Source organism: Chenopodium album, chromosome 4, assembly GCF_948465745.1.
Source record: "Chenopodium album chromosome 4, dcCheAlbu1.1, whole genome shotgun sequence".
Lineage (NCBI taxonomy): Eukaryota > Viridiplantae > Streptophyta > Magnoliopsida > Caryophyllales > Amaranthaceae > Chenopodium > Chenopodium album.
The window spans coordinates 75,801,345-75,942,076 of NC_137837.1; the positions used below are offsets into that span (position 1 = coordinate 75,801,345).

At 34.4% G+C, this 140,732-nt stretch overlaps 22 protein-coding genes across 27 annotated transcripts; 15 read left to right on the forward strand and 7 right to left on the reverse strand.

Moving 5' to 3' along the window:
* Positions 1-7,171: 7,171 nt before the first annotated feature.
* Positions 7,172-7,612, forward strand: LOC145628180 (putative F-box/FBD/LRR-repeat protein At3g56780). The gene has a single exon (XM_081680489.1). It carries the CDS (start codon positions 7,172-7,174, stop codon positions 7,610-7,612), a length of 441 nt encoding a protein of 146 aa, XP_081536615.1.
* Positions 7,613-13,904: 6,292 nt separating this feature from the next.
* Positions 13,905-16,088, forward strand: LOC145628181 (FBD-associated F-box protein At4g10400-like). The gene is made up of 3 exons (XM_081680490.1): positions 13,905-14,747; positions 15,508-15,675; positions 15,747-16,088. Exons 1-3 carry the CDS (start codon positions 13,905-13,907, stop codon positions 16,086-16,088), a joined length of 1,353 nt encoding a protein of 450 aa, XP_081536616.1.
* A 4,463-nt stretch (positions 16,089-20,551) lies between these two features.
* LOC145628182 (uncharacterized) lies at positions 20,552-24,099 on the forward strand. Its single transcript, XM_081680491.1, has 2 exons — positions 20,552-22,442; positions 23,753-24,099. The coding sequence occupies exons 1-2, from the start codon at positions 20,552-20,554 to the stop codon at positions 24,097-24,099; spliced, it is 2,238 nt and encodes a 745-aa protein (XP_081536617.1).
* A 5,106-nt stretch (positions 24,100-29,205) lies between these two features.
* LOC145628184 (F-box protein At4g22280-like) lies at positions 29,206-30,863 on the forward strand. Its single transcript, XM_081680492.1, has 3 exons — positions 29,206-30,048; positions 30,259-30,426; positions 30,495-30,863. The coding sequence occupies exons 1-3, from the start codon at positions 29,206-29,208 to the stop codon at positions 30,861-30,863; spliced, it is 1,380 nt and encodes a 459-aa protein (XP_081536618.1).
* A 1,564-nt stretch (positions 30,864-32,427) lies between these two features.
* LOC145628185 (F-box/LRR-repeat protein At3g26922-like) lies at positions 32,428-33,838 on the forward strand. Its single transcript, XM_081680493.1, has 3 exons — positions 32,428-33,264; positions 33,365-33,427; positions 33,500-33,838. Exons 1-3 carry the CDS (start codon positions 32,428-32,430, stop codon positions 33,836-33,838), a joined length of 1,239 nt encoding a protein of 412 aa, XP_081536619.1.
* Positions 33,839-40,455: 6,617 nt separating this feature from the next.
* On the forward strand, positions 40,456-41,001 carry LOC145628186 (uncharacterized). The gene has a single exon (XM_081680496.1). It carries the CDS (start codon positions 40,456-40,458, stop codon positions 40,999-41,001), a length of 546 nt encoding a protein of 181 aa, XP_081536622.1.
* A 10,143-nt stretch (positions 41,002-51,144) lies between these two features.
* On the forward strand, positions 51,145-54,697 carry LOC145628187 (F-box/LRR-repeat protein At3g26922-like). Its single transcript, XM_081680497.1, has 7 exons — positions 51,145-51,208; positions 51,268-51,380; positions 51,592-51,666; positions 51,758-51,766; positions 52,160-52,179; positions 53,334-54,180; positions 54,563-54,697. Exons 1-7 carry the CDS (start codon positions 51,145-51,147, stop codon positions 54,695-54,697), a joined length of 1,263 nt encoding a protein of 420 aa, XP_081536623.1.
* A 1,736-nt stretch (positions 54,698-56,433) lies between these two features.
* Positions 56,434-59,684, forward strand: LOC145628188 (F-box/LRR-repeat protein At3g26922-like). The gene is made up of 3 exons (XM_081680498.1): positions 56,434-56,501; positions 58,143-58,989; positions 59,235-59,684. The coding sequence occupies exons 1-3, from the start codon at positions 56,434-56,436 to the stop codon at positions 59,682-59,684; spliced, it is 1,365 nt and encodes a 454-aa protein (XP_081536624.1).
* An 8,330-nt stretch (positions 59,685-68,014) lies between these two features.
* Positions 68,015-68,590, forward strand: LOC145628189 (FBD-associated F-box protein At5g56370-like). Its single transcript, XM_081680499.1, has one exon. It carries the CDS (start codon positions 68,015-68,017, stop codon positions 68,588-68,590), a length of 576 nt encoding a protein of 191 aa, XP_081536625.1.
* Positions 68,591-68,603: 13 nt separating this feature from the next.
* Positions 68,604-72,685, forward strand: LOC145628190 (F-box/LRR-repeat protein At3g62440-like). The gene is made up of 3 exons (XM_081680500.1): positions 68,604-69,083; positions 69,349-69,552; positions 72,602-72,685. The coding sequence occupies exons 1-3, from the start codon at positions 68,604-68,606 to the stop codon at positions 72,683-72,685; spliced, it is 768 nt and encodes a 255-aa protein (XP_081536626.1).
* Positions 72,686-72,861: 176 nt separating this feature from the next.
* LOC145628191 (F-box/FBD/LRR-repeat protein At4g26340-like) lies at positions 72,862-76,392 on the forward strand. The gene is made up of 7 exons (XM_081680501.1): positions 72,862-72,974; positions 73,030-73,954; positions 74,244-74,375; positions 74,516-74,841; positions 74,969-75,023; positions 75,077-75,202; positions 76,354-76,392. The coding sequence occupies exons 1-7, from the start codon at positions 72,862-72,864 to the stop codon at positions 76,390-76,392; spliced, it is 1,716 nt and encodes a 571-aa protein (XP_081536627.1).
* Positions 76,393-76,460: 68 nt separating this feature from the next.
* Positions 76,461-78,835, forward strand: LOC145628192 (F-box/LRR-repeat protein At4g14103-like). The gene is made up of 6 exons (XM_081680502.1): positions 76,461-77,408; positions 77,510-77,641; positions 77,753-78,078; positions 78,186-78,251; positions 78,341-78,392; positions 78,647-78,835. Exons 1-6 carry the CDS (start codon positions 76,461-76,463, stop codon positions 78,833-78,835), a joined length of 1,713 nt encoding a protein of 570 aa, XP_081536628.1.
* Positions 78,836-79,883: 1,048 nt separating this feature from the next.
* Positions 79,884-81,324, reverse strand: LOC145628193 (F-box/FBD/LRR-repeat protein At5g53840-like). Its single transcript, XM_081680503.1, has 3 exons — positions 80,491-81,324; positions 80,257-80,406; positions 79,884-80,168 (listed from the first exon to the last, which is right to left on the reverse strand). Exons 1-3 carry the CDS (start codon positions 81,322-81,324, stop codon positions 79,884-79,886), a joined length of 1,269 nt encoding a protein of 422 aa, XP_081536629.1.
* Positions 81,325-83,334: 2,010 nt separating this feature from the next.
* Positions 83,335-87,236, forward strand: LOC145629362 (GPI-anchored protein LLG2-like). The gene is made up of 3 exons (XM_081681945.1): positions 83,335-83,482; positions 83,649-83,705; positions 84,113-87,236. Exons 1-3 carry the CDS (start codon positions 83,335-83,337, stop codon positions 84,454-84,456), a joined length of 549 nt encoding a protein of 182 aa, XP_081538071.1. The 3' UTR covers positions 84,457-87,236.
* On the reverse strand, positions 83,480-91,598 carry LOC145629361 (uncharacterized). 5 transcript variants are annotated; one of them, XM_081681943.1, is made up of 11 exons: positions 91,480-91,598; positions 89,432-89,656; positions 89,206-89,335; positions 89,062-89,105; positions 88,827-88,943; positions 88,557-88,649; positions 88,314-88,417; positions 88,065-88,231; positions 86,946-87,064; positions 86,736-86,831; positions 83,480-83,696 (listed from the first exon to the last, which is right to left on the reverse strand). In XM_081681943.1, exons 2-8 carry the CDS (start codon positions 89,551-89,553, stop codon positions 88,089-88,091), a joined length of 753 nt encoding a protein of 250 aa, XP_081538069.1. In that variant the 5' UTR covers positions 89,554-89,656; positions 91,480-91,598; the 3' UTR covers positions 83,480-83,696; positions 86,736-86,831; positions 86,946-87,064; positions 88,065-88,088. The 5 variants fall into 5 exon arrangements, with proteins under 5 accessions (XP_081538069.1, XP_081538068.1, XP_081538067.1 ...); XM_081681941.1 differs by lacking the exon at positions 83,480-83,696 and adding an exon at positions 84,273-84,403; XM_081681942.1 differs by lacking the exon at positions 86,736-86,831.
* Positions 91,599-92,392: 794 nt separating this feature from the next.
* LOC145627312 (B3 domain-containing protein Os06g0112300-like) lies at positions 92,393-94,884 on the reverse strand. 2 transcript variants are annotated; one of them, XM_081679705.1, is made up of 3 exons: positions 94,715-94,884; positions 93,418-93,556; positions 92,393-93,021 (listed from the first exon to the last, which is right to left on the reverse strand). In XM_081679705.1, exons 2-3 carry the CDS (start codon positions 93,550-93,552, stop codon positions 92,716-92,718), a joined length of 441 nt encoding a protein of 146 aa, XP_081535831.1. In that variant the 5' UTR covers positions 93,553-93,556; positions 94,715-94,884; the 3' UTR covers positions 92,393-92,715. The 2 variants fall into 2 exon arrangements, with proteins under 2 accessions (XP_081535831.1, XP_081535832.1); XM_081679706.1 differs by having other exon boundaries at positions 93,418-93,615.
* A 4,002-nt stretch (positions 94,885-98,886) lies between these two features.
* LOC145628194 (uncharacterized) lies at positions 98,887-99,381 on the forward strand. The gene has a single exon (XM_081680504.1). The coding sequence runs from the start codon at positions 98,887-98,889 to the stop codon at positions 99,379-99,381; it is 495 nt and encodes a 164-aa protein (XP_081536630.1).
* Positions 99,382-113,954: 14,573 nt separating this feature from the next.
* LOC145628195 (B3 domain-containing protein Os04g0386900-like) lies at positions 113,955-114,540 on the reverse strand. The gene is made up of 2 exons (XM_081680505.1): positions 114,430-114,540; positions 113,955-114,311 (listed from the first exon to the last, which is right to left on the reverse strand). The coding sequence occupies exons 1-2, from the start codon at positions 114,538-114,540 to the stop codon at positions 113,955-113,957; spliced, it is 468 nt and encodes a 155-aa protein (XP_081536631.1).
* Positions 114,541-116,123: 1,583 nt separating this feature from the next.
* LOC145628196 (putative F-box protein At3g23970) lies at positions 116,124-119,605 on the forward strand. The gene is made up of 2 exons (XM_081680506.1): positions 116,124-117,520; positions 119,193-119,605. The coding sequence occupies exons 1-2, from the start codon at positions 116,275-116,277 to the stop codon at positions 119,603-119,605; spliced, it is 1,659 nt and encodes a 552-aa protein (XP_081536632.1). The 5' UTR covers positions 116,124-116,274.
* Positions 119,606-124,083: 4,478 nt separating this feature from the next.
* Positions 124,084-124,642, reverse strand: LOC145628197 (B3 domain-containing protein Os06g0112300-like). Its single transcript, XM_081680507.1, has 2 exons — positions 124,532-124,642; positions 124,084-124,392 (listed from the first exon to the last, which is right to left on the reverse strand). The coding sequence occupies exons 1-2, from the start codon at positions 124,640-124,642 to the stop codon at positions 124,084-124,086; spliced, it is 420 nt and encodes a 139-aa protein (XP_081536633.1).
* A 1,766-nt stretch (positions 124,643-126,408) lies between these two features.
* LOC145628199 (F-box protein At5g07610-like) lies at positions 126,409-127,614 on the reverse strand. The gene has a single exon (XM_081680508.1). The coding sequence runs from the start codon at positions 127,612-127,614 to the stop codon at positions 126,409-126,411; it is 1,206 nt and encodes a 401-aa protein (XP_081536634.1).
* Positions 127,615-138,857: 11,243 nt separating this feature from the next.
* Positions 138,858-139,901, reverse strand: LOC145627313 (uncharacterized). The gene is made up of 4 exons (XM_081679708.1): positions 139,671-139,901; positions 139,416-139,553; positions 139,230-139,310; positions 138,858-139,135 (listed from the first exon to the last, which is right to left on the reverse strand). The coding sequence occupies exons 1-4, from the start codon at positions 139,866-139,868 to the stop codon at positions 138,968-138,970; spliced, it is 585 nt and encodes a 194-aa protein (XP_081535834.1). The 5' UTR covers positions 139,869-139,901; the 3' UTR covers positions 138,858-138,967.
* Between the last annotated feature and the right edge of the window lie 831 nt (positions 139,902-140,732).

Genomic DNA, 140,732 nt, shown 5'->3' on the forward strand with positions numbered 1-140,732 from the left:
GTATTATTCCATATTATGAATGAAAGTAGTGTATGTATCATTAACAAGTCTGATGTAGCCGTCACTTTCCTTCAATGGGTTTCTTGTTGATGTTATCAAGGGCTCACCTTGTTTTGTCCAGGTTGTAGAGGTGATTGGTTGAGTGAGCTCTTAATTGTCCAGAACTCCAGATGAAGATCATGTCTTCTGGCAATTTGTGTATGTATTACTGGTTTGTTGTCTACAATTCTACATACAACTTGGAAGATAAACCTCTAGTTTTTGACCCCTTAATTTACATTAATATTTGATTTTCAGTACTTTGTCATTTAGATTTTGGTTCCTGTCAGGGGCAGCTCTCATGGAGCTTCCGCCTTTCAGTATTGGAGCCATGGAACATTGGAGAATTGTTCATTTGTTTTTACTAGTCTTATTACAACATGTTTCCTTCATTAAATTCAGGAGACTCTTACACTTCTACGCTTGGGAAAGTAAGAAAAAACATTTTCTGGGAAACTAGATAGTTGATTGGTATTATAAGAACTCAATGAGGCAATTGTAATTATTGTTAGCTGCTATACGATGAGTTTATTCTAGTCCTTGTTATTTCTCCCTATAAAAATCTAAAGATTAAACTAATTATCTCAATACAAATGTAGTTCTATATATTTATCAATGTTGTTACACTCCAGCTATTAAGCCGTCAGCCAAAGCTCGGTAAGTGTTTACATTTCATTTCTGTTTCCATCTCTTCTTGTTTATTTCTCTTTTTTTTTTTTTTTTTTTTTTTATTTTTTTTTTTATTTTTACCGCTTTATATATTTATGTGCTTCTTTTAATCTTTTCTTTGGTGTGAAGTAAAACATCCAAAATGCGGAAACTGAAGAGGTAGACAGGATTAGCAGCTTGCCAGATGATGTTCTCATTCATATCCTATCTTTCGTGCCAACAAAAGAAGCTGTTGCAGCAAGCATATTGTCTAAAAGATGGGAATACATTTGGACCAAAGTTTCTGTTCTGGAATTTAGTTATTCAAAGACTAAAATTTCTTCAAATTTTAAAACCTTTGTGAATAGGGTCTTGATTCTCAATGATGCACCTTTCATAAGACTCTTTCGCCTTCACCTCTACCAGGAAGTTGAAGAGGACATGCATGTCTGGTCATGGGTCAGGAATATGATGAGATGGAAGTTTTTGAGATTGATGTTACTTGCGAAACCCCTGAAGCAAGGGGTCTTGTGAGTGAGAAGCTTGAGGTTCTAAAGCTGAGGTGCTCCTTACAGGCAGTCACCTTTGGTATTCCTTTCCAAATCTCTCGGTTCTCCACCTTGAGTTCTGTTATATTGAGGATGATGATTCTATGAATAATATTTGGTCAGGTTTATCTTGTCTGAATGAGTTCCTTCTATATTATTGTCGTGGATTGCAAAGTTTATGTATTCGATCTTCTTCTTTAAAGAGATTGACAATAGCAGGTACTCTATTTCTGATGCAAGGGCTTGTTATAATTGAAGCTCCAAATCTACAATTGAGGATCAAGTTTCATGCTGCGAGTTTGTCATTAACATTCCCTCATTAGTTGAAGCTGACATCGATATCTGTGGAATGATAGATGGTATAAGTGCTGCTGAATTTCTCAAGCACTTTCACAGCATGAAGACTTTGAATCTAATGATTCCAACACCCCTGGTAAATACTTTTATAATGCTTATATGTAGACTATTTTTTGCAACGCTAGAGAATTATCAATTAGTCTTTTTTTTTTAAATATACAAATCTGTGATCAGCACTTTTCAATGTTTTCGGAAGTTAAAGTTTAGAATGTATGACAAAATCACGATTATTTGGATATTTGTTTGCAGGTTGTAATGTTTGATGCTCAAATGCAACCCTTGTTTCCTGAATTGACATGTTTGGATGTCAGAACCATGTATTGTTTACCGCAAATTTTACACATAATACTGCTATTTCAAATGTATCAACAAGCCCCAAATCTTGTGTCCCTTAAATATAAGGTGAGTACCTTATCTTTCAATCTAAGCTTGCTTCACCAATATTAAACAAAAATTTATAGTCTTTGTTTGTTTGAAATTTTAGATTGAATCACTCACAATGGAGAGTCACCTCCACTTCCAATTGTTGTGCCCAAGTGTTTCTCATCAACTCTAAAAGCTATAGATGTTGATAATTTTCGAGGAACATTTGCTGATAATGCAGTGGTAGAATACATCTTACAACACGCAATTGTATTAAAGGTTATCAGGATCCATTTCGAGAAGAACTCAACTATGGCAGCTGATTCTTTTTCACGGCTATTTAAAATTCCTATGGCCTCTACTGTATGTAAAATTATGCGTGGATCTTGAGAACTTCCGGACAATGTTATGCTGGGTTTCTAATTGTTGGATTTTCTCTGTTAGTTAAGTCATTTTGAAGCTTGAAAGCAGAAAACATTTGACGTTGTTGAAGTGCTAAAATTGCTCATGTAGTTCAACCATGCTGATATACAGTATGATCTAAACTCATCCTTTGTCTTAGTTTCCTTTATATAAGCTCTAATTATGACTCTTCCTATGTTGACGTGTTATGTATTGATTAGATTGGCTATAGTGTAATTTGTTATGGAAAATTACTAAAGCAGGAAGATTATGATTGTACGAAGGAGGTGTGGGTAGCATCACCTGATCACATCTTTTGATCCTATCATTTCTCTAAACTAAATTTATTGTACTGATTGGGGATGTTTATTATGAATTTGATTATTGATGATGCAAGTTATTAATTCCTATTGATGATTAGTGTATTCAAAATTACTTTTATGTTGATAAGTTTTGGAAGAATTGGTTATAGAAGAAACAAGAACAGAAAATCCAAGAGATTACATTTCTCTATGTGCATCGCACTAACTTTCTTCTCATGAACAACTTGTGATTGATTTGTTCTTGATAATAATTAGCCTTTACTTGTCACATTGTGTGTAATCACTTCAGAGAGATTACAAAAGCCTTATTCCCTATGCTGTCTAATGACATTGTTCGAGTACATGACCTGAATAAATTAGAAAGGTGTTTGTCTTTTAATACATCTGAATCTGCCTGGATTTTCTGTCTGATATTTTATCAAGTATTCTAATCTTCCTCTGATTGAGACTCTAGTATTAAATTTTATAGTCAGAAGGTTATTGAAATCAATTGGTCTTGTATAGACCCGGTCTACAATAAATTATTGTAGACCCAAAATTTGACACTTTCAAATAATATAATCACATTCTGGATGATATAATCACTTTTTTAGATGATATAATTATCTTTTTGTGAGTCATATTTTGAATTATATAATCTCATATTAAACCATTTAATGAGATTATATAATTATCTTTAGGATGATAAAATTTAAAAATCATGTTTTGAATGATGTAATTTACTATTTGATACTTTTTATAATGATAAATTTACTTTTTGAGTTATACATTTACATAATAGTTTCAAAATGATATAATCACTTTTGTAGTAATATAATCACATCTCGTATGATATAATCACATTCATATGGTATACAAGAAGGTTGAGTCTACAATAAATTATTATAGACCGGGTCTATTCTAGCCTTTGTATATTGAAATTCTGTTAACAATTTTTTTCTTTTCATTTAACCTGTTATTTTGATGTTTCCTGAAAATGGATAAGACTTGCTTATACTCTTTCAGTATTGAGGACTTGTTAGGAACAATGATGAATGGTGCAAGAGTGCAAAACCCCTCTTCAGCAAATACCTGAATATTTGGTTTCTATGATTTGAGAATCTCGTTTAGGAATCTTAATCTAACTTCCTGCCTGAAGATGTAAAATATCTGGTGTAGGATGTGAGCATGTGACTATTATGATGAAGCTGAAAATGAACTCTCAGTTGCCATACCTACTAAATAAGCCGGATTGGTCTTACCTTTTGAGTCATGTTAACCTTTATGCTTGGATGCTTTTGCAATTATTTGCATACAGAGTTTTGCGCAATTAATAGATATGGATGGGAGTAATTTGGGGATATATTAATATTTTTCTTCTTGGATATACTGGCATGAATTTCTGGATGTCTGTCACTCTATCCTGGCTTATGTGTAAATTGTGATGCATAACATCTCTGTTAAAATGATTAAACTGTACTGTACTTGGATTATATCCAGTTAAATTGTGACATACATCTTTTAATTAATATCAATGTCTGGATGTGATTGAAAGTTGTTCTTATATCATCCAGCATTACAGATGTTTGATTAAACTGTCCATGATACTGCAGTGAGGCTTTTTGGCTTCTTTAATTTGCATGTATATACTCGTTCCATCCCAAATTACTCATACATGTTATTTTAGTATCTAGCTATCTGCACTTGGCTGGGTAGTTCCTTCAACAAAATTATGTTGGATAATGGATAGTACTTCTTTACTTAGCATTTGGGGGTTTGGGGCCTTTTGCTCTTCAGTGTATTCAGGCTCGGCTTCTCCTATCTCATTTGAGTGTAACAATTTTTTTAAAAAAATGTTATTGTATGATTAATTGTCGTACTTTAATCTTATTTATCAATAAATGTATTTATAATTCACATAACAAATACTCCCTCCGTCCCCTTTTGATAGTCCATGGACAAATTTTAATACTAAAATGTTCACCCCATTTGCTTTTTTCAACAACTATCAATATTAATTTTTTACCAAAATTACCTCAATTTGCAATAATATTTGTGCAAATTTAACTTACCCATGTAAATTTTGTTTTCCCATGTATTACTTTCTCTCTCTATTTTTTTGCAAACACAATGTCAATTTACTTTTTAAATGTACTTTAACTATTCTTTTTTGTGTTTATTAATTTCCGTGAAAAATGCCCATAAGGGACTATCAAAAGGGGACGGAGGGGGTAAGAAAGTACTCGTAAATTTATACAGTTCTGTACTAAATTGTTGAGGCATGCATATTGCAATTAATCATTTTAAGATTCCCATGAAATAATTACTACTGCACCAACCTACGGAGTAGTATAAATCATGTATTCATTTTTTTTTGGGAAGTGTAAGAGTTTTACAGTAAAATACTCCGTAGATAGTAATCCAAACATTTTCAAGGAAACAGAATTTGAAGAGACAATCTCAGTTAAAGATAGCTGTTATTTGTCTGACAGTATCCCTACTTTATAAAAAGTAGAATCTTGCTCTTATGAATAGTGTTGTGACAATTATAACCCCAAAAATGTGTATTTATGCATTTGCCCCTATTTAATATTACAAGATTTTTTTTTAATACTGTATATCTTCTCTATGTTATTACATACTTTTTCATCTTCACATTCAATCGGTTGAATTATTGGTTTCAAATTTCAACCACAAAGTCACTAACAATCTTCAAAGGTACTTTTCAATTTTAATTTCAATTGTTTTATAAGGTTTTGATTGATTTTAGATTTTAAGGTATTATACTTTTAAAATTTTAGGGTCTAGGCATTCATCTATTTTTCCTAAATTTGATTGGATTTTGAAAGAAAAAAATATAGTTGATAATTGAAGTGAATGGAGAACCAGAAACACTATAAGCGAGGGAAATATATCAACTTCCGAGCACTACCCCATGGAATCCCCTCATGTCTCTTTCTATTTTTTCAATTTGATCATTTCATGAATATTTGTCAGTGACTTTGTGGTTTGTCCAGTTAAGCGCTACCACAAATCCGATCAAAAGGTACTTTAATTTTTTCCCTATCGATTTTTTAGGATTTTTATTTTTGATCTTTAGATTGTACTTTGGTTTTGATTTTGGGGATTGTAGAATTTTACAAAGGTGGCTTTCAACATTGCTATTAGATTCGTTGTTATGAGATGCAAAAGACATCTAAATTTCGATTATAATTTTGGGGTTAAGAGCGTAAAATAAGAGTCCACAACTTTAAAAGATGCAATTTTTCAAGGTACATGTTTTTTAAAGGGAGTAGAGCCTTTGTGCTTAGGCTCTGAATGTATATTCTATATTTGAAGGAAAAGAGGTGTGAGTAGTTCTCTTATCAATCCTAACCTACCTTAAAGGTTTATTGTTACTTGTTAGAAGAGAAGATACCACTAATCTGGTGATATTCTAATATGATGCATCCTAATAATGTTATATGCTCTGCATCTAATGAATATCAGTTTAATGATTTACTGTATTTCTTTGTATTGTTGAGTTGAATTAAGCTGAGCTCAAGCTTGCCTGCATTGGATAACTCAGCTCTTCTTACATTGGGTTTAATTACAGAGTATTAAAAAATAAAAAATAAAGCCCCTGGACCAATATACAAAGAGAGGGAAAAAAAAAAAAGCTACTCCGTATTTTATTATTTTGGATTTTTACACTGGGTTCAAGCTACCAAACTTTATATTAGATGATAATATTAGACTTAACAGCAATACTAAATATAAATGTACGTTGCATTGGACTAGAGCAAAATCCAAACTCAAAACTAAAATTTAACACCTGAGAGTCCTAACTACTCATAGGGTACCCAAGAACAAATTGATGCAAAATTTCATTATTCTTCTGTTTGTTTCTTTTTGTTTTTTAGCTTGTAATATGTATAAAAAAATTTATTCTAGAGAATCATCTAGACTTTATAAGAAAAGCATATAAATGCTATTTTTTACTCTTTAAAATACATAAGAAAAGGTTAAGGATATATGATTTTGAACTTAATAGTCGATTATTACTCTTTCTAAAGGTTCATTGTATTAATTCTTACCAGTTTCAAGGTATTTAAAGATTGCATAAGACATTTTACGTGCAAAATGTTTACTAATCATAACTATGTACAAGCTAAAATCTTAAGTACAAAGACAAGCCTTGATAACTTCTCCGCATTGGCTAGCCATGTCGCGCGCATCGCGCGTGTTGGCCACCCTAGTACTTGTAAAGATAGCTGTAATACTGGTACCATCCATACTCCACTGGGTAGTCTAAAAGCTTTTCTTGTCTATAAAACCTCAACTGTTCTTCTATCCCAATACATCATAAACTCAAATTTCTGTAAGTAAAGATTTTTTTTTTTTTTTTTTTTTTTTTTTTTATATATATATTTTCCTTTCAAATTTCTGTTTTTATTTGTCTGACAGTATACTTGTAATTTCTGCTTTGTAATTTACTTGATGTTTCTTTTCTCATCAAGCAGTGAATTGACAATGCCCGAGGCTGAACAATTAGACAGGATTAGCAGTTTGCCGGATGCCCTCCTCTCCGAAATCTTATCGTTTTTGTCGACCAAACAAGCTGTTGCTACTAGCATATTGTCTAAACGATGGGTATCTGTTTGGACCAAAGTTCCTGTGCTAAACTTTTCAGTGTTTTATGATTCTTCTAAAGACTTCAAAGCGTTTGTGGATAGAGTCTTGATCTGTAATGATTCACGATCATTAAGGCTGTTTCGGATTATTGTCATATTTTATAAGAAAATCAATGACTACCATTATCATCAGTGGATTAGGAATATAATGCAACGGGATGTTGTTGAGATAGATATTGTGTTACAGGGGGGAACTCTACCAGCAGGTACTTTTACGAGTGAGAAACTTATGGTGCTAAAGTTGAAGGGTTTCGATTCCCCTCTCCGAGATCCATTTTAAAGAGATTGAGTCTCATTCGAAATATATTTTCGATGGGAGAAAATGATTCCAATATAATAGTTGCTGCTCCAAGTCTTGAATATCTTTGTATCGACGGTTATTCACCACACTATGAGTTTGGCAACATGCCCTCTATAGCTGAAGCTAGGCTTCAAATCCGGTACTGTAAAGGTGACTACTATGTAAAAGTGCTTAAATTCCTTAAACAAGTTCCTAACCTGGTGATTTTGGAATTAGAAGTTGCGACAATAGTGGTATAAGCTTTTTATCCTACTTTTTACTTGTATTAGAAATTTTCAAAGTTTTTCTGTCTATATCTATCTGATGGACTTTCTATTTTTGTTTTCCGTCTCATGAACTCTAAGGCTACTATTGGAGATACTGAGCATGATCAACAGCCATTGTTTCCACACTTGACCCGTTTGATCATAAGTGGTTACGACTTTGGTTCAGCCGACTGCTCAAAAATTTTACGGCGCCATCTTGTATTATGGATTTTACAACGAGCCCCTAATCTTGTCTCTCTTGATTACTCGGTAAGTCCTGCTATTTTTTTTACGTATGCAGATGTTGCTTATAACCGAATCTATTATTAAACTTCTTTCAGAGCACATACTACGACTGGCTTGTGGAGGAAGAACTACCACGGCTACCAGTACTTCCAACTTGTTTGCCCAAATGCCCTTTACTAACTCTTGAAGTTGTCAACATCAGTTTGTTTGATTTGGCGGATGCTGATAATATACTGTTGGAATATCTGTTAAACAATGGCATAAACTTGAAGGTGTTCAAACTCAATTTGAAAGGTATGGTTAGTGGAACAACAATTGCTGCAATTGCAGGGCTATTCAAAGTTCCGAGGGCTTCATCTGTATGTATACTAGTAAATTCTCATGAAAAATAATGTCTTACTTTTTGATAAGAAACTATCTAGTAAGTAGTAATCGAGAGGATTTAATGTTTACCCTAGAAGTATTTACAAAATGCAGTATATTAGCTATTTAGCTATCTGATTTGCAGCCTTTTTTGCTTCATTCAAAATGTTATGATTCCAAGCTATTAGTTTTTGTACTAAAATGATGATGATGCTTTGGAAATGTCTCAGTTTACTTTTACAGTTTTATAGTCCACCAGGAAATATTATCCTTCAATTCAGATATTTAGTTTGTGCCATAGATTCTTCTGGGAAAGAGAGGGCGTATTCCCAATTTCCTTATTTTTGATTTCTCCATTACAAGCCTAGCTTATTAGTTGAGGGAAGTAAAAGGTGAATATTTCTCCATTATATATCTTTGTTCGCTTTCATTGTTGACTGTTAACCATTGGTAAGATAGGCAGTACTGCAATTTGTTGTGGAAAATTACTAAAGCAGGAAGATTATGATTGTATGAAGGTGTGGGCATCTGATCACATTTTCAGATCTTCTCCAAACTAAATTTGTTGTACCAATTGCCCATTTGGGGATGTTTATGATCGCGAATTAATTATTGTGGATGCATGATAATACCTGTTGATTAATTTTGTACTCAAAAGTGCTTTTATATGTTGATAAGTTCTTGAAGAGTTGGTTAGACTAGAAACAAGAAAGAATATCCAAAAGATTGATATTTCTGTTTGTGCATCAAAAAAATATTCGTCTCATGACAAAATTTGTGATTGATTTGTTCTTGATTATAATTAGACTTTAATTGTCATATTGTGTGTAATAACTTCTTATGTAAACCAGTAAACTAGTCGTAATTTGAGATTAAAAAAAACTTATTACTTTTTGTAAGAAACTAGCTACTAGCTAGAAATCAGGAGGATTTGCTTTGCTGTATATTAGGTATCTAGTTCACTACTATTTCCGCTTTGCTAAAAATTTGTTAAATTTCCCAATTGTTGATTTTATGTTGTAAAATAATACTCCATCCGTTTCAATATGATAGTCCCATATGCAATCAATCACATAAAATAAGAAAAGGGGAATATTTGAAATCTAGCATTAAAGTAAAATACAATTCACAAATAGTTTTGCCTTTCATTTTTTATTTTTTTATTTTTTATTTTTTTAGGAAAACATTATCCATTGCATAAATCACGGGAATAATTCACAATCAATTAATCTAAGCAATTAGAATTTATTATGTATAAAATAGGAAATAAAAATTAAGTTAAAAGTAGAATATATACATTCAATATGGGTAGATCTTTTTGAATCGTCCAAAATAATATATGGGACTAACAAATTGAAACGGAGGGAGTAATGTTGTGGATGATGTTTTGAAGTTTACACATGATAAGCCAGATGCCTTTTACAGTTTAGGCCACCAGGGATTTAAATTTTAGCCTTCAATTTAGATTTATTAGACTTCGTAGTCATTTTCATCAAAATACTAGTACCGATGGTGGTGTATTTTTTGTTTCAAAATTAGTAACCTTCGTACCTCGGCGTTAGTAACAACTAATTTGCGATCTAAGAATCCATGAAATTGCCTTTTTTACTCTTTAGTTTTATATTTATTTTTATTACTACACAGAGTGCATACTTCCTATTTGGAATCCTCGATGGACAATCTAATACTCCCTCCGTAATTTATTACTTGCTCTATTTTTTTTTGGCGCCCGTTTTTATTACTGCTTCATTTTCTCACTATGGTTGTTCACATTATATATTTAATATTTTTTTTCCATATTATCTCTCCTTTCTACTTGTTTTTTTTTTTTTTAGATTTTTTTCCCTTCAACTAACCCTACTTCCATCAGATTATACTCATACGTATTACTTTCTACTATTTTTCTCCTGCTCAGTAATAAATAAATTGGAACTAGTAATAAAATATAGAGACTATTTTAGTTTTAAAAACATAATACGGAGTAATAAATGAATAATTAGCCTTTTGGCTTTTTTTTTTTATTTTTTTTTATTTTGTTTTTAAAAAAAAATATATATATAAGTAAAAAAACCCATGAAAAAGACAAAAGAAAAACAAAAAAAAAAGTGAGTTGACCTAGCTAGGACAAAAGACAGCAGTCAGACTTTGGTTTGAGAGTGAGAGACAGAGATCTTGTTCAACCAGCAGCCGCCGATCGACGCCCAGTCGATCATCATGGATTTTCGCTTCCGATTAGTCCCGCTTCCCAATCCCTATTCTCCAATTCCGTAAGTTCTTACCCTAAATCTTAAATCTTATTAAAATCATTTTTTTTTCCAAGTTATCATCTTTAAGTTTGATTGTTTGTAAGGTCTAAGCCCTATATTGTTGGAGTTGTAATTCTTAATCGTTTAAGTTTTGTTAGGTTGTTTGATGATTTAGATCATATATTTGTTTTATTGTATGATAGGGTTTTGACGACAATTAAATAGTTGATTGATATTTTTCAATTTAATTAGGACATTTCAAATGATCACATAATTCCTTTGCTTTTCTTATTTCATTTGAATGTCACAATTTTTTTTTTAATGATCAGATCAATTGTCATTTGACTCATTTCTGGTTAAGGAGAATTAATAATAATTAAAAAAAAAAATAGCAATAGGAAAATTTGTAAATATTAAGTCAAGTTTTTGGCCGTTCGCTTTTATTTAGTTAACCACCTTTTTATTATTTATGAACACGTTAACCTTGTAATATCATTAAATTTTATCTTGTTTAAATTAAAATGGCCTGCAAAAAAAAAAAAAAAAAAAAAACAAAACGCTTAAGTGGACTATATTAGATGAAGGTAAAAAGTCCTTTTTTTTTTTTTTTTTTTTGTTTTTAATCCACAACTATTACACCTTTTTCATTGTTCTTCTTCCCCATTCTTCCTCTTCCTCATTTTTCTCATTTCAGAATTAGGCTAAAATAAAGCCATAGTAATTTGTTGTTTAATATTCAATCCTCCCTTGAAAAAATAACCCCTAATAATTCAATTTAAAATTCAAGTGTGATTCAAAGAGGATGATGAGAAAAGAGGTGGGTTGGTGGTGTGCATATGTGGTTTTGGGGTTTGCTAGTGTGAGCATACGTAACGAGTGAGCAGTGGTGAGGTTGGGTTGTGGCCCGTGGGTTTTAGAATAAGAGGAAGGAATAAAAAAGAGTATATGTTTAATGGTTATGAAAGGAAGAATGGAGACAAGAAGAAGATTGTGAGTTTGCCGTTGAAGTTAAATGCCAAATTTTATCTCAAAATTTCAGAAATTATAAAGGATTTACTTCCAATTAAAAACGTAATAAAAATTAATACTTTTTCAATGTTGACGTGCTCAGAAAAGGTTGACATAATAAAAGCGAAACTGTAAAAGATTGACTTAATTATTTATGTATTTTCCTTAGCAATAAATGACATTTTTACTACTTGTATTACTTATGTTTATTAAGCCTATATTTTTATTAAGCCTATATTTATTTTCTCTTAAATATAATTGTAGCCTACATTTAGGTTCAATTTGTTTTAAAATGAAAGTATGTCACATTTTCCAGAAAATTTCTTATATCTCATGTCTCGCATGTCATTCTACTCCTCCCTTCCACTTTTAATTCCCTTTTCCTTTACAATTTTGCTTTGGTAAAGTATATAAACAAAGGAAACTATTTTTACAATTGTGTTTTCTCTTGAACATAATTTTTCATGAAAAATTGTTTGTCAAAAAAAATAAATATTTTCCGTTAATACAAATGGAGCTTTAATGCTCTTCAGTCAGTCATTTCCCTCCTTCCCTGTTACCTGGTTCTCTTTCCCCCCAAAAAACTTCATTCTTACAATCTTATTATATTGTATAAAAAAAAAAAAAAAAAAAAATTATTGTCTTTCACCCAAAAAAAAAAACTTCATTTTTACAAGATAAGCCACTGCAATCAACAAGCTAAGCCATTGCAATAAATTATTGTCAAATACTATCAAAATCTTGTCGTCGAAAATAACACCCAAAGCATCAAGTTGTAGATTATCATAATCATAACTTTCCCGAAAGGTTTGATAGGGTTTTAGTAATATAATTGATGGCGAAGCCAGTGATTATTGTTGTCCTAATGATGCGGTGCTTCCATGTATGAAAGAGGGCCCTTTTTTTGTGACCTGGTTGTGTATTGGCGGTTGGGACTATGGAGGGAGCGGGTGGTGGTTGTTGTGGTGTCTACTGTCTAGAGGTAGTGATGTGTTAGGAAATGAAAGTTGGTGTTAGTCAGGGGCGAAGCCAGGAATTAAAAGATAAGAGGGTCGAGACTAATATTTACTGAAATACTATAGCCAACAATATATATATTTTATAAAATAAAATTACTATTATGTAATAAAATAAATTGATTGTACGTAATATGATTAAATTCAATGTATGATTCAAATAAACTGTTTATATAACAGAAACTAACTATTACGAGTATTACATATATCAATGGTCAAATCTTTACAATATGCTAATAAGTACAAACATCTTGATGGATTACAATTAAATAAAAAAGGAGAAAATATAAAAGTATAGTTAATTTCAACAAACTGTTCTTAACTCATAGCCAAAATCTTAGCTAATGATTAAGATTGAGAGCCTGTGTACTATGTGACCGGTTCGATTTTTTCTTCCTTTGTGGCTTATATATGTGAGATAAAAAGAATGAACATAAACATAGGAATTTTTTTATATACTTGTATATATTTTTGGTGTGAAGGAAAAATTCATATAAGAAATTGGAAAAACTAATAATAGAAAAATTGGAATAAATTTAAGTAGAAGATTGAAGGGGTAGACAACCAACAAGAATCAAACCAAGGATATCCATACAGTTGTGCATAGGTGTCACTTACCGATAAGCTACAGTGTACACAACTATATTTGTAATCAAATTTATTTCTTATCATAATTTTTGAAGGGGGCTAGCTATGACAATCAAGGACTTAGCATTTGGGCCATGGGGGCCGGGCCTCCACCACATCTCCTTGGTTCCACCCTTGTGTTAGTCGTCTGTGGTGATTGGTGGTAGGTTTTGGGGTTGCATCAAGAATTTGTGATATACAATATAGGAATATATCAATATAGACAGAGAAAGAAATACGGAGTAATTTAAATGCTAGCATGGTTAATTATGAAAAAGGAAGTGAATTAAATGCGATGCTACATGCTACTTTAAAAATTATAAAGATATTTTTTTTGTGTTATAATATAATTAAATATCTTGAACTAAATTGGCACTTATTAGCGGGATCTTTATAATTTAATCTAATCTTGTCCTCTTTTAGATTCTAGTACATGTTTCTATTTTCCTCTCATATATATTCTTGTATTTAAGAGAAAGATATTCTAAGCCTTTTCTTTCTCTACTGCAGAGAATTGACAATGGCCGAGGATGACAGGATTAGCACATTGCCGGATGTCCTCCTCTCCTTAATCTTATCGTTTTTGTCAACCGAAGAAGCAGTTGCTACTAGCACATTATCAAAAAGGTGGGAATCCATTTGGACTAAAGTCCCTGCGCTAAACTTATCATTTAATTCATCAGGTTCTGTCCACGACTTCAAAGCGTTTGTGGATAGAGTCTTGCTCTGTAATGATTCGAGTTCATTAAGGCTTTTTAAGCTTTCTGGCTTATCAAAGAAACAAATCAAGGACTACCATTATCATTCATGGATTAAGAATATATTGCAACGGGATGTTGATGAGATAGATCTTGTACATGTCGGGGTAATACTACCAGCTGGGACTTTTTCGAGTAAGAAACTTACGGTGCTGAAGTTGTTTGGGTTAATAACCCCATTTCGGGGTTCAGTTCATCTACCAAGTCTCTTAATTCTGCACTTAAAATTCATTGGATTTACCGACGATTTGCCCTTGAAAAATATCTTGATGAGCTTACCTCAGCTTGAAGAATTGGTTTTATTTGAGTGCTTGGGAGCACGAAATATGTGGATCTGTTCTTCCTCTCTAAAGAGATTGGAAATCATTGAGCAAATGGTGTTTCCAGAAGAAGAAGAGAATATAATAGATTGTCCAAGACTAGAATACCTTCAGATTTATAATGGCCAATTTTCTAAGTATGCATATGAAGATATGCCTGATTTGACTGAAGCTAGAGTTCATGTCGGACTTGGCTCTAAGGAACGCTATGATGTTGAACTGATTAGCCTCCTCAAACATGCTCCTAACCTCAAGACTCTGAAATTAGATATTGCAACGAAAAAGGTAAGCAATATACTCTACATTTTTTTTTTTAATGTAAAACTTATTCTGCGGTCAATTGACCAGATTGGTAAATAAAAAATACCTCTAGCGACAATTTGGTAAAAAAAACTAACAATATGCGACAATTTGGTAAAATTAATGAATTCCGGCGACATTTAGACCAAAAAATCTATTTTTTTTTTTTCTCGACAAACTCTTTTTAAATCCTAATTTAATTAATTTGTGTTTGTGTTTTTAAATTTATTTTCCCATTTATAATTGTGAATTTATATGTCATCCCCTTTTATTTTTAACCCCTTTTTAAAAAATTTCGTTAATAAGGGGTATGAAACTTAAGTGAAAATTGATACTTAACGTTTTTTTTTTCTTCAAATTGTTATTTCCATAAAAAGGGTTGGTAAAAAAACAAGAAAAACGAACCAAATTAAGCATTCACAAGTAATTTATCGGAAATTTTTGTATTTTTTTGGGTTAATTGTCGCCTGAGATTATTTTATTTACCAAACTGTCGCTTAAGGTTATTTTTTTTACCAAATTATCGCTAAGGGTCTTTTGTATTTACCAATTTAGTCAATTGGTCCTTATTATGCTATTTATCACTATTTTTTTTTGTTGGTGTTCCATCTAGTTTACCCTTTAAGCTAATCTAGATTTGGGGCTCAGTTTTAGGTCGTTATGTTCCAATTTACTCCTAATTCTGTCACTAATATCTAATAGAATTTTTCTGATTTAATTTGTTTTGCGTCTAATTAATTTTTAGCCTGCTCCTGGGTATACTGAGCGTAATCGAGGCCCCTTGTTTCCAAACTTGACCCATGTGATCGTGGACTATGACTTTAGTTCAACCAACTGCTCAAACTTTTCATGGCGATATCTTGTGCTATGGATATTGCAATGTGCTCCTAATGTCGTCTCTTTTGATTTCTCGGTAAGTCTGTTTTTTTAATTAATCTCGAATGTTTCCAATAATTTCAATGGTTAATATCCTTGGTACTTCAGAGTGAAGCTGGCAAAAGCAATAATATACGTTTGGGAGGATTCCTAACACTCCTAGGTCAGCTAGAGCTAGAGGAATTCCTTCCCCAGCTACCAACACCTTCAACTTTACCCAAATGTATGTTTCCAACCCTCAAAGTCGTGAACGCCACCTTGTTGGATGTCGCCGATGCTGATAAAATACTGCTGGAATATCTGTTGAACAATGCTGTAAACTTGAAGATGGTCAGAATCAATTTCAAGGGTAGTAAGGTTGATGAAAACAACAAGGATGAAATAATTGGATGGCTAAACGAGGTTCCCAGGGCCTCATCCGAGTGTAAACTAATAGTTTCTCTTCCTTAATGCAAGGTATGTCGTCTATTTTTATAAAATTTTGTTATAAAATTGGGATGCCACTGATTATGTGTGTAAAAATAACATTATAACAACATAACTGAAAGCTAACATCTAATGTCATCACTTGCAGGGATTTGCTTAAAACCGAGTCGTAGATTAAGCTATCTTTTGAGGAAAGGACTACCAACAAGCTAGAAGTATTTTGGCTAAGGAATAAATATTTTGTTACCAAACTTTCTATTTATTTACCCCTCTCCCCGGTCTGTAATAATGCTTATAATTTGGACAAACTTGAAACTACTTGTGCTGAAGCCTGGAGAGTGGAGACTCTCTAAACTTTAATCTCTGCCCGGGTATGATCGGGGTAAACTATTTATTAATCTATCTGTTTTTCTCTCCCCCCCCTCCCCCCAACACACACACACACAAATCAACTACTGTGCAACTCAGGTATAGCAAATTCACACCCTATATTTGTTCCTTTTAATTTTGATTCTTTGATTTTTCCTGTGATTTAAAAGATTAATTGTAGTTGTATTTAATTAATTTTGAAGGTAGAAGTCTTGGTTGATTGAATTTTTACTGCTGCATCAATTGCGAAATTAATGAATTTCATAAAAATCCTTAGTTCTTAATAGATTTTAATAAAATGCTTAATTAATTTGGAATTTCTTTAGTATTTGAATGCAAGACTTAGTTCTAGTTAGACAATTCTGAATTTTACTAATTAGACAAGCAGTATTTGACAAATTGTTACCTAATTCAAACACTTGTTTTATTAAAATCACAATTTCCTGATTTGACGATTTCTCCAATTCACAATTTTTGTAAGTACTAAGTTTCTAACCCTAATTGCCAACTTTTACTAAAATCAGAATTTTTTTTTTTTAAAAAAAATCACCATTAAGTTTAATTGAGCTTTCTTGTTCACTTGTTGCCATGTTAATCTTAAATCTAATTTCTAATCCCTATAGAAGACTTTGTAGAATAGTTGTATTCTAGATAGAATTGTTATTTTATTAAAGTTGTTTGATAATCTATCTATACTAAAGTATCACAAGACTATTTTTTAAAAAAAATTCTGTATACATTTTTAGGGATTTTAAAATTTTGAAATCGACATTATTGAATGTGTTTTTTTTAGTAAGTAAATCACGTGGTTTACATTTATGTACATTTTTTTGTCACATTTATAACATACTCCATACTTGATAATGGGTTAAGATGGTTAAATAGACAACTTTGTTATAAGTATTTGGGTGTTCAAATCCCATGTAAAAATCTATGTGACACACGGACGTTTTTATAAATGTTTTTTTTATAGATAGATGGATAGATTCATCAATCTTTATAGATAGATAGTTTCAATCTTTATATCACTATATATAGTACTATACTTTTCAAGGAGAGGAAAAGAGCTTTACAGTCAAACTGATACTAGTATTATTCAATGGAGTGCAGAATTTGAAAAGATGATGAAACAGAATTTGAAAAGACAATCTCAGTTAAAGATAGTTGTTATTTACTGTACGGATGTACCTAATGAATACTGGGTAGTCCAATAGTTTTTCTAGTCTATAAAACCCCAAATGTCTGTTCCAATTCATCTTTAACTTAATCCTCTGTAAGTATAGATTCTTGTTAGAGATATGATATATCGCTAGTACTTGTTTCTATTTCCATTCCTATATATTCTTGTATTCAATTTTTCTATCAATATACTTGTGATCTCAGCTTTGCAATTTTCTCAATTTTTTTCCTCCCACTACTAGAATATAGCCTAATACCAATGGCCAAAATCCATCGGTAAACATATAAAAAACCATCGGAATCACGTTTACCGATGGCTTCCATCGGTATTTTGGCCATCAGATAACAATTCATCGGGAAATCAGAAAATACCGATGGAAAAGCCATCGGTAAAAATAATACCGATGGTTTTACCAATAGCTAAACTCCGTCGGTAATTTTTTAAATAACGATGGCTTAAACCATCGCTTTTTTTTACCGATGGCGGAAGGCCATCGGTATATTCATATTACCGATGGTGTTTAGCCATCGGTAATCATTTTTAAAAAAATAAAAAAAATTAAACCCGCCTACCCACCCTATTACCCCCATACCCCTACACCCCCTTACTGCCCCCTACCCCCACCACCAATCCCCTACTGCCCACCTACCCACACGGCCAAACACCCACACCACCTAAGTCCCCAGCCACCGCAACCACCACCACCACCACCACCATAAAAACCAAAAAAAACCAATAATCCATGAAAATCAACCACATAAACTAACGAAAATCAACCAAAAAAAACCACATAAACTAACAAAAATCAACCAAAAAAAACCAACCAAAAAACAACAAAATTCAACCAAAAATCAACCAAAAAAAACAACGAAAATCAACCACAATAATCCAACGAAAATCAACCAAAAATCAAGGAAAATCAACCACAACTCCCTCGAAAATCTACCAAATAATTCAGCCATATAACCCACGAAAATCAACCACAAAAATAAGACATTCAACCACAAAACCCATGAAATTAACCATAAAATCCACGAAAATCAACGACAAAACCCACGAAAAACAAAAAAAAAACCAACGAATATTCAACCACAAATAACATACCTTTAGATATTGTTTTCATTTCTCAAGGTTTAAATGGTCTAATTCGACCATAAAAACTCCAGATCTGGAGTTTTTATGGTCGAATTAGACCAAAAACACCACAAATGCCGCCGGAAATCCCACAAATAGCCCACGAAAACCGTCGAACAAAGCCACAAACACCATGAGAAAGAACAAAACTAAGAGGGGGGGGGGGAGAAACCGAGATGAGGAAGAGAAAAAAAAACATGGGAATGGAAGTGAGAGGAGAAACCGAGAGAGGAGAAAAGAGCAAAAGGGGGAAGGAGAGAGGAGAGAGAAAAAGAGAGGAGAGAGGAGGAGGCGTGGGATAAGAAGATAGAAGACAGTGAAAAGGGGAAGGGGGTGCTTTTAGGGTTTACTCGAATTTTTTTTATTTTTTTTTTTAAAATTACCGATGGCTAAAATACCGATAGCCAAAAGCCATCGGTATTTATTTTATACCGATGGTTTTTAGCCATCGGTAAAAAATTCAAATTTTATTTTAAAATTTAATATTTTACCGATGGAAGAAAGCCATCGGAAAAAATATACCGATAGCCAGGCCATCGGTATTATGAGAAATACCGATGACTAAGTTAAACCATCGGTAAATTAATTTTTTACCGATGGATTTTTCTAGCCATAGGTAAATCCCATCGGTAAATGAACGTTTTTTTGTAGTGTCCACTGCAAAGAATTGACAATGGCAGAGGATGACAGGTAGACAGGATTAGCAATTTGCCGCATGCCCTCCTCTCGTAAATCTTATCGTTTTTGTCAACCAAAGAAGTTGTTGCTACAAGTATATTGTCTAAAAGATGGGAATCTGTTTGGACCAAAGTTCCTGCACTAAACTTTTCGTTGAATATTAGATGGAAATCTATCAGCAGTGTCAACGTGTTTGTGGATAGAGTCTTGATCTGTAACGATTCACCCTCATTAAGGCTGTTTCAGCTTAATTGTGTCTCAAAGAGGAGATATGTCAAGCTCCTCCATTATCATTCATGGATTAGGAATATAATGCGACGGGATATTGTTGAGATATATCTTCAATTAGGGGGTGGAACACTACCAGCAGGGACTTTTTCGAGTGAGAGGATGCCTTAGTTTCTCATGGTGAGAAACAAATTTTGTTTCTCACATGGCATTTTCGTAAATAAACCAACAACTTTATTCAACTGTAGAGCCCACAATAATGAAAAAGATGTTGATTTATTTACGAAAATGCTCTCATGAGAAACAAATTTCATTTCTCACCATGAGAAACAGAGAATTTCCCGTGCTAAAGCTGACGGGTTTCAATTCCCCTCTCCGGGGATACATTTCATCTACCTAATCTATTAATCCTACACTTCTCATCCATTAAATTTACGGATGATTTTTCTTTCAAGGATTTCTTGATGAGCTTACCTCGGCTTGAAGAATTGGTATTAGTAAGTGCAGTGTATTGCAAAATACATGTATTTGTTCTTCTTCTCTAAAGAAAGTGAGTCTTGTTGGAAATACTAGTATAATTTTTTCCGGAGAAATTCAAAAAATATAACAGTAGTTGCTCCAAGTATTGAATATCTTTTCATTGACGGCGTTTTTTCAACATTAGACTACTAGTTTGGCAATATGCCCTCTCTCGCTGAAGCTAGACTTCACTTCGACTACTATGTAAAAGTGCATGAAATGTTAAGATATATTATTTGAATATATCTTAGTCAATGTAAATATATTAGTTTCCTTGTTTATCGCTAGGATCTTTTTATAGTTAGCTAATTCCTAATTAGTAGCTTAGTTAGTGCCTTATGTTTAGGCTGTACAATTGTATATATTGGCTACTCAAGGAATGCAATACTCACGGAACATACTTCCTTTATGGTATCAGCAGTCTAGGGCAATCTTCCGCTGCACCCTAGTTCTCTTGTTCCGCCATTCTTCTTCTTCTACCTTTCTTCTCTGTTTCTTCTTCTCTGTTTTCTTCTCTTGCGCTGTGACAATGCCGGATTCGAAAAACTCCTTTCATCCGGCCTTTACCGTGTCTAATATCAAACACAACGTCCCCATAACCCTTGAAATGGCAAACGTTGAGTATTCTACTTGGGAGGAACTTTTCAAGATCAATGCTCGATCTCACAAGGTTCTACATCACATAATTGCTTCGGAAAAGAAGGTGGATAAACCTTCGACCGAGGAGGAAAAAGAGCAATGGGTGATTTTGGATGCTTTGGTTCTTGGGTGGATTTATTCTACCATCTCTAAAGACCTTATGCACACAATTATGGAACCGGATTCCACGACAATGGAGGCTTGGAAGAGGCTTAAAGACATTTTCCAGGATAATCAGCATTCCCGTGCCGTGACCCTTGAGCACGAGTTCTCTAACACTGATATGGAGGATTTTCCAGATGTCTCGGCATATTGTCAAAGACTTAAAAGTCTCTCCGATCAGTTGAAAAATGTTGGGGCACCGGTGGACAATAACCGGCTTGTCCTTCAATTGGTTTCCGGTCTCACGGAAGCATATAATGGGGTTGCTACGTTAATTCGGCAAAGCAATCCCCTTCCTCAATTCTACCAAGCACGGTCTATGCTCACCTTGGAGGAGGCCGGCTTGGCGAAGAAAGCTGCTACAACATCGGCTACGGCAATGGTGGCGGGTGTTCCTCGTGAAGCTGCAAATTCAGGGGGTGATTCTCGGGGCAAAAATCAGAAAAATAAGAAAAATCAGAAAAATAAAAATTCTGGTGGTGGTCGCGGCCAGAACTCCGGCAGTGGTGGCGGCCAGAGCTCCGGCAGTGGTGGTGGCGGCCAGAACTACAGCCGCGGTGGGCAGCAGCAGCAGCAGCAGGGCTGGGCTGCACCTCCACCGTGGCAGCAGCAGTTCCAGCCTTGGGGCTGGGCTTCTCCGTGGGCAGCTCCTCCTTGCCCGTGGCCCACCCAAGGCTGGGCTAGGCCCCAGCAGCAGCAGTACAGGCAGCAACAGCAGCCCGGGGTGTTTGGCCCTCGTCCACAGCAGGTGTACACGGCCTCACAGCAGCCCATGCCGTATGTTCCAACGGACATCGAGTCGGCTATGCACACCATGACAATGAGCCAACCCGATCCTTCGTGGTACATGGACACCGGTGCAACTTCGCACATGACATCTTCCAACGGTAATCTCTCGTCTTATTTTAATTTGAGCAATCATCCTAATGGTATTATTGTTGGTAGTGGTCATTCTATTCCAATTCATGGTTGTGGTCAAACTACGTTGCCTTCCCCGAACCCACCTTTGTCCCTTACTAATGTCCTTCATGCCCCTAAAATTATTAAAAATTTGATTTCTGTTAGGAAGTTTACAACTGATAATTGTGTGACCGTTGAGTTTGACCCTTATGGTTTTTCTGTGAAGGATTATCGGACGGGGATGCCAATAATGAGATGTGATAGCCAAGGAGACCTTTATCCTCTTACTACCACTTTCAAAAACTCAACTCCATCAACTTTTACAGCTTTAGCTTCCTCTTTGTGGCATGATCGTTTGGGACACCCGAGATCGTTTATTTTAGAGACACTTCGTAGTAATAAAATCATTGAATGTACTCGTAATTCTAGTAATCATGTTTGCAATTCTTGTGTACTTGGAAAACACGTTAGATTGCCTTTTATGTCATCGAATTCTAGTACTTCTATGCCTTTTGATATTATTCATAGTGATTTATGGACCTCTCCTGTTTTGATTTCTTTGGGTCATCGTTATTATATGCTTGTGTTGGATGATTATTCTAAATTTTTGTGGACTTTTCCCTTAGCTAAAAAGTCGGATGTGTTTGACAAAATTTTAGCCTTCCAAGTTTTCATTCGTACTCAATTTGAACGACCAATTTAAACTTTTCAATGTGATAATGGGAGGGAATATGATAACGGTCCGTTTTGGGCTTTGTGTGAGTCTAATGGCATGTCTTTTCGTCTTTCATGTCCCCATACTTCTTCACAAAATGGAAAGACCGAGAGAAAAATACGATCCTTGAATAATATCATATGTACTCTTCTTTCTCATGCTTCTTTACCCCCGTCATTTTGGCATCACGCCTTACAAATGGCGACATATCTTCATAATATTCTCCCGAGTAAGTTGCTAGAATATAAATCCCCTCTCCAAGTCTTGTATCAAAAGGAACCTTCTTATTCTCACTTACGTGTTTTTGGGTGCTTGTGTTATCCCTTGATTCCATCTACTACCATCAATAAGCTTCAACCTCGCTCAACACCATGTGTTTTTTTGGGGTATCCACCGAATCATAGGGGTTATAAGTGCTTTGATTTATCCACTACAAGAAAAATCACTTTTCGTAGCGATTATTTCGTATCGATTGTTCATTCGCTACAATATGCAAGTATGTTTGTGAAATAATTAAGGATGTCGTATCATTTTTACAATCGCCATGGTTTTCCCATATAAAATCGATACGAAAGCATAATAATACATATACACACTATTTTTACACATTTATATAATTTTGAGAAATCGTATCATTTACAATCGCCACTAAATCCTAAAAATCGATACGAAAAGCCTTTTCAACACTAGATATATAAATATTGTTTGACAAAGAATACATAAAATATGTCATAACTTATTGGTGAAACATTTAATATAAGAGTTTGAGGTTGCATGTTCGAATCTTGTAAAGATCATACGCATGTTTTTTTTTTTTTTGAAGAAAATGAGTTGAACATTTATAGCGATTGTAATCGCTACAATAATCACCACGATTGGATGTAGTTTTTCGTATCGATTATTGAGGCCAACCCCAACGATATTGAAAACCACTACTAAAGGCTAAGGCAACGGGGGGTATTGTATCGAATGACCATTCGTTGGGAAAGCTTTTTGTTGCAATTACAATCGATACTAAAGGTTAAAATAATCGCTACGAAAAGGTTATTTTCTTATAGTGATCGTCTAATAAAATAGTTATTAGTCGTCATGTTATTTTTGATGAGGGTATTTTTCCTTTTGCGGATTTGTATAAGCCACTTTCTCATGATTATGACTTCTTAGATGATGGCCTAAATTCATATGTTGTCCAACATATGCAGTCCATGGCCCACTCTACCTCTCCTTCTCCTTGCTCCACGCCAACTGGGCCTTCCCCTCCTCCTTCTAGCCCAGTTCGCCACAGCAGCCCAACTCCAGCTCTCTCTCCTTCTTCTCCTAGCACGCGGGTTCCTGGTGGGCAGAATAGGGCCTCGCTGGAACGTGGGCCTGTTCAATCAGCCACGGCCCAGCTTGGTCCTACCCAACCAGACGACCCAACTGCCATTTCTAGCTCCTTCCCCTCCACGGCTCCGACTCCTTCCATGTCTTGTCCACCGCCACCTCCTTCTAGTGTTGTCACCCGTAGTTGAAATGGAATAGTCAAGCCTAATCCGAAATATAAAAATTTAAGTGCTATGACATCTAGTGTTACGATATCCCCTTTGCCTCGTAACCCCGTTTTTGCTCTTCGTGACCCGAATTGGAAAATGGCCATGGATGATGAATTTGATGCTCTTATTAAAAATAAGACGTAGGAGTTGGTGCCCTGTCCACCTGATGTTAATGTTATTCGTTCTATGTGGATTTTTACTCATAAGGTGAAATCTGACGGTTCTTTTGAGAGGCATAAAGCCCGTCTTGTAGGTGATGGCAAAACACAACATGTTGGCATTGATTGTGGGGAGACTTTTAGTCCGGTTGTGAAGCCGGCTACTATCCGTACTGTTCTTAGCCTAGCTTTGTCTAAAGCTTGGTCGATACATCAACTGGATGTTAAGAATGCTTTTCTGCATGGTGAGCTTCAGGAGACAGTCTATATGCATCAACCCCTTGGGTACCGTGATAAAACTCACCCTGATTATGTGTGTTTATTACGGGGATCTTTATATGGTCTTAAGAAGGCACCCCGGGCGTAGTATAAGAGGTTTGCAGATTTTGTTGCTTCTATTGGTTTCACTAATAGTAAGAGTGACAACTCTCTATTTATTTATCGCCAGGGGAAGAATGTGGCTTATTTTCTATTGTATGTTGATGACATTATTCTAACTGCTTCTTCTGATACTCTGCGGTGCTCTATCATCTCTCTTCTTAGCTTAGAATTTGCTATGAAGGACTTGGGTCATATGAATTATTTTCTTGGCATAGCAGTGACAAAGCATAAGGGTGGATTATTTTTGTCACAACGCAAATATGCGGAGGAAATTATTGACCGTGCAGGGATGGCTTCGTGCAAGCCTTCGGCCACACCTGTTGAGGTGAAACCGAAGGATAGTTCCACAGGTACTCCATGTGCCGACCCTACATTGTACCGTAGTCTTGCAGGTGCCTTGCAATATCTCACTTTTACTAGACCGGATATAGCTTATGCAGTCCAACAGGTTTGCTTACATATGCATGATCCGAAAGAGAGTCATATGGATGCTCTCAAACGGGTTGTTCGGTATTTACAGGGTACTATTGATCATGGTTTGCATCTGTATCCGTCATCTACTTCTTCACTTGTCTCATATACAGATGTCGATTGGGCCGGGTGTCCGGACACGAGACGCTCCACATCCGGCTATTGTGTGTATTTGGGTGATAATTTGATCTCTTGGTCCTCAAAACGACAGGCTACTCTATCTAAGTCCAGTGCCGAGGCAGAGTACCGGGGCGTTGCAAATGTGGTTTCTGAGTCATGTTGGCTTCGAAACTTACTTTTGGAGTTACATTGTCCGATTAAAAAGGCAACATTGGTATATTGCGACAATGTAAGTGCTATTTATCTTTCTGGAAATCCGGTGCAACATCAACGAACAAAGCATATAGAGATGGATATTTTATTTGTTCGAGAAAAGGTGGCACGTGGTGAGGTTCGTGTTCATCATGTACCGTCACGACACCAAATTGCAGATATTTTTACAAAGGGCCTTCGTCGAGTGCTCTTTGAAGATTTTAAGGATAGTCTAAGTGTTCGTCCTCCTCCCGCTTAGACTAAGGGGGTGTGTTAAGATATATTATTTGAATATATCTTAGTCAATGTAAATATATTAGTTTCCTTGTTTATAGCTAGGATCTTTTTATAGTTAGCTAATTCCTAATTAGTAGCTTAGTTAGTGCCTTATGTTTAGGCTGTACAATTGTATATATTGGCTACTCAAGGAATGCAATACTCACGGAACATACTTCCTTTATGAAATCCTTAAACAAGCTTCTAACTTGATGACTTAGAATTGAATGTTACGACAAAGGTATAATCTAATATCCTACTACTTAGAATAATATTTCGCTGTTCACAAAGTCTTATATGTGGCTGGCCACACCGTATGGCCAACCACTATAGGGGTTACTTTACTAGTGTAATGGGGGTTACTTGATCAGTGTTAAAGGGGTAACTTCATCATTGTTATAGAGTTATTCGGTCACTGTTATAGGGGTTACTTGATTGGTATTACAGGAGTTACTTAATCAATGTTATAGGGGTTACTTTAAGTGGTCACAGTGGTCACACGGTGTGACCGGCCGCACACAAGACGAGCTGCTGGTACTATTGGAGATATTGAGCGTGATCAACTTCCCTTGTTTCCAAACTTGACCAATTTGATCGTAAAGTGGCAACGGTGGTATGTTTATTAAGCGCTCAAGCTTTTCATTTCGGTATCTAGTATTAATGTATTATGGATTTTGCAGCGTGCCCCAAATCTCGTCTCTCTTGATTACTCAATATTGTACAAGGTAAGTCCAACTTCTTCCAATGTACGCAAATCTATCTATACTATATATTAAAATAATCGCCGGATGAACACTTTGCATAATTTTGTGAAAAAATTTCCTCCACAATAATTATATATATATATATATATATATATATATATATATATATATATATATTTGTGACACATAAGAATTTAAAGGATGGACATAATAATTTTTTTTTTCAAAAAATAAAAGCGAAGTTATTAAAATTTAACGGCAATTTTAATTCACGCTATTTCAATTGACTATTATTATCATTAATAAATCATACTTTATAAATCCGTGCGTTACACGGAGCCAAAACTAGTGTTGCTAATAATGTTAGACCGAATCTATTTTTGAAATTTCAGGGCTTTATTTACACACTTGCGGAGGAAGACCCAACACGGCTACCACTACAATTTCCCACTTGTTTGCCCAAATGTCAAATGCCAACACTTGAAGTTGTTAACATCAGCTTGGTTGAATTGGATGATACTGATAATCTGATATTATACTGCTGGTATATCTGTTAAAGAACGCGATAAACTTGAAGGTATTCAGAATCATTTTGAAGGCGGTTAAAGCAAGAACAATGAATGCAATTGCAAGGGTATTCCAAGTTCCCATGGCATCATCTATTTGGGAACTAATAGTTTCTCCTCCTCTTTAGGGGTACGCCTAATGTTGTCACAGCAAATTTGTAAATTTGTTACTGTTACAACTTACAAGTACTCTATATTAATGTAAATAAGGTATTAAGGTACTCTCTCCGTCCTTAAATTACATTCCTATTTCCTCAATAATATTATGTGGAATAAATGCTAGAAATAAGAATGTAATTTAGGGACGAAAAGAGTATTATTTATGGTTTGCTAAAAATGTGATGAATTTCCCTTTTGTTAAATATATATATAAGAATAAATATGTGGCATTTAGTTTGATTTTTGTGAGTACATTATTGAAATTTAACATACTAGTGCATGCTTGAACATCGATCAAAATTTTAATTTTTTATTTTTTTTATTAGTTGTATTATTATAGGATCAATTGTCGTACGTATTATAATCCTATATTCTTCGCATGTATTGGAGATTTGGAGCTAGTTAAACAGAATTATTATTTTAATAAAATAATTAACAATAGGAAAATTTGTAAATACAAAAAATGCTTTTGATCGTTCACTTTTATTATGTCAACCGTTTTGATTTTTTCTAAACACGTCAAACTTGTATAGCATTAAGATTTATTATGCTAAAATTAAAAGTGTCATGCAAAAACAGGTTAACTTCTTACTATTAGATGGAGATAAAAAGGCTAATTATATATTTTTTTTTCCAATTTTTAATCCACAACTATTACACTTTTTCATTGTTCTTCATCCCCATTTTTCCTCATTCTTACTTCTTCTTCTTCATTCATCCTCTTCCTCATTTTTCTTTTTTCGGAATTAGGCTAAAATGAAGTCACAATTTGTTGTTTAATATTCTATCCTCCCTTGAAAAAAAAAACCCTAATAATTCAATTTGAAATTCAAGTGTGCACATGTGGTTTTGGGTTTGCTAGTGTGAGCATGCGTGATAACGAGTGAGCAGTGCTGGGATAAGAGGAAGGGAAAAAAAAAAGAGTATGTTTAATGGAGTTAAGATTATGAAGATAAAAGGAAGAATGGAGACAAGAAGGAGATTGTGAGTTTGTAGGTGAAGTTAAATGCCAATATTTTATCTAAAAATTTCAGGAATTATAAAGGATTTACTCAAATTAATGCTACTTCAATGTTGACGTGCTCAGAAAAGGTTGACATAATAAAAACGGCTCGTATAAAGTTGATTTAATATTTACTTATTTTCCTTAGCAATAAATGACATTTTTACTACTTGTATTACTTATGTGTAAGCCCTAAGCCTATATTTATTTTCATTGCAACCTACATTTAGGCTTTATTTGTTTTGATATGAAAGTATGTCACATTTTTCTCTTTATTTCTTACATCTCATATCTCGCATGTCATTCTACTCCTCCCTTTCGATCACTTTTGATTCCCTCTTTCTTTACATTTTTTCTTTGGTAAATATATAAACAAAGGAAACTATTTTTACAATAGTGTTGTTTCAAAAAAAATTATTTTCTCTCGGAAAGTCATTCATTCCCTGTTACCTGGTTCTCTTTCCCCCCCCCCCCCCCCCAAAAAAACTTCAAGTCTTACAATCTTATTATACTGTAAATGCAATGAATATAGATTAAGGGCTTGTTCTCATATGATTATTTTCACTTCACTTCAGTTCACCTCTAATAAGTCCAGTTCACTTCAGCTTCTAATTTCCTTCTCTTATAAAATATTCAGTTCAGTTTAATTCAGTTCTAATAAGTTCAGTTCAATTCAGCTGAGTTCTCTCAATGAGAACAGGCCAGAAATACAAAGTAAATGCTAGCATGGTTTATTATGAAAAAGGAAGTGAATGAAATGCGATGCTACTTTGGAAATTATAAATATTGTTTTTGTTTTAATTTAATTAAATATCTAGTACTAAATTGGCGCTTATTAGCGGGATCTTTATTATTTACCCATTTGATCTTTAACTCAATCTTGTACTTCTATAGATTCTAGTACTACCTCTGTTAACATTTACTTGCAAGTTTGGAATATTTTATGTCTCTCAAATAATAGCCTAAAGTTGCTAGTAAATGTTAACAGAGGTAGTATATGTTTCTAAGAGAAAAATATTCTAAGCCTTTTCTTTCTCTGCTGCAGAGAATTGACAATGGCTGAGGGTGACAGGATTAGCAGATTGCCGGATGTCCTCCTTTCTTTCATCTTATCGTTTTTGTCAACCAAAGAAGCAGTTGCTACTAGCACATTATCAAAAAGGTGGGAATCCATTTGGACTAAAGTCCCTGCGCTAAACTTTTCATTTAATCCATCAGGTTCTGTCCACGACTTCAAAGCGTTTGTTGATAGAGTCTTGCAGTGTAATGATTCTCCTTCATTAAGGCTTTTTCAGCTTTCTGGCTTATCAAAGACACAAATCAGGGACTACCATTATCATTCATGGATAAAGAATATATTGCGACGGGATGTTGATGAGATAGATCTTGTACATGTCGGGGGAATACTACCTGTTGGGACTTTTTCGAGTAAGAAACTTACGGTGCTGAAGTTGTTTGGGTTAATAACCCCATTTCAGGGTTCAGTTCATCTACCAAGTCTCTTAATTCTGCACTTAAAATTCATTGGATTTATAGACAATTTGCCTTTGAAAAATATCTTGATGAGCTTACCTCAGCTTGAAGAATTGGTTTTATTTGAGTGCTTGGGATCGCGAAATATGTGTATTTGTTCTTCTTCTCTAAAGAGATTGGAAATCGTTGAGGAAATGGTGTTTCCTGAATCTAAACAGAATACAATAGATTGTCCAAGACTAGAATACCTTCATGTTAATGGCAGCCAATTTTCTGAATATGTGTATGGAAACATGCCCTCTTTGACTGAAGCTAGACTTCATGTCGGACTTGGCTTTACTGAACGCTATGATGTTGAAGTGATTAGCCTACTTAAACATGCTTCTAACCTCAAGACTTTGAAATTAGATATTGCAACGAAAAAGGTAAGCAATATACTCTATTTTTTTTTTTATTATGTAAAACTTTTTCTGCTATTTTTTACTATTTATTTTTGGTGTTTCATCCGGTTTACCTTTTGAGCTAATCTGGATTCTGGGTTTAGTTTTGAGTGGTTAAATTCCTGTCCACTTCCAATTCTGTCACTAATATCTAATAGAATTTTCTGTTTTGTTTTGCATTTAATTAATTTTTAGCCTGCTCCTGGGTATACTGAGCCTGATCAACGCCCCTTGTTTCTAAACTTGACCCATGTGATCGTGGACTACGACTTTAGTTCAACCAACTGCTCAAACTTTTCATGGCGGTATCTTGTGCTATGGATATTGCAATGTGCTCCTAATATCGTCTCTTTTGATTTTTCGGTAAGTCTAGCTATTTAAAACTCGAATGTTTCCAATTATTTCAATGGTTAATATCTTTGGTACTACAGAGTAAAGAAGGAAAATATGTCAAAAATATACGTTTGGAGGGATTCCCACCACGCTTTGGTGAGCTATTGGAATTCCGTCAACATCTTGTTAATGCAGAGGAATACCAACCACAGCTACCTGCACCTTCAACTTTACCCAAATGTATGTTTCCAACCCTTGAAGTCGTGAACGCCACCTTGTTGGATGTGGCTGATGCTGATATGATACTGCTGGAATATCTGTTGAACAATGCTGTAAACTTGAAGGTGGTCAGAATCAATTTCAAGGGTAGTAAGGTTGATGAAAACAACAAGGATGAAATAATTGGATGGCTAAGCGAGGTTCCCAAGGCCTCATCTGAGTGTAAACTAATAGTTTCTCCTCCTTAATGCCGGGTAAGTCTATTTTTTGTTAAATTTGTGTTGTAAATTGGGATGCCACTAATAATGTGTGTTACAACAGCATAAAGCTAACCTCTAATGTCATCACTTGCAGGAACTTGCGGCTTAAAACCGTGTCGTGGATTGAGCTATATTTTGAGGAAAGGACTACCAACAAGCTAGCATATATTTTGGCTGAGGAAGCAAGGAACTAAAACATGGTTATTTTGTTACCAGACTTTCTATATATTTATCTACCCCTCTCCCGGTCTGTATTAATTAATGCTTATAACTTGGACAAACTTGAAACTACTCTTGCTGAAGCTTGAAGGCTCTCTAAACTTTAATCTCTGCCCGGGTGTGATCGGGGTAAACTATTTATTAATCTATCGGTTTGTCTTCCCCCCCACCCCCCACCCCCCACCAAACACATACCTAATGACGTTTTTAAGGTTTGCACATAGTGGGGGTGTTTGGCAATTGACTTTTTGCCTACCTTTTGGCTTTTAAGTTTGGTCAAACAGCCAAAAAATATGTTTGGTAGTTGGTGTTTTTGTTGGCTTTTAAGCTATCTTTTTCGGCAAAAGTCAAAAGCTAATAAAAGTAGCTTTTTCTATTGGCTTTTGGCTTGTTTGACCACTTTATCACTAATAAACAGCTAACAACCATTAATAATTTTACCAAACACTTTTGAAAATAGCCAACTTAAACAATAACTTAAAAAACCAACCCATATAGTTAATACTTCTAGCTAGTCAAACAAGTCAACAACCAACCGCCGATTGCCAAACAACCCTAGTGTCTCATATTAGTCATATGCCTTGGGAAATTTTGTGTTTTGGTTGTGGCCTTGTAGGATATTGAGTATATGAACTTATTTTGGATTCAAAGATTTGACTTCAATTTTCCACCATTGACCATGACGTGTATGTCATACTCGTATGATTTATGCGTATACAACATAAAAAAAAAAGTTATTCTCATTATTTTCCCCCATTATTTGAGTGTAATTAGGTGCATAGGGTTTATGTATTATTTTCTCCCATGTAGTAAATTGATTTTTTTTTTTTTTTTTTTTTGTTTTTTGTTTTTTGTTTTTTTTTGTTGAAGAGAACTGTAGTAAATTGTTGATACATGCATTTTGTGATTAGTATTTTTAAGATTCCCATGAAATAATTACTACTGCACTAGTATCAATCATTTGTTCATTGTATTTTTTTATTGGAAGTGTAAGAGTTTTAATTTATAGAGAAACAAATAGTATCCCAAGATTCCCAACATTACCAAGGAGATCGAGTGAAATCTGAAGAGAAAATCCCAGTCAAAGATAGCTGTTATTCAATGTACTTAGTTAATATTCGTGCAGGGTAGTCTAACAGTTTTTCTGGTCTATAAAACCCCTATTGTGCTTCTATCCCATTTCATCAGAAACTCAATTGTCTGTAAGTATATATTCTAGTACTGTATCTTTTTTATCCTTTCATGTTTTTGTTAATTTTTTTGATAGTATACTTGTAATCTCTGCCTTTTGATTTCCATAATATTTCTTTTTTCTACACGCAGAGAATTGACAATGGCCGAGGATGAACAGTTAGACAGGATTAGCAGTTTGCCGGATGCCCTCCTCTCTGAAATCTTATCATTTTTATCGACCAAAGAAGCTGTGGCTACTAGCATATTGTCTAAAAGATGGGAATTTGTTTGGACCAAAGTTCCTGTGCTTAAATTTTCAATGTTTGATAGTCCTGTCAACAGTTTCAACGCGTTTGTGGATAGAGTCTTGATCTGTAATGATACACGATCATTAAGGCTGTTTAAGCTTAATTGCTTCTTCAGCATAGATGTCAATGCCCTCCAATATCATTCATGGATTAGGAATATAATGCGACGGGATGTTATTGAGATAGATATTGATTTAAATAGGGGAACACTACCATCAGGGACCCTTTCGAATGAGAAACTTAAGGTGGTAAAGTTGACGAGTTTTGATTCTCCTCTTCGGAATTCAATTCACCTGCCAAATCTGTTAACCCTACACTTGACAAACATTCAATTTTCAGATGATTTTTCTTTGAATGATATCTTGATGAGGTTGCCTCGTCTTGAAGAATTAATTATTCAGCATTGCAGCGGATTGCAAAATATATGTATTCATTCTTCATCACTAAAGAGATTGAATCTCAATAAAACATGTTCCAGAGGAAATGCAAAAATTACAATAGTAGCTGCTCCAAGTCTTGAATATCTTTGTATCGATGATTTTTTCTCAGACTACAAGTTTGGCAACATTCCCTCTCTAGCTGAAGCTAGACTTCACATCGAACAGTTTTATAATGTACAATTAGTGTTTAAAATCCTTCAACAAGTTTCTAACTTGATGACTTTAGAATTAAAAGTTGATACAATAGAGGTATGAGCTAATTAATATTGCTACTTCTTTCTTAGAATTTTTCACTGTTTTTCTATCTGATGGAATTTTTACTTTTGTTTTGCATCTCATTAACTTTAAGGCTACTCTTGGAGGAACTGAGTATGATCAACTGCCGTTGTTTCCACACTTGAACCATTTGATCGTAAGGGGTTACCACTGTTTAATCAAATGCTCAAACTTTTCATGGCGGTATCTTGTGTTATGGATTTTGCAGCGTGCCCCTAATCTCGTCTCCCTTGATTACTCGGTAAGACATGATGGTATTAGTGGTAACGTATGCAGATGTCCACTGCCTCCAGTATTTCCAACTTGTTTGACCAAATGTCCAATACCAATTACACTTGAAGTTGTCAACATCAGCTTCTTTAATTTGGTGAATGCTGATAAGATACTGCTGGAATATCTGTTAATGAATGCCATAAACTTGAAGGTGCTCAAAATCAATTTGAAGGGTAGGGTTAGTGGAACAACAATTGCTGCAATTGCAAGGCTATTCAAAGTTCGGAGGGCCTCATCTGTGTGTAAACTAGTAATTTCTCATCTAGTAGAATAATGTCTTTAGTTACTTTTTGGTAAGAAACTAGCTAGTAGTTGAGGAGATTTGCGAATTGTTACACCTAGAAGTATTATATGTTAGCTATCTAATTCGCTTCTATTTTTGCTTTGCTGAAAATGTGATGAATTTCTCGATGGTTATTATATTGCAGTAAAATTATAATATGTTTTGAAGCTTAATGTCTCAGATGCTTTTTACAGTTTAGATACGTAGTATTTAGTTTGTCAATTGAAGACATTTATGCCATAGATTTTGATGGTAAAGAGAGGGTTACATTCCCTTTTTTTTTTTCAGTCAATCTAGCTAATTCTTGATTTGTGTAGTTTTTGGTCAAGGGAAATGAAGGGTGAACATTGAAACATATATTCGTAAAATGTAACCTCCACTACATACGGAGTACGGAGTATTATGTAATTGAAGGTGGGGAGGGGAGTAAAAAATAAATCCTTCGTTTTTATTTTATTGCACCATTAGGACTTTTACACTATTTACTTAAACTTCTTTGACCATTATTTGTGATTTATACATTAGGAAAAATATAGTCATGTGGGATCTAGTTAGATTCGTATTGAACTCTACTTTTCAAATATCAAATTTTTTTTAATTTTTACAAAAGTATAATTGAAGATATTGATAGCTAAAGTAATGCATTGGCAAGCGTGAAATTTCTTATGGTGCAATAAAAAAAGAACAGGGGAAGTATATTGGTATCCAAATTTTGTACTACCCAAAATATCCCTAAAATCTAAAAAATGAAAAGTACTCCCTCCGTCCCTAAATTACATTCCTCTTTGGAAATTTACACGGGAATTAAGGAGGAAAGAATAAGACAAATAACAATAATTAAATAATGCAATGGGAAGTACAAAGATAGATTAGTTATTACTCATATGTCATCAATCCTTTGCAAAAAAAAGGACCAATCACATGCTCCTAATTGAAAATTTTTAACCAATCATATTCATTGTAATTTGACACAAGGATTATGAGTGAGATTAGGTAAGGATGAGTGAGAAAGCATTAAATATAAAACAGAAAAAGAGAGTTGATTTACTAAAAAAAACTTACCAAAAATAGAAAGGAGGAATGTAATTTTGGAATACCAAAAATAGAAAGGAGAAATGTAATCTAGGGACGGAGGGAGTAGTATAATAATGGTGTACAAAATTTGCACTATCCAAAATATCCCTAAAATCTAAAAAATGAGAAGTAGTATAATAATGGTGTACAAATTTTGCACTATCCAATATATTTATATATCCCTAAAATCTAAAAAATGAGAAGTAGTATAATAATGGTGTACAAATTTTGCACAATATCCCTAACATATAACATATTATGAGGCATACATAATTTCTTAAGATTTCTTTTTTTTTTTTTTTTTTGAAAGATGCAAATTGGTTCTTAGTAATCCCAACTAATACTTTGTATAAAAATTACAAAAAATAATACTATTAGTTTATTAAAAAACTAACTTTTGTATACACCCGATTTTCAGTAATTTACTGTACATCGGATACACTTTTGTCAGATTTAGTGTCACTTTTGTCAAATTTATCAATGAAGCATAAATAACTCTTACTCCTTCCGTGTTTTTTTAAGTGATACATATTGACCGGCACATAGTTTTAGGCAATTTAATTGACTTAAATAAAATAAGAGGTAAATGGGGTAGTGGAGTATTAAAAAATTGTTAAAGAAAGATAGTGGAGTTAATAGTTTATTGAAAAGTAATGAATGTGAGAGGAAATATATAATAAAAAAAGTAGTAGTGGGTTTAGGTGGGGGCCATGAGAGGAGAGAGATATAATATTTTAATGTATTGTTTTGCCAAAAAAGGAAATGTATCACTTAAAAAAACACGGCCGGAAATGAAAAATGTATCACTTAAAAAAAACACGGAGGGAGTATATATATCAGAGTAACTTTTGTGCGTTTTAGTGTAACTTTTACACATTTTATTGTCACTTTATAACGGATGTTCAGTAATTTACTGAACATCCGTTTTATTTAAAAGTTTGTCTTATTAAAATTAATTCTTGTTCAACGAAAAAAATAGGGTGGAATCAACATGACCTTACCTTAATTTACGCAAACTGTTTTGATACGCTCGATCGCATGATCATTGAGAATGCTAACATTGGTAAGGTATTCTATTGTTTTCTTATTATAGAACAACTTTTTTTCAGATAAGGGTCATTATATGTTTGGGTCACCATGTATAACTAATTAATGACCCAAATTTATTGAATTTTCCCTTTTGCTGATGGATCATTATATTTGGGTCAGATGGGCCTTATGTAATTGTATGACTTCAATTTTCTTTACGACATAAGTATATAACTTCAATTTCATTATACTCCAGAAAATCCGAGTACTTAGAGCATTGCCACCAATGGGGAGAAAAATGCCCATGGGTAGTTTTTGGGGTCTAAATAAAAAAAAATTACTCCCCATCAATGGTCTAAATTAAAAATGCCCATGGGCAAATCAATTTTTGATCAAAGTTTGGGCAAAATTAAAAAACTGACTAAGAATAACTGGGCCCCACGTGCTAGCTGCATTTTAATTTTTTTTTGCTAAGCTTACCTCAAAACGCAGCGTTTTGAGGAAGCGTCTGTTTTGCTTCACCTCAAAACGCTGCGTTTTGAGGGTAGGAAAAGCAAAAAAAAATTATAAGAGCAGCCCTGACAGGCGCGTCAGCACGGCCAATCAGTTGCTGACACGCGTCCTATCAGGCGAGTTGGACCAATCAGGAAATTCCTGATTATTGCAACGGTAACAATTTTGTAACGGGTATTTTGTGCTTATAAAATTAAAAAAAAAAAAAAAAATTACCAACGGCTAGAAAAAAAAATTCTCTACAAATAGAGACCCATTTTGCCTATATTTTCATATTTCCAAAATTCACATAAATTTGTTGTATTTACATTTTCTCTCAATTTCTCCCTCATAATTAGTCATCCTTTTAATATTATTATTATTATTATTATTATTAAAATAAATATTATTATTATTATAATTATTATTATTATTATTATTATTATTGGAAGTATAATTATTATTGTTATTATTTTAGCTTATTAATATTATTATTGTTGTTCGTTATTATTTTTGTTATTATTATTATTATTATTATTATTATTATTATTATTATTATTATTATTATTATTATAGTTATTATTATTATTGTTATTATTGTGTTAGTTATTGAAATTAATCAAAAAAAAATAGATATGGATCCCAATAACCCCTTTTACTCAATACTTTCTCAAAATTGTAATGATTTTGATGAGAATTTCATGAATCAACCTCAATTTCAACTTTTCCTACAAAGATTGAGCAACACCTCTCTGCAAAATCCTCCACAACAACAAATACCTCCACAACTTGAAATACCTCCACAAATTCCAACTGAAAACACTGATTACGAGCAATCACCTCCTGTCTACCAAGGAAGTAACTCTCAGTACGATGATAGCCAAGAAGAAAATGTGCCTGAGACACCTCAATACCCTCCGTCGACTCAAAGAATGCGGGTGGGTTCCAACCAACAACTCGCTAAAGCTAGTCGTATTTGGTCAGTCGCAGAAGATGAAGCTCTTATTGGGCTATATTTAAAATACAGTGGAAATGCGATAGTGGGTACGGGCATGAAAGCAGCTGAACTTTGGCGACAAATATCTGCGGCGTACGACATGGTTCAAGCTAAGAAGCCAGAAATACTACCACCCAGAAATGCGAAGAGTTTGGAGAACCGTTGGAGAAGGATGGCGGCAGATGTACTGTTATGGACAAGTTGTTATGATGAAGCGGGTCCGTTAACTGGAAGTAGATTCAACGAAGTTGATCGAATTCAAAAGGCCTCGAAGTTGTTCCATATATCAGCCAAACCACCACACAATTTTGTTTTTCCCCACGCTTGGGAATTGATAAAGAATGACCCAAAGTGGAGGCCGAAACTCAGATGGGCATTGTCACTAAAGGAACGACAGGATTGTCAACTGCGTCCGGAAAGGGACACTGAGGATAGCAGTGGAAGTGGAAAGAGATCGAGAACTGATAGTGAAGCTGAAGGAGATGTTCCCGTTGGTGGGTTTTCATCAGGAGGTATACCCAGACCCGACGGGGTAAAAAAAGCAAAGGCTAAGCGTAAGGGAAAAGCTATTGCTCATGATAGTGCAATTTTAAGTATTGGTGAACAGATACAGGCTTGTACTGAAGTTAGAAGCTTTGAGGCAAATTTACGGCAGCAAAGGTTGGAGCTTGAAAGGGAAAAGGAAAAGAGGAAAAACAAACAGGTCGAATTACAAGAGAAGAAGATGAAATTTGATATGTTGCAAGCAATTATGTCCAAAACGACGCCACTTACACCAACTGAAGAAGCGTGGAAGGAGGAACTAATTCAAGAAGTGTATGGTGGAAAGTAGAGTAGTTTATTATGCATTATAATTTCAAGTATTTTGTTTATTTTATGTTGCAATGAATTAATTTTTATTATTAATTATGTTCCAAAAATTTATCAAATTATATTACATTTTCATATATTTTGTTCCATGGTGTATGCTGTTCGCAGATGATATCGTTTTGGTGGATGAGACTAAGGATGGGGTTAATGTCAAGTTGGAGCAATGGAGGCAAAGGTTGGAATCTAGAGGGTTTAAGCTAAGTCGGAGTAAGACTGAATATTTGGTATGTCGTTTTGGCACTCAGAGGGGGACAAGCAATGAAGTGGTGAGTTTGGATGGAAAGGATTTGACCATGAGTGAATGTTTTAAGTACCTAGGGTCGATCATCCAGAAGAATGGTGACATTGATCAAGACGTGACCCACAGGATTAAGTCAGGGTGGCTTAAATGGAGAGCGGCCACGGGAGTGCTATGCGACCGCAGCATTCCCTTAAAGTTGAAGGGAAAATTCTACAGGACTGCCATAAGACCAGTGTTGCTCTATGGTACAGAATGTTGGGCTTCTAAGAAAGAGCATATTAAAAAGATGGAGGTTACGGAAATGCGCATGTTAAGGTGGATGTGTGGAAACACTTTAAGAGATAGAATCAGAAATGAGGTTATTCGCAAGAAAGTAGGTGTGGCGGGCATTGTAGATAAATTAAGGGAAAATCGTCTGCGTTGGTTTGGACATGTAAGACGGAGACCCGAGGGTGCACCGGTGCGAAGAGTGGAAGAGTGGGACCATGGAGGGATTAAACGAGGAAGAGGGAGACCAAAGATGACTTGGTTGGAAGGAGTGAGGAAGGATATGAAGTGCATGGATTTACGTGAGGATGAAGTTTTGGATCGTAAGGGATGGAGGAGAAAGATTTATGTTGATGACTACACGGAATAATCAAATTTGGTTCATGTTAGCCGACCCCACTTTTGGGATTAAGGCTTTGATTGATTGATTGATTGATTTTCATATATTTTGTTCAATTATGAGTGAAGTACTAGCTACTGTGTGTAGATTTTGTCTTATACAATTATGAGTCAAGTGGTTGGTTTAATCAACCATTGAACTGTCAAATCCCAAAAAGTAGTCAAGTCCAATTGTAGTTTTTGTTTTATACAACCATTGAGTAGTCATTTCATACATAAATTCAACCGTATGACAAGCATTGGTATTGATTATTAAGAATTGAGTAGTCATGTATTTTGTTTTTACTATACATTGAGTAGTCAGTTCACACTTAGTTGAAGGACATGCACTGATAACATTTCCTATTTAAAGGTGTGAAATCCATAAATTGATCCACAACACCAATACATTCAAAAACCAAACACAAAAAATGTTTTCCATAAGCTCAACCTCAAGCTCAAATTCTTCTGATTCAGATCAATATGCGGAATTTGATAATCTAGTTGACGAATTTGTCACAAATCACTTACCTAACATAATGCTTCCTCAACCACCTCCATCCGAGACCGAAATTGTAAATGAAGATGAAACAGTCCCGCAGCATAGGGGAGATAGAGAAAGGGCATTTGCAATTGTACAATGATTACTTTGCAATAAATCCTGTGTATTCCGAAAATCAGTTTCGTCGTCGATTTCGAATGCACAAACCTTTATTCTGTCGGATTATGAATAAAGTGGTTGAGGGCGATCCGTTCTTCCAGCAGCGTAGGAATGCAGCTGGTAGGCTTGGCTTATCACCTCTGCACAAATGCACCGCTGCAATAAGAATGTTAGCGTACGGTGTTGCTCCGGATGCCGTAGATGAATACATACGCATGGGTAAAACAACATCTAGAAAATCAATGCAACATTTTACTCAAGGGGTGATCAAGCATTTTGAGGCCGAGTACTTAAGAAGTCCAACAGATGAATATTTAAGGAGAATCCTTCACCAAAATGAAATGCGTGGATTCCCGGGCATGATCGGTAGCATCGACTGCATGCACTGGGAGTGGAAGAACTGTCCTATGGCTTGGAAAGCATAATACGCAAGTCGTAGCAAGAATGCAACCCTTATCCTCGAAGCTGTTGCGGATCAAGATTTATGGATTTGGCATGCATTTTTTGGAATACCCGGCTCTTGTAATGATCTTAACGTCCTATACCGCTCTCCGGTGTTTGACGATGTTTTGAAAGGTCGGGCACCACCAATTAGTTTTATGGTAAATGGCCATGAGTACAACATGGGATACTACTTAACAGATGGTATATATCCGAACTGGGCAACATTTATACAAGGTATCACATATCCTCAACTCCAAAAGGACAAGTTATTTGCAGATAAACAAGCTGCAGCTCGGAAAGACGTTGAACGTGCGTTTGGAGTTCTACAGGCTAGGTTTGCCATATTACGACAACCCTCACTTGCTTTCGACGAAGACATTTTGAGCGACATAATGAAAGCTTGTATCATTATGCACAACATGGTTGTCGAGGATGAACGACACAATTACACTCGTGCCGAAGTTTTGAGAAGGTATTACGAAGAAGATCGCCCTCAGCTTCATAGAGCAAGGTCCGGTCCGAGTACAAGTGCCACAGTGAATAACAACGAGCCTTTCGAATTTGACGTTGGCCGACCACCAAACGTTGATTTTGACGCGTATATTCAAAGAAGAATTACCCTGCGTGATAGCCAAACCCATTTTTCTTTGAAAGATGATTTAGTTGAGCATATTTGGCAAAAATACGGTCGTAATGAATAAATAGTTTTGTAATCGTTAATTTATTTGGTTTGTATGATTGGTGTACGATCATTATGTTCCAATGTTGTAATCGTTAATGTTGTACTAATGAAAAATGAAATTTCGCATAAAATAATGACACAAATAATTAATATTGTACTCATAAATAATTTAATCAATAAAAAAATGTAGTTAAGAATAAATATTATTATTTTATTAAAAAATACATTTTGCAAAAATTAATATTAAAAATAATTAATATTGTACTACTCATAAATAATTTAATCAATACAAAATTTTGTTAACAATAAAATTAAGAAATACTAAATTACAAATTTAATGATGTGTAGGAGAGATAAATATTGGTGGGGTATAGGGTTAAAAATAGGAGATAGAATGGTGGGGATTATAATTTTTGACCATTGGTGTAGAATAAAAATGACCAAGAAAATGCCCATGGGGAGGAGGAGTGAGAAAGTGGTTAGAGAGAGATTGGGCAACAAAAAAAATGCCCATTAGTGGCAATGCTCTTAAGGGTCTAATTAGTTTCAAAACTTCGTAAATTTTTAATTTTTGAAAATACAAGTTTCTTATTTGTAATTTCATAATCTTGGTACTACTCGTGTTAAGGCCTATTATTATTGTGTATATTGTATAGTTATCGGGCCTATCTCATGAGCCCTAATCTTAGGTTGTATATATACGCTTCTCTACACTCTAATGAAACTACGGAAAAATCTTTTCGTGACATGGTATCGGAGCCTCTAAACTCTAATCACTAAACCCCTAAATTTCTGATTTATTTTTCTCTACTCTACTTCACTATTCGATCGATCATGGAGGATGGAAAGCTTGATCCTTCCTCTCCCTTTTATCTTGGTTCCGGCGATCAACCAGGGAATTTGATTACCCATGTCGTGTTGAAGGGTGACAATTACCTTGCTTGGTCTTGGGCTATCACTTTATCCTTGAAATCGAGGCGAAAATATAGTTTCATCGATGGCACTATCTCTAAACCTCCTGAGAAGAAAAAATTGCTTGATTGGGAGACAGTTAACTCTATGTTGATTTCTTGGATTTTGCGGGCTGTCGACCCCAAAATCGCAGCCTCCATACCCTACTTTGATGAAGCTAGACGACTTTGGGACTATCTTGAGAAGCGATATTGTGAGGCCTGTGGACCTCGTCTGCAACAATTAAGGGCTGCCATTACAAATTGCAAGCAATCCCCTGCTATGTATGTCAAGGACTATTACAGTAAATTGGTGGGATACTTTGATGATCTCTTGCGCCTCAAGCCACCACATGGCTGTGAGTGCGGTTCTTGTTCATGTGGTGTGGCTGTAAAGTATGAAAAAGACAGGGAAGAGGAGATTCTACATCAGTTTTTGGTCGGAATTGATGATGCGAAATACGGTGTTGTGCGTACCAATCTGCTCTCACAACAGCCCCCTGCCACGCTTGAACGAGCATATCAGGCCCTCCTCCAAGAGGAACGATCTAGGAGCATTGCTCTCACTAAATCCACGCCGGCCAGAGATGATGCGCAAGTGTTTGCTCTGCCCTCTACTGAACGAAAGCAATTTCAATCCTCTGCTCGTGTTGATAAATCGAAATTATACTGCTCACATTGTAAACGCTCGGGCCACGAAAATGCAGGCTGTTTTATGCTCCATGGATATCCGGATTGGTGGCTTGAACGCTACGGAAAAAAGGGGGGGTTGCTTCGGGTTCCTCTGTCGTGGCTGCATCTGGCAGCAGAGCACCTCCGCAACCTCCTGCTTGTGTGGCTGATCCTGGCAAACCACCTGTGCGTGCCAATGCTGTGGGCAGCAGTGGTGGTGATTCCTCTTCGTCAGCCGATCTTTTGGCATTGCAACCTGAACATGTCTGTATTTTATTAAATATGGCTAATAGTCAGCAAGAACGAATGAGTGGTGAGTTTTGTTCCTTATCTTGGATTATTGATACTGGTGCCTCTCATCATGTTACCGGGGATGAGTCTTGCTTACTAGATGAGCAATCGATCTTACCTTGTCCCGTTGGTCTTCCGGACGGTGCACAAGCATTAGCAACAAAGGAGGGTCGAGTGTCTCTTGCTGATGGCATTATACTTGAGCGTGTTCTATTTGTTCCGAAATTAAATTGCAACTTAATTTCGGTCTCTAAATTGATTGATGATTCTCATTGTTTTGTCAAATTCACTAATTCTTTATGTGCCATACAGGACCAACACTCGGGGAGCCTGATTGGAGCCGGTGAACGATTGGATGGACTCTATTATTTTCGGCGTATTCCCAAAGTATGTGCGGTGACGTATCCGAAAGTTTCTACATTCGAGCTATGGCATCGTCGTATGGGTCATCCGTCGGATAAAATTGTCAAGTTAGTTCCTGCTGTTAGTGTTAGTTCGGGTACCAAATCTTTGAATAAAGCATGTGATATTTGTCCCCAAGCAAAACAAACTCGGGATAGTTTTCCCAATAGTGATAATAGGGCTAGCCGTATTTTTGAATTAATACATTGTGATTTGTGGGGGTCATATAAGACGCCGTCTACTTGTGGTGCTCATTATTTCTTGACTATTGTTGATGATTTTTCAAGAGGTGTTTGGGTTTATTTATTGAATGATAAAACTGAAGTTTATTCTTCCTTTCTCTCTTTTTTTGCTATGGTTAAATGTCAATTTGATGTCACTGTTAAATGTGTGCGGAGTGATAATGGTACGGAGTTCAAACACTTAATTCCATATTTCAATGACAATGGCATTTTATTCCAAACTTCTTGTGTTGGTACACCTCAGCAAAATAGTAGGGTAGAGCGAAAACATCAACATATATTAAATGTGAGCCGAGCTTTAATGTTTCAAGGGAATCTACCGATCACTTTTTGGGGAGAATGTGTTTTAGGTGCGGTTTATTTGATTAATCGTACTCCTTCTACCTTGCTAGCCAATAAAACCCCATATGAAATTCTTTTTGGCAAAGAACCTGATTTTGATGCTTTGAGAGTGTTTGGTTGTCTATGTTTTGCCCATAATCAACGAGCTAAAGGTGACAAATTTGCACCTAGGAGTAGGAAGTGTGTGTTTGTGGGATATCCTCATGGGAAAAAGGGGTGGAAAGTGTATGACTTGGAAACGGGTGATATTTTTGTCTCGCATGATGTTAAATTTTTTGAGCACGAATTCCCATTTGTGCGTGATAATGAAGGTGGCGACACTAATGTTGAGGTTGTGTCTAATGATAATGTTGGAGTTGATGTGGATTTCTTGGATGATTTAGAACATATTTTGGAGTTGAGTGAAACTTCTCTTACCCATGATCAAACCCCACATTCCTCTCTTGATCCTACTGCACTCCCTAATGCTGCCCCTAACACCGATGCTACTGCATCTACTACTGCTGCCCCTCAAATTCCTGCTGCCCCTACATCTGCCGTGTCTGCCTCGGAGGTGGCTGCCACTGCCAGACTGGACCGCAGCCCACCCGCGGCGCCCAAGTCTGACCCCAGCACTTCCGAGGTGTCTTCTGCCCCTACGGACAGTGCCTCGGACAATAGCTCCTTGGCTGATCCGAGTCACTCTTCTTCACACTCTACCGACTTGGGTCGTGCTCAACGGGAGAGGCACCCTCCGGCTTGGCATCGGGATTATGTCGCACATACTTTGTCTCTTTCGGGTCCATCCATCTCTCCCAGTTCACTGTCCTCTCCAAGCTCCTCAGGTACTCCCTATCCTTTAGCACATTTTGTGAATTGTGATAAATTTTCTGTGCGACACCGTGTGTTTATTGCAGCTATTGATAAGATGGTTGAGCCTCGTAATTTCAAGGAGGCAATGCAAGATGAGGGATGGAGAGAAGCGATGCAAAAAGAAATTGATGCATTGGAAAATAATGGCACACGGGTCATGGAAAATTTACCTTCGGGCAAGAAAGCTCTTGGGCGTAGATGGGTTTACAAGGTCAAGCTTAATTCTGACGGCACAATAGAGCGGTTGAAGGCTCGTCCCGTTATTTTTGGTAATCATCAGGTTGAGGGTATCGATTAAAACGAGACTTTTGCTCCAGTTGCTAAAATGGTAACTGTTCGTGCTTTTCTTGTTGTGGCTGCTGCAAAGAATTGGGAATTGCATCAGATGGATGTCCATAATGCATTCCTTCACGGTGATCTTGATGAGGAGGTTTATATGAAACCTCCCCCTGGTTTTCATGGTGCTCAACCTGGTATGGTGTGTCGTCTTCTGAAGTCGTTGTATGGTCTTCGTCAAGCACCTCGGTGTTGGTATTTTAAATTGGCCTCCTCTCTGAAACGGTACGGACTTGTGCAATCGTACTCTGACTATTCTCTTTTTACTCTGCAATCTGGGTCTATTTAGCTTAGTGTCCTGGTGTATGTTGATGATTTGATAATTTCTGGTAATGATTCTTCTGCGATTTCACTGTTCAAGACATACTTGAGTGATTGTTTTCATATGAAAGATTTGGGTGTTTTGAAGTATTTTCTTGGTGTTGAGGTTGCTCGTAGTCCGGAAGGCATATTTTTATGTCAACGGAAATATACACTTGACATTATTGCAGATTCTGGTTTGCTAGGTGCTCGTCCGGCGGGTACTCCTATTGAGCAGAATCATTCTCTGGAGAAATCAGGGTCCCCTTTCTTTTCTGATCCAGAGCAGTATCGACGGCTTGTGGGTCGTCTGATTTATTTGTCTTTTACTAGACCGGATTTGGCATACGCGGTGCATATTTTGTCTCAATTTATGCAACACCCGCGACAGGATCATTGGGAAGCGGCTCTTCGCACAGTGCGGTACTTGAAGGGATGTCCGGGTCAGGGAATTCTTTTGAGTTTGGATTGTGATTTTCATATTACAGGTTGGTGCGATTCAGATTGGGCAGGTTGTCCCTTGTCGCGTCGTTCTATCACTGGCTGGTTGGTGTTTCTTGGTGCTTCTCCTATATCTTGGAAGACTAAGAAAAAGGAAACTGTGGCCAAGTCTTCTTCTGAGGCCGAATTCCGCTCAATGTCTAAAACTACTGATGAGTTGAAATGGTTAAAGTCCCTTCTTCTGAGTTTGGGTGTCTCGCATCCCCGCGCTATGAGTTTGTTTTGTGATAATCAATCTGCTTTGTATATTTCGAAGAATCCAGTTTTTCATGAGCGTACCAAGCACATTGAGGTGGATTGTTATTATCTTCGTGATGCGATTCAGGATGATATAATTAGTCCGTCTTATGTCAAGACGACGGATCAATTAGCAGATATATTCACCAAGGCTTTGAGTAAAAGTCAATTCCTGTATTTACTTGGCAAGTTGGGCATTTGTGATTTGCATGCTCCAACTTGAGGGGGGGTGTTAAGGCCTATTATTATTATGTATATTGTATAGTTATCGGGCCTATCTCATGAGCCCTAATCTTAGGTTGTATATATACGCTTCTCTACACTCTAATAAAACTACGGAAAAATCTTTTCGTGACAACTTGTAATTCAGTAATTGCTAATTTTTCCATCTAATGATGTAGCTTTGATAATAATTTTTGCTATTCCATATAAATATATAATACACCCTATTGTTATGGTTCTTTGATTAATTGACCCATCACTTCAAATACGTTTTACGTATTTGTTGAATTTCTATAATTAATTTCACTCTAATATTTGGTTACTATAATAATATTGCTGCAAATATTTAATTACTCCCTCCGTTCCTAAATTACATTCCTCTTTCTAGCATTCATTCCTCATATAATAAAGAGAAAGAGGAATGTAATTTAGGGACGGAGGAAGTACTTAATTGCAATTTTTTAAAATTCTATAGAAATTGCTGCTATACAAGTATATTATTATTTTTCCATCAACTAGCTAAGTTATTAATTAATTTTCCTTGTTACTTAGCATTAATCGTTGGTAATATAAATAGATATAAAGTACAAGATTTATTTCTATTTATCACTTTGAATTTGCTATTAGATCATACACCTTTAAAATCCAGTAAACTTGTCTTGAAATCACATATTATACAACATGCATACTCATGTGAGTATGTTGTTATGATTGTATAATTTAACAATTCTTATTTATGTTTTTAGGGTAGATCATAGAGAATTAATAGTAATGGTGTAGAATTGTAGATCGATGAACATTTAGATAGGATTAGTAATTTACCAGATACACTTCTATCCCTAATCTTTTATTTAATTCTATATATCTTTCCAGTTAGATGAGGTTTGTAATTAGATAAATTTTAGATATTTTGTAGAAAATTATTGATAAAACAATATTTTGTTTGAAGTGAGGAAATCTTAATTTTTTTTATAAACATGGTCTCTTTTACTAGCAGCTAATTGGTATAAAAAATTCAATTGTTGCATATAATATGAAACAGATATAGTATTGTCGGATTTTGCCTTTTATTTTATATTGTTATAACACTATTAGGTTTTTCAATATATAAATGTTGGAATAGTAATGCAAACGGATGACTCGCGCCCGATCGGGCGGAGGTGGTCAAGGAAAAATAGAGATCTCTCGCGCCCGATCGGGCGGGCTTCGCCCGACCGGGCGGCGGACTCAAGTTTTGACGAGCCCGACCGGGCGGTTTCGCCCGATGGCTCGCCCGGAATGAGGATTTCAGATCGCTCGACCGGGCGGTGTCCGCCCGACCGGGCGCGACACTAGTCTGGAAAAACTTGATCTCGTGCCCGATCGGGCGGCAGCTCGCCCGATCGGGCCCGCCTTTTTCCTAGGTCGGTTTGTTTACGTGTTTCATTTTTCCAGGACTCATATAAATACGAGTCTTACCTTTTCATGAGATTTATTCACTTTCTAGCCGAAAACACAAACCTACCTTTTGAGATCTGAACAGTTCTTGAGCAATTCCACTCTTCGAGTTCGGGTGCACGGATTACGGAGAGAGTTGCATTAAACTTGGGGGGGTGTGCGTCATCAGGAAACCTGTACCGGTGGTGGCGTATTTCGCTTCTAAGGCAGTGGATTTTGTTCCACGGCGCGACTGTGAGTTTGAGATCTTCAATCAAGTATTTTCCCTTTCATCTTCTCTATTTTGTTATTGGAATCAACAGGTATTTTACCAACAATTTAGAAGCGAAATATATTAAATTTCTATACTGTTGATTTCTTGAATTTGGGAAAAATATTGTTTTGGAGATTGAGATATTAATCATCGTGTACTACTCGAAAAAGAATAATCTTTTCTTAGGAACTCTTTTGGATTTACGGTTTTTTTTTTGTACTCAACTTAGCGAGTATCAAGATTAATTTTGGGTGCAGTATTTTTTGATCGATTCAATCAAGAATCATTCTTGGTATTTAAGTCGGTTAATCATGGAGTTTTTATCAATCAACTCTCTGAATAGGAGATATGCCGTCAAATTGTTTTTGATATTGGAGTTGAATTAAGCTTCAAGAATATATGCCAAATAAGGCAAAATTTCCATTAAGTTGGTGGATTTAATTTATTGGTTAAATTATAGTTTAATGGCACTCAAGTGAGTTTGTGAATCAAAGAGGAGTGGTAGTGCTTGTGTTGATGATAAATAATGAAATTATTGAAAAGTCAACTGTGTCGCATGGTCTCGTGATTGTAAATTCATGAAATATAATAGTTGATGTTCCTGCATCAAGTGGATTAATTTCAAGTTTGTTTGAGCCGAAGCTGGAGTTAGCCGACTCCATACGTCTGTGGGTATTGCAACATTAAAGATGTTGCTGCTAGATGTTTCAGAATATAATCATCTAGCGAGGCTCGTCAATAGATTTGGTACATGCACAAAATCAGATAAGTCTTCCTCAGTTTATGTAATTAATTTTTTAACTCTGCATAATATTGTTTATTATGTGCCCCAAGTGTGCATAATTTTATTATTATGAGCTAATGCAATGCTATGTGGGGGTGAGGTGAGTTAGATCTTGTAACTGACTAGTATGTTAGTTTTACTCTTGTAAAGGAGTGGCATTGAGGAGGAAGGTCTCCGTAAAAGATGTTTATCTGTGGCTATTTGCTTGTTGTTTTGCAAGTAATTTATTTCTGCTAATGTATGTTTTGTCCAATGGTATTCTATTTATGTTCATGGACTTTAATGTGTTTTGTCCTAGTAGATTAGGGATGACATGTGTTCTATCTTATGATAGTGTTTTTAAATTGTTATTTTTCCTAATCATGGACAATGTTTTGTTGAGCACGGAGTATGTGATAAGCTTGTAAGTGTCTCTTTTTTAGATTAAAAAAGGGATTTAGAATTATTGTTTCTTTTAATTCTTGTGATCTTAATTAGCTTTGTTCACGAACTTGAAATGTATTTAATTTGCTAGAGGTGTAGCAAATTATTTTTCCTTGTTGATGGTCTAGATGAGACCAAGTTGATTTCCGGGCTTATTAGCAGAATTAAAAAGGCTTGACTTAGCAAAGCTAGAATGGCCGTGCAAATTTGAAGTGTAAGTGCCCCACATGAGGTAAGGATGGGAATTAACATTCTATATGTCTTTAAACACTATTAATATTCTGTGAATGTTAGTATTGTGGGGGTTGCAGATATGTATCAGCTGTTTATTTGTTTAGTAAGTATTTCACCTAAGAATTTGGTTGATACTCCCTAATTTGTTACCTGATTCATGATTATTTTCATGTGGTATATGTGATGTGGGGTTTTCCAATAATGAAGAATTGACTTCTGTATATGTTTCACATAAAACATGAAGGCTTGTGGGACTGTGGGTGATATGTATGCTGAATATCTACTACGTTTATCATGTGCGAGCTTGATATGTTAAATCCTTGAAATGTCTCAAGTATATGTTTTCCTATGACATGACATGTTAGTTTTGTTCGTTCATAGGATTTGTTCTTGCTTCCTAAGCTTTATTCTGCTAGTAAAGTTGATGAGTTCATCATCTAAGGTGTATTGGATTAAAGCTTAAACTAGTTGTGTATCATCTTGGTTTTACTTTCTTGATCGAAAGTTGTATTTAGATGTTTGTTGTGTGGTTTATATATTCATGTAGTGGTGAATGGAAAATTCCTGAACCATATTGATAAACCTGATTGACTAGTTGTGGAAAGAAGCATGTTAACGCGAGTTATGCATTCTCTTTGAGTCTGTTATGTTTGAGAAGAGTATATCTTGCCTTGCTATTAGAAATCCATCTGTTGTAAGTATCTTTTAAGGTGAGTTGAAAGGTGGTTGATTGGAAATGGGCTAAAGGTAAGATACTATGTTGTTAGGATTTACTCTATAAGTTTGGTGCTGACCAACTCTTACGACTCACCTGGTTTGTTCTAAGCTTGTCTGATTTGCAGTAAGGTTGCTTAAGCTTTCTAGCATGATTGATTGTAAATCAAGGGTGTGTACTTTAAAACGCATGCACAGGTGACAACTTAGAAGATGAGGTATTTTTTGCTCATGATGTTATATCCTTTGTGATATGTATGGTGAGTGGGGGTTAGATTTGAGTACTCTAACTTGTTATGTTAAGTTTTTCTTGGCATGTGAGTTGAACTTCTTGATGCATGTGTGATGTTACTATGGTTCGCATTGATAGAATTCATTTGCTAGAATGATCATAAGTTGTTAACTTCACATGCATGTTGTTAATTGAGATAAAGATGTATACGTGTCTCTAAGCCAAGAGACAATTACAAGATAATGTGATAAGCAGAATGGTTCTAGGAAGTATGTCGATGAACTAATAAAGGTACGCATTAATCTCATTATTGTGATGTAGAGAAAGTGGTTTGGTAAATTATATTTATCATGTCTAAGCCAGAGTTGTTTTCATGATTTGGCCTTGATGTTTGATTCAAATGTGCTAATGTTTTGCAATCTAAATGATGAACAAACTATTCTTGACGTGTAGTGGTTTTGTTGTAAACTATATTGTTCATTCTGTTGGTCAAAAGAGAATTACTCAATTATTGTTTGAGTTTCAGATAGTACAGGGATGAAGGTTAATATGAGAAAGTTTCTCAAGTACCTATCCAGTAAATTCTAAAAGAGACAATGATTGAATGAACAACGATGATTAGTTGAACCTCTTCAGTGTATGATTTTTACATGATGAAGGGTGGTGCTCTGTTTCGAGTGAGCTGCAAAACAAATTGTTGTACACTATCCATTATGAAGCAAAGGTTCATTAGATTGGATGACGTGTGTCAAGAAGATGATTGTTGCAAAAATTAATCTCTGGAAGTTTGTCCATTGTGGGGGTAAGTTGATCCTCATGTTCTCTTCATTATTTTTCACAAGTGTCTATGTATGTTGTCAGGAACTACAGATGTAGTGACAAAGTTAGACAGATCTTGTGGAGGTGATACTCATATTAGAGTACGTGAAAGCAAAGAAGAATCAAGCAGGTCCTTATACCAGGATGAAGCACAGGTAAGTGCTTGATTGTCTAAGAGAATATATTTAAGATCCTGTGGGGTATTTTAAATTATTCTAGTGACGAAGTTTAAAAATTGAGTCTACATCCTGAAGTGATCTGGCTTAATAACCTTCTAATTTATATGGTTATGAGATGCTTTGGTAGACTTGTTGCTTGATGCTTGCAGGTTGAGCTTTAAGTGCTCTTAATATGTCCATAACCCAGACTGGGTGGTCAATTGTGACAGCTTACATGGACACACCGAAATGTTTCAATTTGTTGAACTTTTGTTCTGACTGGGTCTGGAGCCTTGTTTTGGTTGACTCATTGTTGGATTTACGCCATTTATGTTTATTGAATCTATAACCTTTTTCAGTGGTTTGTTGATCAGGTGGATTCAGTAAGGTTGAGCGTGTCTCTTAATGTCATTTGTCTAGTTATTCTTTGAACAGGGATTGATAATGGCTCTTAAGTGGATTTAAGACCATTAGCCCAGTGGCTCTTAGAGTAGGATTGATAATGACACCGAAAGTGGAAGGTTGAGCATTGCTTGCTCTTAATACTACTAGCCCAGTTGCTTGAGAGGTGGGAACGATAGTGATTCTTAAATAAATTAGAATCACTAGCCCTGATACTTCTCGAGTAAGGAACGATAGTGGTACCGAATGACTGAGGTTGGGAGTGTCCCTTAATGCTCTAGCCTAAGAGCTCATTGAGCAGTGGATTGATAGATGCACCGTCGAGTTGATAGGGTTGAACTTTTCGTTCTTAATGTTCTTATTCCATTGCACAGAAAAATCTTGGGTTTGCAAGGTGCTTGAATGTGTTTTAAGCCTGCAAGGAAAGACCCTAGATGTGCTGGGAATGTGTGTTTTATGCACAGACGGAACACCTACGTGAGTACGAGGGGTGGCCTCCTTCAAGGGAAAATTGTGGTGTAGTTTTCCTAAAGTACTCATGAGAGCCCAAGGTGTAGGCCAAGATTGGCGGAGTTGCTTAAGCTCTAAAGTCAAGGTATGTGCATTCAAGGTCCCTTCCTCGCTCCTAGGAGTTCAAATCTTAGGATACTCACTAGGGAAGTGTTGAAAACCTTGTGCACTAATGTGTTAGTTCAAACCTTTGGACACTAGCATTTAAGTACTAAGACTTTCATTTACTGTTCAGATTTCATGTTGAAGATCCGCTCGCATTAGTGGGGGATTGTTGGAAATAGTAATGCAAACGGATGACTCGCGCCCGATCGGGCGGAGGTGGTCAAGGAAAAATAGAGATCTCTCGCGCCCGATCGGGCGGCGGACTCAAGTTTTGACGAGCCCGACCGGGCGGTTTCGCCCGATGGCTCGCCCGGAATGGGGATTTCAGATCGCCCGACCGGGCGCGACACTACGTCTGGAAAAACTTGATCTCGCGAGCCGCCTTTTTCCTAGGTCGGTTTGTTTACGTGTTTCCTTTTTCCAGGACTCATATAAATACGAGTCTTACCTTTTCATGAGATTTATTCACTTTCTAGCCGAAAACACAAACCTACCTTTTGAGATCTGAACAGTTCTTGAGCAATTCCACTCTTCGAGTTCGGGTGCACGGATTACGGAGAGAGTTGCGTTAAACTTGGGGGGCGTGCGTCATCAGGAAACCTGTACCGGTGGTGGCGTATTTCGCTTCTAAGGCAGTGGATTTTGTTCCACGGCGCGACTGCGAGTTTGAGATCTTCAATCAAGTATTTTCCCTTTCATCTTCTTTATTTTGTTATTGGAATCAACAGGTATTTTACCAACAATAAAACCCCAATTGTGCTGCTGTTCCAATTCATCAGAAAATCAATTTTTTGTAAGTATATATAGACTTTATTACTATGTCCTTTTATCCTTTCATATTTCTGATTCTATTTTTCTGATAGTATATATATACTTGTAAAGTTGTAATCTCTGCTTTCTGATTTCCATAATAATTCTTTTTTCTACACGCAGAGAATTGACAATGGTCGAGGTTGAACAGGTAGACAGGATTAGCAATTTGCCGGATGCCCTCCTCTTGGAAATCTTATCGTTTTTGTCGACCAAAGAAGCTGTTGCTACTAGCATATTGTCTAAAAGATGGAAATTTGTTTGGACTCAAGTCCATGTACTAAACTTTTCGATGTATGGTTCTGTTTCTGTCAACTGTTTCAACACGTTTGTGGATAGAGTCTTGATCTGTAATGATACAAAATCATTACGGCTGTTTCAGCTTAAATGCACATGTCGGAGAATTGTCAATGCCCTCCAATATTATAAATGGATTAGGAATATAATGCGACGGGATGTTGTTGAGATAGATCTTAATTTAAAGAGGGGAAAACTACCATCAGGGATTTTTTCGAATGAGAAACTTATGGTGCTAAAGTTGACAGATTTCTATTCCCCTCTTCGGAATTCAATTCATCTACCAAATCTGTTAACCCTACACTTGACAAGAATCAAATTTTCATTGGATGATATCTTGATGAGGTTGCCTCGACTTGAAGAATTAATTATTCTGAATTGCTTCATATTGCAAAATATGTTTATTCGTTCTTCTTCTCTAAAGAGATTAAATCTCTTTGACCTATATCGTATGGAAGAAGATAAAATAGGTACAATAGTAGCTGTTCCAAGTCTTGAATATCTTTGTATCGACGATTTTATATTAGACTGCAAGTTTGACATCATGCCCTCTTTAACTGAAGCTAGACTTCACATCCGATTCCGTGATTCTTTCCGTGAACAAGTGTTTAAATTCCTTCAACAAGTTTCTAATAACTTGATGACTTTAGAATTACAAGTTGATATAACAAAGGTATGAGCTAATATTACTACTTCTTATGGGGATGCCCCAATTTCTCATACATTTTCATAAATAAACAAACAACTTTATTCAATTGTGGAGCTCACAATAATGAAAAAGTTATTGATTTATTCACGAAAATACTCCATGAGAAATAAATTTCGTTTCTCAGTATGAGTTACAGGGAATTTCCTTTTATTTTTTTAAAATTTTTTTCTCTGTCAATATATAATGACATTTCTATCTTTAACTTTAGGAATATCTTGGAGGTGATGAGCATGATCAAATGCCGTTGTTTCCACACTTAAAACATTTGGTCGTAAGAGGTCGCAACTGTCGTTTAATCAAATGCTCAAAATTATCATGGCGGTATCATGTGTTATGGATTTTGTAGCGTGCTCCTAATCTCGTGTCTCTTGATTACTCATCAAAATCTGATGTATGCTATTGTAGTCCAGTACTTGCTACTTATTTGCCAAAATGTCGAATACCAACACTTGAAGTTGTCAACATCAGCTTGTTTGAATAGGGAAAGTATTGAGATATTATCGTATATTAGGAAGATTTGATAGAATATTTCCATATATTTATCTCCTATATTTTAGTTAATTTCCTAAGATCCTATGATATCTTTTGATACGAGAACTAGGACTTTGTAACTCTATATATTCCCAATTATTATCAATGAGAAGGCAAGCAATTCTGTTCCAATTTAATTCTAATTCTCTCATAAATATTTTGTCATGGTATCAGAGCTGATAAGAGAGTGCTGGAATATCTGTTAAAAATGTCGTAAACTTGAAGGTGTTGACAATCAATTTAAATGATACGGTTTATGGAAAAACAATTGCTGCACTTACAAGACTATTCAATGTTCCGAGGGCCTCATCTGTATGTAAGCTTGTAATTTCACATCAGAGATAATGTCTTACTTTTTAATAAGAAACTAGTAGGTTATCATGTTTTCAAGTTTAATTTCTCAGATGCCTTAAAACATATAGGTTTTATTTTCAAAGTTATTATGAACTTAAGGCAATTTGTTACCTGCATTTAGTACTTGGTGTCCAAATTTTGGACTACCCAAAGCATACATATTTTCTAAAAATTGCCTTTATTTATTTATTATTATTATAATTACATATTGGCTCTTTGTAATCCCAATTATAGCCAATGTATGTGATATACGATCTAATGTATTTGCTGGACATGTTCACTTCAAGATATAATAGAGAATTGGTTAAATAATTTAAGTTTAATAGACTTTTTTTTTTTTTTTTTTTTTTTAGGAAACGTTAGGACGGACTTAAATTAAATCATTTTCTACCAAAGATAACGCACTTTTGGGGAAAAGTACTCATACCATCTAGCTATTAAATGGGCCACCGTATTCCCTATGCGTTTTACATGCGAAACATCAAAGATATCAAAAGACAAAGAAAGCTTATAAATGTCATTGATCAATAAGCAAAATAGTTTAGATATCCATAAACAAAGTTTCTAATTTGACGACTTTAGGATTACAAGTTGAGACAATAGAGGTATGAGCTAATATTACTGCTTCTTACTTATAATTTTTCACTGTTTTTCTGTTAATACCTTTGTTTTGCATCTCATTAACTTTAAGGCTACTCTTGGAGGAACTGAGCATGATCAACTGCCGTTGTTTCCACACTTGATCTATTTGATCGTAAGGGGTTACCACTGTTTAATCAAATGCTCAAACTTTTCATGGCGGTATCTTGTATTATGGATTTTGCAGCGTGCCCCTAATCTCTGTCTCCCTTGATTACTCGGTAAGACATCGTCGTTTTAATACTGTTAGAATATATGTTAATATATTCTTGTATATATCTTAATTAGTTAAGTGTATATTTTAATATTTATCCTTTTCTAGTTTGTTAGCATTAGGATAATTAGTTAGCACAATTGTAGCCGAAAGATTGCTACCATACTTTGTATATATTGATTGCACAGTTAATGCAAATTGAATTGGCTTCAACTAATCCCAACTATAGCCAATGTATTTGCTTACAAGTTTCAATATTAATAAAATTATCTATGTTTTATCGATAAAGGTAGGACTTCACTTCACATTTACAAAATATTAAGTTTAGTTTTTTAATGAAAAAAAATTAGTTTATTAAAACTATAACAATAAGTCCAGTTACGTAAAAATTATTTTAGTAGGAATGGAAGAAGAAAGGATTTTTTAGTTAGACGCATGGAATTAGTTGAGAATTTTATTCGAACAAATATAGAACCAGAATGGATGATTTTGTGTCTATTACCGGTTCTTCCTCTCGAATTGAGACCGATCATTCAGCTAGATGGAGGTAAATTAATGAGTTTGGTTTTTTAACAATTATACTTTAGCATTGACCGAGTAATTTAAAAATGAAAGATAAACGTCACGAAAATCTAATTAACGCCCGCAAAATAATGTAAAATTGCGTACTTCAATAGATGACTTTTAAGTAGCTACAATATAATTAAGGAAAATGCTATAAATAGCCCTTAGGGCTACATATAAGCATTAAATTTACACTTAAAAATCGTAAAAAGTTAAGAAATCATAAAAATATAAACACTAATTACACTGATTTACGCGTGTTTTTGTCATGAATTCCTAATTTTATACAATTTTCGAGAGTGTATTTAATGCTTATATATATAGCCCTTAGGATACATATAACATTACCCTATAATTAAATCTAATCACAAACATTCGTTATGTTGCCTAAAATAAATTGTTAATATAGATTAATTTTTATTTTTTCAAAAAATATTGATGAAATAAAAAGGTTCACAATTTACAGTTTCTTTTGTTTACAGTAGGTTTGCTCCTAGATCATATTCGAATTATTCCAATTTATCTCAAATCAATTAAGGCTAAAACCTCTTAGTTCCCCAACCATTATGATGAAAGCTATTATGCAGGTGTATGTTAAGGCTAAAACCATTCAGTTCCTCAAGCTTTACAATGTAAGCTATTGTGCAGGTGTATGTAATCTGAATCTTTACGAATGGACTATACCACTGCACATTCGATTCTGAAATATTCCCATAATTAACATTTAACAATACTCTGATTCAACCCCAATTCTTCAACAATGAGTTTCATCAATTCTAATTTCATTAATTCATTATTCTTACATTCCTCAACAATTACCTCATTTTGAGACTCCATTAAAACAACTCCAAAAGCTTACAAAAATGATTTTTTTTTTTTTAATAAAGGGGGAACCGTCCAGTTTTTTCGAACCACATAAACTAAAATGCCTAGTTTTTTCGCCCAAAATTTTCGAAAAACCAAACGGTAGTTCGAAAATACTAGGCGTTAAAGCCTAAGTTGTTCGAATATTTTGAGTGGTTCAACCCAATTCCAGAAAATAAAATTAAAAAAACCTTTGGGAGGGTAATTTTTTTAATATTTGAGGGTAAATTTGTAAAATATATTTATTTTGTGGGTGTTAATTGGAGATTCGAAGACAATATTTAACAATTTTTTTTTTTTTTTTGAAACAACCCATTATTATCTTATGTATGTACGATTATCTTAATTAATATAAGAATTTGTGTTTGGGAAAAGATATATTGTATCTTTTATTTAATTATATATTTTATGCATTGCCGGATGAGGTTTGTAATCAGATAAATTTAAGATATTTTGTAGGAATTTATTGATAAAACAATGTTTTTGTTTGAGGTGAGGAAATCTAAATTTTCTTATAAACAAGGTCTCTTTTACCAGTTCTATTTCATATTTTGATATTAGTTTTTCCAGTATATAAAACCCCAATTGTGCTCCTGTTCCAATTCATCAGAAAATCAATTTTCCGTAAGTATAGACTCTACTATTATGTCCTTTTATCCTTTCATATTTCTGTTTTTATTTTTCTGATAGTATATATATACTTGTAAAGTTGTAATCTCTGCTTTCTGATTTCCATAATAATTCTTTAATCTACACGCAGAGAATTGACAATGGCCGAGGTTGAACAGGTAGACAGGATTAGCGATTTGCCGGATGCCCTCCTCTTGGAAATCTTATCGTTTTTGTCGACCAAAGAAGCTGTTGCTACTAGCATATTGTCTAAAAGATGGAAATTTGTTTGGACTCAAGTCCCTGTGCTAAACTTTTCGACTTCTGGTTCTGTTTCTGTCTACTATTTCAACGCGTTTATTGATAGAGTCTTGATCTGTAATGATACACAATCATTACGGCTGTTTCAGCTTAAATGCACCTGTCGGAGAACTGTCAATGCCCTCCGATATTATTCATGGATTAGGAATATAATGCGACGGGATGTTGTTGAGATAGATCTTAATTTAAGGAGGGGAAACCTACCATCAGGGATTTTTTCGAATGAGAAACTTATGGTGCTAAAATTGACAGATTTCGATTCCCCTTTTCGGAATTCAATTCATCTACCAAATCTGTTAACCCTACACTTGACAAGAATCAAATTTTCAGATGATTTTTCATTTGATGATATCTTGATGAGGTTGCCTCGACTCGAAGAATTAATTATTCGGGATTGCTTCGGAGTGCAAAATATATGTATTCGTTCTTCTTCTATAAAGAGATTGAATCTCTTTGACCTAGAAGATGAAATAGGTACAACAGTAGCTGCTCCAAGTCTTGAATATCTTTGTATCGACCAATTTTTATTAGACTGCAAGTTTGACAACATGCCCTCTTTAGTTGAAGCTAGACTTCACATATACCGCAGTGATTATTTCCGTGAAAAAGTGTTTAAATTCCTTCAACAAGTTTCTAATAACTTGATGACTTTAGAATTACAAGTTGATATAACAGAGGTATGAGCTAATAATAATATTACTACTTATGGGGATGCCCCAATTACTCATACATTTTCGTAAATAAATAAACAACTTTATTTAATTGTGGAGCTCACAATAATGAAAAAGTTGTTGATTTATTCACGAAAATACTCCATGGGAAATAAATTTCGTTTCTTAGTATGAGCTACAGGGAATTTCCCTTTCTTTTTAAAACTTTTTTCTCTGTCAATATATAATGACATTTCTATCTTTAACTTTAGGTATCTCTTGGAGGTGATGAGCATGATCAAATGCCGTTGTTTCCACACTTGAAACATTTGGTCGTAAAAGGTCGCAACTGTCGTTTAATCAAATGCTCAAAATTATCATGGCGGTATCTTGTGTTATGGATTTTGCAGCGTGCTCCTAATCTCGTGTCTCTTGATTACTCAGTAAAATCTAATGTATGCTATTGTAGTCCAGTACTTGCTACTTATTTGCCAAAATTTCGAATACCAACACTTGAAGTTGTCAACATCAGCTTGTTTGAATGGGGAAATGCTGATAAGAGAGTGCTGGAATATCTGTTAAAAAATGCCGTAAATTTGAAGGTGTTGACAATCAATTTGAAGGGTAGGGTTTATGGAACAACAATTGCTGCAATTACAAGGATATTCAATGTTCCGAGGGCTTCATCTGTATGTAAGCTTGTAATTTCTCATCAGAGATAATGTCTTACTTCTTACTTTTTAATAACAAACTAGTAGGTTTGCTAGCTATCTAATTCACTGCTATTTTGGCTTTGCTGAAAATGTTATGAATTTCTCAATTGTTGAAATTATCATGTTTTGAAGTTTAATTTCTCAAATGTCTTAAAACATACTTGCCAATGCAAAACTTCAACGCTTGCCAATGCAAAACTTCAACGATTAATAACTTTAATTCTCTCCATAAGTAAAAATTATAAAAGTTATATATTATGATAGTATTTCTTGAAACGAATTAAAAAATATCCAACATGAACATGTTTTTCCTTACAAATTATTCACAAAAGACGGTCAAAGGAGGAGTGGTGAATAATATAAAAGTCAAAACGGGTCAAGTAAAAAAAAACGGGGAAATATAGGTTTTATTTTCAAAGTTATTCTGAACTTAAGGCAATTTGTTACCTGCATTTAGTACTTGGTATCCAAATTTTGGACTACCCAAAGCATACATATTTTCTTAAAATTGCCTTTATTTATTTATTATTATTATAATTACATATTGGCTCTTTGTAATCCCAATTCTAGCCGATGTATGTGCATCTAATGTATTTGCTCTCAGTATCACTACCTATACAAGTTGTTTCAATATAAATAAAAGTTATCTTTGTTTTATTGATAAAGGTAGGATATGTTCACTTCAAGATATAACAGAGATTTGGTTAAATAATTTAAGTTTCATAATTTTTTTTTTTTTTTTTGAGGAATCGTTAGGACGCACTTAAATTAAATCATATTTTCCACCAAAGTTAACACACTTTGGGGAAAAGTAATCCTACAAACTAGTTCATTGTTTTCACCAGTGTCTCATATTGCATCTAGCTATTAAATGGACCACCGTATTCCCTATATGTTTCACATGAACCGAAACATCAAAAATATCATATCAAATGACAAAGAAAGCTTATAAATGTCATCGATCAATAAGCAAAATAGCTTAGAGAACGGCCTTTTGTACTGTTGTTGATCCTTTTTGTGACATTGAGAGAGTCACTTTCAACCCAAACTTTGCCATACCCCAGCCTCCTTACAACTTGCAGTCCACATCGCAAAGCTGCTGCTTCAGCAAGGTCGACTTCCCATTCCTCTATGAATTTACGAACTGCAGCAACCAGAAGTTCTCCCTGAATGTTTATCAAAAACAATTAAAGTTTGTTAAAATAATTGTCTTTCAACAAAAAAAAGGGTGGAATGAACGTAGCGTAACCTAAGTTAAAATCAACCATAACAATATTATATATATATATATATATATATATATATATATATATATATATATATATATATATATATATATATATATATATATAGTTGGAACAATATTATTCTTATAAAAATTATCTTATGGTATATTTACACTATTTAAAGTTTAATAGTTTTTTAAAAAAATTTAAAGTTAAAAAGTTATCCCAAATTAATTGAAAATTATCCTAAAATTGCTTGATGTTAAAAGTTGTTGCTTGTATAGTTGTATGTAAAAGGTTAAATCCTCGTTAAAAAAAAAAAAGTTTGAATCAATCTCATAGATGTTATAAAATAAGGAGGAAAGATGAGAGATTGAGAGAGAATTAATCTGTTCATATTATTCCATATGATAGGGGTATATATATACATAGAATAGAATATTATAAGTAGGGTTTGCTTAAATAAAATAAACCCTAGATCTAGAATATTCTGGAAGCATTTAAAGAGGATAATGGATATCCACACAATATTTTCATAACACTCCCCCTTGGATGTCCATTATCGAATATTGTGTCTCGTTAAAACCTTATTAGGAAAAACCCTGTGGGATAAAAACCTAATGAAGGAAAAAGAGTATAACATTCTTCGTAATACGCTCGAGATGCTGCCTCATTAAAAACCTTACCAGGAAAACCCAATTTGGGACAAAACCATGGTCAAGGGAAAAAGAGTGCAGCGCGTATTTTCTCCGGCCCCCTGATAAATACATAACTTGAGATCTTCTAGTGTCGCAACAATGAATCCAATATGTTGGATATCTTCTAATAAGTTGGTAAAATATCACTTGTTGATCTTCGACTCTCCTAAGCTGAAGTTGCATCTTCAATTCTTCAAGTCTTCACGTGAACATGTGAAGTGTCTTCATTTCACCATACATGTGTTTATCTCTAATATCATTATTTCAAATCTTTGTTTAATAGTTGATTTATAAATTAAACTTATGTGATTATGACTTCTTCTGGAAGTTGTTAATAATAGAAATTGATGATCATTATTTGATCAAACATTTATTAATAATCATTTGATCACAAAACTTGACATTATTAATGTCATTCTTCAATCTCATATGAATTATAACATATGTAAGTATATACATTGATCATGGTTCTTCTGGACCATAAGAAAACAGACTCACGCATAAGTATCCCGTTTCTTTAGAAGTTTCGTAATTAACTACACGATAATTTTTCTTCGAATACAAATTGTAAATCTGATCACTAACTCTTATATTCTCAAACTTCAGGTTGAGATGTCACTGATGTATTTACATAGACTTTTCAAGAGTTTGATAGTAATTGCATTATTCTAGAGACAAACTTTGTAGGGCTAGATATATAAATACGTCATATATAATAAGTTCTTCAGGAACTCTTCTTACATGATTCATAACGTGCAATTAAATAGGTGTCATCAATAATTTCATTACAATTATAAGCCCATTGGAATATAATATCTCTTTCTAATTTTTCATCAAAGTTGTAAATATGTCTTACTATACTTTGAATGAACATTCACATACACCACAACCATTGTAAGAAATTAATCCATGCAATATGAGATATATAAAACATGATAACATATTAAACAAATTATACAATGAGTAATGCATCTAACTTCCTACATATGCAATAAACAATTAACCTATGACTCACATGCACATGAATATAAGACTCAAAATGATGCAAGACACTGTACGGTGTGGATTTAAAAATCCATATTTCATTGGACTTCGGGTCCATGATAAACTTATGATCATTATCATTATGTCGACATCAAAATGTACATATATTTCAGATCCCTTACTCATTAGTCCATTCCATTATGCATATGCATATTATTCATCGGTTCCATTATGTATCGGTATTAAAAAATTCCTTTAACTTACATTCCGCATGCTATTTTACTATGATATCTGAATACATTTCTCATTGGTACCATCATAACTTTTCTTACATCATAGGCCATCTATTATAATAATTCAGATATCTATACCACTTTTAGGGTATTTCATACACAATGGTATTTATATACTATTACACTATAAGTGTCAACTGCACTATCTTGCTAAATATCATATCTATTAAACAAATCTTTATTTTGGAACCGGTCATATACAACCTACACTTCAGGTGTAGTGATTCAAGTACAATTGGCAAGATTTTATCTCAATGTATAAACATAATTAATATGACCAAAATGTATTTTCAATGCTATGCAACATGAGTCATAACTGAATACAAATCAAATCATAAATGTAGAACATATCTTGATAATATTTATACAAAAGTTGGCATATATATAACTTTTCAAATTATCATTATAGGGATCATAAATATTCTTTATTTATTTAATTTTTTTTTCGATTTTTCCAACTTTTGCTATTTCTTCTCCCCCAAAGTTGGTAAAATATCTCTTTTATAGGGACGTCTAATTCTATACCAACTTAGTATATAAATTTGCATTAAAATCCATTTCATTGGGAGGATCACAATCAAAATTCATCTCTTCCGGAGAACAATTTCGATGAAGAATCATTTATTCATTAACTTTATATTTCATGTGTATTTATTATTAAATTTTCAATAATATTTTCTCTTCTGGAGATCAATGTCAATGGGGAGACATATGTTGTGCAGTTGTACATTTTTCTTTCTTCTCCAATTTAATATGTGCTGACATATAATAGCCCCAATCAAAAAAACTGTTATACAAGCATAAATCACTTGCTCGTAATTCTAGTAGGTGATGATCTTCTGGATCGTTAAAGACTTAAATAATGTATTCGGTGAGCTTCTGATAACTTGATAGTTGACAATAATATATAAGTTATTTTGGTAAACTTCTGGTCAGCCATTACTCCTTTATCATCCATTACTCCTTTATATAAAAAAAATCAAAACATATTAAATCTTGAAATTTTCATCAATACAAATTATTATAACTCACAATCCAAATATAACTCAATCTCAATATTACGTCTTGTCATTCAATTCATTTTATATATTTAACATTGAGAAAGCGTCAGCACATTATCAAATGAAACTTCAGGTTTCCATTACGGGTAATTATTATTAAACCCGGATGGCCTAATTTAATTATCACATCCAATCACTTCTCTAAATTTGAACTCTAGTCAGTTTTCAACACTAGTGATCACTTTATTAAACTTACTATATGCATGGCCATGAATGTCATGTGATTTTAGAACACCAACATGTGTTTCTTTATACAATTGGCAAGACAATCAATTAATATTTTATCCAATAATTACTCATATTCTACTGGAGTTTAAACTATAAACTTGTCAATAGTGACTCCTTTCCTTTTCAAAAATACTTAATTATCTTTAGAACCAATTAATTTATCACGCGTCAAGCATGCTATAGATTAATCAACAATTGATGTTGTACTCTTAGGACATTAGCGCATTTACAACTAGTATATGATAAATGTCATTTGTTTATATCCATCTTCAGGATGGTATCATTTCAAAATATTTAATGAACATGTGGTCACTTTTATTAAATAAATCGTTGATATTTAAGTTATTGTATGTATCAAACTGACCATCCAACAACCTTTAAAATCCTTGCAACTTTTAAGCCATAAATTCTTTTGGCAATGTCATGTATCAAGTAACATGTTCCTTTTAGCAAAAACATGCTTATATAAAATTATACTTATCATGTTCCTCATGCCCAATTACATTCATCTTAAAAAAAACAAAACCTCTTATATTTATGGGCATAATAAAACGTTGATTATGTATAGTTTCTCACAATGTCATGTTTAATTACTTGAACAACACACTTTTTGCTATATATTTAATTAATTAAGGAACTTCAAGTCCATATGTACGAGAATATATACCAATCCATCTACATTTTTCAGAAAGAGAAGGTAAAAATAAGACATGACATAATCAGTTCGAGCTTTAATCAAAACATACCTTGTTCGATCCACTCAACTATACTAGACAAATTAAAATTAATCTTTGGAAACATAAGTAAACATGACATTGTGTTTATAGAATCACGTTAGTATATAGTGGAAATCTAAGCAATATGCTTTAGTTTTGTAGATCATGCACATTTCTTTGTATTATCCTTAAGGGTTTTGAGCCATTTATATATTCAAGCTAGTGTGAATACTTTTATTAATATAAGGAACTTCAGGTCCGCACATCATATTCAATTTACATTCATTCCAATAATCAAACTTCAAGTAGGTACATAATACTATAATTGAATGAAAAGGTAAAAATATGAAAACCTACTACTTCACGCTTTAATAAAAACATACTTGAATCGATTGAATCAACTATACTGTCAGATCGATCAATTATATCAATATATTGCCTGATATAGCTTAATTAGAAAATAGAAACAAGCACATAAGCAACCAATATTAACACGTTCACGTTAGTGGAAAACCACATGGTTCATATCATACTTGAAATATAAAAACATAATTCAATACATAAATTATACATAGTTTCACATGTGCCTTAGGCTTACTTCGACATTCAAGGCATTAGACATGGGTAAATAATTGCTAAATCAAACCATTCATATTTGCTATCAAGCATAGAGAAATAACCAAACTCATTTACGGATAGGAAAAGTAATACCAAAATCTAGCAAATATATGTACTACAAGTTCATGAAAACCATACGTTCATAAAATTAACCTCAATAATAATTTTAAATACCTTTTAGATTCAAACTAAACAAAACTCATAGTCAAAACAAAACTACTAATTAGTTATTCTGCATCAAATCCAACTATTCCCAAATTGCTCATTGAACTCCAGGAATAATAAAAATACGAAAATTTGGGAAACAATATAAACATATTATGTAAAGGCTTAAAATTAACAATAACAGAATAGTTGAGAATGAACTTTCCTGATATCAAAATCTTTCCCATTATAAAAACCAGCCTTATCATCAAATTCATGTTGTTAACGTCATCTGCTAGCATGTAACTCATGAAAACGTCAAAGAAAAGAAAATAAAGTATAGCAATAATTCAAGATAAACAAACCAATGCAACCAAAAAATAATACGAGAGTTTTTTGTATTTAAATAAAGCGGCACTACCATTAACATTCCAAATTATTAATACCGTGAGACTACTTGTACTAGTCCCAAATTAATTAATTGGGAATGATATGACATTCTTGAAACGTGTGATTTCATTATTAAAAGATCAAAACCCATTATCAAAATTAATCTCATACTAATTTCTTCCCAAGATGCGACATAACAAGATAATAATTAGAGCTTTGGTGCTGATAACGTGTTATAAAATAAGGGGGAAAGATGAGAGATTGAGAGAGAATTAATCTGTTCATATTATTCCATATGATAGGGGTATATGTATACATAGAATATTATAAGTAGGGTTTGCTTAGATAAAATAAACCCTAGATCTAGAATATTCTGGAAGCATACAAAGAGGATAATGGATATCCACACAATATTTTCATAACAATAGATCAATTATAATAATATTATTTCAAAAAAAATTCTTATTTCTAAAAATTTCCTAATTATATATAAAAAAAAAAAAAAAAAAAAAAAACCCGACCTGACTAGTACACCTTCTAATCTTCTATAGAAAACCCAAATAATCATAAAATCATGGGGTGTAATTAGTTTCAAAACTTCGTGTATTAGGATTTAAGGTTGTCCTTTATTTATTAGATTAGTCCCTGCGGTGCACGATTTTAACAAAAAAAAAATTGCAGTATAGAACTACAAATACAAATAATCTTTTCAAATTTGTTACTATATAAATTCATGAAGGTGAAAATCCTAATATAATATTTTTATACTTGTATTTCATAAGTATGTATAAATAAATAGCTTTAATTTCTTGTTAAAAATGATCAAACATTTATAATAAATTGATAGATAAAATCATAAGCCTATGTAGTTAATGATCAAACATTTATAATAAATTGATAGATAAAATCATAAGCCTATGTAGTTAATGAAATACTTATAATAATTCAACAATGCTTTCTATGTAGCCAACTTTAAATTAATTAACACAACATCCAAATTGATGAATAACCAAAACCCTTTGATGTAGGAGCTGTAAAGACTCAGTAAAATCAAAATACTGAGTCAAAATTTCATAACTATCAATCATAATTTTTTTAATGCATAATTTAGAAGAAAATATGTATCACTAAAAATAAATTATATTTAAATATTATCATGCAAAGACAAATTAGATAATTAAAAATAGATAGTTGAAAATTGAATTCCAAATTTCTAGAGTAAAATTGTTGAAAGATTATACTTAGCTTCTTATGAAATATCAAAAATTAAAAAAAAAATGACATCATCAAAGCTTTTAAGCGGGGGAAAAATTTAATAGAAAAGTAACACGTGTACAATTTTGAAGAGAGATGATGTCAATTGTGATGTCAGCGGTTGCTACTTTAGTATTAGTTATAGAAGATAGATAGATAGATTGTTTTTTATTTTATTTTTTCAAAGACAGGTTTCTTATTTGGCAATTCCTCCATCTAATGCTGGAGCTTTGATATTAATTTACAGGTACGTATTTTATATAATACCCGATTATTTTGATTCTTTGATTAATTGCCCCCATAACTTCGATTTCCTTTTTTCTGTTGAATTTCTGTAATTTCACTCTATTATTTGGTTTATAAAAATATATTGCTAACTTGTTAGGGTAAATAGATACAAAGTATATGCTTCTTCCAGCATTTGAACTCACAATTTACATCATACACCTTCAAATCGAACAAACTCGTCGTCTCGTCATGAATTCACATATTAAACAACACGCTCATGTTGTTATGATTTGTTAAGACTTGTATCATGTATAACTAATGGGCCGGTGTTAAGCCCTAATCTCTACTCTTAGGTTGAATAAATATATTGTGCATGCATACTGTAATACAATACACAGAAAATCATTCTCTCTAATTATCCTCTCTAATTTGACATGATTGTATTATAGTTTAACTATTCTTTTTTTTTTTTTTTAGGGTAAATCATAGAGAAGTAACAATGGCGGAGATTGATGAACATTTAGATAGGATTAGTAATTTACCGGATCCAATTCTATCCTTAATCTTATCGTTTTTGCCAACCAAACAAGCTGTTGTATCTATCGTGTTGTCTAAGAGATGGCAAGGTATTTGGACTGAAGTCCCAGCACTCGACTTGGATGTCATTAATCTGAGCAACGAATCCAATTCGACGTTTGTTGATAGAGTCTTGATTCTTAATGTTGCACCTTTTTTACACCAGTTTAAGCTAAGTTGCTGCTTAACCAAGACGATCAAAGAGTTCCATATTTGTTCATGGATTATGAATGCAATAAGACGTGATATATTTGAGATGGATCTATCGTTTGATATAGCTTATAGTGGGAGGCCTATGCTACTAGCGGCAATGATTTTGGTGTGCGAAAAGCTTAAGGTGTTAAAGCTGAAATCTTGGACCCTTCCTTTAACACCTTTAGTTCATCTACCAAGTCTTGTAGCACTCCACCTTGATCATATAAGCTTTGTAGACGAGTCAACGTTGGAGTATCTCTTGTCGCGGTTACCTTGTCTTGAAGAAGTAACTAGTTGTGATTAAGTATAGTAGAACAATGCCAACTTTACGCGTCTGTTCTTCTTCTCTTAAGTGTCTAAAGAGATTGAGTATCATCAAAGTCATACACGACCCATTTCTACAAGACATCCAAAGGAAGATCATCTTAGCTACTCCAAGTCTTAAATATCTTTGTATGAATGATGATATTTCGGACTATGAATTTGAGTCCATGCCCTCTTTAGTTGAAGCAAGATTTGAGATCGGACCCTCTTATGATATGCACGAAGAAGTGATGAGTGTGTCTAAAGTGGTTAGCTTACTTTCGCAAATTTCCAATGTAAAGAGACTGAATATAGATGCTTCGACAAGGATGGAGATGTCCTCAACAAGCTTTGATCAACCCCTCTTCTTTCCAAACTTGACTCATTTAATTGTGAGCCGGTGTTTCAACTTCACGAATTACCCAAACTTTTGGTGGTATCTAGTGTTATGGATTCTGCAACATGCTCCTAATATCACCTCTTTCGATTATTGGGTAAGTAATTAATGGGGATGCCCCAGTTTCTCATAGTGAGAAACAATTTGTTTCTCACGTGATATTTTCGTAAATAAACCAACAACAATAATGAAAAAGTTGTTGATTTATTCAAGAAAATGCCCCATAAAAAACAAATTTCGTTTCTCAATATGAGAAACAGGGAATTTCCCGTAATTAAGTGCCAATTCTTATTTGGTTATGATGCTGACAGTATAATTTATTTATTATGCATGACTTACATGTTATTTTTCTTGAATTTCAGTGCACAGGTCGTGTATTTTACGAGGAGAATGACAAACACCTACTCGTAATTTCAACTTCTGTGAACAAGAATGATCTGATACCAACCCTGAAAGTGGTTGCCATTCACTTGTTTGATGGAGCGAAATCTGATACCTTACTGATTGAATATCTGTTAAAGAATGCGACTCTCTTGCAGGCGCCCAGAATCACTTTGAGAAGTCCGGTTAGTGTACGAGCAACGGATGCTATTACTAGTAGTGCTGTCAAATTTCAAACCGAAACCGACCGACCCAAATGAGAACCGAACCGATTAAAAACCGATTTTGTAAAATCGAAAACCGACTCGAACCGTATTTAAGTAAACCCGGAACCGAACCGATTCGAATAATGTCAAACCGTATAAGAATCGAACCCGTTAACAAACCGAACAAGTTCTAAACCGAACTGAAATCAAACCGAACCGAAAAAGAACCGAACCGTTTCTAACCCAAAACCGTTTCCAACCCGAAACCGTTTGAACCGAGGTAAAAACCGTTTACACCGAACCGTTAACAAACTGCAACCCGTTTGCACCGAACCGTTTATAAACCGAACCACTTACAAACCGAACCGTCTGTAATTTCGATGTCACAATAACTCATCAAATCATGATTATGACACATCAATTAGATGATTGAATAAGAAGCAGCTAATAATGTGATAGTAAAACAATAATAATTCATTAATACACTAAACTTTTATAATCTACGTTACTTTGTAATAAACTAGTAAGATCAGTATGACTAAACTTGAAATAACATGATATGTATTTTTGAAATCAATGAGAATTTGTATATAATATAATGCCTAATGCCTAAATATGAAGTGATGAAGTCTCGGCTTGATATAAAACTTGTTAACCAGCAAAAGGTTAGCAAGTACTATGAAATTTCAAACCAAAATCGTTTAACTTCCTAAATCCAAACGACCCGATTAAAAACCGACTTTTTGAAATAAAAAACCTTTCCGAACCATAATTTAGTAAACGTGAAATGGAACTGATTCGAATAACGTTAAACTGTATAAAAGGCAAACCCGTTAACAAACCGAACCAAAATAAAATTGAATCGAAAAAGAACCGAACCGTTTCTAACTCGAAACTGTTTCCAACCCGAAACTGTTTGAACCGGTATAAAAACCGTTTACACTGAACCATTAACAAACTGCAACCCGGCTGCACCGAACCGTTTACTTCCCGAGCCGTTTACAACCCGAACCGAATTAAAACCGCTCAAGAATAAACCGAAACCGAATCGAACCGATAACTATTTAAACCGAACTGAAACCGACCCTTGAGACACTTAAACCGATTTCAAACCGACCCGATTTAATACCGGACCGATTTTAAACCGAACCGAATCCGAACTGTCAAACCGTTTTGACAGTGCTAATTACTAGGCTAAACTTGTTTACTGCGTCAAATGTAGACAACCAACTTTAAGCTTAGCTTACTGTCAAATGTAGGCAACAAGCTTTTGTGCTAGCTACTGAAATGCTTTCAGGATTATACTTTCTACTAAAATAATCGTGTTTTATTGAACATGTTATCAGGATTTGCTTCGGCTGTTATTCTTCATGGGATTACGGGAAATTCCCTGTTTCTCATGGTGGGAAACGAAATTTGTTTGGCATTTTCGTGAATAAATCAACAACTTTTTCATTATTGTGGGCTCCACAGTTGAATAAAGTTGTTGGTTTATTTACGAAAATGCCACGTGAGAAACAAAATGAGAAACCGGGGCATCCTCATTCTTCATTTCTGTTCCCTCCTTGAACTCGTGTCTATAACTATTACGGAGTAGTTTGTGCTATGAATCTTTCATCATTCAACGAATGAACTCTGAACATGTATTCATGTAAAATTACGATGTTTTTACTCGACTCTTCAGTTTGCTTGCACTAAGTTGGAATCTTTGTACTGTTGTGTATGTAAGCTTCTGGTTTTGATTGAATGATCAAGCTTAAGCATATTAAATGAAAGAATAAATTGCTAATAAGTTTTTACATGTTTGTTTTTTTTTTTAAAATAATTGCAATGAACAGAGGAATTAGTAACTTTTGACTATGCAATTTAAGGAATAGATTTAAGAAAGTAATCAGAACTAGATTCCTATTTAATCAAACAAACTTGTGTAATCATATAAACTTAAACACTGGAATCTTGCTACAAGTGGTTTAATTATTTGGTTTTTACATGTTTGGTTATCAAGGTTTCAGAAATTTTCAGTCTTTAGTATCTTGAGTTTTTATATACCCTCTATTTCATTCATCTTATTATGTTTCGAATATTATAATAGAACATATTTTATATTATTTAAACATGTTTTATTCGAACGGAAATATGCATTCTTTTTTTATCTTTTCATTTACTCCTATTAAACATGTTCTTTATTTATCAAATCTTCATAAATTTTTAATTTTATTAAATGAAATTAAATATAAGAAGTATTACTGATTAAAGTTATACATTAAAGATTCACACAAGACACAAATATGCCTAAACAATGGGTTTTTTATAACGGATTTTTCACTATATACCACTAATTTTAGCTCAATTCATCAGATACCATAAAAAACTTTCTAATGCACCATATATCATTCAGTTTAACAAAAATGTCACAACATGCCATTAATGACTAACGAATGTTAATACCGCTAGTCATTAAGGTTAATAATGTCACGGGACCTAACCTAGTTTTATCTATTGTTTTTTAATTTTACCGGATGGACATGTTATTTTCTCACTTATGATATTCAGCTTGTACATAATATTGCTAATTTGCCATGGCCCAAAAGCTATGAAATTGGACCTTCTCTTTTCCATGTGAAGGATTACAAATAATGTTAAACTAATTTTTTGGTGGGAAATCTTTAATTTAATTTTAAATTTCAAATGAAATTTTAATACTAGTATCAAACTCTCCATCCTTATCTCTCGGTTTCTTAAAGCGCCATTATCATTTGTCAGTCTCAAAGTTCTTCAAATTCGTCAGTTCTTCATCTACTTCTGCACAATTTAAGGTACTGCAATTCAAATTATTATAAACAGTTCTGCTTTTTAATTTCGATTTCAATTTCAATTAACTTTCTCGTTTATTGATTTGGAATGCGAAAAACCTAGGTTAGTTCTGATTCAATAATTCATATTGCTGCGAATTCTATGCTTTAGAATCTCGTAATTTATGCATTGCACTTTAAATTGGTAGTTGATCAATGATCAATGTTTATCTTAGGGATTGTCCATGCCCAAATTTACAAATTTCATTGAATTTGCTGCAAATTACATTGTTAATCTCATACTTAAAATTGTTACTTAGGTTTTCATAATTTCATGTATGTTATTAATGTTAAATGTACTTTTATTTTTATGTTTACTGGACTGCTTATCGCTTATGTAGTGATGTAGTGATCGAGTTAATTTTGGATTATTAGTCATACACTCATACTCCATGATTTTTTGTGTATTGATGGAAGTAAAATTGAATCAGTAAGAATGAATGATACTCGAATTGTGCATATTGATGCACGAAATGAAAACGAGCAATTATGTGTTGCAAACTTGCAGTTCTGCGTTACTGTTCTGTTTTGGGCATCGAATAGCTCCTTGTAATCACAATTTATAAAGAGTAATACTCCGTTTTACAAACTCATGTTTATGCAGAGACATGATTCAGTCTAAGCATCAGTCACCTTCGAAGCTAGATGCAGTTGTCGACTCTGAATCTTTAGATCGGATTAGTGGATTACCTGACAAACTCCTGTGTCATATCTTGGCATTTCTGCCAACAAGAAGTGCTGTAGCTACTACTGTATTATCCAAGAGATGGAATCTTGTTTGGATGAATATTCCTGTCCTCGATTTCACTGAGCTGCCATCTTCAATGATAAAGTCGGACAAGACAGACATTGTCTTCAACAAAGAGCAATATGCTAGTTTTAAGAATTATGTGAACAGGATTCTACTCCTTAATGGTGCCCCGTGTATAGAACGTGTCCACTTTGAGGTCTATGAGGAGTTTGCTCGTTCACACTTCAAGGAATGGATGTTAGTTTTAGCTAGGCGCTATGTTCAGGAGTTTTTTCTTACTTCTAAAGATCTTGTGGTTGATTTAAGTTCATCCTTTTTACTTGCTAAAGAGAAGCTTGTTGTCTTAAATCTAGAAGGCTATATTGAGCTCTCCTTACCGTCTTCAGTCCATCTTCCCTGCCTTCAGTACCTTTCTCTTACAAACATCATTTTTGTAGATGAGCATGATCCTTTGACTAGCCTCTTATCCGGTTGTCCTGTCCTTGAAACGCTGAATATTGATCATTGTGAGGGACCTGAAAAGTTTTCAGTGTCATCTTCTTCAGTCAAAACACTCAGAATTTTATCACTGAATCACAAAAAAGAAGCAATCCTCATTAAAGCACCAAATCTGGAAGTCCTTCACCTATCGATTGGGATCAAGCAATCTGTGATGGATGATCTACCATCGCTGGTTGAAGCAAGACTTGATATTTGGACTTCAAGTGTCAGATGGATTAAGCTTCTACAGAGCATTTGTTACACAAATACTTTGGTTCTATATCGGATCATTCTAGATGTAAGTGCTTTTGATTAAGTGTATTGTTTGGATTCGTATATTCTTGTATATATTCTGATGCAGGGTAATTCCAGGACTCCTAGGTAATTTCTGCCTGCATGCTTAGATCAGGATTAGTGTCTGACTCTTTTGATTATTGAATAAAGATTGTTAGTTGCTTCAAAAACAAGGCCAATAACATAATATTCTCTGCTTTTATGTATTTGCAATTTTTGCCTCTGATTCTCATTTCATAAAATGGCCTGAAACCTTTGGAGATTCTTCTATTATTATAAGCTTGAGTTTGCAGGGATCTAGTGCTCTTATCAAGATGCCGACTTTCCAAAATCTGACATGCTTGGAAGTAGGACTTACTGCCTGGTCGATTGTGCTACAAATTCTTAGACATGCTCCTAATCTTGCATCTTTCATTATACACAAGGTATATTAGCTGACCTCATACAAATCCTCTGTGTTGCATGCTTATGATTTCTTTGCTGGATTAGTTATTTCTGATAATATTTATTCATTTTCTAAATTGATTATTCCTGATTGTTGAAATGGCTGTTATGTTGTTGACAGTTGATGTTTGATTGGCCTGATATCAAGCCAGAAAAAAAGGGGCTATGCCTGGAACGAATTGAGTTCTATGGCTTTGATGTGGATGAAGGTTTTAAAGTGGTAACATATTTCTTACGCAGCAGCATGCTACTCAAGGAGTTCAAAATCTATACAAGGAAATCACTAGATTCAGTGACAGAGAATGACATTCTGAAAATGCTGTTGAAGGTCCCTAGGGCCTCAAATCAATGTGAAATCACTGTTGTCAATGAAGATTATAACTGTCAGTCTGAGGACAGTGACACTGAATTGGAGTCAGACAGCGAATCAGAGTACGCAGACTCAAGGTAAAGGATTTGCAGATTTAATTGACTCCTTTTATTTCCTCTACTTTAATCTTCATAAATTTATAATAATGTACTACCATATGACAATGCCATCTAATTTCTTAAAATTACAGTTCTGATGATTAAGGTGTCTAATGAGGATTCATACATGTGACATTTATGCATTGTCACAACTCACAAGGGTATAAAACTTCAGCTGACCAATGAAAGCTGCTGAATTTGCAAATTTTATCAGTATTTGAAGACAGTCCTTTCCAGAAGTTCATTCGGTGTTCATCTAATTATTAATCAGCAGATTTTCCTTTCTGCAAATTCGGGATTCTGCCTTCCTGTTGTATTGGAGCTGAAGATCACTGGTAGTGTCTGTCAAAACTCAAAACATTTGTAATAAACTAATAATGTAACATGGTTTTACTCTTGTCTGGTGTTTTCTTCTTCTCTGGCCTAAAAGGTTAGAACTTATGATTACTACTATATGTCAGATCGGATTTTATTGATAATTGGTAATAATATCTCAAATGGTGCCCCAACATGATTAAGATAATTTTTTGACACCTTATTAGACACTTGCATAACTTTTTACTCAATAGTTTTAGCCATTGATTTATTAAAATTGATCTTAATTTAACTTGCTATCAACCAGAGTATCATTCAATCTGATAACAATTTAAATACCAGTAAAATGAAAATAATGTTTATTTTCCATTTTTCCGTACCTTGAAAAATCAAATTCATTACTCCGTATTGTTAATCATTCACCGGTGTCAATAATATCCCCTCAGTCTATACATTTATTTATTATTAATACATATACACCACAACACCAGTGAAAGTCAGAATGCACCAATATTAAGCTTTTCATGTGTCTGTAAGTTCAATGAACTTAACCTCAGAAGTCCTATCAAATAATCTCTTCAAATGGTTCAAAGTACTACGATTTCCAATGCTCTCATTTATCAAGAACAATGAATCCAGTTACACAATTGCACAAGAAGTTGTCGTCATTGGCAAAGCTCGGTTAGTTTATAAGGAAACAGTGACGAGTAACTCGAATGATAATTTGAAATAGTCTGCCTATTCTCAGCATTATTATGCCAACCTCCATGTAATAGTGGAGCTTTAGATATTAAGAATATCAACCACCATACTAATAGAGGTACTTCATTACTGTACAGTACACCCCCCCAATTTGAATGAATATGTTTTTCTTATGTTATATTGAATTATTTTTGTATGTAAAGATTGCCATGCTTATGTAAATGTTAAATCTGAATATTTCATTATCCGAGAATTTGGCTACTTATAATACCTCTTTATAGAAGTATATTCTTTGGTGTAATCTATTCTTTTTTTTTTTTTCTTATTATCCTGCTGTCTCATTATTGTTTTGAAGATCTAGTGCATTATTGTAGATGTCGTATGTATAATTTTTCATCATTTACAAATGATACTTTCTCCGTTCTTTGTTATTTGCAATGTTTCTGAAATTTTCCTTTATTTCGTGAATTGTAGATGGGTCTTATCAGTGTTATATTAACGGTTGTGATATAATTATATTGCTATTAATGTAAATATACTTCACTAACTGTGTGTTCTTGCATCAAAGTGTTAGTGCAGACATGGCGCTTGAGCCAAAGCGCGGCAATAAACCATTGGACCCAGCAGCAATAGATCGGATCAGTAATTTACCTAGAAAACTTCTCTGTCGAATTTTGGCATTTCTCCCAACAAGATGTGCTGTAGCTACTACCATATTATCAAAGGAATGGAATTATGTTTGGACTGAGATTCCTGTCCTCGATTTCACTGATCTGCCCTCTTCTATGATTAGTACAGAGACTGTCTTTAACCAAGAGCAGTATGTTAGCTTCAGAAACTTTATAAACAGGACCCTTCTCCTTAATCGTACCCCATGTTTAGAACGCGTCCATTTAGAGTCCTATAAGGGGTTTTCCGTAGTTCATTTTGTTGAATGGATTTCAGTTATAACTAGGCTCTTTGTTCAAGAGCTTAGTCTTACTAATAAGCATTTCCCGATCATTATGTCCTTAGCCCGTTTTACGAATATTGAAAAGCTTGTTGTCTTAAACCTAAAAGGCTTTGCTCTTACCTTGCCGACTTCACTCAATCTTGCCTGCCTTCAGCGCCTTTCTCTAACCGAAGTCACATTTCCAGAAGAGGATAATCCTTTAACTAGGCTGTTATCTAGTTGTCCTGTGCTCGATGTGCTGAATATTGATAACTGCAAGGGGATTGAAAATTTTTCTGTGTGTTCCTCTTCAGTCAAGACACTAAGTCTTTCTGCAGTGGATTATGAGAAGAAAGCAATCGCTCTCAATACACCAAATCTCAAAGTCCTTCACCTATCAATTGGGATCAAGCATTCTTTCGTGACTGATCTATCATCTCTGGTTGAAGTTAGGCTAAATATTCGGACTTCAAGTGTTAGATGGATTAACCTTCTTCAGAAATTCTGTTACACACAGACCCTTGTCCTCTACCAGATTATATTAGATGTAAGTGTTGTCAGATGGATCAACATTTATTTAGACAATCTCTTTATGGTTGTAAGTTCTTTAAACAAAGCAAAGAAGTTTGATAGTTCATTCTATGCTACATTTTATTTTCGCCTTTTTGATATGTATCTAACACTACCTTTTATTTTCAGGGTTCAATTGCTCTGTATAGGATTCCAATAATTGAGAATTTAACACACTTGGAAGTTGGATTTACTGCTTGGTCAACTGTACTGCAAATCCTAAGACGTGCTCCAAATCTTGCATCTTTTATCATACACAAGGTATAATATGTAGCTTCTTGTTCTACACTTGTCATAGACAATTGTGTTTTTTTTTTCCATATTGATTCTTGAATGATTGTACTATGACCTCGTTATATGTGTTGTCTGCAGCTGATGTTTGATTGGCCTGATATTAAACTAGAAACAAAAGGATTGCCCCTGAAGAAAATCGAGTATTATGGATTTGATGTGGATGAAGGTTTTGAAGTTATTAAATATTTCTTAGGCAGCAGCATGCTGCTTAAGGAGCTTAAAATTTATACGCGCAGATCACAAGATTCAGTGACAGAGGTTAACATTCTGAAAACGCTGTTAATGATCCCTAGGGCCTCAAATCAATGTGAAATAACTGTTATCACTGAAGATTATAACTGTGAGTCTGAGGATAGTGATACTGAAATGGAAGAGTTGGACAGTGATTCAGACGACGTGACAAGGTAAAGGATGTACAGATTTATCTGACACTTGCTTTTTAAAATCTTATTGATTTCACTTATATATCAAATTTATATGATAATAACACCCAATGTTGAAATTGCTGCAGTCTTGAAGATGAAAATTTTGACTATTTGACTAGTCAGAATTCCAGAATTTTTAGCTCTGTGAAGTGGTGATGATTTGAAGACTGAAGAAGATTATATTTCTGCAAGACTTTTATGTGGATTCAGTAATCTCTCAAATGGTTTTCCTCCTACTCAGGTTTTTTGGAACAATTAATGAAAGCATGAATATATTTGGTAATTTATGTTTGGTATTTTTATTTTGTAGTAGTGGTCCGTTGTTGGGATCCTTTTAACAGATCCAAGAAAAGTACAACTGAAATTTGTAGTACGTTTGGTGATGACCTTATTATCAGAAAAAGTTTCTATTTTCAGATGTTATTATACTCCATATGTTATATGTAAGGATGAAATTTCTTCAATAAGAAATACGGAATATCAAATTAAGTTTTGAATGCATTAGCAAGACCCTTATTATGTAATCAGTGATCTGCATCTTGCATAGCTGTATGGATCTTTATCTATCACCCTAAAACTGCAGCAGTTCTCAAGATATATTCCGCTATTTTCACTTGCTCTTTACACCCACAAAACTCATAAGAGTTTGATAACCTCAAGATTGCACAATATGCACTTTGGTGTAGAATTTGGGAATATGGATTCCTGGAACTCATGCAGCAATTTAGCAGATTAGAAATTTATAAGAGGGCTAATATATACATAGCACTAAAAATATTCATCCTTAATAGTTATTATTACATTCAAACACAAGCAAACATTATCGAGCCCAAAGACTTATTGGGTAGTTGTGTTTGTGCAACACCAAGCCACCAACCATGCCAAGTTCGGAGTATGATACAGCATATGCAGAGCAAACAGGTCAAGTTGTGTAATACTGGCAACTGATAAGGGCACACATATTCAAGGGACTGTGGCAAAGATATAAAAGTATAATGTATGGAGCAAAAATTTACAATAGTTACGACGTACAAAGTAAAATTTTATGATTGTTTTACTACTATATAATTGCAAAATCTTCAAGCCCAAAATTTGCTGAAGAAGCTCGAGAATTCCAGCTCCAGACTTATCACCTTTCACTTGTTTGCTAGCATAAATGTCAGATTTGTTCAATGACTTAATATCCTTGATTCTACAGACTGAGAGTTCATTTGTTGAAGATGTTTGGTGCTTGGATGAATATATCTTGCTCCTCTGACGTCTGTCTTGGATGGAATACTAAGTTATTGAGTTCCTGACCAATTATGGAGTACTAATTTCTAAGCCTTTGCGGTCCGATTACAGAATTACGAAGCACAGGGCAAAGTTACACCTAATTGTAGAGAGGCCTATAATTCTTTCTGAAATAGTAATGGCTGATCATTTTTGCTGTTTCTCTAAATTAATTCGTGAGGGATGACCAGGTGGTATAACTCTGATTTTAAGTTATCATGGTGTTGTTTGATTGAATTAACGATATTAAGCTCGAAGAAAAGAGCTATCTCATGAGGGATGATCATTGTCAATAAGATAACTATGATTTTGATAATAGTGACGGCGAAATCAGAGGATGCTAACAGATTTGACAGACTTAAATACCCTGGCTAACGATTGTTCATTAGTATTCTAAATAAATGCATCATACTGAACATGATATTACAGAATTTGATTTCAGCTGTTTTCCTTAATTGTTGGCTATTTAAAAGATTGCTGCCTAGTAGAAACTTGAAATGCATAATAAAGACTTAAAACTGATTTTTCCCTGGGATGCATATAGTGAATTCACACATGCTCGAGACCCTTGGAACCTTGAATAGCCTTAGCAAGGCGCTCATTTCATCCTCTGCATCTCGATGAACTGTATGAATCTTCATTACCCTCAACCTTCCTGCTGTTCTCAAGAAATATTCACCCATAGTCACTTGTCCTTGAGCCCCACAAAAGTCGTAAAGTTTGATAACCTTCAGAGTGCTCGATAGACACTTAGGTGTTAAATATGGGTATGGGTTCCAGTACTCCGTCCAATCATCCTGCAAAATCCATAGTCCATACTACATTCAAGCATATGGAAAATAGACAAATAGTCTGACACGAAACTTGAAGAGAAACGAAACTCACAGAGTAATTGTGCCTGTGCACGGTCAGAGATGTTAGATTTGGAGTATGATCGAGTATATGCAGAACAAAGGACAATGTACCGTCTGCTAGTACTAAACAGGTCAAGTTGTGAAACACTGGCAGCTGGTGAGGGTACACATTTACAAGGGCCTGCTGCAAAGTCGATAATAGATCGTATCAGATTCTAATTCTAACAAAACATAATTAAGTACGCACAAGAACACTAAGACTTACATAAATTGTTGTTATAGACAATACCAATGTCTTCACGCCTGCAATATCCAAGAAAAGCTCAAGCATTCCACAATTTTGTTTGCAAACATTAATCTTAGCTTCAACCAATGAGGAAACATCCTTGATGTCATAGAATGAAACATTATCAGAAAGAGATAGGTATTCGAGATTAGGTGCTTCAATGACTATATCCTGCATTCCTGTTGTTAGCCTGAAATACATGATTTTTAACACCCTCAAAGAAGCTGAATGAATGTTTAGGATCTTCATTCCTGACCAGTTACGAAGTATAAGTTCTCTAAGACGAGGAAAGACTGAATATATATCCAACAGACTATCCTCAAGTATGACCCCCGAAAGGTGGAGGATCTCAAGATTTGGAAGCATAAAATACAGAACACTAACAGGAAGAACATATTTTCCAGTTAGCTTCAAAACCCTGAGTTTCTGACTCACAAACAGCCCTTCAGCGAGCTTAGTCTCTCTGTTGATAGAACAAAGATCGACCTCCAACACATTGCGTCTCAACATAGACCAAATCCATGAATCAACATGATATTCTTCGACTACACCAACATTACTCAAGCGAAAGAGTTTTAGCTCAGGTGCATCATTGAGGACCAAGGCCTTGTACACAAAAGTTATGAAAGATGACTTGTTCGATGAATCTACGTGAGAAAAATCGAGGACAGGGACTTTAGTCCAAACATATCTCCATCTCTTGGACAATACACTGGTTCTAACAGACGCGTATATATGTAGAAAAGAGAGAATAATACAAAGAAGTGTATCTGAGAGTGCACTAATCCTATCTTTCCCTTCAATCTGCACCATAGTTTCTTAGATTCAGACTCATCAAAAATTCTTGAGACAATTATATATAGCCTAGTAACTGAAAAATTGATGATTTAGAATGCTCTTCATTTCCAATAATCCGATTGTTTGACTTCATGATGCAGTGCATCTGCATAAAGTATGCCTAGGAAATAATGTTATCAACTGAAATCTTGAAAGCCCACCTCATTTATGGTAGTTAATCTGCTGCTATACCCAAAAAACGCTTAGTATTCCCCCCCAAAAAATATAGCCCTTATCAGTGGAGATTAGATGTGGCTACATAAGCCCAAGTGATAATGAATGGTTTAATTATCTTTGGTGACTCCCCGGCTCGCGGCCTGCTAGATACAAGTTGTGTAGTGAGTTTTAGAACAACAGCTATTTGTTGCAAGTAAAGAAATATAAGTTCATCTGGATGTGATTGTAATGTAATCGAGAATTGTCAAGATGTGGAGATGAACCATTGTCCTAAAAGACGAGTAAGATTGGCATGGCTTTGTTGATTGTGAGCGCTCACAGTTGACGGATGGAAATCATATGCTTAGATATATATTGAAGTAATTACTGAGTGAACAACTAATTTTCGTTGGTATTTGTTGAGTAATGGTTTCGGTTTTATGGCTTAGCAAGGAAACGAACTTGGTTCAATATCAGATTAAGGGAGCAAATCAAGGAATCAAATTGATTTCCGGAGAAAAGTAAGGTGTCAAATTGTCAATCAAGACAGTAATTGATTTGGAAGGACCAGGTGATCTCGCTAACTTCATCAAGTTAAATACTACCTCCGTTATTAAATGTTATGTGCAACTTTGGAATATTTTATGTTTCACAAATAATACTCTAAAGCTGCACATAACATTTAACGGAAGTAGTATTCCAGTACGTAACTAATGGAGAACAAAAGGATAGATCTGATCCTACAAAAGTACACAAACTCACCAAACAAGGCCTTAATCTATCTCTTCCCATTTCACCACTCTTTTCCACAGCAACCCACCATGATCACTACCCTTACCCTTCCATAACAAATCATATTTTTTAAAAATTTGCTCCAGACAAAACTTAAGGGGCTCAAAGAACAAAACACAAGATATTTCAAAAAATTCTAACCTTATATCCTGATTTCATGATATTCTAGTTGAAATGATACCATCACAATTATCTATCCAAAAAAAAAAAAAAAAACTAAATCTAAAAATATTGATACAATAGTAATTTCAAAAAAACTAAATCAAAGATTAACATCAACATACACGTCTAGAAGAAATGAAACAAGTATTTAAAAACGAAGATAGTACATAACAATCCTGCATTTGCACTTACTCGCAACTCTACATTGCAATTGCAATTGGTTAATATGAATTACCCTGCTTTATGCCTCTCAATAAAATGCACCGAACCAACCCATAATATACAAATACGACAACAACAAATTAATAATACTAAACCCATTTGTTATTGTATAAAAGATATGAGATACATCATAAATATGAAAATTAAATACCTATTTGTCAATTAACTAACTTTATCCAACCTAAAGCTATAGAAGGAAGACAAAAACCTAACCAAACATGAATTCAAACAGCCTAAAATCAACACAATTATTTGCGTTAGTTACTCACTTACATAAAAATTTAAAATAATATCCTATCTATTTAAATAATTAAAAACATTGTCATTTAAGTATACTGTACTTTGTAATACTGGTATAATGAATGAAACATTTAAGCGTGTTTACCTCATGCATGTTTGAAATGTCTATATATATACGTAGTTTTTCAAGTATCTGAAGAACGTTGTACCGAACACACAGTTCGGTGGATAAACTACAAAATGGCAGGCTGGCAATGACACTAATTCCACGAACTACACTTTCAAAGTCTCAATCAATTGACTCAGTCAATATTGCCTCATTTCACCCAATTTGGTAACCCGTGATCATTATATAAATAGTTCTCCTCTCTAGCTTACTGAAAATCTAGCTAAACTTCTTAAGTTTTTAAATTCATGTCGATGGCAACCGAGAAGCGTATAAGAAGCTCACATGAGATGATCAAGTTCTGTCATTCTTCTACTACTGGAATTGCAGCGGCAACATCAGTCACAATCATGATTCTTTTGCTTTTACTTCATATAGCTTCGGCAAATCCCTCAGGTTAGAATCATCACAATCTTCTTGTATTCTATTAATCGAGTTTTGCACAGCAGGAACACCCATATGGCCATGCTGGTTTACATCCCTATCTAAGAATGTCTCGAGTACATACTATGCTAACATATACTCCGTACTGAATACCACTGTCTCTATTACTTCTGAACAGATGAATTACAGCAGCCTCGATTTTCTGTAGGCCGACATCTTCTTCAAGCTACAAAAGGTAAACCTCATCAGCATACTCATGAACCTGTCTTTTTCACTTGTTACTAGTATTTGCATAATTGAAATTGAAAGTAAAATACAGAATTACAGAGTGATCCAATTAGGACAAACAAAACGGAACGGGTTAAGTATTGATTTTTCCAAATTCAGCAAAACTATTCTTACTAATACTAGAAAAAGTCATACCCGTACTAGAAGCATTAAAAAATATTGACTTCATCTTTTGCGGCTATTGCCAGCTCTTGTCCAGTGTACCACTTGACTAAGAATCCTACACTCTTCGTCATAAACAGTCGGTTGACTTTAATTCATTTGTAAAATCTGTTGATCATTAATCAAGAAAAACCTACAAACAATGCCAAAACTCAAAATGACACCAAAAATTAACCTTGATATTTGTTTCAGATTGCCCACTAGATGTTCAGCACTTGAACTACACGATCATAATAAGCAGATGCAAAGGACCCAGATATCCAGCCAACATATGTTGCGGGGCTTTCAAGGAATTGGCATGCCCTTACGCTCCAACCCTAAACGACGTAACCAACAATTGTGCAACCACCTTATTCAGTTACATCAATCTCTATGGCAAATACCCACCTGGCCTTTTTGCCAACATTTGCCGTGACAGTAAGCGTGGCCTTGAGTGCACTGATGCTCAGATGTCCATGTCCAAGCCCAAGTCCTCTTGCCACACTGCCACAATAAGTATCTTCTTTCTTTCAATTTTCTACTGGATGCTTCTATGATTTCTTGGTTTTTTTTTCCTTTGACTTTGTAATTAATTTTCTTCTAATCTATAGCCTTGATATGTAATATTATGTATACTAATACAGTAACCAATTGGCAAAGATCAAAGTATAAATAGTACAAGTTATACCATGTGCCCTATATGGTACAACCAAGGCTATTCTTGCTTATTTACACATTTGGGAATCTCCAACTTGAGTAACTGAGCCAAGAAATAACAATTAATGATGTAGTTCTTATTGTACATGAACTGCATGCACGCCAAACAGCTACAAAATTCAATGTCTTGATCCTGACTGTTGCTCAAGTTATTTAAACTAAAATTCAGGCGAATTTGGGAGCTTGGGTGGATTGTTACGCAATACATGAGAGTATTAGCTAGCACAAGCTCAACTCACAGAATTCAGTGCATACAAAGTCTTGAATGAACGAAAATATAAGCCAGTCCAACTTTTCAAGTTTTGAGCAAACACAAGTTCGCAGCAAATAATCTCATTATGAAAATCAACATAACTAAAGCTTTAGAAACTTCACACCTAAGAAGAGTTCAAATAAGCATAAATGCAACAAACAATGAAATCCTAATGTTCCTTCAGTTTGGGCTTTACATATATTCTATGAAATCTGAAATGCACCAGCTTTGAGAAGGTGATCAAAAATAGCTTTGGTGCAGCCACGAGTCACGACTCCTCAAATGACTCCCATCAATATCTAATTTGTCCTAGCTAATCCCAAGTGATATCACTTGACTAAGAGTCCTATACTCTTAAATAGCTATTACATCAAAAAGTTTGATGCAGTAGCTATTGCTGGAAAATATAGATGCAAAACAGCTGCTACTTTGACACACAAACTCTTGCCCAACTCACTTTAATTGCGCCAAGCAGCCACACAAATCCATAGTTCAAAGTTCACACCACCAAGTCCACCATAAACTCATTCCATAAAACCCCTCAACTCTACTATTACCTAATAAATTCCCTAGTTTCGAAGCATGCCCTCGAGTAAGATTACTGTCCAAAATTTTGCTCAAAAGTCAAAACTTTACAAACCTAAACTGAATGTCCACTCTATATTGAAAAAACTATTAATTGTAAATTCACAAATGTTTTTGGAAGATAATCTCCTAGTGCGTGCCAAGCAACAAAGTGTTGTAAATGAGATTGAAAGTTTGATTTCTACTAAAACTACAAGTTCAATGTATTTAATTGCTTTGGGTTAGAGCTTCCTTGTAAGTTTATTTCCACTTAAATTCCCTTTGACTCCTTACAAGCATTACAATCTCCATTCTAGATATGAATGTAGGAATATTCTATGGAGTACTCACATTCTAGAAGAGGATCCCATACAATCTCTTCATTGCATATTATTTGACCACTTAACTAACTTTTTTCTAACTCACATTATTTTTCTTGTTATATTATCAATATATTATTATTTGTTCATTCAAAATATCAATGCACTATTACTTATCAGTTTTGAATACCAAAGCATTAACTAACTTTTTCCTAAAATGCATTCATACCTAAGAAAATACTTTTCCAACGATTAAATATAAAATTTTAAAAATAAAAAAATAAAAAAAAATCTTAAATTTCTACTTGAGAATAGAGTTTGATGTAATAGCTATTTTGTAAATTTACTAAAGTAGACTTTGAAACTTTTTTTGCTAAAGATAGGTGCAAGCAAGAGCTAGACAGCAAAAGTAAGGTCAAAGACAAATTTTCAAAACATGTTAGTCGATGTATAAGTAGTTAAAACTAACAAGTAATAATACATTGATATTTTAAACAAATAAATGATAATGTATCAATATTCTATACATCACAAATGATATGAAATGAGAAAAGTTAGTTAAGTGGTCAAATAATATAAATAGAATAAAGAGGTGTACTTTTAGTTTCAAATTCTTTGCTAATAGGAAGTTTAGCAAGACGTGTTTGTTAGGTATTTGTTTGATTTGACTAATATAAAAGATTGGGAAAAAAAAAATCAATTAGTAGAATTTCATAGGAAGTGAGAGAATCCAAAGTTGTTTGGTTGGAGAAACATAGGAGGTTCTACTTTCCATAAAAAGAAAGATGTTGCTTAACTAGGTCTCCCTAGGTAAGTAAAACTTTCCATAGAAAATCTTTCTTCCAATTATCAAACAAACAACAGTTCATGCTTCCTATAAAATTAAAGTACATGGGAGATACAATTTCCAAGGCATCTTAGGAATTATATATTTTATATTTAACCAAAGAAGTACTTAAACCCACCCTAGGAACACACTTACAGTAGATGGAGCAGCAGCAAGAGGGATCGCATTTTGATTCAATTGGTAGTGTTTGTGGTCGAGACCACACCCAATGGATTCAACAAGCTCCTCATGCTATGATAGTAGAATGTATAAAAAAAATGAATGGAGTATATAACTAAGAAAAGAGCCATAGAAAACAGGGTGCTAGAACAACAAACAAAAAACCTTAAATGAAAAGAAGTTTACCATTGCGATCAACGTCAGCTAGTTTTGAAAATCACAGGCTAAAGGTAACCACATCAACACGCACCAAAACCTTCATATCACATTATAATTGGTGGAGTGATGGATTGATTCTCCAGAAGCTGACACAATAATCCAAGGACTGTTCAGTTAAATTGTCCATCAAAAACAGAACTAAAAGCAAAACTTTCAAGTGCCAAAATAATCAAAAAGTTGTCATCGTTAGTGTCACAATGCAAAAAAAAAAAAAAAAAAAAAAAAAAAAAAAAAAAGAAAAAAAAAAAAAAAACAGAAGTGTAGATGCAAAAAATATAAACAACAGCAATTGTAAGGGAAAATAGTGGAATCACCAAATCAGGGTTTTTAATTGGGTGAAAATATATAGGTTCGTCTCAAAATCATGTTAGCTATTCTAATTGGACAAAGATTTTAAAGTTCTAAGTACTTGTTCTTAAAAACCAAATATTAATTGCACAGATGCCCAGTCGATATTCAGAAATACTCAGATACTACACAATTATAACAAAATAAATGCAAACGACCCACATAACCTCTCAACCTATACAGTGAAGTTTTCAAGGATTTGGCATGTCCTTACATCAGAGACTTGAACACTATACCAGAATTTGTGCAAACATCATGTTTAGCTACATCAACTTCTGCAGTAACTACTTGGCTATCCTGTATGCCAACACTTGATGCGACATCTAGTGAGTTCTCTACACTTGGCATGCCATTTGTAATCAAAATTTACTCTTAATTTAACTATCATGACATGTAAAACCTAACATTGGGTAATACTCTTTTTTTTTTTTACAAAATCGACTCTGTTGATGTTGACACAAGGTTCAGCTTGGTGATAAGGACTGTAAACATTCTTTTATAAAGAAATAATTCCAAGAGTAACAGTTTGAAGGCCTGCTTTTATCGTACATGAGCTGTACAAAGATAAACCAGTGAATATCCCACATGAAACACAGATGTAGCTATCTCTAAGGAAAAAAGCAGTACATGCTAATCTCATATACTGGGGTAGAAGTATTGCAAGTTCCCAACACCAAGAATTAGTTTGCAAACACAAGTTTTCAGATTTGAGAAGCATTTAGAGTAGATAAAACTAACCAAGTAACATATTACATCAAACATTCAAATCTGTGTGTCTTCCCTGACTCCCTCCAAAACCAGGTACTGAAGCGCTATAGAGTATCTAGCACTCCTTTTTCCTATGCTCCTTCCTTGCGTTTGCACACTATGTTTAAGAAGAAATGAGCCACATCCATCACCTTCACCTTTGACCAAAAACAAGAATTATTATATCAAACTCATTGACTGCATCTCTCTCTCGGCCTAAAATTCAATGAACCCACCTACCTTGGATTGTGAAAATAGACGAAATCCATCTTTTGTAGATGAATTGTCTAGGAAAGTCTCCGTGATACGTATCAGAGAGCAAAAGCTGGCAAGCTGTTGTTTTACTGGTGACAGAATTCCAATAACAGAGGGACTAATGTCATATAGGTGGTAAATCAGTACTTGCAAAGTTGCAAAGGCAAGCAAAAGAAGCAAAGGAATTTGCAATTAAGCTTATTTAGTTGTAAAAGGGCTCTAACTCACCTGGCATGGATGATTGCACTATGACAAAGGGCTAAAACTCGAACCATGGCTAAGTCCCTTCCACGAGGATTATTATACTTCATTTGACACTTGCTTTATCCAGTATAAAGGAAAATTAGTGAAATTCATTATTAACATGTAATTCATCAGGCAGCCAAAGTTAAAGCATCATATGGCCATTCTTTTTTAAAATGTGTAATCAAATGAAAGATGCAAGCTCTGACTTTCAGCAAGAGTAAATTAAGTTCGAGAAAGAGGGAGGGATTATACCTTTCAAGAAAGAAGTCACCAAAATCATCAATAATAACAGCAAGGGGCAAAGGATGAAGAAGATGGAAGGCAGCAAAAAATTTCTTGATGCCTTCATCATCATACTCATCCATATACCTGGGAACAGGGAACCGCAAAAGCCAGACATTAAAAATTAAAAAAAAAAATCATGGATTAAGAAATGCAAGTCAACCAAAGCAAAACTATCATTAGTATTGAAGCAGTAGTAACTAACTTGATATGAATTCGCTGAAAGATGTGTGAAGAAGCATCAACTCCCTGTAATTGGATAGACACTTTTACTACTCCGTAATCAATTATATAACTCAGCAAGTCAGCATGTGCAGGAGAACAGGGGTTTGAGGAGAGGAGAAGAGACCTGAGAGAGGAAAGGAGGTTTGGTTTCAAAACGGCGACGATTGCAGATAAAGACAATGTATCCCTGTGACGTGGACTGACAGTGAGCTGCCATGTTCAAAGCGAACTGAAATAGAAGTGATGTCTTCCCACTGAAAAGAAACATTGAACATAAATTTCTAAACATTTGTTGAGTTCTAGACACATAATTAGGAACTTGCATTAGTTAAGACTAAGAGTGTGAGTACCAGGATGGAGGGCCAATGAGCAGCGTAATTGGATCAGATGTAAAGCAACAGCCTCCTTGAGGTTGTACAGCAACAGTGGTAACAGAGTTGGTGCTACTGCCATCAAAGAATCGCTCCACCATTGTTCTTTCACAAAATCAACTTGCAGTAGCACACTCCACTTACTGAGGAATCTTCACTCTCTTTTTCTTGTCTATTGTCTTTCAGTAAGACTAACACTGCATTCTACACTTGACCAAAAATAAGATTAATAGTAAGTTCAAGTCGGCCTATGAGCCAAAGAATGAAAAAACGCACTGTAGCCAAATTGATGCTAAACTTGATCATCCACCTATATGTCCCAAAACATGAGATAATACATCACGACCCATATATATTGCTAATCTTGGTGATCAACCAATGAGCCAACCAATAGTAAACATGCAGCACTGTTTGATTCATGCCATACACTAAAAAACAAAAGTGATCAGAAATTTCAACATCTGCCAAGAAAAGAAAAAAGATCGTACGAGTAATCATTAATTTCTATATATCTATCTCTCTTATTACTAATCAACAACAAAATAAGTAAATCCTATGCCAAAAGGCCTTGCTTCTAATTCAAAGATACTCTTAACAGATCACTTAAGATAATTCACTATCTTACCAATAAGTTCAAAGAAAATCAATAATCTATTGCATCCTCACTCCAAACTGACTCATTCTTGTAATTTCCATAGAATTGAAAACAATACACAAGTAAGCATTCACGTCCAAAATGACATTAAACTTTCAAAATAGTCTCAAATCAAGGATGGTCCAAAATTTACTCCTAAATCCAGTAGATAAAACTTGAGGGGTATCCAGAGACCAGAGTTCTAGACCATTGATCATATACAATCAAATAAGGAATAGAATATTTTTAAGAACAACATATGCATTCTTTTTAGAAAAAGAACCAACTTTAGCAATCACACTAACGGTGTGTTTGGATTGAAGGAAATGGAGGGAAAGGAAGGGAAGAGAAATGGAAAGATGGAGTATCTTTCATTTGGATAGAAAATGAGGAAGGGAGGGAATTGAAGGGGAGGGAAATGGAAGGATTAAATTGTAGGAAATTGGTCCCTCCAACAATGGAGAGATTTGAAAGGAAAACTCATCCTTTTTCTCTCCCCTCCCTTTCCCTCCCCTCCTCTTCTCCTCCCTTCCCTTCTTTTCCTTCCCTTTTCTTTATCCAAACAATCTGTAAAGGAATTTCAAGAGATTAGATCAAATTGAAAAAGAAGAGAACAACAAAACATTTATTGCACTTCATCAAAATATATATAAAAGGGATATCTACAAGGGACTGGTAATAATGGATTTGCAAAGTGACTAAGTAGACTCGTGGACAGCTACGCTAACCATTGATGATCTTGTTAATAGACTAACCCACAGAACATTTTAATAAAAAAAAAAGGTCAAAATGAATTTGTAATGTTCTTCCTATCCAAACAAAGTGTTAATGAATTTGGACAAAAACAGAACAGAACAGAACATATATTCATTCTCAGTAAAGCACAGGTAATTACTTGTTGCTAAAATTTGTAGCACCGTACATTGATTTTATGGGAGCAAATAATAGCATTCTTGCTGCTTCCACTATGATCTTCTTCTTCAACGTTTCACCATTAAGCCATTAATTTCATTTAGCGAAAACTCGCTTTTCTTTAATTTTTTACTCACTATATTAGCACTTGCGATAGTGAAACTCTTATGTTTGCTAGATTGTTTAAAATAGATAAGTAATTCAAAAATGTATTCATCTCAATCTCCAAAAACCCTATTTTCCTATAACCCTCCCTTGCTAAAAGCATTCACATACAATTCCTCTCGCTTAAGAATATCAACAAAATTGCTCGTTATAACATTTCATAATTTCAGTAATTATAATCAAAGTTCAATTAATTCACCTTAGAAGAACCCTTAATTGACTGTACTGACGATTAATTTAACAATAAACCCTAGACTATGAAATTAATTGATATTCGACGAATAAAAATAAAACAAAAAATAAAAAAACTTCCTACCTCAGAATCTGCTCCAATGGAGGAGGGAAAGCTCAGAAGTAGCTTTAATGGAGTATTAGAGTAAGCTTCAATGGAGGTGGGAGAGGGGAAAGGGAAGAGTGTGCCGTGCAGCGTGAAAAGTGAACGCTCCAAAAAAAAAAAAAAAGGAAAAATAAAGAGGAATATAACTGACACGTGGTATGTACAGGTGTCAAAACACTGACTTGAATTTACCCGAATTTGAGTCGGAGCTGAATTTCGTTTGACCCGTAAACTGTGGATCCAAACCCTTTATCTAACCCACATTTTAATAATAAAGGTCTACACGTCTAGTTGTTTAGTTGATCATTAAAATGTGGGTTAGATAAAAGGGTTTATGGGTCAATGAATGAGTCAGTTTACAGGTCAAAACAATACACAAGTATATATTCACATCCTAAATGAAAGTAAACTTTCAAAATATGGTGTATAAAACTAATGTAAATGGAATTTGTGGGAGGGTACTCTTACGAATTTAACAGGTGCATATGAAAAATTATCTAGAGTAGCGTAGTCTTATGAATTTTACAGGTGCAATAAATTCGCAATTGATTAGAAATTAGTGGGAAAAAAATGTATTTTACGCTTCTCCACTAGCACCTTGCAGCCTTGCTCTCATTCATTAATGTCGTAAGGTTTTTTGTAAACTAAGGGTATGTTCTCATCAGATTATTTTCAGTTCATTTCAGCTCTAGTAAGTTCAAATTGCTAATCAAGTAATCAAAATTGAAAATACAATAAAATATTTATCCAAACTACCTTGAGTAGTTAATAGTTTAGTCCACTGCCACTAATTTGCTCAACACTTTTCTAGAGATCAGCTAACAACATACAACAGATATGAAGTAATAAACAATGAGCTATTGAGCTCCAAGCCTCCAACACAATAATCAACTAATTTTAATAATAACACTCCCTTCATTTATAAAACCATAATCTCTACATAATCCAATATACATAACAGTACACCAACTCCATATTACAAATTCCCAGTACTACACTACTAATATCATACTATGTCACTTTGGGCCAAGCTAAGGTCATTGACTCATAGCGAGCTATGTCACAGACCGGTGTTGCCGACATGCTTTACCTCAATGAACTGGATGTTCCAATTCAAGCGATTTTACAGTGCTTGCATACTTTCTTAAACAAAAGCCAAATCTTTCTAAGCTAAGAAATTTAAGTCAAGACCTTAAAGAAGATTGATCATAATCTTCACTCAACAATTATGGGGTTATCACTTGTGCCGTCATTTCCTAGTAAAATAGAAGGAAAGTCACCTCGAAGAACTTGAACCTTGAGCTTCAAAGCCTCACCACTAAGTTCAATGAGTTCAAAAATACAAACATCTCCAACCTTGAGATTGTTGTCAACAGCAAATTCTTTCCACGAGCTAAAATCAAATCTTTTATGGGTTGGATGACTGCCGAAATAAGTTGTTTTCCAACACTTTTTGCCACGAGTGAGGGTAACTGTGGCTGTTTTATGGGGAAGTATATGAGCACTTTCTGCAGGAATTGTCTGAAGTCATGAATCAATCAGAAATTATAGTCAGTGTGTCATCCTTTGTAAGGGTTGCACACAATGTATGCAAGCTAACTATGCCTACGCTGTTTGACAACAAGAGATTTCATTTAGACTCGAGAGGGAAAGCCCACAAAGAAGAACTGATGTAATTTTTAGAGCTTTAAGGCCTTTAACAATGTGTTTTGTGTATCATCAACGCTACCTCACAAAGACACTGATAGCCAAAAACATAAAAAGTTCATTTATGCACCAAATTTCTATGAGCTATCTGATGAATGAATCAAACCATCATCATGAAGATAACAATGAAACAACAAATCGCTATATTTCTCTTTAAATCCACAATTCCATACACTAATGAAACATAAGAGAGTAAGAAGAAAATCCTACCAATTGATATGGACTACTGACGTGTGATTTGTAAAGAGTTACATGAAACATGGGATATCCCGAAAGTGGCTCAATTTCTTCATCCTCTTCGGTATCTATAGATACAGGATCAAGTTGCTGTTCCTCCTCGTTCATATCTCTTCATAATACAAAAGGTTCCATACGTATCAAGAATCAAAACATTCATATAAGAGATACCTATTATATCAGAGCAATACTAAACATTAGCAGAGTAGCTGCTGGACTACTTCAGTAAAAGAGATCACTTCTTACTCAAGGAAAGATTAACAGATTAAAAAAGCAAAGTTGTGTAAAGTCACTAGTTTGCACTATGTAGTATTGAAATGAAGCAAACAAATCACAAACCCCTCTTTCTTCCTACCTGTAGTTCAAGACACTCTTAAATCTAGACTCTCTAGAGTCAAGCTCCCTCGAATGAACAATCAATTTGACCCATTCTGACAAATTACACATTAAGTCGAGCTTGGGAAAATGATCATCAATTTAGTCAATTTTACGGTAATAGATTAACTAGAATAGAAATCAAGCAATCTTCTAAGTCTGAATGTGACCAATTCAAGAGTTAGAGCGAAGGGGTGCAAATAAGATAAAACACGTACTCAAATCAACAATTCGAACTACAACATGAAATCTAGTATAAGATTAAAACTATGCTTAATGTGAGTCCATAATTAAAAAGCATTTCAAATCAATTATCATAGCTAACTTGCAAGAAAAGATCGTTCACAATTAGAGTAACCAATTTATCATCCAATCGCGCATACTATATTACAACTTGCTCTTCACATAAACCATCACAGTATGTGTCACTAACTTGCAAGAAAAGATCAATTTCAATTGGAGTAAACAATTCATCATTCAATATTATTTGATTGCCCACTACTATTGCAACTTGCTCTTTCTTTCCACACTTGTAATAGCCAAAGACAGTATCAAAGATCAATACTTGTCTTTGAAGCAAGTAGAATAGCTAAATATTTATTAATTTATCACAATTAGCAAAACCAAATTACAAATTACAACAAATTGATCTAATATCACTTTCAAAAAGGGAAATATTCTACATTATTACCACTCTCAACTCAAACCCCTTTTAGGAATTATTGTTTTTTACTTTACAAAAATTCTCATTTGTCTGTGCAATTAAACAAAATTCTCTCTAATTTAACCATAAACAACAAGATTGAACAAAAATTGCATAAATGTAACAAAGATACAATCAAATTTGGATTGACAATAATTGAATATTAAAAAGTAAAAAGAAAATTGAACTAACCCTTGAATAGGAGGAAGAAGAATCAAGAAGAGGGGTTGTATGCTAACGCCGACGGAAGACGGCCGGTGATCGGAGGTTGAGTCCGGTGAGAAGAAGGGAATGTTTTGAAGTTTGAACTCCGTATTTGTTGAATTAAATTCCTTGGTGTCTAATTACGTTATGATATTGACGTTTCATGACTTTGATGGATTGTCAATTTTACTTCGTAGTCCGCATTTGAGTTGAACTGATTGGATGTGAGCTGAACTGAACTGATTTGAGTTGAACTGAACTGATTTGAGTTGAACTGAACTGAACTGAACTGAACTGATTGAAGCTGAACTGAACTGAATTGAACTGATTGAAGCTGAACTGAACTGTAATGAACTGAAATTAAGTAAATTTTCGGCTACACAGCTACACTTACCAAAATAGAGGACTACAATTACAAAGTTTACAATTTTCGGTTAAGTCTGAGACTCAAATTTGAGTATTGAATACAAAATGAGTTGTTTTTTTTATCTTTAATAATGGTGATATAACCCACTTCTCAATTTAGAGTCTGTTTAGGGAAAAAATTCTGATCACATTCTCTCTCTAAGTTTTCTCTCTCTAAGTTTTCTCTCTAAGTTTTCTCCTAACCCTACTTTAGTCATTAGGGATTTACTTCACACCCCGGGGTGTGGAGTCCCTGGGAACTAGTTTAGGGAAGGGATTAAGCTCTTCTTTCTTTCTTCTTTCTGCCTTAGTTTTTTCTTTCCTTAATTTTACCTAGATTCTAAGCATGGAGGATCCTAACCCAGATGATCCAGATTTACATATGGATGATGTTAATCCTACCATGGAGGGATCTTTCTCCCAAGCTGATCCGATCGTTTTGGTTAATCCTACACAAGACCCTAATCCTAACCCTACACAGGTTTCTGGCTAATTTCATAAAGAGGATACTCGCGTCCCCAAACCTTTATCCTTCAAGGAAGCAGTAGCAGGATCTAGTCAATGGTTTAACCAGGCTAAAAGTATCACAGGTATGTCTTTGGAATGGGATGATTTGGAGATTGATCCTCCAAATTCAGATCTTGCTATAACCTTTCCTAAGGATACTCTGGCTAAACTAAGATCTCCTTGGAAGCTCTCATTAGTGGGTAAATTCTTAGGCATTAACATAAGGCCAACCTTCATGGATGCTAGGGCTAGAATAATGTGGAAAATTAAGGGTGGATTGGAAACCATTGATATGGGAGGGAACGTTTATCTCTTCAGGTTTTCCTCCCAGGATGACTATGACAGAGCACTATACGGAGGGCCTTGGTTTATCTATAATCACTACCTAGTTCTATCAAAGTGAAAGCCCAATTTCAGACCTAACTTATCTAGCTTTGATAATATGGTGGTCTGGATCCGTTTTCTAGAATTACCTGTAGAGTATTATGATAAGGAGGCCTTATTTTTAATTGCAAAACGAGTCGGTAATCCGATCAAAGTCGATTATGCCACTGATAAGCTAACAAGAGGTCGTTACGCCAGGGTTTGCATCGAAATCAAAATGCAACAACCTTTAACGACGAGTCTATGGGTAGGTGGTGCATGGCAGAATGTGCAATTTGAAAATACACTACAAGAAAAATCACTTTTCGTAGTGATTATTTCGTAGCGATTGTTCAATCGCTACAATATGTAAGTATGTTTGTGAAATAATTAAGGATGTCGTATCATTTTTACAATCGCCATGGTTTTCCCATATAAAATCGATACGGAAAGCATAATAATACATATCCACACTATTTTTACACATTTATATAATTTTGAGAAATTGTATCATTTACAATCGCCACTAAATCCTAAAAATCGATACGAAAAGCCTTTTCAACACTAGATATATAAATATTTTTTGACTAAGAATACATAAAATATGTCATAGCTTATTGGTAAAACATTTAATATAAGAGTATGAGGTTGCATGTTCGAATCTTGTAAAGATCATACGCATGTTTTTTTTTTTTTTTTTTGAAGAAAATGAGTTTAAAATTTATAGCGATTGTAATCGCTACAATAATCACCACGATTGGATGTAGTTTTTCGTATCGATTATTGAGGCCAACCCCAGCGATATTGAAAACCACTACTAAAGGCTAAGGCAACGGGGGATATTGTATCGAATGACCATTCGTTAGGAAAGCTTTTTGTTACAATTACAATCGATACTAAAGGTTCAAATAATCGCTACGAAAAGGTTATTTTCTTGTAGTGATATTCATCTTCTTTGTTTCACGTGCGGTAAGATTGGCCACGTGCAAGAAAATTGCGAAAAGTTTGATAAAGGTAAAGGAAAAGTCCAAGACACAGATCAACCTTTTGATCAGTCAACAACTACTTCTTCTATTTTGATCAAAGGTACAAAAGGTACCACGACCGAGTTGGGTGGACCCAGTACCAAGACTGATGATTCCAATTTATCCATTTTGGGTAATAAAAAGCAACTTGTTGATTCCTGTTTGGGCCAGGCAAAGTCTTTGGGCACTAATTCTTATGGGCCATGGACCACAGTTATTAATTCAAGAAGTAACAAATATTCGAAACAAGGAAACAGAGTTTTGGATAAAGTAGCAGTGGGCCAGGTGAAATCGAAGCATAACAGTGATAAAAATAGCCCTACAGTTAATACGAATAAACAGGCATTTGGGTCCATTAAAAAAAGGCAAAATTCTTCTTCTAGCGTATCATGGAATTTACTTGACAGAGAAACATCGGGGGATATTATGATAAATGAAGGAAATACTCAATCTGGAAAGAATTCACTCATTAATGAGGGAAATTTAAACTCTACAGATATAGCCCCACATGAATTTATATCTCTAACTGCTAATGTTAAAGGGAAACTGCCCAATTGTATTCCTCAAGGGGGGAGCTGCCAAGTGGCTTTAAACATAGAAGAAAATATTGCTAAAAATCTCAACAGCAATGATGATACACCCTCTGCATGCTTTTTAAACTCTCCAAATTCTTCATCTTTTGCACACTCTGCTTCGATTAAATCACCTATTAATTTCACTACCACTGTATCCCCCACTCCTCTTCACAACTCAACCACCCAATAAATAGGCAGCATTAAAAATACCACCATTTCCGATGAAGCCTTCACCTCAAAAACCCCCCAACCCAAATCAAAAAACCTCTCCTCTTCCATTGATAACGTACCAAAGAAAAACAAACACTCAGAGCTGCAACCCCTCGAATACCAGCCAAATGAAGGAAAAACTCCTTCTATCCCCCCACCAGAGAATCAGTTCTGGAAAGAGTACAGATTGCCTCAATGCACCCTAAATTTGTTTCCAACAGCAGCAGAGATGTCGATATGCAAAGCAATGAAAAGCCCGGAGCCGATACAGGAGACAGATTCAACAATGAGAATTCTGGATGCGCTCAGAAGGAAAGAGGAGTCCCTACCCCCTTATGCGAGAATGCAACTCTCTCTTCAGGCTCAAAATCCGACCATGCAGCGAGGATTCGTCAGTCCAATCGGAGGCATTCCGGTCATGCCCTTGCAGTTAGGCACGGAAGGACAAAATATAGCGGAGCTAGGCCGCCATATGGCCATGTACCAGACCGAAAAGGGAGTAGTGGGAGTGCAAGTTCAAATCTGGTATATCCACGATCCACAGAAGACCTTACAGATCAGAACCTATCTAAATCCGTTCTCAATGACGGAAGTAGTGAGGCAGAATATGTGGGAACACTGGAAGGACTGGGCAGAATTCTTCCGCAAGCCGAACGCTCATCCCTTTGAGCCTCTACAAAGATCCTCTATCGTCCCAATTTCGAGCCTTGATATGAAGATTGCACTTTGAAACGTTCGTGGAGAAAGTAAGAATGATTTCTTACCTCATGCATGGCAAATTGTGCAACAACACAAGCCATCCATTTTTATTCTCCTGGAAACCAAGAGCGAAGTAACTCGAGCCACTGATGTTCAGCATCAACTCGGTTTCATTGACTCGAAAGTTGTCCTTCCTAATGGGAAAAAGGGAGGAATTTGGGTTTTTTGGAAAGCTAATGTTGACTTAATCCTGTTTAAGGAGATGGATAATTACATCCACACCCTTTTCAAGTTTCATAACAGGGGAACTGAGTTCCTTCTCACTGGGATGCATGCTCCTAGCGTTCCGCAAGCTAGACATGCGATGTGGTAAGACATGCAAGCTAACCTTCCTCCGTCTAACACACCCTGGATGCTGCTAGGAGACTTGAATGAAGTTACAAATCAGGAGGAGAAGCGAGGAGGAAGGAAGTTCAGAACAGGGCAATGTGCTAATTTGGTCAACTTTATGGATAAAGCCGGTTTGGTAGACGTGGGCTTAAATGGGAATCCTTACACCTGGACCAACCTGCGACATGGTGTGCGAGAGATTAAAGAGAGGTTGGATAGAGTTGTCACTAATGCAGCCTTCCTAGCTGATTTCCCTCAAATTAAGGTAACTCATCTACCTCGAACGCATTCTAATCATTGTCCACTTTTGGTAACTTTAGAGGATGAACCCTCTAAAGGTCCTTTCCCTTTTAGATGCAAGGAAGTTTGGATCCAACATGATTCTTTTAGTTCTTTATCCAAGCAGCAATGGGCCCCCAATGATTGTCTTATTCCTTTTATGGAAGGAAGAGATAATTTTTTGAAAAATATAAAAGATTAGAACCATAACATATTTGGATCTATTGCTATTAAAAAGAAAAATATCTTAGCTAGGTTGGATGGTATTCAAATTTATCTTTCTAAAAACTATTCAACCTATTTAAATATTTTGGAAAAGGATCTTATTCATGAGCTTAATCAGATTTATAAGATGGAGAGGGTAATTTGGGCTCAAAAAGTTGGTATTAATTTGAGGAAATATGGAGACTACAACACCAAGTATTTCCATATTTTAGCTAAAGTTAAAAAAAGTAGGGGTAAAGTTTTGTGTTTGAAGGATGATAATGATGTTTTGATCTATGATCCTGGTAGTCTTAAATCTATGGCTAGGGTGTATTTCCAAAAACTCTTCACTTCAACCTTACACACCACTGCTGATTTTTACTCACAGCTTGATGACTCTCAATGCTCTAACATCATGCTTTCTCTTTGCTCTCCTCCTAGTCTTATAGAGGTTAAGAACTGTCTTTTCCATATGAGTCCCATTAAAAGTCCAGGTCCTGATGGCATCCAACCAGTCTTTTATCAACACTTTTGGGAAGATATTGGTAGTAGTATTCATGAGTTTGTTTGCAATGCTTTCGAGGTTGGGAATTTTCCTGAAAGTATTAACCATACTTATATTTCCCTCATTCCCAAAAAAGATAATCCCCTTTGCATGTCAGAGTTTCGACCCATAGGGCTTTGCAACACCATTTATAAGCTGATCACCAAAGTGATTTCCTTTAGACTTAGATCCTTGATGTCTTCTATTATCAGTCCTTTACAATCCAGTTTTGTGAAGGGCAGGGGTATGGAAGATAATATCATTTTGATCAAGGAGATAGCTCACATCTTTAAAAAATGTAGGAAGGGGAAGAATGTCATGGCTCTCAAATTGGATTTGCCAAAAGCATATGATAGCTTAGAATGGGATTTTATCTATAATACTCTGGTCTATTTCCATTTCCTTAGCAAACTAATAAGATTGATCATGCATTGTGTCACCACTCCCTCCATTTCTGTTTTATGGAATGGAGAAGTCACTGACTCTTTCTCTCCTCATAGGGGAATTAGACAAGGTGACCCTCTCTCTAGCTACATCTTCATTTTATGTATGGAAAGATTGTCCATCATTATTGAAGAGGAAGTTAATAAGGGTTGCTGGAAACCACTGAAAATCTCTATAAAAACTTTTCCTTAAGCCATCTGTTCTATGCAGATGATGTTTTTCTATTTGGAGCTGCTAATCTCAAAAACTTGGATGCTATCTTACAAATCTTGTCTAAATTTGGGTGCACCTCTGGTCTTAGAGTTAGTGAGTTAAAATCAAGCATTATTTTCCCTCAAAAAATGGATCACTTGATCAGGTCACAGTTGGCTCAAACTGCAGGTTTTAAATCCAGCATTTCTTTTGGGAAATACTTAGGAGTTCAGATCAATGCTAATAAGCTAAGGATTTCTGACTACTGGGTTTTGATAAATAAGACTTCTGAGAGAATCCAGAGGTGGCAAGCTAAATTGTTGAATATGGCAGGAAGAACCACTCTTATCAAATCTGTTCTGAACTCCTTCCCCCTTCATGCCATGCAAACAAATATTTTACCCATTTCCATTGTAGAGTCTTTGGAGAAAAAATGTAAAAAATTCTTTTGGAATAGAGTAGATAAAACTCACTACAGTCCTAGGCTTAGTTGGAGTAAAGTTCAAAATCCTTTAGGAATGGGAGGATTGGGTATCAGGAACTTAAGAGAGTGGAATATCTGCTTTATGGCCAAGTTGGGATGGTCAATCATTACTGAATCTGATAAACTTTGGGTTAAGATCTTAAGGGACAGATATTTTAGAAGGGAAAGCTTTTGGGACTGTAAGGCTGCTGCTAATCATTCTGTCATTTGGAGAGATATCCTTAAGGGTAGAGAGCTTCTTAGGAAGGGCATTTTAGTTAGAATTGGGGATGGTAGCAATACTTCTCTTTGGTATGATCATTGGGTGGGAGATGGCCCCCTATATTTGACTCAGCCCCATGGTATTGTTCCTGATAGGAAAGCCCACTGGAGAGTTGACAACATTATTAGAAATGGGAAATGATATCTTTCAGATGTTGATCACCTTTTTAGCAATTCTACCCTTCAGGACATTCAAGCCATTCCTCTGTCCTATCCCAGCCTTTCAAACACTAAAGACAGCATCAGATGGATTTTTGATAAAACAGGGGTTTTTACTATCAAAAGTGCTTATTTTGCTTTGCATAATTATGTTGATCTTGGACTTGCTTTTAATTTCAATTGGAAGGTTTTTTGGAAAAAAAAAGTTCCATTCAAATACAAAATGTTTGTTTGGAATTGTATCCTGTCCATTTTGCCAGTTGGATGCAAAATTAAATACATCATCCCTGATTTTGATCCAAGTTGCTCGTTTTGTAATCTAGAGGAGGAGAGCCTAATTCATCTTTTTAGGGATTGTCCTAGAGTCGCCGAGTTTTGGCAAATGATTTTCAAAAAAGTCAAAAGACCAAAAGGTTTTGATAACAATGTGTTTTTCGGAGGACTTTGGAATGATTGGGTTATCTTTAATCTTGGTTTAACTGAGAAATGGGATACCACTTTCATTCTAGCCATTGGGCACATCTGGAAAGCTAGGAATAAGTATATCTTTGAGGACATCAGTCTCTCAAACTTCAGCTTATTCAATGGTTTCATAATTGATCGTCAGATCACTAACCATGTTCTGCAGGATGCTGTTCAAGGGAAAGGTAAAGGCATTGCTGTACCAAGATCTCCCAAGTGGATTGGACCACCACCAGGTTTTGTTAAGCTAAGTGTTGATGGTGCCTGGAGGAGTAAAACAGAAGCAGTTGGAGGTGGTGTTATTCGGACTCCTTCTGGAGGATGGTACATTGGATTTTCTAGCAAATATAATGCTATTACTCCTTTGGCAGCTGAGCTATATGCCATTAGGGAGGGTCTGGAGATGGCCAAGGAGTTCAAGATCAAATTCATGGAAGTTGAAACAGATGCGGAGGTACTTACTAGGATGCTTTCTACAGCTACCACCAACCCTCATCATGAAGTAGCAGCAGTGCTCTTGGATGTTGCTCACCTGCTCACTCTCAAGAGCTGGACCATTTACATGGTGCATATCCCTAGGGAGAGGAACAAGGTAGCTCACAAGCTGGCTCAATACGCCATGAACATGACCCTGGGTCACAAGATGCATTTCTCTGTACCCGACTGCGCAAGAGTTGAAGCTGAAGCAGACCTAGCTGATGTTCAAGCTGCACATTAGTTCTTGTTTGGATAGTCTTTTTTTCCCCTGCTATTATTTAGCAGAGTATGTGTATAAAACTAAGGGTAGTACTTTTGATTTCCACAACCCCATCAAACTTATCTTTTGTTGGTTCTCACTCACTGTGGAGAGTGTAACCCCTGGAGTTTTATTTGCTCCTTTAAGGCATATAGCCTAATATAATATTTCGTCTCTTTGCGTAAAAAAAAATTTAGAGTCTGTTCACATTTACTGAACTGATTTGAGGTGAGCTGAACTTAACTGAACTGATTTAAGCTGAACTTGACTGAATTGAACTGAACTGAACTGAACTGAACTGAAATTAAGTAAATGTGAACAGACCCTTAGTATCTCATGTGAAGTCTAATTTGAGACTCTCTAAAAATATACAAATGTCACTTTCTATTTATGGCCCGCCAATTCCATTTCTTTTTTAATATTAAATATTATAAGATTAAAAAAATAATAAAATTTAAATATATTACAAAATATATTAGAATATTGACAAGGGTCCCACATTTTTTGTCAAATGAGACTCAAAGTTTGACCATCTCCAATGGTGAGACTCGTATATGAGTATTAAAATACAAAATGAGTTGTTTTTTTACCTTTAATGGTGATACCAAACTCACTTCTCAATTTAGTAACTTATGTGAAGCCTAATTTTCCAATGGTGAGATTCTCCAAAATATACAAATGTCACTTTCAATTTGGCTCACCAAATCCATTTATTTTTAATATCAAATATTGTAAGATTAAAAAAAAAAGGTAAAACTTAAATAAATTACAAAATAATTAGAATATTGACATGGGGCCCACACTTTTTGTCAAATGAGACTCAAAGTTGAGTATCTAAACTTAGCAACTTTTTTTTGGAATTGCTAAGTTTAGATACCAATTTATTGGTATACATTGCAAAAAATACTCTCTCTCTCTCTTACAGATACTCACTTGAGTCTCACCATTAGAGAGGGTCTTAGTACTCCGTGTTAAACTTAGCAACTTTATTTTGGAGTTGCTACGTTTAATTATCAACGTGTACATTGCAAAAATACTCTCTCTCTCTCCTAAAAATACCTACTGAAGTCTCACCATTGGAGAGGGTCTAACAAAAGTAATTCTCTACTATTTAAAGAATAAAAAAGAAAAGTAAAAATAAAACCGTAAAATAAAAAAAAAATAGAACGAAGGGAGTAGTATCAATTTTGCAATTCAAGTAATTGCAATATTAGTGTATACACACAGTTTTAGGGTCTGTTCTCATACGTTTATTTTCAGGTCTGTTCTCATACGTTTATTTTCAGTTCAGTTCAGTTCAGTTCAGCTCCTAATTTCCTTCTCTTATTAATTATTCAGTTCAGTTCAGTTCAGTTCAGTCTATGAGAACATACCCTTAGAATAGTACAATACTCCGTATATTTTATAATACTTCATATAAATTTATTTGTCAAATTGATAGGGTGTAAATAAGTCGAGCCGAGCCGAGCCGAGTACTACCTTGTTCATGTTCAGTTCACTTAACTTAGGCGAGTCCGACTGTTCGAGCACGATCTTGAGCTTTCAAGCAAGCTCAAAAATATGTTCAAGCTCGGCTCATTTAGTACAATATATGTTCATGAACAGCTCGTTTACTAAACGAGTTGATAAATGAGTGATTCATGAACAAGCTCAATAATAAACAAGCTTTTATAATAAACGACCTTTTTACTTTTGACATTTGAAAATCTCAAAAGTAGCATAATAATTAAATCTTAATCACACCATATAAACTTAAGAATTAAATTAACAAATTATGAATAAATCAACAATTCATGAACATAAATAAGTTTGTGAAAATAAATAAACGAGTTGTTCATGAACATATTTGAACGAGCATATTTATGTTCGTGTCCAAGCTCATTTATTAAACGAGTTTCAAAATTTGTTCAACCTCGGCTCATTTATTAAATAAACGAACATGAACGAGCTTCAACCGAGCTCGAACCCGAGTAGTTTATGGCTCGGTTCATATACACCCCTACAAATTGGGGTTGATGAGAGAGTAAAAATAGAATGATAATATTTCCTTACCAAATAGAAAGTATTGCCTTGAAAAAAAAAAAAAAAAAAAAAACTTTGTGATTATTATAAAATGGAGGAAAAGCTTGAAATATATATATCAAAACTAATTCGATAACAATAATACATATATACAAAGTAATTTCAAGAACATAGACAACCACCCAATAAGCTGTCACTTGAACTAGTGCGAGTTATTACATACGAAGTATCAAAAAGACAGGACTATAAATGCTAACACAGGAAATGACCCGGTGTAATTTTGTTAAATTGAGCCCTAAAATCATTTTTTTAACGAAATATTTTATGAAATCATAAATTTTGTGATAAAATTAAATAATAGATGATTGATTAACAAGTTTTCAACTTACTTTGTACAAGTAAATTTCAAAAACAAGAGCCCTTCTATAGTAGTTTTATTGAGCCAGTTCTCTTCAGCTTAATTTCAGTTCAGCTCCAATCAATTCATTTCAGTAAATGAGAACAGGCTCTTAGAGACACTGTGCAATCGACCACCCTACACATACTCGAAACCACAGCTATGAAGTATGCTCCATTAATGGTAAATCTTGGACCAACATACAGAGACCTAGGGGGTCAAGCTTATAACATTTTATTTAAAAAAAAAAAAGATATAGAACACTTAAGTGGATTAGTTATACATTTTTCAGTAACATACTACGTAATTAATGTTAAATTTAAGCTCACTAGTCTTATTTAAAGATGGCACCAAGTTGACATTGTTAGTATATATGAAGTATAAATTAACATGACTTTGACAGTACATGAAATTTGACTTAGGCATACGACATACTAGGTGTCAAGCAAATTATCCTATATTATTGGTACCAAGCTAAGTTTGGTTTAGTGGGAAAAATTTCACCTTTTAATCTTTAGGTTGGGGGTTCAATTTTTTTTAATTAGAGGCACTTCGTGGGTGGGATACTGGGTTCCCTTACCCAATTACCCTTCCCCTTAGTTTCAAAGTGTCTGACTCACAAATATTAGACCAAAAAACCTGTAATGGTTGAGGTTCGACTAGGGTCCTTACCCTTACCATAAAAAAAAATAAATAAAAAAAAAGTACTATAAAAATAAACATTTTCCTGCCAACACATGTATACGCAGTACAAGAAATTAAAATGATGTGCCTAAAATTTGGGCCACACCCAACAAGAAATTATGTTTTGCTTGTCATAAACCCGCAAATAATAAGTTGCACCATGGTGCACCTAGAAATAGGAGCACCACGCCTATACTTTTGAACATTTAGTAAAAAAATCTGAACAATTGTAAATTTTGAACATGTTGTAAAAATATCCGAACATCGCAAATTTTGAACATTTAGTTAAAAATCTGAACAATCGCAATGCATCACACCTATACTTTTGAACAATTAGTAAAAAAATCTAAACAATCGCGAATTTTGAACATTTAGTAAAAAAAATCTGAACATTGCAAATTTTGAACGTTTAGTAAAAAAAAATATGAACAATCGCAATGCACCACACATATACTTTTGAACATTTAGTAAAAAAAAATATGAACAATAACAAATTTTGAACTTTAAGTAAAAAAAATATGAACAATCACAAATTTTGAATTATTGCAAGTCAAACAAATTTTGAAAGAAGTTTGTCTAACTCGTAATAATTCAATAGTTTTGTAATATAAACTGAACATTTACTGTATACAAAATGAACATAAAATTTGCATGTTTATGTTCATTTTTTGTGACGTGTTCATATTTTTTTTACTAGATGTTCATATTTTTGTAAAATGTTTAAAAAAATTTCACTAAATGTTCAAAAGTATATGTGTGGTTTTAAGTTTTTACACACTTTTCGCCATTTTACTATGTTAATTTTACTGATAGTTTGCGTACATTTTTCGTATTCCGGCTAACAAAAAATTAATGACAACTAGCAAAAGGGTATATCCTATGCAACAATTTGGCAAATGAATGGAAAAAATTTCACAAGGGTGGCAGCGATGGAAACACCGCTTCCCTTCACGGTGTGCAACCCTATATGTTGAATAAGAAAATGCTGAAAAGCAAGTTGCCTTCGCGGATTTTTGAGTTGAAGTATGAGATTCACGAGCTGTGTTATTTCATCAACAAACTTGATTTCGGTAACTTGAAGTCCGTTGAATTTGTATGGGAGCAATATGAAAAACATGGATGGAAGATTTCTAAGTTTTCATCCCTTTAACACTACGCACAGTTTACGATACATGCTTTTCGTAATCTGGATCTCAACCCCTTCTTAATCAAATTCGTGATTTCGATAATTATTTTTATAAATTTGTAAATACATAATTAATTAGGGTCCGACTTAAATTATTTTTTCATAATAAAAAAAATATACTATTTGGTTTTTTTTTTCCCTCAATTTTAGTTAATAATTTTGACATTAATTTTCTTGTAGCCGAAACTAAATTTGGGTCAATTAACCCCACTTATTAATAATAAAAAAATATATTTTAAAAATATTTATAAAATAAAGATATAATTATTTATCAAGCGTTGAATTATTTATTATAAGAAAAATAAAATACAAAATTTTAAAAATGTATCAAGACACATTATTAGATGAAATAACTATGTGATTATGTGAAATATAATATTTACATTGCTACACGTAATTTGTTATTTTATAAATAATTTCATGTAATATTTGTTTATGAATAAATATTTAAATGAATTTATTTCAATATTTTGAATCCACTTATTAAATTGGTTAGATTCTCTACTGCGACTACAACTAATTTACTATTTTGGGAAGTGATTTGCTCGGTCGCTTGTAGGAGGTTTACCAATTTACTCCAACGCGGATTGTTTTCAAGAGGCATTGACCATGAGATTTATCTATTTTGTATTTACTTCGTATATGCAAGTAAGAACGTATATTGATGTATTCTTCAACTTTCAAATTCAAAGAACAATTACATACTCGTTATAATTTTAAAATCATATGAAAACACAAAATAATTTGTGATAACTGGTACAACATTAGTGATGATGAGGAGATGACTTTTGAAACATCTCTACAACTTGTAGAAAAACAGTATGGTACACACGGCTGGAAAATCTATCAGGTGGCTACTCCTCTCGAATACGTTGGACTTACCTTGCAACTCTTTCATATATTTCATATATTTAATGTGAAGCAGCACCTTACAGTTATCCCTAAGTGAAAATAGTATAGTGCACCTAGAAAGAACATTAGACATATTTTAAAGAACATGGGCAAAAAAAAAAGAACATGCTAGTCTTTGAAAAAGAACATACCTGTGTTTGACAAAAGAACATGTTTGTGTTTGACAAGAACATGACATTACAAAGAATATAAAGTCTTTACAAAAAGAACATGTTATTTTTCATGGTTATTTGGGTGGTTAAACGTGTTTGAAAAGGAACATTATATTTGACCAAAAAGAACATGTTCGTGTTTGACAAAGATATAGGTGATCATTGGGCGGATCGGGCCAAGGTTAAAAAATCAGCTCACTTCTCGAGTCGGGCCAAGTTTTGGGCTGAAGTTTTTGTGCCCACACCTGCCCAAAATGGTCCGGCCGTGCGGGCTTTTCGGGTTGAGTAAAAAAAATCAACTAAAATGCATAATAACGCAATCCCAAGCCCGCCCAAAAATTTAAATTTACGGGCCGGGTCCGACCGAATTTGGGGGCGAAATTTTTTTGCCCAAAACCCGTCCAAAATCAAGTCGGGTCGGTCTAACTTTGATCACCTCTAGCCAAACAACATAAAGTCTTTACAAAAAGAACATGATAATATAGTAAAGAACATGTTCTTTTTTCTAATTACTCAGTGATTGTTTTTTTTTTATTTATTTTATTTATTATTTTTTTTTTTTATGTACATACATTAAAGAACATATTGTATAATATAAAGAACATATAGTTCAAACTCAAAGAACATATTAATCAAATTTAAAGAACATATTATGCTCACGTTCTTTATAAATATCTATAATGTTCTTTTTTTCGCCCATGTTCTTTTAAATATACCTAATGTTCTTTCCGGGTGCACCATGGTGCACCCGGGTGCACCAACCATTCATTAATCCCTAAGTTTTCTTTTATTTCCAATTTTTTTACAGAAATTTGTAATACAATACAGGTTAATAAAATGAAATGCAATGATAATATATTAATATATACAAAAATATTAAAAATACTTTATGACATAGAAACAGGCCCGTCCCTGGGGTAGTGGAAAATGTAGGGCTATGTTACAAAACAGTCCAACAGAGAAAAGAAAAGAGATGAGAGAGAAGGGGTTTTTAAGTAGGGGATTTGGAGGGGAGAGGGTGTAGTTAGCAAAAGTAAGGGTCACGTGACAAGCACACTGTGGTCAATGTCGGAAATTAGAGGGTCAATATGGAAAATTAGGTTTGGTGGTTTTTGACAAAAAAAAAAAAACAGAAATCAGGTCTAAACTAATAACTATAAAAAAAAAAAGTTTGTCTTTAACAAAAAAAAATTTATAATCAAGTATAAAGTACAAAAAGAAAAAAAAATAAATTAAAGGTTGTTTTTGACAATTTTCCTTTACAAAATGGCCCATAATCGAAAGCAATTAGAGATGATATGGATGTTGATTTGCAATTGAATTTAATTACTTGATTCGGTGAGGATCTCTTCTGGGGGTGGAGTGGCTTCTACAAGCCAACCCCCTAAAGAGATATGAAGATCGTGGCATGGAATTGTAGGGGTCTTAATGATCCACACTCCCTTACAATTCCCTACATAGTGTGGCTATTTCAATCAAAACTACCTATGTTTTTGTTTTTATCGAAAACTAAAATGGACTTTGTTAGTGCGGCTAGTAAGTTAAATGTTTTGCACTCTACTTCAATTTTTGGTTGGAACTCGGAAGGAAGTAGTGGAGGGCTTTTAGTCTTAAGTTGGTCTAATGATGTAGTAGAATGTATGTACTCTTCTAAAAACCTAATCTTTTGTAAGATCTTTGAATCTAATGGTAATTTTAAGTATGTAATGTTCCTTTATGGTGAGCCTCAAGTAGAAAATAGAAGGTTAATTTGGGAGAAACTGCAATGGTTTGTGGAAGAATTCAAGAATGTGCTAATAATAGGGGACTTCAACCAAGTAGAAAGTGGGAGTGATAAGTTGGGTGGCTCTCCTACTATTAGAGGAATTGATGCTTTCTTGGATTGGAGGTTTATTAGTAATGCAACGGAAGTTCCTTTCTCGGGTCCAAGATTCACTTGGAGTAATAAAAGAGAGGGGAATGAGCTTATCCTTGAAAGGCTTGATAGAGCCTACGTGACGGAAGATTGGTTCTATCACTCACCGGATGGAAGGATTGTTCATGAACCGATTATCTGCTCAGATCATGCGGTAATTACCTATCATTCTAGTTTGACTGCTTCTCCGTCTAATAGGCCCTACCAAGTTGAAAATTGGTGTCTCAAATTCCTGGAAATTAGAGAAATGGTGGAAACAACTTGGAAGAATGAGTTTAATGGCTCTTATATGTTCCAACTTTCTAAGAAGTTAAGAATGGTTAGAACAAAACTCCAATACTGGTGTCTGGAAAACAAGAAGACTTGGGGAATTAATTGGAGGAAAACGACGAAAGAGCTGCGGAGTTCGGGGTTAAGTATTGGCTCGGTTCAAGAAGGGGATGGCTATATTCACCTGGAAAATCATCGGATTTCTGAAGATCAAATCAGTTTTGATTTTTGGAAACAAAGAATGAAAGCAAATTGGGTAAGGTTTGGGGATTGTCCGACTCCGCTCATGTATAGGAAAGTAAAGCAGAGGCAGCTAAGAAATGAGATTCTAACTCTGAAAGATGAAAACAATAATTGGGTGGAAGGTTAAAAAGAGGTGGAGGATGTGGTATTATCTTCCATTAAGGAAATCTATAACCCAATTATTTCTGAGAATCATGGGGAAGAGGTGGATCTACTGCTAAGACAACTGGAATCCCTTCGATATCCGCGGAGGACAGGATTGGGCTCGACAAGCCTTTTACTGATCAAGAAATAAATAAAGCCATGCTGGATATGCACAAGGCTAAGTCTCCAAGGCCAGATGGGTTTACGACAGATTTCTTTCATTTATTCTGGAAAGAAGTTGGGAAATTGGTGACTGATACTGTCCACCAATTTTTGAAGACAGGACACATGCTGAAAGAATGGAATCAGTCTCTTCTGGTTTTAATTCCCAAGGTAAAAATCCCAGAAGAGGCTAGCCATTTCAGACCAATCAGTTTATGCAACACAGTTTATAAATGTATATCAAAATGCTTGGTCTATAGAATTAAGGTAATCCTTCCAACCCTTATATCGGAGAATCAACGTGCTTTTATTCCAAGAAGATACATGGAGGACAATGTCCTTCTAAGCCATGAACTTATGCACCTGATAAACTCAAGGAAGGGCTCTAACTATTCTGCAATAAAGATTGATATGTCAAAAGCATACGACAGATTAGATTGGACATTCCTCTTGAAGGTTTCACAGGCTTATGGTTTTTCTAACCACTGGATAAGGATGGTTTCTCAATGTATTTCAACAGTAAGTTTCAAGGATGTCATCAATAGGAAGACCACAGAGCACTTTGTCCCAAATTGTGGTCTTAGACAAGGGGACCCTTTATCCCCTTATCTCTTCATCTTCTGCATGGACATCCTCTCAAGAATGCTGTCTTTGGCAGAGGATATAAATCTGTTAAAAGGGCTAAGGGTCTCTAGAAGATCGCCTTCGATCTCGCATCTATTCTTTGCCGATGATGCTATGATTTTCTTTAAAGCATCTGAGGAATCTTGTAATTGAATCAGAGACATCCTCCACAGGTTTGGTACTGCCCCTGGACAGAAGCTTAATCTCCATAAAACTTTTGTCAGATTTTCCCCAGGTCTTGACATAAGTGTTAAGGCCTCGCTAAAAGGGATTTTGTCCATGCCTGAGACGGATAATATGGGAACTCATCTAGGAGCTCCAATTGATGTTTAGGAAAAGAAGAGTGACTCCTTTCAATATCTGGTGGACAAGGTTTCAGAGAAGGTTGTTTCTTAGGCCTCGTTGCGGATTTCACAAGCAGCGAAGCCAATCCTAATAAATATTGTTTTGGTAAGCATTTCAGCTCATGTTATGAAATGCCTGAAATTACCACAAGGGGTGGCAAACAAAATTGACTCCCTTATTACAAGGTTTTGGTGTTCAAATAATGGTAATAAGGGTATGCACTAGGTGAGAAAGGCAATTATTCAAATGCCTAAAAGTATGGGAGGCCTAGGAATTAGAGGTATGTCAACTCTTAATGAAGCCCTCTTGTTCAAACAGGCAACAAGATTGCATCTAAATCCACAACTGGTAATCTCAAAGGTTTATAAAGGGTTTCAACCTTGTGGAGTTTGTAACATTTCCAGACCTTATGAGAGAGTTGGAAGGCCGTTAATGGGAAGATCAAGTCTGCAAAAGGTGACAAGGTCTTTCACAGAAGGTTTTGCCTGGAAAGTTGGGAATGGGGATAGCATTAAGGCAATTAGCATGGCTTGGGTCAATGGAGAAATTCCAATTGCAAATTCTAACCGAACGTTAGGAGAATCTTTGAATTGGAAGGTAAGTGATTTTATTGACAAAGACTTAGCTATGTGGAAGGCCGGGAAAGTTAGGGAATGCTTTGAGTGGAATAGTGCAAGAGCTATTCTGGCAATGGAGCTACCCCGTTCTATGGAGGACGATTTCCTCTACTGGAAATACCATCCGTCGGGCAAATTCACTGTTAAAACTGGTTACTACTTCTTGACAAAGAGGCAGGGAGCCGAACACTTGGATCTTTCTTTAGAGGAACATAGTTTTGTAAAGCTCATCTGGAAACTGAAGATTCTTCCAAAGTGGAAGATTTTTCTGTGGAAACTTTTTCACGATGGGATTGCAGTAAAAAGCAATTTGGCTAAGAGAGGCATTCAAGTCGAGGAGACTTGTGTTTTCTGTTGGGAGGATGAGGAAGATAGCCAACACTTGTTTAGGCTATGTAATCTAGCAAAGGAGGTTTGGGAGAATGGCTCCCTGACAATTTGCTCTGACTCTACAGGGTTTGACTCTTTAAGGGAGTGGATCCAGTACTATATCCTGCTGTTTTATAGCGAGGATGGTAAGTATGGTACCCGTAGCACTAAGTTTATAGCTACCTTATGGGGTCTTTGGAAAATGAGAAATGCGAGAAGCTTCAATGGAGCCAATGGGGGAATTTACCTTGCCTTGGAATTTGTCAATTTGGCAATGAGAGAGCAGGAAACCTTTTGCCAAAATATTGGGGAGAGTATGGAGAATAGGGACAACTCGAGGGAAGACTCTTACCCCCCCCCCCCCCGGGTTTCAATTCTGTGCAGTTGGGAAAAGATCGAAGTGGTTTTGACGACTTCATTGTGGGAGTGGATGACTCATGGGATAAGAGAACGACAAGAGCTGGCATCGGTTGGGTGGCAATGGGAGGAAATAATGAAAACGAGGTTAGTGAGGGGGGTAAATATGGGGTGGCGACCTCGGCTTTACATTGCGAAACATGGGCATGTTTAGAAGCAATGAAATGGGCCAAAGCGAAAGGTAGGCAAGGGATTCTTATCCTTTCAGACTCCATTATGCTTATTAACAACCTCCATGACCAATCAGGTAAGGATATTTTGATTTTTTGGATAGCCAAAGAAATTAGGGAAGTGGGTGCACTGTTTCAACGGTGCACAATTCTTAAAGTCCAAAGGGATCAGATACAAAGGGCGGATGAGATCACTAGGAAATGTCGTACTTCTCTTTCGAACTATATGTAACCTAAGTGTTTGTTTTGCTATTGTCAAAAAAAAAAAAAAAAGTTCAAAAGTATAGGAGTGGTGCACTTATTTCTAGGTGCACCATGGTGCACATAGGTCATAAACCCAGATACCGGTGAGTTCGTGAGTGGGTCCCACTTCCAAAACCGTGGAGCTAGATATATAGGCCGAGTTCTTTAGAGTTTATATCTAGGCTTGATAGTTGCTTGTCTATTAATAATGTATTAATGTTACTACTATTTATAATAATTGACTAGCTCTAATAATAGTAATAACACTGACCTGTTTTTGAATTCAATAATCTCATCTTAAATCGAAATACATAGTACATACTTTAGTGCTCCCTAAAAACATCGAAATTATTCTACTAACTACATTTTAAAACTAAACCTTATAAATTAATACTGGTTGAACCTATAATAGTTTTCTCACTCAACAACTATAGGATTATAGCTTGTATCTCCTCCTCCTCCTCCTCCTTCTTCTTCTTCTTCTTCTTCTTGTTTTTCTTCTTCTTCTTCGCCGCTTTTGAGTAGAGCAGCCGGAAAGTCACCTCGAAGAACTTGAACCTTCAACCTCATTGGATCTTTAGACATGAGCTCGAAAGTACAAACATCTCCAACCTTAAGTTTGTTGTCAACAACAAACTGTTTCCATCTCTTATCCAACCTTTTATGTACTACGTTTTTACCAATGTAATTCATCGTCCAACTCTCAGTGCCTCGAGTCAGGATCACCGGGGCTTCGATGTTAGGAAGGATTCGAGCACCTTCAGCCGGTATTGTCTAATATAGATGTAATCAAACAAACTTTTTAATAATGTAATAAAATGTATATATCGTTATATTTTTTTATCTACCTATAGATTCTTATAAATTGAAAAAGATGAAAGAAAAAACATACCAAAAGATAGAGAGGAGAAACATTCGTCTTAGTAAGATTGACATGGAAGAATGGTGCTCCTGTCTTCGGTTCGATTTCAATATCCTCACAACTATCCACTCTATGTTTCATTTCTCTAAAACACAATAACAATCCATACAATATTATGATAAACATAAATTATAAGACTAATTAATTATTTAAAAACTCCGTATGTAATTATTAGGTGTAAAGTTGTAAACTTAAGACTTACACTCGCATATGTTTGAGATAAAATGCACTATTTTTATGTACTCGTGTTTGTTTTGCCTACTACTAGTAGCTTCTTTTATATAGGAGAGTGAGAGAGATTGCAAGTTTTATTTGCCAGATACTGAGAGCATTAATACTTTACACATTAATGCAAAAGTAGTGTACAAGATGCATGATGTAAGATTGTAAGTAACGTGAGAAAATGCATTAATACTTTACACATTAATGCAAAAGTAGTGGATCAATTACAACCTATAAGTCTATAACATGACATCTAGAATTGGAAAATGTTCAGATTAGTCTTTTGATGCAATTGGCAATAATGAATTTGTGGAATTGAAAGATACAAGAAAGGTTCGAGGGATCTTAGAATGAGGCAACAACCTTAAGTTTGTTGTCTTGAACAAATTGTTTCCATCTATTATTGAGCCTTTTATGCACTATATGTCTATATTATTACATCACATTAGGGCTCAATAACAACATATATTTCCTCAACAAATAATTTTAGGGCTCAATTTAACAAAATTGCACCGGGCTATTTTCAGTGTTAGCATTTATAGCTTCGTCTCTAATTGATGTCATGGATAAAGCACAACACAAGCATGGGTAAGATGAATACATGATACAAAACATTATGTAGTGACAAAAAAAAAAACATTACCAACGCAATAGAGTAACGTAAAAGTAATTGAAATTTGACTTAGGCCCTGTTTATTTCACCATTAAAAAAAATATTTAGTAAAAATAATTTTAGTTCTGTAAAAGTAATTTTAATTCAGCAAAAATAGTTTCAGTTCACTTAAAATAAGTTCAGTTAAATAAAAATTAATAGCTTTTAAAGAAGAAATATAATTTTAATTCTGTAAAAATAATTTTAATCAGTAAAAATAATTTCAATTAGTAAAAATAGTTTCAATTAATATAATTAATTTCAATTCAACAAAAATAATTTAAATTTAACAAAAATAATTCCAGTTCGGCAAAAATAAGATGAAATCAACCGAGAATTAGACACTCAAGCAAATTTAATGGCAATGTAAACTTAGGATGTGCCCTTTTAAATAATCCTATATATAAAGTGAAAGGGTCTTTTGGGTGATAAATTTCACTATCCCCAAATTACCCTTCTCAAGTTGCAAAATTACCAAATAAAAAAAATTAAAAAAAAAAAAAAAAAAAACCCCTATCATAACTACCCAATAATAACCACTCCCTTTCCACATAAATTTACATATTCAACTGTTTTCACTCCCCATAAAATATAAAACCACTTTATTATTTTTTTTCATCTAATTTCTTATATTGTACATGCGTAGCGTGTATCTCTTAACTTGTCATAATAATAGCTAATGAGCCTAGTTAGACAAAAGGGCCCAACCTCCCAATGAACAATTGGACATCCCATTCAATTATCAACCCAAGACAATTATTTTGGCGGGAAAAAATGTTCCAGAAAGAAGACAAGTGTACATACATGACATCAGCAGTTATGTTTTTTTTATTTTATTTATTACAGAAGACTCCATTACTATTCAAGCTTATCTCTTCTCTTTCTGCGTTGTAAAAAACTAAAAATACAGAAAAATCTGAAATTTAACCCGAAAAAAAAAAATGTCGGATCAAAAATTTCCAGGTGAATTTCCCAATGAAATAATCTCAAAAATCTTAACTCGATTACCCGCAAAATCCGTTTGTCGATTCAAATGTGTTTCCAAAACTTGGAATTCCTTAATCTGTAACCCCCATTTCGTCACTTCCTACATTACTCACAACTCATCTTCATGGATTATCGTTGATCGATTGGTCACCGAGTCAAAAGAGAAGGTAACCCAGTTCAACCCAGCTCAAAACCCTAACATTTCATCACTTTCTGCAAATCATCATCGTTTAATTTACGAACCAGTTACTAGTGACTGGAAACCTACCAAAAACACACCTGTAATTTTAGCTTCTAGCAATGGGTTGCTTCTGTTTTCGTTTGCTATCGAAAGAGATCCCTTTAAAGAATATAAGAAAAACCCTAATCAATTTTCTCTTCTCAAATCGGACTATGTTTTGGTTGTCATAAACCCAGTAACCGGTGAGTGGGTCCCACTTCCGAAACCCAATCACTCGATTAATAAGCTGAATTCTGTAGGGTTTATGTCTAGGCTTGATTGTTATTGTAATGGGGTTGTGGAGAAGTTTATTGTTGTCGAGTATCAACCTTTTATTGGGAGTGATTCTGGTTATTTGTTGTGCTTTTCGTCGGATACCGGCAAATGGGTTTATAAACCTGCTACTTATATGCTTGGGATGCATTTTTGGAGGGCTGAAGGGGTGTTTGTGTTTGCTGGACGTTTCTTTTGGGTTGATTTAAGTTGTGGGGTGATTACTTGGGATGATGATGACCCTTTTCGCGGTGTTGAGGAGAAGAAGGAAATGGCTCGATGTCGGTTTATTCCGCTTCCTAAGGGGTGTAGGAAGCCCTTTAATACTCTGAAATTGGAGGATGAACGAGACATTTTTGGGGCTGGAGGGTATATTCACTATATGGAGATGTTTAGAAAAGGAGATTATGTGTTGAAGTTGTGGAGGTTAAAGGATTTCGAATCTTCTGTGAATGAATGGAATTTGGTGTACAATTTGTCTCGTGTGGATGTTGAAAGTGTGCTGTGTTGTGGTGTGAAGTCACTGCCCCGGCCTTGTTTCACCCACCCTTTTGATGTTGATATAGTCTTCTTTAACACGAAAGATCGAATCTTTTCCTTTAATCTTCGGACTCAAAAGGTGGAGGCTAATGCTAGCTTCACCGGACATAAGTATGTTATCCCATTTGTGCTCCCGTGTTGGCCAACTTCGCTTCCTCCCCGGTTGTGTAAGTGGCTCTTTCATTGTTTCATTATGCTCTAGCCAGTTCATGGAATAGTGTTGTGATATCTCTGTATTATACTTGCCGTATGTCTTTCTATTTTCAAGGTTTATTAGATGCTATATTGAACTTGTAACCTATTCTCTAATCACAAACTTTATGTTGCATTCAATGTTATGCTTTAAGTAATTCATTGCGATAAGTACCTTGTATTCGGTTGGTGTTGTGTGGGAGCTTTCTTACAAATAACTAGTCTTGGGCAGAATTTAGGTCTTGTGATGACATTGATGTGTTATAATATGGCTGGACACTATGCTTCTAGGCTTGCTCTGTCATTACCTTAACTCAAGTGCTCGCTAATGCTCTAGTCCTCTAGCCAGTTTATAGAATAGTTTGATGATATATTGAACTCTTTATTATACGTGCCATATGGTCTATCCATTTTTGAGGTTAGTTAGAGTCTAAATTAAACTTGTCAACTATATGTTGCATTCGAATGTACGATGCTGTGCTTTGAGTAGTCCATTACAATAAGTACTTAGTAATTAGTATTCAAGTGGTATTGTGTGGGAGCTTTCTATACAAAGTGACTAGTCTTGGGCCGGATGTTTTTGAATTGCAAGTTGCAACTGATGGTATATCACCACGATGCACTATATGAGCTTGAATTTAGGTCTTGTGATGATATCGTTGTTATATATTAATATATGGTTGAACATTATGCTTCTAGGCTTGCTTTATCATTACCTCAGCTCTAGTATTTTTTTTTAAATAATGGTTATTTGTTTTGTTAAACTTGTGCACCTTGTGTTTCTTCCAAAGCAATTTCTAGGAATGATAATTTGTTCTGTCTTACTTGCGCATTTTGTATCTTCTCCTGTTAAATGTGAAGCTAAGCCATCTTTGATATTGTTCCACTTCCGTCCTTGCAACTTACTTTTATATTTTTCAATCAGCAATCACTTCATCCCACCAAGACTTAGCTTGTCTTACTGGAGCTTCTGCAGTACCTAAGTTCCTTCTTTGACCTTTTGTTTACCTTGAAGTTGTAGTTTCATAAATCAGAATTTCTGCATTATTCTCTTTAATCGCGACTCAAAACCTCCGATCTTTATCTTAATAAGAAACTTATGATTGATAATATCTAAGTTTGTCTTAGAAAGTTGAATGGGAACTCCTCTCTTTTATGTGCAATTGCTACTTTGCTTCAGTGATTGAGCAACCCTATCAGGAATTGGCACAAAGAAACTTTTGCCCCTTTGTTTTGTGCTTCTCTTAGAACTGATTCTTTGTTGGTTATTTTGTAGCTATTTTCGTGCCTCATGAACATATTCCGTTGATTATCTATTTCTGTGCTGTGTTTTCTTTAGTTCCCTATCCGAGGATAGATTTTGGGAGTGGCATATTCAGAATGCTCTTGTTAGTTTCTTTGCTGTGTTTTTTTAGTTCCCTATTCGAGGAACTTTTTATTTTTTTAATCTCGGGGAAGCATATAGTGCACTTACCCTATGTGAAGCGATTGTGATTTGTATGAATTCTAGTTTTGCCAGACCTAGGTATTTCACAAATGTTATGTCATTATAAGATTTGCTTTTCTCTACTCGACCTTCCCTCCTTATCTTGCCTAGTAATCTTACTGATATCCTTATGATTTGAAAACCTTGGTGGTTTTTTGCAGATGCTGCCTATGCGAAAGAGGAGGGCAATGCACTCTTCAAGAACAAGAAATTTGATGAAGCTATAAATTGCTATTCCAGAAGCATTGCACTGTCACCTACTGCATTCGCTTATGCAAACAGAGCATTGGCATACCTCAAGGTCTGCAGATTCCGTGAGGCCGAGGATGACTGTACTGAGTCCTTGAAATTGCACAGCGAGTATGTTAAAGTTTATGCACGCAGAGCAATTGCTAGGAAAGAACTTGGTAATCTTGAAGCATCTATGGAGGATATCGATTATGCCTTGAAGTTGGAGCCACATAGCAAAGCAATGAAGGAGCAGCATGCTGAAATCAAGATCTTGCTTGATGAGAAGGTATGGACTTTTCTAGACTCATCTGATCCCAAAGGGAATGATATATATTGGCTTTGAGCAATCTGTTTATCTTTTGTAAATCATTAAATCAAATTTGTATTGAAAACTCTTTTGTCCGGCTTGATTTAGTAACAGGGTGAGGGGAAGAGTAGAGTGTTTGTTGTCTCACCAATGTTGAATCATATCTGATAAATCTTTTTGTGATGAAGTTTTGCAAGTCATGCATTATGTATATGGATGGTGGCAAAGATGGGGAAGAACTATTTCTTATGTGTTTAGTACTTACTATTTTGTTTACAGCGTTTCTCTTTATGTATTATGAATTATGCATCCAGTAATTCGAACTAAATTTTTCACTAACTTTGTTTTTGTCTTTGTATCTTGGCCAGGCTTCCTATACGGGATCTGCTGCTCATTTGGAGGATTAACCGTGCACTTGTTGATTAGTGTGGTGAAAGAACTGCATATGTTGCGGCATTACATCAGAAGTACGCTGCTTCCATTCCACTAATGAGTACAAACCTTGTCCAGCTTAATTCCTTAGCTTATCTAGTTGTCCCTCTAATACTTGATTAATTAAGAAGCTTTTTTAGCTGATATCAGACCTGTTAGTATGTCTATCGTTGCAACTTAGACTAATGTAGAGATGACTTGTATCTATTGAGACTGCGAGTCTGCAGCACCTTTTCAGTTGAGATGGTTGTGGAACTTCGGCTTTATCTGTTGTTATCATTGGAACTCAATGAATCGTTGTACAAGTTGTCATACCATGGTTGGTATCTTGTTCTTACCCTCCATTACCACCCTTTATTTCAGATATTGACTCAGTGACTTGATTGGTGTCACGGTGTGAAGCTAATTTTCATTACTAATTTTTATTCTGTTAGCCGGTAGTTGCTGATGTCTGCAGGCTGCAGCTGCTAATTTTGTTAGCTATATATACTTACAAAAGTTTGTAGATAATTATAAATTTGGTGTTACAAAGATCATTTGAACGATGATTTTTCCATAAAATTATGATCAGTCTCGAAGGTGATAGAGATCTAATTGCAGATGCTTCCTGATTGAGTACTCGAGCTCCTATCATCTAATTTAGCCGCATCCAGAAACTGCATGCTCTGTTATTAAACTTTGAGAATGGCAGCATATTATAATTGCATACTAACGATGATTCGTTAATTCGAGATAATCATCAGTATATTATTAATATCAGCACAATATAATTACTTTAGCTAATAATAATGTTACTAGTATTAATAATCAACTAGCCTAATAAGAACATTGCCTTGTTTTTGGACTCAACAATTCGAAATACATACTTCAGGGCTTTCTAAAAACATTGAAATTATTCTACAAACTATATCTAAAATTAAACCTTACTCCGTATAAATTAATACTGGTTGAACCGACCTATAATAGTTTTCTTACTCAACAACTATAGGATTATAGCTTGTTTCTCCTTTTTCTTCTTCTTCTTCTTCTTCTTTGACTTGTTTTTCTTCTTCTTCTTCATCGCTATTGAGTAGAGCGGCTGGAAAGTCACCTCGAAGAACTTGAACCTTCAACCTCATTGGATCTTTCGACATGAGCTCGAAAGTACAAACATCTCCTACCTTAAGTTTGTTGTCAACAGCAAATTGTTTCCATCTACCATCCAACCTTTTATGTACTATATTATTACCGATGTAGTTCATCTCCCAACTCTCAGTGCCACGAGTGAGGATCACTGGGACTTCGATGTTAGGAAGGATTCGAGCACCTTCAGCCGGTATTGTCTAATATAGATGTAATCAAAGAAACTTATCAATGACATAGTAAAATGTACGTATCATTTATTTTTATCCACCTATATTCTTATAAAATGAAAGAGATGAAAGAAAAAACATACCAATTGATATTGAGGAGAAACATGCGTCTTAGTAAGCTTGATATGGAAGAATGGTGCTCCTGTCTTCGGTTCGATTTCAATATCCTCACAAGTATTCACTCTTGGTTTCATTTCTCTAAAACACAATAACAATCCATACATTATTATGATAAACATAAACTATAAGACTAACTAGTTAATTAAAAACTCCGTATTTAAATTATATATGGTGTAAAATTGTAAACTTAAGACTTATATAGATAGATGGAAACATACGACATAGCTAGGTTCTCCAAGATCAAGGTGGAATTAGTCACGTCTCATGAATGTGCTGCCCTGGCCGCCTTAGATACCTCACTTGGCCGAGGAGCCAATCTCTGGATCAGAACCCGGCCCCTAATATGCCTCGCCGCTCAAGACAGTTAATAGCTTGTATGTATTCTATGTACTCGTGTTTGTTTTGCCTACTAGTAACCCTTTTATAGACGAGAGTGATAGAGATTGCAAGTTGCAATCTCAAGTGCAAGCTAATTAAGCTTCTAGTAGAGCTACAAAGTACCTTTTTGCATAGGTTTCGAGTTATGATTGGTCACGATGAGGAGTGTACAAGATGCGTGAAGTAAGGCATGGAGTATTTATTATCATGTAACGTAAGAGCTGAGATGGATTGATGCAATTGACAATAAGTAGTGGATCAATTACAGCCTGTAACTCTATAACATGACATCTAGAATTGGAAAATGTTCAGGTCAGTCTTTTGATTTTGTAGAAATATGATGGTTATATATATGGTTTGATGCAATTGACTAATGAATTTAGGGAATTGAAAGATATAAGAAAAGGTTTGAGGGATCATTGAATGAAGCGAGAAACCGAGAAAATATAACGAGGGGAAATCGTAGTTAATTAAGCTCGTAAATATGTTCTTTTTGTCACTAATTGTTGTTTATAAGTCATAGTAGCAACATCATTTAGGGACGGAGAGAGTGATAATAAAACATAATATAATACCTAAGGATATCCTTGTATAAGCAAGTAAAGCCTACTTCGTGCATATACATTTGAGATGGCAAGACTAGTAATCATACATAATACTTCTTATAACATACTCATACTAATTCAGATTATAATTTTGGAATTGATAAAACAACAAATTAATAAAAAATGAAGACTACATTCTTATTCAAGTGGAAATAATTCAAATGGAAACAAAAGAACCTATAATATAGGCGTACATTAAAACAATTAATCAAAAACTCCTTGAAAGTGAAGGGCTAACTTAAACTTAAATCGGCGATAGTATGTCCCGTTAAAGCTTTCATGTTTATTGCAAGAAATTGGCCTGATGTTAAAGCGTGTGCATAGACAACATCTCCGTCGAAAGGATCAAAACCTTTAACTCCACTCTTTCATACTATATTTCCTATAACAAGAGGAAACGGCCATACTACCAAGTTTAACACTACTAAGATCGACCTTTTTTTTCGTTCCAACTTCCAAGCATGATTATTAAAGTCCCAAAAACCTAGTATTGCAACATAAACGCGTGTATTGTATAGTCATATGCACCATTGAACATTGCTTAGTGGCCGTGATAGAAGTGTATATAATCATTCTCGTCATTAAAAAAATTACTCCGAAATTTAATGAATTCGCATTGGTCAGTCTTGTCGAAAGGATCTGTACAAGTATACAACTACACTAAGCGTGCTGTAAGTCCAATGTAACTTTCCGTTACATATCACACCCACAAACGGTAAATGCATAATAAGATTACTATGGAGGATTAAATCGAGATATAGAAATAAGACTTAGCCCTGTTTGATTCACCTTAATTTTGCTGAACTGAAATTATTTTTACTGAACTAAACTTATTTTTACTGAAATGAACTTAATTTTACTGAACCTGAAATTATTTTTACTGAACTTAAATTATTTTTACTGAACTTAAATTATTTTTTTACTGAACTTAAATTATTTTTTTTACTGATTTTCTAATATAATTCTACTTTAAGAAAACTGAATTTTACTAAACTGAACTTATTTTTACTGAACTGAAATTAATTTTACTGAAATGAACTTAATTTTACTGAACTGAAATTATTTTTGCTTAATATTATTTTTTTAAGTGAAGAGAACAGGGCCTTACTATTTCTTGATATTAATATCAGCAATAATTCAGCATAATATAATTTCTTTATTAGCTAATAATTATGTTACTACTAATAATAATCAACTAGCCTAATAAGAACATTGCCTTACTTTCAAGTACATAAAAACATCGAAATCATTATGCCAACTAAGGCCTTGTTCTCTTCACCTTAAAAAAATAATATTAAGTAAAAATAATTCCAGTTCAGTAAAAATAAGTTCAGTTCAGTAAAAATAATTTCAGTTCAGTAAAAATAATTTAAGTTCAGTAAAAATAATTTCAATTCAGTAAAATTAAGTTCAGTTCAGTAAAAATAAGTTCAGTTCAGTAAAAATAATTTAAGTTCAGTAAAAATAATTTCAATTCAGTAAAATTAAGTTCAGTTCAGTAAAAATAAGTTCAGTTCAGTAAAAATAATTTCAGTTCAGCAAAATTAAGGTGAATCAAACAGGGCCTAAATCTAAAACTAACCTAACAAATTAGGAAATAAACAAGATTGAACCTGTAATAGTTTTCTTACTCAACAACTATAGGATTATAGCTTGTTTCTCCTTTTTCTTCTTCTTCTTCTTCATCGCTATTGAGTAGAGCAGCCGGAAAGTCACCACGAAGAACTTGAACCTTCAACATCATTGGATCTTTCGATATAAGCTCGAAAGTACAAACATCTCCAACCTTAAGTTTGTTGTCAACAGCAAATTGTTTCCATCTTTTATCCAACCTTTTATGCACTACATTTTTACCGAGATAGTTCATCGTCCAACTCTTAGTGCCACGAGTGAGGATCACCGGGGCTTCAATGTTAGGAAGGATCGGTTCGAGCACCTTCAGCCGGTATTGTCTAATATATATAGATGTAATCAAAGAAACTTTTTAATCACGTATTAAAATTAAATGTACCATTTTTTTTTTTTTAATTTACCTATATTCTTGTAAATTGAAAGAGATGAAAGGAAAAACATACCAATTGATAGAGAGGAGAAACGTGCGTCTTAGTAAGATTGACATGGAAGAATGGTGCTCCTGTCTTCGGTTCGATATCAATATCCTCACAAGTATCCACTCTACGTTTCATTTCTCTAAAACACAACAATCCATATAATATTATAAATATCATCATTATATTTGATATCATTCACATAAACGATACTACTAATTAAATGAAGTACTTAATTAAGCACTCCCTATTAATAAAATTTATATGTGTATATGGTGCAAACTTAAGACTTAAGACTGTTGAGGATAAACACACCTCTTGTAAATCGACCAGACAAACAAATCACAAGCACACACAAGCTACTAATTTGTTCAAATGTCACACTTAACCCAAGCTATATGAAATATTCTCCGAGATCAACAACACCACTGGCAATATCAACACATATAATGCAGCAACTTAAGGCAAAGAACGAGCATAGACAATATAATCAAGCAAGAGACACACGATTTTTACGTGGAAAACCTCTTCGATGTGAAGAGTAAAAACCACGGGACTTTAGGAGTTCACCCAAATTGTTCTTATTATGATCAAAGGAACGTTACACAAACACAATTCCAAGGCTAAAAGATGGGTACTCAATTACCCAACAACAACAATCATAAGAACAAAACAATTAAGGAAGAAATTGAGAGATAAAACCAGAAAATGGTGCTTCTGTCCAGAAGCCTTATCTCACGAACCAAAGCAGAAGATGACAATCCGACCGTTGAAAATAAATCCCTAGATGTCCCGGACAAGATGTCAAAATTTGAGCTAAATCGGACCACGTGATAGAGTATATAACATATTCCTGGGCCTCAACCATCAGCTTAAGCTTTTGGTTGAGTTGGTCCTTTAACATGGTATCGGAGCCAACGTGACATAGAGGTCACGGGTTCGAATCTCGTCCACCCCTCCTTTAAAGTGGAATTAATTCGCGCCGGGTATGAGAGAGCCTGTGCTGCATCCACATTTCAAGCCCAAAGGGTCTTTCATGTGAGGGGGAGTGATAGAGTATATAACATATTCCTCTGCGCTGTGAAAACCGTGAACAGGGCTGCTCACTTGAGCTCTCTGTATTTTTCTCTTACTCTCAACTAATTGATTCCCTCATTAACTCACTATAGTTGGCAGCAAGTAAGTGATGTTTTTAAGGCTTTGTGTCAACAAGTAGTAGCTTCTCAAAGAAACACTAACACCACTTGGCTACTTGGGCTAAAACTTAACTAGTTGCCCCAAAAGCTAACACAACATCAAATGGGCTTTCTCCACATAAGAAGGGACCCATAGCCCAACACATACGACATAGCTCAGTTCGACATTAGTCACGGCTCACGAATGTGCTGCCTTGGCCGCCTTAGCTAGTTACCTCACTTGGCCGAGGAGCCAATCTCTGGAACCTGACCCCTAATATGCCTTGCCGCTCAACAGCTTTATGTAGTCGTATTTGTTTGAGAGAAAATGCACTATTTGTATGTATTGGAGTTTGTTTTGCCTCCTAGAAACCTCTTTTATATAGGACAAGATAATATGACTAGGGGAGATCGTAATTAATTAAGCTGGTAAGTGGTAATTAAATTTGTTCTTTCTGTCTATAACTGTTGTTCATAAATCGTAGTAAGAACATCATATCATATAGAGATAGACAGAATAATAATGAAACATAATATAACCAAGTAGCTAGGCATACATAATATAATATACTCGTACTAATTCAGATTATAATTTTGGAATTAATCAAACAGCAAATTGATGAATACATCTAGAAATTAATAAAATGAATACTACATTAATCTTTATTCAAGTGGAAACAATTCAGATCAAATGGAAACAAATGAACCTATAATATAGGCCGGGCTAACCTAAATCGGAGTTGGCCATGGGAGTTGGGAATAAGGAAATAAGTTCATGATCAAAGGAAATGGACTACTTAAACTTAAATCGTCGATAGTATGTGCCGTTAAAGCTTTCATGTCTATTGCAAGAAATTGGCCTGATGTTAAAGCGTGTGCATAGACAATATCTCCGTTGAAAGGATCAAAACCTTTAATTTTCATACTATATTTCCTATAACAAGAGGAAACGGCGGCCATACTACCGAGATCAACACTACTAAGATTGAACTTTTTTACGTTCCAAGCATTGTTATTATACTCCCAAAAGGTAAGTATTGCGATTGGATCTCTATCATAAACGCGTTTATTGTATATTCGTATGCACCCTTGTACATTGCTTAGGCGAAAGTTGTCAAAGAAAAGTATAAAATCATCCTCATCATCAAATTCCTCTGGAAATTTGATGAAGTCGCATTGGTCAGGCTTGTCGAAAGGATCGTATACGACTACACTAAGCGTGCTGTATGCCCAATGCAACTTTCCGTTACATATCACAGCAGGTTGATTACTACGAGTAAAAGTTACTCGATTATAGTTTGAGGGGCCCGGAACCACAAAGGTACTCCAACAGCCACTATCAGATGAGAAGATATCGAATTTGATTTGAATGTTTTCGACATCATCAAATCGACCAATAACCACTTTGTATATCGATGGATCATCCTCGCTACAAAGGATGCCAATAAAAGAAGCTATTTCATCGAAGTTCCATCGACGAGGAAGTTCCAATGACAACTGCTTTGTCGAGGGATTACATACCAAAAGATTAAGTTTTGTGTCATGGATCAAATACAAGTCTTTCGACACACTTAACAAATTAAATACCCCGACTTTCTTGTGTAAGAAATCGAATGAAATTGGAATCGAGTCTTTAAGAGTAGATTTCGAACTAGGAAAAACTTTTTGAATTTTAGTGATGAATTTTTCACCATACATGTCTTTCCTAGTTCCTGTAACAAGTACAAGCAAGTTATTATTATTATTAACCTTGCCATTATTATTATGATGGCAAAACCGGTCCACAAAGTATGGATTCGATATCAATGACATCCAACGCTTAGAGACGCACATAAATCGACGGGTTGATTGCCATGGTAGTCGGATAAGAACTTCAATTAACATCTCATCGGTTAGATTTTCCAGTTGTAATTCTATACAACTCTCGTTTGCCATGGCTAAAGCTAAATCTAAAATTTCAAGGGTTAAAGGCAATTGAAAATTTTATGTAAAATTTCAAGGATTTGACTAGATAATATAAATCTAGAGGAAAAAAAGTCTAAAGATTAGAATTATGTGAGATCCCAATATTTGTCATATACTTATGTATGTATATAAATATTCATGATATTCTAATTTATGTTGTAGTAGGAGTTTATGTTTATCACGGAGTAGAATTGGTTGTTAGAGTACATTTAAGATAACTTTGCAATTTCCCTTCTTATTGTAGCTTAATTAATCTTTTTTAGTCTTTATTGGGCTTCAAATTAAGGGTTTTTTTTTAAAAAAATTTACTTTGCACGCATACCATGGGCATACATTAAAAAATTCATAGCTTCCTAATTTTTTTTTTTTTGGGACCATACTAAATTTTTTTTTTTTTTTTTTTTTTTTTTTTGGAACCATGATAGATACTTGTATATATATATATATTTTTTTTTGACAAATACTTGTATATTTGATAACGAGTAATATTTACAATTTTTTTTTTGTTTCAAAAAAATAAAAATAAAAATTAAAAAAAAAGTAATATTTAACCTTTCCAAAAGGAAAAGTATTGTATAGAACGTATTCACGAGTCCAATCATACAAACCGAAAAAAAATAAAAATTTTAATTGTCAGGTTTTAGATAATAATGGCCAGATATTAGATTACAAGTGTCAAAAATTAAATAATAATAATGGTAAGATATTAGATTTCTTTTGTTTGATAAAGGTTATAGTAGTCAGGTAAATATTAGATTTCTTTTGTTTGATAATAGGTCATATTGGTCAGGTATTAGATTTCTTTTGTTTGATAATATGTTAGTATGGTCGGGTATTAGATTTATTTTGTTTGATAATATATTATATTGATCAGGTATTAGCTTTTTTTTTTAATTGATAATAGACAATATTGGTCAATTCGAAAAATGATAACGTAAATACATTTGTGTTAAGCATGCCATGGTATCCGATTGGAAATATCTAAGGCCCCGTTCTTTACAGTTGCTCTGCTCTGCTCTGCTTCAATCTGCTCTGCTCTGCTCTGTTCTACTTAAAATTAATACTTAATATTGAATTATTATAATAATAATTAATATTTAATAATAATAATAAATAAATAATATTTAGTATTTAATAATAACAATTAATATTTAATAATAATTAATAATTAATAATAATTAATAATTAATAATAATAATAACAATAATTAATTATTGATATTAAATAAAATAATAATAATAATATTTAATTATTAATATTTAATAATAATAATAATAATAAATAATCGGAGTATTCTCTCTCTAAAAAAAAACCTAGCCTCCTCTCTCTCTCTTCTCTCTCCTAAACTTTAGTCTCCATTGTCAATTTTCAAGGGGCTTCCATCGGATTTCACCGGTGGAAAGCCCCAAATTTTATTTTCTTTCAAGTTTTTTAATTTGTTCTAGGTTACAATAATGTCTCCCTCGAAAAAAGGGTTTATCTCCTTCGAAAGACAAGGTTTTTTCGATCTCCTTCGAAAGACAAGGTTTTTCGGACTCCTTCGAAAGACAAGGTTTTAATTGTGTTTAATGTGGTCTCTGGTTGTGCGGGGCTACTATTGATTATGGCTAGGATTCGGGTTACGGAATCAACACAAGAATTTTCTTTCTCACAAAATTGCGAAGCGGCGACGGATCCACTCAAAAAGTTGTATGAGACAACGAAGCGAGAATGTGCCGAATTGTTATATTTATGTATTTGGATTCTTAGCCCTTCCCCGATTAATTCTTGTTTGATTTTGCTAAATTCGTTTTCATTATCGTTAATTGTCAATTGTAGATGGCGTATGGCTATAATTAATGAAATTTAATGTCCTTTAGGACTTCTTTCAAAAAAAAAAAAAAAAAAAAATAATAATAATAATAATAATAATAAATAATATTTAACATTTAATAATAATAATAATTTAATAAGAATAATAATAAATAATTAATATTTAATCATAATAATAATTAAATAATATTTTATAATAATAATAATTATAATTAATATAATAATAATAATTAATATTTAACTTTAAAAATTTAATGATTATAATAATAATGTGATAATATTAGTAATAATAATAATAATAAATAAATAAATAAATAAATAATAAATAAATAAATAAATACTAATAATAATAATAATAATAATAATGAAATAAATCTGCTATGCTCTGCTCGACTCTGCTGAAATCTGTTCTGCTCTACTAAAATCTGCTCTGCTCTGCTGAAATCTGCTTTGCTCTGCTGAAATCTGCTCTGCTCGGCTCGGCTCTGCTCTGCTCTGTTGAAATCTGCTCTGCTCTGCTAAAATATGCTTTGCTCTGCTGAAATCTGCTATGTTCTGCCCATAAGCTCAAAAGAACAGGGCCTAAGTTGTTAATCCATGAAAATCTTATGTTGTTGCTACGGCTGTATGTTAACAATGATCTATGTGTTTATATTGTGCTGGCCATGAAAGCTGTAGGTGGTAGTGATAAGTGTTTTATTTGTCCGCTTATCATGGCTTTCTAAACACAATTTTGTACTCTTTCCCCTACTTTAATCCCTTTTTCTAACTCCTCTTTTGCTAATTTGCATCTTTTGGCTTCCCCGTTTCTTTTTATGTGTGTGCTCGTGCTTTTAGGTACAATGAAAAATGGGCTAAATAGCATAAGCATGAAGAAATACTCTTTGGAAGCAAAGGAAAGCAGGAGCGGGCGTGCACCTAAGAAGGAGCGGGCGCTCCTACCTTAACTGCCACATTCTGCCTCCCCCTGCACATATAGGAGCGGGCGTGCAGCCTTCAAGGAGCGGGCGCTCCTCCCTGTTTTCTTACATTCTGCCCCAAACTGCTTCAAGAGGAGAGGGCATGCAGAGAGCCCAGGAGCGGGGGCTCCACACAGAGGAGCGGGCGCTCCTACTTACTGGAGCGGGCGCTCCTCTTGTTCTGAAGCCCGATTTTGACGGATTTTGCTATGTAATTTTTGGGCATATAAATAGGACGTTTGACTTCAGATGGGGGGATCTTTTTTTCTCTTTAGTTCCTTAGGCCCTTAGTTTCTCTCAACCCTCATTAATTAGCTTAGAACTTCTCAAACTCAATGATTGTAGTAGATTAATTGAAGATTATTCTCTTGAATTCAACAACTTTGAAGTATTTTTAAGTAATCTCTTTCCTCTATCTCTTGCTCTTAATTTTCAATTTTAATTGTTTTGATTTGATAATTTCTTCCTTAATCTTGTTTATTTACCCTTGCATGTTTAATCCATCCTTGTTTCATCTCTTTCCTGGTTTACTTGAATTCATGAAAACCCTAGATTTAATTGTTAGAGCAACTTCCACCATGTTTAGTGAGTAGTCTCTTAGTTAGGGGTTGGGTGAAAACCCAACCAAGCTATGGCTAATTGACTTGGATTTATTCATGTGCTACCTTGGTTTGATAGTTTTTTGTACTTGAATTGATAATTGCATGTGTATTTTGTTGGCCACAATATGCTTATGTGTTCATCCCTCTTCTCACATCGAAAGATGGGGTTTTGGAGTGAGTCCTTTCTTGTGCAATTAGATTATGCTACTTTCATGATTTTGGATGTTTGGTTTCATTGAGTAGGTTGCTTTAGTATGGTAATTAGATGAGAAATCTCAATTATTTGAGCTTCATGCTAGTTCGGAGCGATCGAGAGACAAACTCGAGCTAGAAACCCACTTCCTATCCTTGAGACTTAATCCTTATCGTGTTAGTGCGTAATCTAGGGAGTACTTATGTTGTGACTTTGAAAGAAGACAATATTAAGTTCCTTTACTATCTTCTATGTGTGCTCATGATTCATCCTTGTTATTGATGCCTTGGCTTTGGTTGGTGTTGAATCTCGTTTCCCCTAGCGTTCTTTTATATAGTAGCTAACCATTTAAAACCAAATTTGTGACCGAATTAACTTACAACCGTTTCATACTCTTGGTGTTCTTCACCCATTCCCTGTGGACACGATCCTCTACTTACCCTAGACTTGTCTTAGGTTGGTTTAGGTAGAATTATTGTTTGGTTTTAGGGTGATTGTCCAACGACCGATATATCCCTATACCAAGTAGTTGTATTAAACTGATTTTCAGGGTTTATATCTCTCGATGGGTCCTTCTTCCACGGCGGCTAAGAGCGGCCATGGTTGAGAATTGGGGCGAAGATTGGAGGAGATAGAGTGGATTGAAGTGGGTTAGTTTGTGGAGGAATGTGAGGGGGAGGGTCACCGACCACCGACAGGGGACTAGGCAGTGGCATGGCAGTGGGTAAGGGATGGGATGAATGTGTACATTATAAACTGGACTCGTGTGAGTCCGTTCTACTCAAAACCTTCTCTAAAATCTTATATATTTCCTTTTTTACAAGATTTACCATAATTTTTTTCCTCAATTTCTCTCAATTTTCCCCCCCTCTCTAAAATAGAGATTTAGAGAGGGGAAAAATATATGACATCTGACTTTATTTTAGTCATAGTGAATTCTTTGCTTATTATGGATGATCAACTAGCTTAGTTGGTTAAAATTTTAAGGGTGGGACTCAAGATTCTGGATCAATTACCGTCTACATCATTTTGCCCCTTGTGGCTTTCACTATTTCAGGCTTAATAAAAGCAAATGACATCCATTGATCCTTATTCAAAACAATAACCAGCTTGTTTACGCGGACCTCCATTCTACTTGTATACAATACATAGCAGCTAATACAAAAACCACATTAATGGAGAGGTCATACGCTCATATGGTCATACCAAGCTATGTCAAATATATTTCGTAAATAAGTTAACAAAAGACCACTTACTAATAAACAACCTAGCTAATTTATTAATCATACTAGAGAAAGAAACATGACTAATTTTATTCAACAACTATGGGATTGTTGATGGTACCATCTTCCTTGTATAGTAACATAGATGGAAAATCACCTCTAAGGACTAAGGACCTGAACCTTGAACTTGAGCAAAGTATCACTTTGTTCCACGAGCTCGAAAACACAAACATCTCCAACCTTTAGATTGTTGTCCTCAGCAAATGCTCTCCACCTAGAGTCGAACCTTTTATTAGATGGTGTTTTGTCACCTAAATAAGCTGTCTCCCAGCTGTTTCCACCGCGAGTTAAGATGACCGGGATTGTTTTGTTGGGAAGGGCTTGAGAAAATTTTATAGGTAATATCTGGTACAATCAATGAATTAAAAGTCATTAGTCATTCTTCTTAAGCACCTATATTATGTCATATGTACTAGGAGTTGTGCTGTGGTGTAGTGTACAATATATGTATGATGTTATTTCGACACAAAGTTTCATGACATAATATGAATGTAAATTAAAGCTTTCTGTTCCTAAAAGTTAAACAGATGATCCATGAAAAGTTAATAAGAAAGCATATATACCAGTTGATATTTATAAGCAACAAGGCCGACATGTGACTTCACAATAACTATAGGAAAGTAAGGCTTTCCTGAAAGTGGCTCGATATCGATATCCTTGCAGGAATCTGCAGCCACAGGTTCAACTTCAGATTCTGGTACAGGATCTACTTCAGGTTCAACTTCAAGTTTAAGTTCAACTTTAGGTTCTGATACAGGATCAGCTTCGGGTTCATGGTCAGGTTCAAGTTCAAGTTCAACTCCATGATCAGACTCTGGTTCAACTACTACTTGCTCATTATTTTGTAGTGGTTCTAATTTGTCACCCATTTCTGTGACAGGAAATTTAAAGGCTCATAATATCAAAAAACATTGCTCGAAAATTTCAATGTTAAGATGCAGATTATAAATGAATAGAAAGTAATGAACTAGCTGGCTTCAAATTTTTTAAGCAATAATATAGTTAATTAATCGCGAGTTAAACAAAGAACAACATTAATCAAACAGGACAATTGTTCTTTAATTAGGCTAGAATAAACTAGAAGGTTTAAGAATTTATTCCCATATACACACCAAATGTGTAATTTAGGCCGATTAAGAATGAAAACATGTCACATTTACTAAGGTCTCTATAGCTGATCCACCCCAATTAGGAATCTAACTTCTTTTGCTCGAATAATATTCATATCAAACTTTATTTATATCGGAGGTAGAATTTGATGTGATTTGTTTTCTTGTAACAAACTCATGTCTCATGGTTCTGTAACATCAATTAGGAATGCGTAGATTAGTAGATTTATCTTTATTTCGGGCAAAATTAACTTTATACCCCCACTTTTTATGTTTCCTCACACTAAAATCTCTTAAATACCCTTCAAAGTTGGGTCCATATTTAATACCCTTCAAACTTTATGGAAAATGTCTAATCGTTGCACATAACCTGTAACGGATGTATTAATTGCACAAACCAACAAAGTGCATTTTCAAATGTATTTTTATTCTTTTACTCTACTAGAAAACAAAATTGTGGTATCTTTTGTGATTATTCCTAACATACTTCACACGTGAGTTTACACTCTCTCCATTTCCTTAATTTCCGTGCAAAATAAGAAAGGAACACAACTAATTGAGACCAAGGGACTAAAATAAAGGGAGTACAAAGCCCATTGCACAAGACATCCATTAAAATCAAAACAAGATGTAAAAAAAATGACAACAAATTCAAAAGAAAAGTTAGAAACAGACAGCAAAAGGCCCGTCAATAAAAATATTGGATCAAGGAGGATTGTCAAACATGCAACACATAATAAATAAAGTAAGTAAATAATCTGGAAAATGTCAGATCAAAAACAAATATACAAGTATGAAGAAAACAGAAGATACCCCCATCAAAAAAAAAGCTGAAATTAAAAAACCCCAAATAAAGAAGTTGCTTAGAAGTAAGCAAATAAAGATATAATCTTGCAAAAAAATGGTAAGATATAAATAAAATTGAACCAAAAAAAGTACCTGAAAGCAAGCTATAGATTGCAAAAATGGTAAGATTTTGATGATTTTCTCTTTCACGGTTTCACCTCTATTGCTCAAAGTCAGAGCAAAAGATTGCCTCAGCTAGACTGCTACACTAGCTTTCAATTTAGTTTCTGACTTCAACTATTTTTCAGAATTCAGAGAGGTATTTATTTCCTGCATTTTATTTATTTATTACTTTTTTTATTACTTGCCTTGCCCTTGGGAAATTGATCACAGTTTTGGGCCTAAAGTTATATTGGCTCCTAATTCAATAGTGTAATTAAATTTGGTTCAGGGAAAATGGCCAAATGGGGTTTATGGTTCATACACTACCTCTATTATTTATTTTTATTTTTATTTTTTTTCGGTACATACTAGTTTATTTATCAAATAAATGAATTTTTGTTAATCTGGTGGCATTTCTGTAAATATATTGAAAAAGCATGGTCATTTATTCGGTACTTTTAATGAGTTGTCCAACTACTATTTAGTGAGAAAATTACACATGTACTCTCAACTAGCACATAAAAGACGCGTGTATTTCTCCATTAGTAATTGAAAAAGACGATTATGCTCACAGATAAACAAAATTTTTTTTTTTTAATTAGGAAATTAACTGGACACACCTCTTATTTTTTTAATATGTACACAACTACTCATTTACAAACGAGAGTTGTAGGAAAATTGAGTTATATTGTACGGGACTACGGGGTAGTGAATAAATTAAATACTTTTTCCGTTAAAGTTATACTTGATACGTAGTATTTTTGTAGGCAACCGATCTTTTTACGTCGCTCCATTCATCCAGTTACGGCGTTAGTACAGCGTGGGTTACTTGATGGTAAAGCTAGATATGAACTCTATGAATTTATTGTAGGTAGTTGGTGGTTTAAAGACCATCCAAAAGTAAGTTCTTTTAAGGCCAAATATCTCTTTAAAAATATAGCAAAATATAATTTCACAAAAATTTGAGCAACTTTAGTTTAAAAATTCTATCAATTAAATTTATAGACAAGATTTGTCAATTGTACCAGTGAATTTGAGAAATAGAAAATTAGGTGTAATTTTGTGTAAGAAATTAAGTAAAATAAAGATTAGTCAATGGAATGATGAGAGAGAAGCAAAGATATGTTAAATATAAAAGGAAAAAAAGCACTCTAGGTTTCTGTCCAAAAGAGTATAGTAAAAGTATAAAGATTAAAAAAATAAGTTCTGAAAAAAAAAAAAAAAAAAAAAAAAAAAAAAAAAAACTGTAATAATAAGGAGTATTACTACAAATAATGGCTAAGAATAGGAGTTGAACCCTTGACTTGCTTCCCTCACAAAACCAATTAATTGTATCCGGCAAGCCTTTATTCATCAATTTTAGACTCATAATAACATCTTATACGATTTTTAGAGTGCTCATATGATGTTGGATCATATATTCATATGAGACATTTCAAGTTTCATATAACAAATCACGTTACAAAATTGTATAAAAGGGTGAATTGGAATGGAGTTAAATACTATAATTTTCCGTACTAGTAATGTATACACAATATAAATCTGGTTCAACTATTTAAAGTACGTATACTATAAATATAACTTAGATAATGTTTACATTTAAATATTATATACAAAATTATTGACCTATGCGATAACCTTAAATGAATACGAGGTAAATAAAACGATCATTAAATCATCCCCATCGGATGCTTAATTGTACATGCGTGTAATTTAATAAAACTATGGCTGGGGATAGTAGCTACCTGATAGATATTATATTTAGGATAATATTTGTCGCAGATTAGGATATATTTATGGTATATTTTGTATGTTTGTCGTATCTAGGATTCCTAACGTGTTTAGGCCTAGCGTTGTAAACTCTATATAATTGACCAATGGTACACACTCCAGATTGAGGAGCTTTCCTGAAGCTTTCCCGAAACCTAACACTACCTAATGTGGGAAAACTAAAGAAATGAAGGGAGTGCTAACATTGGACATATAAAAGTTTAATATTGATGATGAAAAATACAACTTACAAACGTAAGTGTAAAAAAAAAAAATTATATGAAAAAATATAAGTTGTTTATTTATTTTTATTTTTTACAATAAAAATGCATATTTTAACATGTCTTATTCCAATCATTAATATTAAACTTTTTTTACTCTTACGTTTGTATATTTTAACATCAAGGAAGATTATTTTTGTTGTAAAAAAATATATCTTATTTTTTTCCTTTTCTTTTATTTTAACATGTCTTATTCCAATCATCCAATCATTAATATTAAACTTTTTTTACTCTTACGTTTGTATATTTTAACATCAAGGAAGATTATTTTTGTTGTAAAAAAATATATCTTATTTTTTTCCTTTTCTTTTATTTTAACATGTCTTATTCCAATCATTAATATTAAACTTTTTTTTACACTTACGTTTGTATATGAAAAATAATCTTCCTTGATGTTAAAATAAAAGAAAAGGAAACAATGTATATATGAAAAAATAACAATAAAAACAAGACATATACAAAGAAGCTACTTTGTAAAAAAAAAAAAAAAAAAAAAAAACACTTTAAGATGGGCAGTTTCCATAACACGTGTTTTTGACACAATAATTCATCACTGACGTGTTTTTTCAAGTATTAGTGAATAGAGATACTTGAAAAACTTATTGCCGAAATAAATGAGCTTTATTTCACCAATTAAAAAAAAAAAAAAAAAAAAAAAAAAGCGCTTATTGTCCACTCTACATTAATTTTTTTTTTTTTTTTTTCCTTTGAAGATCCATTCACTTATAGTTGTAGTCACAAATTCACAATGATAACACGTTACTTATTCATGACTTCTTCTAAAGTGAATATTATTAACCTTGTATGACCTAATCTGCATTGTAGGCTTGTAGCATTAAATAACCGCCAACTATTACTCCGTATTAAGCAGGATTGGAATAGCAAAATTAAAATGTTGCGGTATTTAATTTTTCTATTTTAAAATCATGTTAGTGGTTATTTTACCGTCATTAAAAAAAAATAGTTTCAATGCATTATTAAATGTAGTGTTATGACAATTTATCCTATGAATAACACTACATTAAATGAATCAGTTTTTTTAATTCAATAATAATACTCGCATTAGATTCCATTGGAATAAGAAAAAGAGCATTAATTTTATGAAATTGTTGTTTTTTTATACATAAGGGCTATGTATAGCAAAACCCTAAATATTAAGAAGCTTCTTACGAAGTTAAGAGTATATGAAGCCGTTTTTAACAAATAATCACATTTAATCCCAAAAAAAAAATAATAATAATAAAATAAAAGGTAAACATGCATACAAAGCAAGTTCTTTTAAAATAACTTAATAAGTGTCTTGATGACATGATTGATGTCTATGTAACACGGTTCCAAAAATTAGATTCACCATTACGTCTCATAACTCTTGCTGCACATAAGATATATTGATCCCTATCTCGCTCCCTTTTGATCTATTATCTATGGCAAAGTCACTATAAATGTAACACCCCGACCCCCAACAAATTAGGAAGGGGTCTATTGTCATAGAATGTGCATCAACGGTCAACAACTATCTTTATATACCAAAACGAAGTCCCATGAGGTCACCTATCCCAAGACTACTCTCAGCCAAACACGCTTGACTGTGTAGTATTTTGGCAAATGAGATCCCTAAAAATAAGATGACCTTATTGGTATGACTAGTATATCAAATTCTGATAAAGGAATCATGAGGGGTATTACAATAAAACCATGACATTCAAACACAGGCACTGTAAAACTCACACCGCGATTTCATAGTTCCAGGGGCGGATCTATTAAGGTGCACAGTGAGTCACGTGACTCACCAGCACAAAAAAAAAAAAAAAAAAAAAAAATCTAAGAGACCCCCTATTACAGATAGGCGGTCTCTTTGCTGCTTCTATTTGAGATTAGCCACTGTCAGTTTTTTAGATATCAAAGAGACCGCCTATTAAAATAACAGATAGGTGGTCTCTTTGTTGCTGCCATTGCCACCACGTCATTAGAGACCTGTTATCTATTTTTGCGCTTCAATAAAGAGACCTGTTATATTTAATAACCGGTCTCTTAAGTTATCTAACATTTTTTTTTAATAATTCTTGTTTTTAAGTAAAAAATCATAAAGTTAGTTTAATGTAATAGTTTTATAGTATGTATTTTTATATCCTATTGTTGGATTGAAATAATTTTGGTGAAATATAATTTTTTTATATAATTTTTGGATTGAAATAAGTGATCAATTATTGATGGTGACTCATAAGTTCGAAAATCCTGGATCCGCCACTGCATAGTTCACAATACCAGGTCTTAATGATTACATTGAAATGAAAGTACGATATTAAGTTGTATGATAAAAAGTGCATAAATAGTACTACATGTTAACCAAAGTGTTTCATTATAAATCAACTGGTTGCTGAATTTTCTAACACACCATCAGTGCTGGCGGATTCTTCATTGTATAGGGGGGTGGTAGTATCCTCATATACTTGCTTCGTACCGCGTCGTAAAGCAAGTAAGTCCGGACGTCTACGCCTACCTCTAGTTCTACCGACAAGAAGCTCGGAAACATCCTACGTTGCACATACATACATTTCAATTAGTATAAAATTATTGGTAGTGATGATGAATTGAAGCTCATCAATATTTTTAGTCATACCAACACACATTATACATTGGAGATTCTAAGGGTCCAAATGTGTCCCTAGCTACCTTAGGGTGTCTTTCGCCATATGCAACATCTATCAACTTCAAAATTATAATAAAAATAGATATATATAAGGATAACAAAATTGTATTGACAAGTGACGATAAAACCGAGATATTAAAAACATGGCAATTACACTATATTACCCCGATTTTTCCATAGTCACCAGATATAGTTCGGTCTAGCTTCCCTGCATACCCAATTCGCTCCATGTTCCATGCCTTAACTCGAGGATATATATCCCATTCATTTGGATCCAAATCAAGGCGGTCCAAATAGAATATCTGAAATGAAGGGCAATAATGTTGTTATATATAGGAAAGATCAAAGTGTATTCACAACATTTTTGAAAATATCATAATCACCACCTAAGACATTAAATGCATAAATTAGATACTCACTACAGCAAATATTGCACATCCACCGCATCCACCGGCAAATCCATTTGCATAAAAACGTCGTGCGAACCTTGACACATTCTCTATGAATTTTGACAAAACCAGTTCACACCAATCATAGTTTGTGCAATCCATAGAACAACTCAACGCTGCTAACAAGTCAGATGCCAATCTAGGTGACTGTGTTGGGCATAATATCATTTGAAGGGCAATGATTAGGAATAACGTTTTGAATTCTTCTTCCTCGTGTGCCTCAAAATGTCCCTCCAATCTATCCATCAATTGTACTGTAACGGGAATGCCAACTGAAGTGTAAGACTGACCACATTGTTGGTTTGGTGTCGTCTCCCATGCCTTTCCATATTTTAATAATATTGTTTGCACCTTCAAAAGAGCTTCCCCGGACAATTGCTTGTTTGTAGGAACTTTATTTTTTCCAACGGGGACTCCTAAAATCCAATGCACTTGGTTCTTAGATAACTGAAACGGCCGATCAGTTGTACCAATTAAGCACCTATTGATTGGATCAATACGCGTCATTATCCAGTAAGCTAACTGCCGGGAAGATGCATATGGGAAGCAAAATGTAGTAGTCCACCAAATCCCATCTCACACACCCATCTTGTCCTCCTTTCATCAAATTTCTGACATATTCTTCCAAATGACTCAACCCGACAATTCATATTAGGGGGCTGCCATTGATTAAAGACATAAAAAGTGATACATTAGGGTACATTTACATGCACACAAAAAAAAAAAAAAAAAAAAAAAAAAAAAAAAAAAATCCATCTAATATTTACACTCAAAATATGTAACTTACTCTGCGCATTGCGGCAGAATATTGATTAATCACTTGCCCTCTTGCTTTCACATAACCACCCACACTTAGCGAGTTATCCTACAATTCATCAACTATGTCAGCTTGTTTTGTAACACAACTATCTAAAAATACAGTGCATTTGAATACCAAAAACAAATATTACCTCCGTTTCATGTTATTTGCAACGATTTGACATAAAGTAGAGATGAAAAATGTCTAATCGTGGCAAATAATATGAAACGAAG

Excerpts from the sequence above, each read along its gene's own strand:
- LOC145628195 (XM_081680505.1), bottom strand. The coding sequence starts at position 114,540 with ATGAAACATAGAGTGGATAGTTGTGAGGATATTGAAATCGAACCGAAG. Across the intron at positions 114,312-114,429 it reads TTTCTCCTCTCTATCTTTTG|ACAATACCGGCTGAAGGTGC; the intron begins GTATGTTTTTTC and ends CATCTATATTAG.
- LOC145628181 (XM_081680490.1), top strand. The coding sequence starts at position 13,905 with ATGGCCGAGGATGACAGGATTAGCACATTGCCGGATGTCCTCCTCTCC. Across the intron at positions 14,748-15,507 it reads TAGATATTGCAACGAAAAAG|CCTGCTCCTGGGTATACTGA; the intron begins GTAAGCAATATA and ends ATTAATTTTTAG. Across the intron at positions 15,676-15,746 it reads TCGTCTCTTTTGATTTCTCG|AGTGAAGCTGGCAAAAGCAA; the intron begins GTAAGTCTGTTT and ends TTGGTACTTCAG.
- LOC145628194 (XM_081680504.1), top strand. The coding sequence starts at position 98,887 with ATGCAAGCTAACCTTCCTCCGTCTAACACACCCTGGATGCTGCTAGGA.
- LOC145628189 (XM_081680499.1), top strand. The coding sequence starts at position 68,015 with ATGGCGGAGATTGATGAACATTTAGATAGGATTAGTAATTTACCGGAT.
- LOC145629362 (XM_081681945.1), top strand. The coding sequence starts at position 83,335 with ATGTCGATGGCAACCGAGAAGCGTATAAGAAGCTCACATGAGATGATC. Across the intron at positions 83,483-83,648 it reads AGCTTCGGCAAATCCCTCAG|ATGAATTACAGCAGCCTCGA; the intron begins GTTAGAATCATC and ends ACTTCTGAACAG. Across the intron at positions 83,706-84,112 it reads TCTTCTTCAAGCTACAAAAG|ATTGCCCACTAGATGTTCAG; the intron begins GTAAACCTCATC and ends TATTTGTTTCAG.
- LOC145629361 (XM_081681942.1), bottom strand. The coding sequence starts at position 89,553 with ATGGTGGAGCGATTCTTTGATGGCAGTAGCACCAACTCTGTTACCACT. Across the intron at positions 89,336-89,431 it reads CTCATTGGCCCTCCATCCTG|TGGGAAGACATCACTTCTAT; the intron begins GTACTCACACTC and ends GTTTCTTTTCAG. Across the intron at positions 88,650-88,826 it reads GGTGACTTCTTTCTTGAAAG|CAAGTGTCAAATGAAGTATA; the intron begins GTATAATCCCTC and ends TACTGGATAAAG.
- LOC145628180 (XM_081680489.1), top strand. The coding sequence starts at position 7,172 with ATGCCCGAGGCTGAACAATTAGACAGGATTAGCAGTTTGCCGGATGCC.
- LOC145628184 (XM_081680492.1), top strand. The coding sequence starts at position 29,206 with ATGGCTGAGGGTGACAGGATTAGCAGATTGCCGGATGTCCTCCTTTCT. Across the intron at positions 30,049-30,258 it reads TAGATATTGCAACGAAAAAG|CCTGCTCCTGGGTATACTGA; the intron begins GTAAGCAATATA and ends ATTAATTTTTAG. Across the intron at positions 30,427-30,494 it reads TCGTCTCTTTTGATTTTTCG|AGTAAAGAAGGAAAATATGT; the intron begins GTAAGTCTAGCT and ends TTGGTACTACAG.
- LOC145628188 (XM_081680498.1), top strand. The coding sequence starts at position 56,434 with ATGGATGATTTTGTGTCTATTACCGGTTCTTCCTCTCGAATTGAGACC. Across the intron at positions 56,502-58,142 it reads GATCATTCAGCTAGATGGAG|AGAATTGACAATGGCCGAGG; the intron begins GTAAATTAATGA and ends ATCTACACGCAG. Across the intron at positions 58,990-59,234 it reads TACAAGTTGATATAACAGAG|GTATCTCTTGGAGGTGATGA; the intron begins GTATGAGCTAAT and ends CTTTAACTTTAG.
- LOC145628193 (XM_081680503.1), bottom strand. The coding sequence starts at position 81,324 with ATGGTGCAGATTGAAGGGAAAGATAGGATTAGTGCACTCTCAGATACA. Across the intron at positions 80,407-80,490 it reads TGTCTATAACAACAATTTAT|GCCCTTGTAAATGTGTACCC; the intron begins GTAAGTCTTAGT and ends ACTTTGCAGCAG. Across the intron at positions 80,169-80,256 it reads TGCACAGGCACAATTACTCT|GATGATTGGACGGAGTACTG; the intron begins GTGAGTTTCGTT and ends TGGATTTTGCAG.
- LOC145628197 (XM_081680507.1), bottom strand. The coding sequence starts at position 124,642 with ATGAAACGTAGAGTGGATACTTGTGAGGATATTGATATCGAACCGAAG. Across the intron at positions 124,393-124,531 it reads TTTCTCCTCTCTATCAATTG|GTGCTCGAACCGATCCTTCC; the intron begins GTATGTTTTTCC and ends TACCGGCTGAAG.
- LOC145628182 (XM_081680491.1), top strand. The coding sequence starts at position 20,552 with ATGCAATACTCACGGAACATACTTCCTTTATGGTATCAGCAGTCTAGG. Across the intron at positions 22,443-23,752 it reads TTTGATTTCTTTGGGTCATC|ATGATGGCCTAAATTCATAT; the intron begins GTTATTATATGC and ends ATGACTTCTTAG.
- LOC145627312 (XM_081679705.1), bottom strand. The coding sequence starts at position 93,552 with ATGAACGAGGAGGAACAGCAACTTGATCCTGTATCTATAGATACCGAA. Across the intron at positions 93,022-93,417 it reads TCAGTAGTCCATATCAATTG|ACAATTCCTGCAGAAAGTGC; the intron begins GTAGGATTTTCT and ends TCATGACTTCAG.
- LOC145628199 (XM_081680508.1), bottom strand. The coding sequence starts at position 127,614 with ATGGCAAACGAGAGTTGTATAGAATTACAACTGGAAAATCTAACCGAT.
- LOC145628190 (XM_081680500.1), top strand. The coding sequence starts at position 68,604 with ATGCCAACTTTACGCGTCTGTTCTTCTTCTCTTAAGTGTCTAAAGAGA. Across the intron at positions 69,084-69,348 it reads TCACCTCTTTCGATTATTGG|TGCACAGGTCGTGTATTTTA; the intron begins GTAAGTAATTAA and ends CTTGAATTTCAG. Across the intron at positions 69,553-72,601 it reads GAATCACTTTGAGAAGTCCG|GGATTGTCCATGCCCAAATT; the intron begins GTTAGTGTACGA and ends TGTTTATCTTAG.
- LOC145627313 (XM_081679708.1), bottom strand. The coding sequence starts at position 139,868 with ATGATATTATGCCCAACACAGTCACCTAGATTGGCATCTGACTTGTTA. Across the intron at positions 139,554-139,670 it reads GATGTGCAATATTTGCTGTA|ATATTCTATTTGGACCGCCT; the intron begins GTGAGTATCTAA and ends CCTTCATTTCAG. Across the intron at positions 139,136-139,229 it reads TAGAATCTCCAATGTATAAT|GATGTTTCCGAGCTTCTTGT; the intron begins GTGTGTTGGTAT and ends TGTGCAACGTAG.
- LOC145628187 (XM_081680497.1), top strand. The coding sequence starts at position 51,145 with ATGACGTGTGTCAAGAAGATGATTGTTGCAAAAATTAATCTCTGGAAG. Across the intron at positions 51,209-51,267 it reads GAAGTTTGTCCATTGTGGGG|GAACTACAGATGTAGTGACA; the intron begins GTAAGTTGATCC and ends GTATGTTGTCAG. Across the intron at positions 51,381-51,591 it reads TATACCAGGATGAAGCACAG|ACTGGGTGGTCAATTGTGAC; the intron begins GTAAGTGCTTGA and ends TCCATAACCCAG.
- LOC145628185 (XM_081680493.1), top strand. The coding sequence starts at position 32,428 with ATGGCCGAGGATGAACAGTTAGACAGGATTAGCAGTTTGCCGGATGCC. Across the intron at positions 33,265-33,364 it reads TAAAAGTTGATACAATAGAG|GCTACTCTTGGAGGAACTGA; the intron begins GTATGAGCTAAT and ends ATTAACTTTAAG. Across the intron at positions 33,428-33,499 it reads CACACTTGAACCATTTGATC|CGTGCCCCTAATCTCGTCTC; the intron begins GTAAGGGGTTAC and ends TGGATTTTGCAG.
- LOC145628192 (XM_081680502.1), top strand. The coding sequence starts at position 76,461 with ATGGCGCTTGAGCCAAAGCGCGGCAATAAACCATTGGACCCAGCAGCA. Across the intron at positions 77,409-77,509 it reads TAGACAATCTCTTTATGGTT|GGTTCAATTGCTCTGTATAG; the intron begins GTAAGTTCTTTA and ends TTTTATTTTCAG. Across the intron at positions 78,393-78,646 it reads TATTTGGTAATTTATGTTTG|CTGTATGGATCTTTATCTAT; the intron begins GTATTTTTATTT and ends CATCTTGCATAG.
- LOC145628191 (XM_081680501.1), top strand. The coding sequence starts at position 72,862 with ATGAATGATACTCGAATTGTGCATATTGATGCACGAAATGAAAACGAG. Across the intron at positions 74,376-74,515 it reads CATCTTTCATTATACACAAG|TTGATGTTTGATTGGCCTGA; the intron begins GTATATTAGCTG and ends TGTTGTTGACAG. Across the intron at positions 74,842-74,968 it reads TCAGAGTACGCAGACTCAAG|GTGTCTAATGAGGATTCATA; the intron begins GTAAAGGATTTG and ends CTGATGATTAAG.
- LOC145628186 (XM_081680496.1), top strand. The coding sequence starts at position 40,456 with ATGGTAAATGGCCATGAGTACAACATGGGATACTACTTAACAGATGGT.
- LOC145628196 (XM_081680506.1), top strand. The coding sequence starts at position 116,275 with ATGTCGGATCAAAAATTTCCAGGTGAATTTCCCAATGAAATAATCTCA. Across the intron at positions 117,521-119,192 it reads TTCGCTTCCTCCCCGGTTGT|ATGCTGCCTATGCGAAAGAG; the intron begins GTAAGTGGCTCT and ends GGTTTTTTGCAG.